General features: G+C 46.8%; 3 protein-coding genes across 5 annotated transcripts in view; 2 read left to right on the top strand and 1 right to left on the bottom strand.

Annotated features, from left to right (window-relative positions):
• Positions 1 to 24401: 24401 nt before the first annotated feature.
• Positions 24402 to 69856, top strand: LOC141116930 (uncharacterized). 2 transcript variants are annotated; one of them, XM_073609436.1, is made up of 7 exons: positions 24402 to 24802; positions 51079 to 51155; positions 52324 to 52462; positions 54039 to 54098; positions 58477 to 58662; positions 60758 to 60958; positions 63761 to 69856. In XM_073609436.1, the coding sequence occupies exons 1-7, from the start codon at positions 24410 to 24412 to the stop codon at positions 63767 to 63769; spliced, it is 1065 nt and encodes a 354-aa protein (XP_073465537.1). In that variant the 5' UTR covers positions 24402 to 24409; the 3' UTR covers positions 63770 to 69856. The 2 variants fall into 2 exon arrangements, with proteins under 2 accessions (XP_073465537.1, XP_073465536.1); XM_073609435.1 differs by having other exon boundaries at positions 60758 to 60963.
• An 11782-nt stretch (positions 69857 to 81638) lies between these two features.
• Positions 81639 to 102321, top strand: MRPL24 (mitochondrial ribosomal protein L24). Its single transcript, XM_073609413.1, has 6 exons — positions 81639 to 81774; positions 86358 to 86545; positions 89453 to 89548; positions 90261 to 90364; positions 94728 to 94858; positions 99669 to 102321. The coding sequence occupies exons 2-6, from the start codon at positions 86360 to 86362 to the stop codon at positions 99803 to 99805; spliced, it is 654 nt and encodes a 217-aa protein (XP_073465514.1). The 5' UTR covers positions 81639 to 81774; positions 86358 to 86359; the 3' UTR covers positions 99806 to 102321.
• A 14701-nt stretch (positions 102322 to 117022) lies between these two features.
• PRCC (proline rich mitotic checkpoint control factor) overlaps positions 117023 to 119473 on the bottom strand; it is a 20943-nt gene continuing 18492 nt past the window's right edge. For both annotated transcript variants that reach the window (XM_073609410.1, XM_073609409.1), the window contains exons 5-7: positions 118971 to 119114; positions 118810 to 118875; positions 117023 to 117777 (exon numbers count right to left, since the gene is read on the bottom strand). In XM_073609410.1, the coding sequence (XP_073465511.1) occupies positions 117691 to 117777; positions 118810 to 118875; positions 118971 to 119114 (297 nt within the window). In that variant the 3' untranslated portion in view covers positions 117023 to 117690. The remainder of the gene's footprint in view (positions 117778 to 118809; positions 118876 to 118970; positions 119115 to 119473) is intronic.

Here is a 119473-nt window from a genome sequence, read left to right as displayed (position 1 = left end):
AGAAATACCCCCTTACAGATAGCTAAAAAGATCAATGGCAGCAGTGGTTTGTACAAGTGGTCAGCAAAATGGGTGTCTAAGAAGGCTTTACTGTGTTATGTACTGATTTGGTTGGAGATCTTTCGATTCCTTTAGTTCCTTCTCACTATTACCTGTATGGTTTTACTGTCTTGTTGAGTCCAAAGTCCTACTCCATAAAAAACATGGTTTACATACACTGCACTGGTGAAGGCTAAACAGCCTGAAGCAGCTATAAGTAATTTGAAACAAATTGGTCTATAATATTATTCTATATCTACACTATATACCGGCTGTTCTGGATGTGAATTCAATGGTTTGGGGCATAAAGAAAGGCACCAAACACTGTCCTGAAATGAGGAATAATTCTCTTATTTAGGATATGTAATGGAATCAGACATGTGAATTCATACTGTCTTGTGCTATACACCGATTGGCGTTGAGGGATTCTTTATTCCTTTATTCCCTTCTCACCATAACCTGAATGATCATACTGTAACCATGACATCAAAATTGTTTGATATTTCCAGAGCAACAGTTATGCTTGCATACTCAAACCATGATAAGACATCTTGATTGCGAAGAATTGTGGCCGAAAACCAAATTTGACTGAAAGGGACCCTCAAACACCAATGAGGCCTGTGGCTAAACAACACAGAAGTACTGAATTAAAACTGAAAGCAGAACTCAGTACACACCTTGGAGAACCAGTTTCCACAAAAGCAGAACTTCAAAAAATCAACATCCATGAAAGAGTGGAAACCAACAGTAAGGGTTGGTTTACACCACAGAAAACTTTGGCGCAACCTATGCATTTTTTTGTGTGTTGAGGTTTCCTGTATTAGGGCTCATTTACACTTGCTTTGGCTTCAACAAACATTAAAGAGCCTACTGCTTCAACATGCTTTTATGAAGTGTTTTTGATGCTTCGGTGGCGCTTCGATGAAGCTTTATTGATGCTTCGGTGAAGTGTCGGCGATGCTTCCGTGATGCTCTTTTTGAGCTTAGTTGAAGCTTGACAGATGCCCTGTGTGTGTTAATATCTCATACCTGCAATTTCTCCAACACAAACCGAAGCTAAAGCTGAATTAGGGCCCTTTCACACTGGGGCGGTTTGCAGGCGCTATTGCGCTAACAATAGCGCCTGCAAACCGACCCGAAAGTGCCGCTGCTTTGTCTCCAGTGTGAAAGCCCCAAGGGCTTTCACACTGGATCGGTGCCCTAGCAGGACGGGAAAAAAAGTCCTGCTAGCAGCATCTTCGGAGCGGTGAAGGAGCGGAGTATGTACCGCTCCTTCACCGCTCCTGCCCATTGTTGGCCAGCAGCGGTGAAGGAGCGGTATATAGCGTACTTTGTCATAGACTTTGTCATAGATTTCTATGGAGGCTTTAAAGAACCATTAACCACTTAAGCCCCGGACCATTTGGGTGCCCAAAGACCAGAGCACTTTTTGAGATTCAACACTGCGTCGCTTTAGCTGACAATTGCGCGGTCGTGCAACGTGGCTCCCAAACAAAATTGACATCCTTTTTTCCCAACAAATAGAGCTTTCTTTTGGTGGTATTTGATCACCTCTGCGCGGCTATACCGCCGGCAAATCGCCTCTGCAGAGGCGCTTTGCGGTAGTTTTTAACCCTTTCTCGGCCGCTAGCGGGGCGATTTTACCGACAGTAAAGCGACGCTTACAATAGGAGCGATTTACCGCCGATGTCGCCCCCACCCCAGTGTGAAAGGGCCCTTAAAGCCTCTCAAAAGCCGCTGGTGCTTTAAGCGTACTTTGTCATAGACTTCTATGGAGGCTTTAAAGAACCATTAACCACTTAAGCCCCAGGACCATTTGGGTGCCCAAAGACCAGAGCACTTTTTGAGATTCAACACTGCGTCGCATTAACTGACAATTGCGCGGTCGTGCAATGTGGCTCCCAAACAAAATTGACTTCCTTTTTTCCCCACAAATAGAGCTTTCTTTTGGTGGTATTTGATCACCTCTGCGGTTTTTATTTTTGCGCTATAAACAAAAAAATAGTGACAATTTTGTAAAAAATGCATTATTTTTTTACTTTTTGCGAAAATAAATATCCCCAAAAAATATATACATTTTTTTTTTTCCTCAGTTTAGGGCGATACGTATTCTTTTACATATTTTTGGTACAAAAAAAGTTTATTAATTGGTTTGCGCAAAAGTTATAGCGCCTACAAAATAGGGGATAGATTTATGGCATTTTTATTAATATTTTTTTTTTTTTTTACTACTAATGGCGGCGATCAGCAATTTTTATCGTGACTGCGACATTATGGTGGACAGATCGGAAACTTTTGGCGTGATTTTGGGACCATTCACATTTATACAGCGATCAGTGCAATTAAAAATGCATTGATTACTGTGTAAATGTGACTCGCAGTGCAGGGGTTAACCACTAGGTGGCGTTGTAGTGGTTAAGTGTATCCTAGGGAGTGATTCTAACTGGGGGGGGGGGGCTCGATTACAGGGAGCGGTGATCAGTGTCAGTGTTATTAGGCAGAACGGGGAAATGCTTGTTTACATCAGCATTTCCCCGTTCTTCCTCTCCGTGAGACAATCGCGGGCATCCTCGCAGACATCGAATCCACGGGTCCCGCGATTACACTCACAGAGGCAGCGGCGGGCGCGCGCCTGCGAAACGCTTCTTAAAGGGCAACGTACAAGTACGTTAATCTGCCTGTATGTGCCCTTCTGCCGACGTATATCAGCGTGAGCCGGTCGGCAAGTGGTTAAAGCGACAGGGGGTATAATTTTTGAAGCGAAGCCAAAGCAAAGCAAACGCAAGGTGTAAACAGGATTGTAGGCTAACCCTTTTATTTAGCGACATGCGCTTTGACTGGCATTCAGAGAGCTTTAACAAAGCCTGTCCGAAGACTTGTTTTGAAGCAAGTGTAAACCAACCCTAAAAGTGATATTAAAGGTTAAAAAAAAACATAACAAAGATGTTATACTTAACTGCTCTGTGCAATAGTTTTGCACAGAGAAGCCCCGATCCTGCTTTTCTCGGGTCCCCCATTGGTGCTTCTGGCTCCCTCGCCTCTTGCTATGGGGGCACTCGTGTGTGCTCCTTCCATAAGACATACAGAACAGGACTCAGCCCGGCCGTCGCTCTCTCCTCACTGGCTGTGATTGACAGCAACAGGAGACAATGGCCAATGAGAAGGCAGAGACCTGGGAGAGCAGCTGATCTCGTGCACATCGCTGGATCACGATCGGGTTCGGGTAAGTATTAGGGGGAGCTACATGCTAAAGGTTTTTTAGCTTCATGCACAGAATGCATGAAGGTAAAACACCTTCAACCTTTAGAACCACTTTAAAGTGGTGTTCCGGCCGAAATTATACTTTTTAAATAAAAATACCCCTATAATACACAAGCTTGATGTATTCTAGTAAAGTTAGTCTGTAAACTAAGGTCTGTTTTGTTAGTTTATAGCAGTAGTTTGTTATTTTATAAACTTACAGCAGGCCGTGGCCATTTTAAGTCTGGGCATCTGAAGCCAGACTGTATTTCTTCCTGGATCTCATCCTTGCAGATCTTGCACATGCTCAGTGCAGCACAAGCAGTGTAATAGGTTTCAGGTCAGGTTTCCATAGCAATGGCAGTGTCAGAGGAAGTTGCCGCCCCTTCCCAGAAGGCATTGCAAACAGGAAATGATGCGATGGGCCGCGGCCAGGGAGGAGGAAGTGAAAAATGAATACAGCAGATATACAGTAGGTGCTGAGAAAAAAAATTAAAAAATATCCAATTCGTTTACAGTGCACAGTTTAGTGAGGGATGCTGGAGTTGTAAAAGTGGGTGGAACTCCACTTTAAGTAGCTCATTTAAAGTGAATCGGCGGTAACGCAACTCAAGACATAAAAAATTTGTGTTTTTCTTTTTTTTTTGAAGTTCACTGTAATGCACAATTTACAATGTGGTTTGCTGTAATGTGTTGTAGGCCAGGTGTATTATGGGGTACATTGGGGTGCCATTCAAAATGAACAGAACCATGAAGGGCTAGCTCATTTATGCTTGTGACAATCGAGCCACTTCCTACAAATTCAAGTGCTTATGGGATGGGTGAAAATAACATAAAAGGTGTAAAAAACAAATATCCTATTTAAGGCTGAAGCTGCTACCACATATACCAAAGGCAAGCAAATGAAACTTAAAACAAACAAAAACATTCATCAAGGCAGCACTACATAATCAAACACATTCCCTCTATTCCGGGTGTGCTATCATGACCATGTAAGATTAAACTCCAAATAACCACTGCAAACATGTAAATACTTCACATTAAATGTTTCGTAGAGTCCAAAAAGACAAAAGTGCTTGATTACGTCCTAGATATAACCATTTCACCATCACCTCCACACGTGTAGGATCGGGGGGGTAAAAAGTCCCCCTATAGATCAGACTCTTAACAGGCACAGAACACCAGATCTTGGTTTCAATTGTCTCTCTGGATAATTGATCACAGGTGCTGTGGCGGCCGGGAGGACGGGCCAACCACTAATGAGCTCGTTCACATGGGGAAAAAGGAAACTCCATAGCGTAATCCCGTTTCAAACTGATTTATTAAATTTGATTCTCCCTTGTAGGACATACACTTACAAAAATGCAAATTCAAAAAGGCATATGAAATAAGCAATAGCGCCAATGGGGAGCGTGGCGGTGTCTCCTACCAACTGCAGCATGGCTTTCCAATGTTAGTGGTATCCTTGAATGGCGTGTTCACGTCACTACTGGTCATCGTATAGCCCCAGGCTGACGCGTTTCGTCATCCACGACATCAATTGAGGGTGTGGCTACACGACGTACCATTATATAGACTACCCGTTTTGCAATCTGTTAATCCATTCCATCATACCACTTCTATACTTAGACTTGCAAGGCGGCTGTTAGTTGATCTCTACATGCACCAGAGAGATGGTCTGGCGAGCTTCATACTACCCACATCAGACACATGTCCGTATCGAGCAGATAACCCGCAACCTCACAGTCCTTCCAATGCACGCTGATCGGCCATCAGCATAGATCAATCCAACATTCAATTTATTGAATGCTGTAAATATAGTATGATAAGAGCATTGATTGCAAAATGTTATATATAAAATCACAATATAAAACAATAAAATAAGACAGTGAAAGACTTGACTACAGAACCATTAACAAAATAAAATCTCAGCCATAATAAAATAAAAAGATAAAATATAAGATATAAAATATTAGCGATCCTCGCATTAACTCTTTAAAAAATGAATCACAAAATTGAACTATTCTCATTTGGCTATATAATCTATCCTATAGGTCAATATAATATTCAGTTCAATGGCTAACTCTATTGGACATGGTCACTCCAGCAGGAATTAACTGTATCCTCTATGGCTTCTAGATAGAATTTGTATATATAAATCAAAATTCCTTAAAGAAATTAATAAATTGATATAATAACATACTCTTAAAGTGGAATTAGAATTACATACTTCAATAATCACTTATGAAACAATTGACATCAAGTTCTATATTCATGCCGCAAGGCATTAATGTATTCATAAGGAATATCCACTTGGTTTCTCGTTTAGATATTTTTATGATTTACTAAGACGAATGCGCTGCGCAGGTTCATACCTTAATTGGTGCCCTGGAAAAGTCATTAACCAAACATGTGAACCGGCGCACTTTGAAGCGCAAAACGATAATAAATATGCAAACTGCAACTGGTACTAGGTTAACTGCGGTTTTGTCATTGATAATAGCACACGCCCAATACAATTGGTTAATTTCATCTCATTGGATGTGTCTTGTTAGGCAATTAGTGGCTGTTCTCAGTTAATTAACCCTTTTGATGCTAATCTCATTCCTATTACTTCTAATATATCTATGAAATGTGTTTTTTTTTATATTTTTACCCAAATCTTTCAATACACTACAAAGAACAGAAAAGTGTTTCTAAACCCAATAAATTAATATTTTCAGATCTTGATCTTTAAAGGTGACCATACACTGCAAACAGTTAGATCTTAAAAAATAAAATAGATTTGGTGCAAGAGCCTGTTTGATTTCCTATAATTTGAATTAATTGTTCAAGTGCGTCTTCCTATTACCTATTTTGCCGAAATATCGAGTTGGACAGAGAATGGCCAATCAAAATGGTCTGACCCCCACCACCAACCACCTTGTTCCCATATTCAGGGGGACCAGGGCCTCTTCCACACAACCCTAGGCTGCGGTTGCGGGGGGCTGCAGATGGGGGCTTTACGGAATGTGGAAAGCCCCTTTAAACTAGTGGGTACAAGGTGCTTTGTGGTTGGTACAAGCCTCAAAGGCAGCCAGCTGTGTAGAGTGCATGTGGCCTTGTATGGTTCAGCAGGGGGTTGGGCGATTGCTCTTCTCACCCCTTTCCTATCTGGCCCTGTTAAATGCTCTGAAAAAAGGATGTGGTTTGGAATGGTGAAGGCAGCTACCAGCCTTTTGAGAATGGAGTGGAGTGTGGAGTTACCCTTTAAAAGCAAAAGTTAGCCCAAAGAAACCATATGCATTAGAAGGGGGAGACAAGAGCATTGGAGAATGGAGTGTGGAGTTCCCCTTTAAAAGCAAAAGCTAGCCCAATGTTTCTCAACTCCAGTCCTCAAGGCGCCCCATCAGGTCATGTTTTCTGGATTTCCAGCAGATGAAACAGCTGTGGTAATTACTAAGGCAGGAAAACTGATCAAATCACCTGTGCAGAATAATGGTGAGCCTGAAAACATGACCTGTTGGGGCGCCATGAGGACCGTAGTTGAGAAACACTGAGCTAGCACAAAGAAATCATATGCATTATAGGGGGGAGCTTAAATGCCCTTTTAGGAGGAGCTAGAGGAGCGAGAGTCATTTTACATAATTTTAACAAGGTAAATGTCACATGTTGGCAACGTAACATGCTAACATGACCTGTGTGCAAATCTCCAAAAAAAAATACATAAAGGAGAACCAGCGTAAAAAAGAAAAAGTCAAGTTTAGAGGTGCACCAGTTCAACCCACGCAATTGCATGTACGTTACTTGACATTTACTAAGATTTTGGCGGCGCAGTGAACAAACACATTTGAACGAGCGCAAGAGCACATGCGCACTGCTTACATTGATCTCACGCAGTTCTAAACGTACTTGCAGGCACAGCAGGCTTGCTCTGAAAAAGTTACTTTCTCATTCTATTTTGGGCATATTTGTTATTTGGGCAGTTGTCACTAAACTTCCTCACATCACCCCATATTATTGGCACCTCCATCTTCTGTTAATATTGAACTAAAGATGCCGTGCGCCATGGCCATAGTGGCGCAGAGATTGCATTCTCCCGTGCACCATGATCGCTATAATAAATGGGGAAGTCGCTCTCGCTTTGTAAATATGAAAAATGTGCGTTGCGCCTTGCTGTGCACCTCTACTGATGGTGCACGGCTTTCGTAAATCAGCCCCAGTATCTCACAAAAGTGAGTACACCCCTCACATTTTTGTAAATATTTTATTATATCTTTTCATGTGACAACACTGAAGAAATGACATTTTGCTACAATGTAAAGTAGTGAGTGTACAGCTTGTATAACAGTGTAAATTTGCTGTCCCCTCCAAATAACTCAACACACAGCCATTAATGTCTAAACCACTGGCAACAAAAGTGAGTACATTCCTAAGTGAAAATATCCAAATTGGGCCCAAAGTGTCAATATTTTGTGTGGCCCCCATTATTTTCCAGCACTGCCTTAACCCTCTTGGACATGGAGTTCACCAGAGCTTCACAGGTTGCCACTGAGGTCCTCTTCCACTCCTCCATGACGACATCACAGAGCTGGTGGATGTTAGAGACCTTGCGCTCCTCCACCTTCCGTTTGAGGATGCCCCACAGATGCTCAATAGGGTTTAGGTCTGGAGACATGCTTGGCCAGTCCATCACCTTTACCCTCAGCTTCTTTAGCAGTGGTCATCTTAGAGGTGTGTTTTGGGTCGTTATAATGTTGGAATACTGCCTTGTGGCCCAGTCTCCGAACGGAGGGGATCATGCTCTGCTTCAGTATGTCACAGTGCATTTTGGCATTCATGGTTCCCTCAATGAACTGTAGCTCCCCAGTACCGGCAGCACTCATGCAGCCCCAGACCATGACACTCCCACCACCATGCTTGACTGTAGGCAAGACACACTTGTCTTTGTACTCTTCACTAGGGATGAGCTTCGTGTTCAAGTCGAACGCATGTTCGACTCGAACATCGTGTGTTCGGTCGTTTGCCGAATTACGAACGTTATGGGCCATTCGAGTGGCGTGTCCCGGCCCATAATTCACAGCACAGTGTGTACAGAGAGACGTAATTGGCCAAAGCCAGGGAGGCTTTGGCCAATTATGGCTCAGGGGAGTTAGTACACGCCCCACACTATATAAGGCCGCCTGCACATTGACCCTGTGTAGTGTGTTGCGGTGGAGAGAGATAGATAGACAGAGAGACAGTGTCATTTGATTTAAGTTAGATAGAGTAGGCAGGTTGAGTCGGTTAGCTGCACTTGCAGTGTATTGTGTATCTATATGCATCCCAGGTGTTGTATATATATATATATATATATATATATATATATATATATATATATATATATATATATACACACTGTATTCAGTTTAGCTAGATCCGTTCCTGTTATTCTCTTCCTAATATACTGACAGGCAGGCAGGTGTTTTTACAGTATTTCCAGTTAGTGTACTGTGTACCCTGCACAGTTGCACCTACAGTATAGCTACCTGAAGCCAGGTGCTTGTGTGCTTCTAATACTATTAATAGCACAGGCAGGCTCTTGAAGTATTTCCAGTTAGTGTACTGTGTAACCCTGCACAGTTGCACCTACAGTATAGCTACCTGAAGCCAAGTGCTTGTGTGCTTCTTCTGATACTATTAATAACACAGGCAGGCTCTTGAAGTATTTCCAGTTAGTGTACTGTGTACCCTGCACAGTTGCACCTACAGCATAGTTACCTGAAGCCAGATGCTTGTGTGCTTCTTCTGATACTATTAATAGCACAGGCAGGCTCTTGAAGTATTTCCAGTTAGTGTACTGTGTAACCCTGCACAGTTGCACCTACAGTATAGCTACCTGAAGACAAGTGCAGGTGTTATCATACTAATAATACTACAGGCAGGCAGTTGATTCTGCTAGCTGCAGTATAATCAGTATATATATACATCCCAGTTTTGTGCAGCTACATCTCACTGCAGGCCAATAGTATGTCTGGAAGGCCAACAAGGAGAGGCAGACAGTCACAAGCCAATAAAAGAGGGCAAGCAGGCTCTGTGTCTAGAGGCAACAGTGCTGGTCGTGGACATGGTGCATCCTCATCAGCACGTGGCCGTGGGACACACTTGTCCTTTTTTTTTTGGCAGCTGGCCGTGTTGAGCCGCAACATGCGGAAGACTTGGTCGAGTGGATGACCAAGCCGTCCTCATCCTCCTCATCTTCTCTCAACCAGGCTCAGGGTACTTTGTCTGCAAAGCAGCTGCCAACGCGGCCTCTTCCCTCGGCTCAATGGCATTAGTCACTCCTTCCCTAGCCCCACCATGTCCTCCTGAGGAGTCCCCCGAACTGTTTGGCCACAGTGTTGGGTACATGCTCCAGGAGGATGCCCAGCGTTTTGAAGGCTCTGATGATGGTACTCAGCTAGAGGAAGGCAGTAACGTGAGCCCAGACAGAGGGGGTGCCCAAAAAGGACAGCAATCTGGCAGTCATGTTCCCCCTGCTGCAGCATACTGCCAGGTTTGCTCCAGTGATGAGGAGGGAGGGGATGATGAGGTCACTGACTCCACGTGGGTGCCTGATAGGAGAGAGGAGGAGGAGGAGGAGGCACATCACCAACGAGGCAGGATGCACTCCAGGGGCCAGCATAAGGGCAGCACACTGACTGCATCACACTGCAGAGCTCCGCATGTGCAGGGCGCTGCTGTCTCTGCGCGTTATTCCAAAAGTTCTTTGGTGTGGGCCTTTTTTGAGACGAGTGCATCAGATCCACCGCTGCTATTTGCAACATATGTCTCACACGTATCTCGCGTGGCCAAAACATCTTCCGCTTGGGCACTACATGCTTGACCAGACATTTGTTGACCTGCCGTGCAGTTCGTTGGCAAGTGTACCTAAAAGACCCACACCAAAGAACAAAGAGGACCTCTCCTTGCTCCTCATCAGCTGGGATCTCCAACCCCACTATACCTTCAGTCCTCTCTGAGACCTGCACTGAGAGGAATGAAGGTGTAGAATTAAGTGTGTCACAGCCAAGTACTTGCGGGGAACCTGCTATCGGTACACCGATGTCAGATTGTACCAGGCAAATTTTCCTGCCCCAGCTGCTGCACCGCAGAAAGAAGTTCGCTCCCAGCCATCCATATGCCCAGCGCTTGAATGCTAGCTTGGCAAAATTGCTAGCACTTCAACTGCTACCTTTTCAGTTGGTAGACTCTGCCCCCTTCTGTGAGTTTGTGGAATGTGCGGTTCCTCAGTGGCAGGTTCCCAAACGCCACTTTTTCTCATGGAAGGCGATTCTGGCTCTCTGCCGGCATGTGGAAGGCAATGTCTTGGCCTCGCTGGACAGGGCGGTCAGTGGTAAGGTGCATATTACCGCTGACTCATGGTCCAGCAGGCATGGACAGGGACGTTACCTAAGTTTCACGGTGCATTGGGTGACTCTGCTGGCAGCTGGGAAGGATGCAGGACAAGGTGCAGTAGTGTTGGAGGTTGTTCCGCCACCACGCCTCCAAAATGCTACTACTGGTGATTCTGACACACCTCTCTCCTCCACCCCCTCCTCTTCTTCTTCCTCTATTGCCTCTTCCTGTGCTTTGTCCTCGGAACCAGCGGTGCTCTGTAGGCGTTCAAGGGGCTACGCAAGTACGCAGGCCAAAATATGCCATGTGGTGCTTGAGCTGGTGTGCTTGGGGGACAGGAGCCACACTGGGGCAGAGATTCTGTCAGCTCTGCAGGGGCAGGTTCAGAGGTGGTTGACGCCACGCCAGCTTACGCCATGTGCCCTGTTTGGCTCCCGTCCTTAACTTGGTGGTGCAGCGGATCTTGGGCAGGTACCCGGGCTTACAGGATGTCCTGAGGCAGGCCAGGAAAGTCTGTGTGCATTTCCGCTGGTTGTATAATGCCAGTGCTCGGCTAGCTGACCTCCAAAAGGAATTTAACCTGCCCAAGAACCGCCTAATCTGTGACATGTCCACCAGGTGGAACTCAACGTTGGCCATGCTGCAGTGGCTGCACACGCAGCAGAGGGCCATCAATGAGATGAGTACCTATGCGACTATGGCACCAGGACAGGGTCAGGAGAGCTTGTTTTTTTTCCCCACGCCAGTGGGCCATGATCAGGGATGCATGCACTGTCCTGTCACCATTTGAGGAGGCCACGAGGATGGTGAGCAGTGACAGTGCATGCAGCAGTGCCACTGTCCCCCTTGACCACCTGTTGGAGCACACGCTGCGTGGAACAATGGACAGGGCACTTGAGGCAGAACAAAGGCAGGAAGAGGAGGACTTCCTTAGCTCTCAAGGCCCCCTTTATCCAGACAGTGTTCCTGCATGCCCGCCGATCACACAGGAAGAGGAGGAGGAGGATTGTGTCAGCATGGAGGTGGAGCCTGGCACTCAGCATCAGCAGCAGTCTTTAAGGGATCATTTACAGTCCCAAGAAACCCATAGACTTGTACGTGGCTGGGAGGAGGTGGCTGTGGATCATGTCGTCCTTAGTGACCCAGAGGACTCCGGACCGAATGCCTCAGCAAACCTACGCTGCATGGCCTCCCTGATCCTGCAAAGCCTGCGGAAGGATCCTCGTATTCATGGTATCAAGGAGAGGGATTGTTACTGGCTGGCAACCCTCCTTGATCCACATTACAAGGGTAAGGTTGCGGACCTTATCTTGCCGTCGCAGAGGGAGCAGAGAATGAAACATCTTCGGAAGGCCTTGCAGAAAGGTCTGTGCAACGCGTTCCCAGAGACTGGGAGGTTACAAACTCCTGTTCCTGGACAACGTGTTGCTGAGGCTTCGGTCAGTCAAAGAAGGAGCGGTGGAGAAGGTGGCCGTCTGACCGATGCGTTCAGATAGTTTTTTTAGTCCGCAGCCCTAAGGTATGATCGGTTCCAGCAACCATCGCCAGCGTCTGTTTTACATGGTGCAGGAATACCTAGGGGCAAGATCTGACTTGGACACCTTTCCCCCCGAAAATCCTCTGGGTTACTGGGTCTTGAGGATGGATCACTGGCCAGAGCTTGCACAGTATGCAATTGAGCTACTGGCTTGTCCTGCATCCAGCGTTCTTTCAGAACGCACATTCAGTGCTGCTGGAGGCTTTGTAACCGATCACAGGGTGCGCCTGTCCACCGACTAGGTCGATCAGCTGACCTTCATAAAAATGAATCAATCTTGGATCACCACCAGATACCAAGCACCTGATGCTGATATAACCGAATAATTTTTTTTTAAATGTCAGATTCCTTCAAGACTCCCTATACTGATGCTGAGTAACTATCCTGTTATGCTGAGTGACTATCCTCTTCCTCCTCAATGATCATGCTGATAGCTTGCAAGAATATTTTTGGTTCTGGGCGCCGCCACCAGTGGCTAAGGCCCAATTTTTCTGCCCCTGTTTAACAGGGGCGTGTATTTACAATTTTTGATGCAATACTTTGCAGCAGGGCTCATTCCTGCGCTCCAACTAGAGTATCTGTGAGGGGTTGCAGTGTTGTGGCACCAGTGCCTAAGGCCCAATTTTTCAGCCCCTGTTTAACAGGGGCATGTAATTACAATTCTTGATCTAATATTTCACAGCAGGGCCCTGTGAAGGCTTACAGTGTTGTGGCAACACCAACACCTAAGGCCCCAATTTCTGCAATGTATATAGGGCAGGCCCCTACTTTCAAACATTCAACTTACAAACGACTCCTACTTGCAAACGGAAGGAGACAACAGGAAGTAAGATGAAATTTACCCCTAGGAAGGGAAATTCTCTCCTGTAAGAGTTAATATGGGAAAAACGTTTCTCCTTTCCACTGATGCTCTATCACCAATCCTTGTTTAACTTAAAACCCCACATTTTCAAAAAACATTTGTCATTGGGACAGAAAGTGAGGTGCAATCTTCTGAAGAGGAGCACAGACAGCAAAACAAATGTCACAGGGGTGATAACCCTTCCCTATGTTTTCCAAAAAGCTAAAAATAGATTTTTTTTGGCTGGAGCTAAACACTTTAAAAATGTACCAGTTCAAAATTACAAACAGATTCTACTTAACAACAAACCTACAGTCCCTGTCTTGTTTGCACCGCCTGTATACTGCTGTTCAGAGTATATAGGGCCTGGTGGCCCCACACCTTTCCTTATTTTAATTTGGGTGCGGGGTTCCCCTTAATATCCATACAAGACCCAAAGGGCCTGGTAATGAACTGGGGGGTACCCATGCCGTTTGTCTCACTGATTTTCATCCATATTACCGGGACCCGACATTACATTTAAGCCGCAAGCAGTTTTAAATGACTTTTATTCCTTTAAAAATTTAATTTTGTGCAGAGACTGTTCTAAGCACGGGAAACACGCGCCACTTTACACCCCAGGTAGGATATTTAAAGGAATATTTCACTTTTTTTTTTTTTTTACTTTAAGCATCATTAAAATCACTGCTCCCGAAAAACCGGCCGTTTTTAAAACTTTTTTTTGCATTGATACATGTCCCCTGGGGCAGTCCCTCCGCTTCTGCGGTGCAGTGCAAAAAGACATCCTGGATCGGCCCTGCCTCCGGGCCATTTTTAACCGGTCCGCGGGCCGCAAATGGCCCGCGGGCCAGTACTATGAGACCCCTGATCTAGAGCAACAATTCTTTTTTTTCAGATCCTTAGAGTTCTTTGCCATGAGGTGCCATGTTGAACTTCCAGTGACCAGTATGAGAGAGTGAGAGCGATAACACCAAATTTTTTTTTTTTTTGTAATTCTTTATTTCTTTCAAACACATCACATGGTAATCCACAGATACAGATGTAACAAAAGTCAGCATATACATAGATAATTAAGCCATAGGCCTGTCACATAAAGGATTATAGAACGAAATAGGGACGGCAATCCAACAAACCCCTTAAGTATACATTCAGTGTGGCGTATGGAGAGTTATAACCCTATGGTGGGGTAGTCTGAGATCCCAGTCTGAGATAAACAAAAAGAAATGGGAGTTTCTTAGATATCAACTTAAAACCCCGTTTGAGTCTATATAACAACCAAGACTGATTCGTGAATAATAAAATTAAAAATTCCTCAACCGGTCGGGAGGGAACCCCTCCAAGCGACCAGCTGAGTCCAGCCGTGGGAGTACTGATGGGCAATATATACCAAGATATGCTCATTATCTGACTGAGCTTTCCCCACAGCTGGAGGGGGTAAGGGGAAAACAGAGGGGGGGTAGAAAGGGGGGGGGAGAGAGGGGTGGAAGAAGGGGGGGGGGAGGAGGGAGGGAGAAGGGGGAAGGGATTGCAGTGGCGGTGGTGCCCCCCTGCCAAACAGGCAACCCAGTCCACAGAATTATTCAGAGTGAGCCATCTCCTGGAGGTATGGATCAGAGTAAGTAAAGTGTTGCCAAGGTCTCCATGTCTCCCGAAAGGCCTCCTCCCTGTCGTACAGCGTGGCAGTTAGATCTTCCATGTCTCGAAGTTCGTTCACTTTAGCATACCACTGCATTTTTGTAGGTGGGAACTCCGACCTCCAACATAGGGGTATACATGCCTTAGCTGCATTCAGCAATTGGATGGTTAGAGAGGCTTTGTATTTCTTGATCGGACGTTTAGAGAGGTGCAGCAGGCAGGCCCCAGGGTCCCCCTCCAAGGCAACACCAGTCAGGTGTTCAACTGTGCGTGCCACCTCCAGCCAGTACGGTTTGATTTTGGGACAGTCCCAGAAAACATGGAGCATCGTTCCCTCTTCCTCCCCACATCGCCAACACAAGCTCGAGACCTGCGGGGAAAAACGGTGCAGGGTAGAAGGTACCCTGTACCATCTAGTCACTACTTTATAGCACGTCTCTTGTACCCTGGTGGCCAGGGATGACTTCTGGGCAAAATGTAGGATCTTTCCTCTTTGGGATTCATTGAATTGTATGCCTAATTCTTCTTCCCACTTAGAGAGAAAGGGTGGTACGAATCCTTCTGTTGGTGATATTAGTGAGGAATAGATCAGTGATAGGCAATGGCGGGTCGGTTCTTTACGATGACAGATTTGTTCCAGCTCTGTGAGCTTACGCGATATGCCCGGTGCCCGTGCGCAACGGCGTAAGAAATTGCGAAGTTGGAGGCCGCTCAGAAAGTCTAGTGGAGGGTCAGAACCTGCCAACCCGGCGTCCGCCGCAAGCTGGCCAGTCGGGTCCAGGAAATCGTGGAGGTGTGGCCAGCTGCCCTCCCTTGTCAAGTAACGGAATACAGGGCCCCCGCAACCGGGTGGAAAATCAGGGTTGCCCGGGGTTGGCACCATAGGTGAGGGTATGGGGGATATCGAGGAATGCTTGAAAGCATCTCTCGCCACCTGGATCGTGCTTCCAAGAGTGGGGTGCGCAGCGATGTCCCTCGATAGGGGAGTGGTGGTCCAGGGCCAGCACTTGGCCGTGCCTTCGGAGTCCTCAAACTCCATCGTCACCCACTGCTTTGCCTCCGCATGACAGTGCCAATCCACTACCCTGGTGAGGTGGGTTGCCCTATAGTACGCTTTCACATCAGGGAGACCTATCCCTCCTTTGTGCTTTGCCATGTGGAGAAGTTGCAGTTTAATACGTGGCTTTCGGTGTGACCAGATGAAGTCACGGAACAGTGAGTGAATCCGTTTGAAGAAGGGGGGAGGGAGACGAATGGGGAGGGCCTGTAGCAAGTAGAGCACCCTAGGCATGGCTGTCATCTTGATGGCATTACATCGACCGAACCATGTCAAAGTCAAGGCATGCCAGTGGGACAGGTCTGTCTTGAGGCGAAGGAGTAGAGGAGCAAAATTCGCCTGATATAGATTGGCAGGGTCGGGGGTAATGTAAACTCCCAAATATGGGATAGTGTCGGTTGCCCAATGTAACTGATATTCTGCGCGCAATCTGCGTACTATGTCTGTGCCCGCCGTGATATTAAGAAGGGAGGATTTTGTTAAGTTAATTTTGTATTGGGAGAGATCCCCGTAAATTCGGAGGGAGTGGAGTAGATTGGGGAGTGATGCCAGTGGGTCCGATAGGAAAAAGATGAGGTCGTCGGCGAAAGCGGCTACCTTATGCGACCCGGAGGGTTTGTGATAACCGGCGATGCCCGAGTCCGCCCTTATCCTGCAAAGGAAGGGCTCCAACGTGAGTATAAAGATAAGCGGAGACAGAGGACAACCCTGTCGGGTGCCATTGCGTATAGGGAAGTAGCTCGACCTTGTTTCGTTTATCTTAACTGCTGCTGTAGGATGCGAGTAGAGGGAAAGTATCCAGCTGAGCATTGATGAGCGGAGGCCGATATGTTCCAGAGTGGCCTGTATGAAGGACCAATCCACACGGTCGAAAGCCTTCTCCGCATCCGTAGATAGCAGGAGAAGGGGTCGCCGTGATGTCCTGGCTGCGTGGATCAAATTGATTACCCGGATGGTGTTATCGCGGGGTTCTCGTAGTGGCACAAAGCCTGCCTGGTCCTTATGGATCAGGTTTGGCATATGCAGAATTAGCCTATTGGCCAGTATCTTGGCAAACAATTTCAGGTCGGCGTTCAGGAGAGCTATCGGCCGATAGCTTCCACACTGCAAGGGGTCCTTCCCCTCTTTAGGGATAAGGGAAATGTAGGCCCTTAAGGTGTCAATGGGAAAGGAGTTGCCCTCTGTGATCGAGTTGAGTGCAGACACCAGGGGGTTAGACAGCGTCTCAAAGAATGTCTTATAGTATGCCGGGGTAAATCCGTCTGGGCCTGGGGCCTTCTTAGGCTTTGAGTTCGCTAATGCTACACCCAGTTCCTCTACAGTGATGGGTTCCTCTAACTCTTCCTGGACCTCAGTCGGGAGTGAGGGCATACCCGACATGGTGATGTAGGAGCGGGGGGTAAATCCCCCGGCAGAATTAGGGTCCCCCGATGGTCGCCCATCAAGGTTGTAGAGGCCTTCATAGAAGGATCGAAACTCCGCCGCAATGTCAGATGATGTAGTCATCTTACGACCAGAGGATGACAGGATGTGTGAGATATAGGTTGTGGTACGTGGGCCCCGTAGTGCTCTGGCTAGGAGCGAGCCGGGTTTATTGGAGTACTCGTACATCGTCCGACGCGTCCATGCCAATTTTTGTTTCGTTTTGTGGAACAAGAGTGCACGAAGCTCCTCACGGGCTTTAAGAAGGTCATGGTGGGCGGCACGGGCAAGACTGGCCTTATGGGCACCCTCCAGAACACGGACCTGGGCGAAGAGCTCATCAATGCGACGAGTTCTTTCTCGCTTAAGGCGGGCCCCTATACTAATTAAAGTGCCCCTAATAACTGTCTTATGAGCCTCCCAAACCATTAAAGGGTTGGGAACTGAGGCTTCATTGACAGCGAAGTATTCCCTTAACTTAGTCTGTATTTCTGTGCATGTCTCTTCCGATTGTAACAAGGCTTCATTAAGCCTCCAGGAGGGTGGGGTCCGGGTTACTGGACCCAATTGGAGAGTCATATGGATCGGTGCATGGTCTGAAAGGGAAATGACATCTATGGAGGTATTCACTACCCTAGCTATATCTTTATGTGTGATCAGTAAATAGTCCAGTCTCGAATATGAGTGGTGGACTGAAGAGAAGTACGTATAGTCCCTATCTTGCGGACGCGATAGGCGCCAGGGGTCTACTAGGCGCAGAGCATGGAGGTCTGCCTTCAGTCTCTTGAGGCGTGTATAAGGTAGATGGGATGAGCCGCGTGAGGCATCTAGCAGGGGATCCATTGTGAAATTGAGGTCCCCCCCGAAGACAAGCACCCCCTCCGAAAACTCCAGTAACTGCGGTAGCAGCTTCTGCAGGAATTGTGGGTGGTCTATATTGGGGAAATATACATTGGCGAAGGTAACCTGCACATCGGACACCCTTCCCTTTAGGAGGAGAAAGCGACCCTGGGGATCCACCAGCTGGGCCCCAAAGACCCATGGAACCGATTTTGCTACAAGGATGCTGACCCCCTTAGATTTAGAGATGGGCGATGTGCTGTGGTATGCCGTCGGGAACGTTCCATTAGTCAATTTAGGAATACGATCACCATGGAAGTGCGTTTCCTGTAGGAAAGCAATTTGGGTTTTGCCTTTACGCAAGTCGGTCAAGAGCTGGGAGCGTTTTTCTGGTACATTAAGACCACGTACATTGAGGGAGGTGACCTTTAGGAGACCCATAGCGTCAGCTATTAGTCCGGAGAGCAAGGACAATAATGTGGTGTAGATAAACTTCTCTAGTGTCCGCCCTCACCCAACCGGGGGGGGGGGGGGCAACACCACCGACCGACAGAAAAGGGGCACTAGGGGAGGGGGGGGGGGAAGGGGGGTGGAGCAAGCGGAGGGGTAGAGGAGGGGGTAACGGGCAAGAAAAGGAGGGGGGAAGGAAGGGGGCAGGGGTTGGGGAAAAAGCAATCTATTAGGACAGTTACTCTTTGGTCTTCCGATTAGCACTAAGAGGTCCAATCGGGTGACCGCCCTAACTGGGGGTGAACAGGGCGGTGAGGATTATTGGTCAGAGAATTCAATGACCAAGAATTTAACAAAAACAGAAGTCATTGAGAAGGGAGATGCACTAGGTAGGGTCATGGGAACCACTAACTATAAATATCATGGCAGAACCAACTTAACATTAGGCATAGTCAAGCGAACATGAAGTAAACATACCATAAACAGATACCAGTCCATTGCAACCACAAGGCGTTGTTGCATCGGGAGGAGGGCTCTGTAGTTCAGGGACCCGACTCAGGTCATGGAGGTCGGTAGGTGGGACCCGTCGGAGTTTTCTACGTCCCTTCCCCCGATGCCTCAAGACCGGGACACCATTTTCCTGGATAGTAAGCATCTGCAGCAATTGAATGTAGGAAGTAAGGTTAGGTGGGCTATATATAAAAGACAAATAAAGGGAAAAATAACATTGGCATTGGCAGCAAAAATGCTGCAACAGTCTGAAAAGCATCTTTACTATCTAAAGCCCTTCCGATTCTGCTGCAGATAAAATACTCCGGTCAACTCTTAACGCAATCTGGCTATCTGAGGTGCACAACATTCCCCCCCTCCCCACCAAGGTAGTCCCCAAATATACAGAGGATGGGTAAAAATAAAAAGAGAAAAAATGAAAATAAAAGAAAAGACAGGCACTCCAGGTGAATGCATAAAGGGTAGAGAAACGTCCTCCTCTGCTGCGGCTTTAGTTCACTGGATATTTTCAAATCCTGTCCATGGGACAGCAAAAAAGGGGGAAAAATGAAAAGTGAAAAATGATATATGTCCTCTCTTAGGTTTGACAGGGGTCTTGGTGGTTGACGGGGCAATTGCAAAGAAAGTCATAGAGAAAGTACCATTAGAAGTAGAAACTGCCTAGGGGGAATACTGCACATCCTTACCAGTCCATGCGGAAGAAGAGGCGGTCAATCTTCGGAGGTCGTTGGATGTGGTCTGTAAGCGTCTCGATTGGGCGGACGGGAACGTGGTCGTCTGATCCTCTGTTGCCTGGGCAGGGCTGGACTTGAGGTGTCCTGGGACAGCAGGTAGTCGAACCAGTTAGGTACATTGACAGCAGGTTTGGCTATGAATTGGAAGAGGTCCGGCAGCTGGTCCGGGGCGCGAAGGTGGAACTCTGAGCCTTGCTTCCGGACAATCAGGTGAAAGGGATGACCCCATCGGTATGTGGCTTCGGCTTCCCGTATCACCTCCAGCAATGGTCGCAGCAGGCCTCTCATGACACGGGTCTGTCTGGATACATCAGGGTAGATCCGTATGGGCGCTCCATCAAAGTCAATTGTGCCCTTCTCCCACGCCAGACGCAGGATCTCCTCCTTAATAGTAAAAAAGTGTACCCTGCACAGAACATCACGGGGGAGATCTTGGTCCGCCGGGGCCCGCTGCACCGTGGGGGGGGCCCGGGGTCCGGGCACACGGTGTACCCTGTCCAGCTCCAGGTCCGCGGTAGGTGGCTTACCCAGAACCTGGTTTAGGATCGCCACGACAGTAGAGCGGAGATCTGGGCCCATAGTAGCCTCCGGGATACCTCTGAGGCGTAGATTGTTCCTCCTACTTCTGTTTTCGCCATCGTCGATCCTCAGGTGGGCATCCACAAGATGGCGGCGATAAACTTTATGTTCTTGCTCTAGGGCAGTGATGCGTGCGTCTGTGGTTGTCTGCGAGGCCTCTATCACAGTCACCCTTTCCTCTACCGTGTCCACCTGTTGTTTTAAGTCATGCAGTTCATTTGTAAGTGCATTAACTATGGAGGCTGCCATAGCGTTGAGATCCTGCTTTGTAGGTAGGCCTGAGACTATGCCTTTCAGGGATTCCTCCAGGGGGCTGTTCGTTCCCCCTATGCTCTCAGATGGCAATTGTGAGTTCAAGAAGGGAATGGCAGGGGACTGTATGGGAGAGTGAGACCTGGGGGGAAGAGGGGGGAAATCTTCCTCTGCTGCTACAGTGTCCATCTGTCCCCCCTTCTTACTTGCTATTACAGCGGTGCCTCCCGGCGGGACTCGTGGCGGCGCCATCTTGCCTCGTGCGGCCGGTGAAGAAAGCTGGTGTTGCCGCAGGAAATAGTGAGAAATCTCGGGTCCCCTCCGTTCCCCACTAGCCGGCGGGTGTTTACGATCCCCTGGCATGAGAAGCTGGCTCGTCTGGGCGGTTATATGGTGGGTTCTCGGCCCGTTCCAGTGCAGAGCTCCGGTCTGAGCGTCCTCACGCTTCCATGGTTTAGCCACGCCCCCGATAACACCAAATTTAACACACCTGCTCCCCATTCACACCCAAGACCTTGTAACACTAACGAGTCACATGACTAATTGGGCCCAATTTGGACATTTTCACTTAGGGGTGTACTCACTTTTGGACGTTTAGACATGGCTGTGTGTTGAGTTATTTTGAGGGGACAGCAAATTTACAGTTATACAAGATGTACACTCACTACTTTACATTGTAGGAAAGCGTAATTTCTTCAGTGTTGTCACATGAAAAGATATAGTAAAATATTTACAAAAATGTACGGTACTCACTTTTGTGAGATACTATATATATATATCATTGAAAGGTGACTGGTAGATTGTGGTCTGAGCTTGCTGGGGAATAATAATATTGGGCTGCTTTCACACTAATGCACCGTGGTTTACCACACTGGGGGTGCAGTGCAGTGTACCTGCAGCTTTCCTGTGGGTTTGCTGCACTTAGCCATAGACTTCTATTATATCCTCCTGTTTTACCACCCCCCAACTTTACGTGTGAACGAGCCCTAAGGGTGCCGCTGCCTAATGTAACTAAGGGCTCATTCACAAGTGCAGCAGGCACTGCTGCTCCTCGGAAAAGCGATCCGAGTGTGTATTGGCAGGTGGTGAAGAGGCAACAGATGCGATACGCCTCCTCACCATCTGAGTTTAACCCATGCTTTCCATGTAATGCACATGATTGCAACACGGTAGTACGGCAATTAGAGGTTTAAATCGGGTGCGAGGAGGCGACACTGGGCAACACTGTGCCCGGTGATCTCTGACTTCTCCTATGTTGTTCAGGTAGATTTCCACCAATTTAAGGTTGCCTACCCCTGATGTATAAATATGGTGTGCAGTCATGTTGGAACAGGAAGGGGCCATCCCCAAACTGTTCCCACAAAATTGGAAGCATGAAAGTGTCCAAAATATCTTGGAATGCTGACGCCTTAAGAGTTCCCTTCACTGGAACTAAAGGGGCCAAGCCCAACCCCTGAACAACAACCCCGCACCATAATCCCCCCTCCACCTAATGATTTGGAGCAGTGCACAAAGCAAGCTCCATAAAGACATGAATGAGCAAGTTTGGGGTGGAAGAACTTGACTGGCCTGCACAGAGTCCTGACCTCAACCCGATAGAACAACTTTTGGGATGAATTAGAGCGGAGATTGCGAACCAGGCCTTCTAGTTCAACATCAGTGCCTGACCTCACATATGAGCTTCTGGAAGAATGGTCAAACATTCCCATAGACACACTCCTAAACCTTGTGGACGGCCTTCCCAGAAGAGTTGAAGCTGTTATAGCTGCAAAGGGTGGGCCAACTCAATATTGAACCCTACAGACTAAGACTGGGATGCCATTAAAGTTCATGTGCTGGGCCTGGGTGCACAGCAAAGACTGTAGTGCATATATACCAAAAAAGAGAGTGACACTCATTGGTCTTGAAAGGTGAGCGCACGATGGCGGTTTAATTAATTTGACGTTTTGACGAGCTTGTGCACAAGCTCGCCTTCCTTGTTGAAACGTTGAATTAAACCGCCATTATGCGATCACCTTTCAAGACCTGTGAGTCTCGCTCTCTTTTTTGGTACATATATAAATATTTATATATATATATATATATATATATATATATATACACACAGTATCTCACATTCTTGTAAATATTTTATTACATCTTTTCATGTGACAACACTGAAGAAATGACACTTGTCTACAATGTAAAGTAGTGAGTGTACAGCTTGTATAATGTCTAAACCACTGGCAACAAAAGTGAGTACACCCCTAGGTGAAAATGTCCAAATTGGGCCCAAAGTGTCAATATTTTGTGTAGCCACCATTATTTTCCAGCACTGCCTTAACCCTCTTGGGCATGGAGTTCACCAGAGCTTCACAGGTTGCCACTGGAGTCCTCTTCCACTCCTCCATGATGACATCACAGAGCTGGTGGATGTTAGAGACCTTGCGCTCCTCCACCTTCCGTTTGAGGATGCCCCACAGATGCTCAATAGGGTTTAGGTCTGGAGACATGCTTGGCCAGTCCATCACCTTTACCCTCAGCTTCTTTAGCAAGCGGTGCCTGGTGGCCCAGTCTCTGAAGGGGGGGAATCATGCTCAGGTTCAGTATGTCACAGTACATTTTGGCATTCGTGGTTCCCTCAATCAACCGTAGCTCCCCAGTACCAGCAGCACTCAGGCAGCCCCAGACCATGACACTCCCACCACCATGTCTGACTGTAGGGAAGACACACTTGTCTTTGTACTCCTCACCTGGTTGCCGCACCACACCACCTGACCATCTTGACACCATCTGAACCAAATAAGTTTGTCTTGGTCTCATCAGGCCACAGGACATGGTTCCAGTAATCCATGTCCTTAGTCTGCTTGTCTTCAGCAAACTGTTTGCGGCTTTCCTGTGCATTATCTTTAGAAGAGGCTTCCTTCTGGGATGACCAGCCATGCAGACCAATTTGATTCAGTGTGCAGTGTATGGTCTGAGCACTGACAGGCTGACCCCCCCACCCCTTCAACCTCTGCAGCAATGCTGGCAGCACTCATACGTCTATTTCCCAAAGACAACCCCTGGATATGATGCTGAGCATGAGCACTCAACTGCTTTGGTCGACCATGGCGAGGCCTGTTCTGAGTAGAACCTGTCCTGTTACACCGCTGTATGGTCTTGACCACCGTGCTGCAGCTCAGTTTCAGGGTCTTGGCAATCTTCTTATAGCCTAGGCCATCTTTATGTAGAGCAACAATTCTTTTTTTTCAGATCCTCAGAGTTCTTTGCCATGAGGTGCCATGTTGATCTTCCAGTGACCAGTATGATAGAGTGAGAGCGATAACACCAAATTTAACACACCTGCTCCCCATTCACACCTGAGACCTTGAAACACTAACGAGTCACATGACACCGGGGAGAGAAAATGGCTAATTGGGCCCAATTTGGACATTTTCACTTAGGGGTGTACTCACTTTTGTTGCCAGAGGTTTAGACATTAATGGCTGTGTGTTGAGTTATTTTGAGGGGACAGCAAATTTACACTGTTATACAAGCTGTACACTCACTACTTTACATTGTAGACAAGTGTCATTTCTTCAGTGTTGTCACATGAAAAGATAGAATAAAATATTTACAAAAATGTGAGGGGTGTAATCACTTTTGTGAGATACTGTAAATATATATATGAATAAATACAAATATATGATTAGCTCAAAGATTGACAGAGCAAGTAAAAAGCATAAACTTTATTTTTTACTGTACACCTTTATTAATAAACAAAATGGCGGGTAAGCGCCATTTTTTTGGTTGTATACGTATTTTTTCCCCTCTCACGCTCTAGCAGCGCGTAACGTCAGGTTGTTCTCGCGGTATCTAGAGCGAGATCTTAATTTCGCGCCGCTCGTTCCCCCGGCAACAATCCATTCTCTCTGGCTCCTTGCATGCGCCTGCCGATGACGTCGGCGCGAGGCGGGAAGCGTGCCCCAATGGCAATGCAGGAAAGGGGGCAGGCGCGGCGAGCGGAGCGCCGATTGGAGGGGAGGAGTGAAGCGAGGCGGGGAGAAGAGCGGAGGAGGGAGCAAATCACCGCCAGAGAGGAGAGATTCAAACACAAACAAGTGGATGGGCCCAGCGCTGGACAGAGACTCCCCCGCCCAGACCTAGACACAGGCCGCACGCCGCCTCTTCCTTCTCCTCCGACCGACATCGCCTTCCGGCCTACCCCGTGCCTTTCACCCCACACACAGCCCGGCTCAGCCATGTCCCGATCCAGCAGGCAGGAGGTGTACAAGTGCGGCGATCTGATCTTCGCCAAGATGAAGGGATACCCACACTGGCCGGCCCGGGTAAGTCCTCAGCATGGAGGGGGGAGGGGTGACTCCTCATACTCGGTATACACCGGATTCCGGACTGGAACATTCTAATACTGGGGGGAGGGGGGCAGTGTATTGAGGGCCCGACTTCTCCTATCTATTACATTGTACTGGATGGAGAGGAAGGGGAATACATGAAGAGGGGCGCAGGAGGTCACTGTAATTGGGGGTATGAGAGGGCATGGGTGGGGGGAGCAGTACATGAAATAGGGGGAGGGGTATATAAGGTGATCAGGAGTACACAGCATGGTGGATGCAAGGAGTGCATTTTAATGAGGGAGGGAGGGCACAGTACAGGGGAGTCAGCAGGGCATGGAGGGGTACAGGGGAGTCAGCAGGGCATGGGGGGCACAAGGGCACGGTACAGGGGAGTCAGCATGGCATGGAGGAGTACAGGGGAGTCAGAAGGGCATGGGGGGGCACAAGGGCACGGTACAGGGGAGTCGGCGTGGCATGGAGGGGTACAGGGGAGTCAGCAGGGCATGGGGGGTGGGCACGGTACAGGGGAGTCAGAAGGGCATGGGGGGGTGGGCACGGTACAGGGGTTCAGCAGGACGTGGCATGGGGGGGGGCAGAAGGGCTTGTTACAGGGGAGTTAGCATGGCATCGGGGGGAAAAAGGGTATGGTATAGGGGAGTTAGCAGGACGTAGCATGGAGGGGGGGAGGGCACGGTACAGGGGAGTCAGCATGGCATGTAGGGGTACAGGGGAGTCAGAAGGGCATGGGGGGGGGCACGGTACAGTGGAGTCAGCAGGACGTGGCATGGGGGGGGGGCAGAAGGGCTTGTTACAGGGGAGTTAGCATGGCATTGGGGGCACAAGGGCATGGTATAGGGGAGTTAGCAGGACGTAGCATGGAGAGGGGGGGGGGCACGGTACAGGGGAGTCAGCAGGACGTGGCATGGGGGGGGCAGAAGGGCTTGTTACAGGGGAGTTAGCATGGCATTGGGGGCACAAGGGCATGGTATAGGGGAGTTAGCAGGACGTAGCATGGAGAGGGGGGGGGGGCACGGTACAGGGGAGTCAGCAGGAAGTGGCATAGGGGCGTATAGGAAGTAGGGAATGGTACAGAGGACACCGTATATGGGGGACAGGTATACATGATATTGGGGGGTGGCAGCTTTGGAGTCTGGAGAGCAGTGTTTATGGGGGAAGGGTGTGAGGATGACACATTATATAGAGCAGGGGTGCACTGTACTGGGGAGGCCAAGGTATAGTGGGGAAGCAAGCATGGTATGGGGCAGGAGGGCATGTGACATGGGGGGGGGGGGGTGAATGTCATGGTTTGTGGAGGTAACAGGGCACATTACAAGGGTAGCTGGCAGACACGGGGCAAGAGGGGGGCACATCACATTAGCGCAGTGGTTTCCTTCACATGCAGAGCACTGCAGGGAAGCTGCTGTGAGTTCTGTTTCCTGCCAGCCCTCCTCTATCCCATGTGGTATCACAGTAGGGGAGGGCCGATTGAGATTAGCACAGACATTGGTGTTTCTTCCCTGCACCGCTCTGCTTTGGAGGAGAAGCGTTTCCTAGTGAGTGTTGGTGGCTCGGTGAGGATTTACCCATAACCGGGGGAAGATTGTGGTGGAATCCTGGTTTAGAGACCCCAATCTTTAGCCCCCAACAAGGTGATCGGGGTTGAGTTCCAGCCTCTGACATTGCTGATGTCCTCTATAACATTGTGAAGTATTAGGAATGTATTACATAATACTGTACTGGTGTAGGTGATCGTGGATGTATTATCCTATGCAGATAGTCTGATCTCTTCTATCTATAACATTGTACTACGACCCTCCAGCTGTTGTAGAACTACACTTCCCATGAGGCATTGTAAAACCTGACATTCGCAGACATGACTAGGCATGATGGGAATTGTAGTTCCTGAACAATGAGAGGGTCGTAGTTTGGAGACTCCTGACCTATGGCATTGTGTAGGAGGTGATTGGGGGGGATCTACCATAACCTGTAAACATTCTCGTATTGGTTGTCTGCCGTCTATAGCTGTAGGTGATCAGACAATCTATAACCTGTACTGTAATCTATAGTATCATTATACTACATGGCATGTCTACCTGATTCACCCCCCCCCCCCCCCCCCCCCCCCCCCCCCTTTTAGACACTGCTATAATGCACAGGCCTGTGTAGGGGATCTGGATATAGAATCTATATTATAGATGAAGGTAGAAGAGTACAGACCTGTAGGATACAGATGGTACAAGCTCAACATACCTGATTCCCCCCTCCCCCTACACCAGTAATGGTGAACCTTGGCACCCCAGATGTTTTGGAACTACATTTCCCATGATGCTCATGCACTCTGCAGTGTAGTTGAGCGTCATGGGAAATGTAGTTCCAAAACATCTGGGGTGCCAAGGTTCACCATCACTGCCCTACACTGTGCTGGTTATACCATTGGGCTCCGATCTCCTAGAGCAGTGTTTCTCAACTCCAGTCCTCAAGGCATACCAACAGGTCATGTTTTCAGATTTCCACTATTTTGCACAGGTGATTTGATCAGTTTCACTGCCTTAGTAATTACCACAGCCATTTCATCTGAGGGAAATTCTGAAAACATGACCTGTTGGTGCGCCTTGAGGACTGGAGTTGAGAAACGCTGTCCTAGAGCTTTGTAGATAATCCTTTAATATAGTACAACTCGTGAGCTAGTGCTGCACCACCTGGGAAGTCGCATGTTGGTCCTCTGTCAGTATTACAGTCCAGAACGTAGCCCGGTGATGTCAGATCTGTGATGTACTTCAATGTGTAAAGCTCTCTGTGGTGGTAGAACGGTGTGCCGGGTTCTGCATCACCCCCAACCAACTGCCATTTCTTGGACTATCCAAGTTCTAAGAGAATGTGGTGATCTGGTGCTGCTAAGAGTACGCTGGGACTTTGTGTGCTCACCCGGTGGTCCTCCAGCTGTTTTGTGGAACTACAACTCCCATCATGCCTCTGCCTGTGGTAGTCCTGCTTGTTAACTGTCAGCCATGCAATGCCTCATGGGACTTGTAGTTCTGCAATAGCTGGAGGGCCAGAAGATGCGCACATAGACCTGTGATGGTGAACCTTGGCACCCCAGATGTTTTGGAGCTACATTTCCCATGATGCTCATGCACTCTGCAGTGTAGTTGAGCATCATGAGAAATGTAGTTCCAAAACATCTGGGGTGCCAAGGTTCACCATTACTGACATAGTGGTCAGAGGCAACCCCCGAGAAGCATGTGAACTTCTTGGGGGCTGATTTTACTAAAACTGGAGGACTCGGGATCTGGTGCAGCTGTGCCATGCCAGCCAATCAGCTTCTAACTTTCAGCTTGTTCAGTTAAGCTTTGACAATAAAAACTGGAAGCTGATTGGTTTCTATGCAGAGCTGCTCCAGATTTTGCACTCTTCAGCTTTAAGTGATGAATGGTGTCTTCTCAGGGTGGAGGAGATTATACTGATTGTACTGTACGAGTGTTATCTGTGCACATTGCTAAGCATAAGAAATACATCGGAGTCTAGGCCTGGACAGGACATATTAAAGATTACACCAGTTCATCATCTATGCAGTACTGGATGTAAACTGGCTTGTGTTTTATCTGTTACCATCCAGACTTCTCAGATTTGTGTAGATTTCATAATTCCTGGTCATTCATCATGTCTTCAGATCCTCTGATGTCCATGTCCTGGTCACACCGCACATCTGGTGGTCACATGTTCACAATGAGGGAGGAAGCTCTCCTGGAATGGGGATGGCGGGGAGCTCGGAGGCTTTGTTTGTAGTCTCCTCGCGCTTGTAATCTAAACTCAAGAACAAAAATTAAATGTACCGCAAAACGCCTTTCCCTTCCATGTGCTGGCTGCCCCGCCCCCATCACCTGGTGTGGTGACTGCTAAGGTTTATACGCTGCTTAGGTTTTACATTATTTTTATTGTTTGCCCTTCCTTCTCACACTTGGAGCCTGGTACAGATGCATTCCTCTTCAGGCAATCATACAGTTTATAGTGTACATCTCAGTGGGGGAGATTGCTGCACTAATGTCAGATCGTACTACAGCGTCTCTGACCGAGCTGACTTTTTTTTTTTTTTTTTTTTAAAGCTAGTTATAGATGTAAGCTTGAATTCTACTTTAGGCTAGGTTCAGTTCTATGCAGGTTGCGGTTGATGCATTTTTTTTTTTACGCTGCGGTCTGCGTTTTTTGAACGCTTATTCTTTACCTGTTTTGGATATGTGTTGTGTTTTTTTTTTTTTTTTTTTTTTTTTTTTTTTCCCCCACCAGCTCGTAGTAAAGTATGAGAGTTCTGTTCATGGAGTGCAATTTTGATGCGACTTTACACTTGCTGGTACTCGCGTTGTGTCCAAATAGTCTAGGGCAGGGATCTCAAACTGGCGGCCCTCCAGCTGTTGTAGGACTAAAAGTCCCATCATGCCTTTGGAAGTCATGCTTGTAACTTTCAGCATTGCAATGCCTCATGGGACTTGTAGTTTTGCAACAACTGGAGGGCTGCCAGTTTGAGACCCCTGGTCTAGGGAACCTGTGTTCAAAGATGCATGTTGGGGTTAGTGGTAATTTGTCGGGGTTGATCGGTAAATTGTCGGGGTTGGGTAGAGGGGTAATGAATGGTTGGGTAGAGTGGTAAATTGGCGGGTAGAGCGGTAAATGGTTGGGGTTGGGTAGAGCGGTAAATTGTCAGGGTTGGGTAGAAGGGTAGGGTTTGCGGTTGGGTAGAGCAGTAATGGTTGGTTGGGTAGAGCGGTAATGGTCGGGGGTAGTGTTCTAACACTTACGGCTAACCCCAATAGGTGACTTTAGACATATAAAGGTTCCTGCACGACTTTGATGCGACTTGAGTGCCAGCAAGGGTAAAGTTGCACTTAGTGAACAGAAGTGTCATACTTTTACGATCAGCCAAAAGGAAAAAACCCCATCAAAAATGCAAAACTTGCAGTTTTAGTGCGGTTTCATTGAAGTCTATTACACGCAATCTGCTGCAAGGGGGAAAAAAAAGCCCCTGCCCTTTTCAAAAAAAAAAAAAAAAATGCTTGCGCTGTGCGTGTGGAAAGGAACAGCGACCTGTATAAATGAATTGATGGAGCTGCTGCTGTTCACATTAACCTCTCATCTGAACAGCTGCACAGGAGTTGATTCTCTAAAACTAGAGCATGTAAAACCTGGAGCAGCTGTGCATGGGAGCCAATCGGCTTCTGACTTCAGCTTGTTCAATTAAGCTTTGACAAAAGAAAAAAAAGGAAGCTGATTGGTTTTTATGCAGCGCTGCACCAGATTTTGCACTCCCAGTTTTAATCAATCCCACAGTTTGCATTCAGGGATGGCATGTCTGCCCCCAGCCAGTCAGTATACAACCAGTGCAGGGGTCTCAAACTGGCGACCCTCCAGCTTGTCCCATCTGCCTGTGGAAGTCATGCTAAGTTGTAACTGTTGGCCATGCAATGCCTCATGGGACTTGTAGTTTCGCCAGTTTGAGCCCCTCGATCCAGAGGCAGCAATTTTCCTCCTCCTGAACACAGAAGCCTTTCCGCCCTCATTTGCTCATCTGACTTGGGTCCTGATAACTGAATGTTGTTACGATGATGTATAATCTATGGTGAGGTCAGACAGATGTTCCAATGATTTTGGGCTAAACCTTGATAAGTCTGTCCTCATTGTCTGGTTCCATGTATTCATAGTATAATATATGTATGCTGAAGGCTATGCTTGGTCTTTGGGGCCTTGTTTGCATTTGGATGTATGTGGGATCACTTCTCTCACACATGTAAATAATGTCGGGGTACATGACAATACTTTTTTGTTTCACTGACTCTTTACATTTTGTACTGTATACAAGGAGAGGCTGGATTTGTAAAGGTGATCGGCATTGTTTTTTTTAATGTAACATGTCTGCATGTGAATTCTTCCCACCCCGTCTTTAGAATACCTGAAGGGCGGTCTGGAGCCGGTCTTTTGTATAGCGATTACTTACCAAACCTTTCTACAGGTGACAACACACACCCCCTGGAGTGATCGAGGAGCCTTGTATATTGCTGACACTGCGGATTACAAGCACATTCTTCCCACGAATGAAGGCTAATGCTGGCAGTATAGTATTTTTGTTAAATACTTTGCTGTATTGAGGTGTTACTGCAAAAGTATGCACCCCCCCAAACTCGCAATGGTCAGTATTCCCAAATATGGGACATACAGGATGTAGCAGTGCAAAGATGTAAAAGCTGAATTCTAGGAATTCATCTCCATTGTAAAAAAGTGAAGTAACACTATGAGTTGGTGATATTTAGAGAAGTACAGTAAAAGCTTGTTTTGGCTTTACTTTTCCTGGAGATCACAGAAGTGCAGTTTGTTCTGAACTCCAGTGACCTGTTTGTAGGAGATGGGTTGTAGCCCGCTGTCAGCTGATGTCAAAGAGCTGGTCCAGACCCGGGAAAGATGGTGGCCATATGGCTGGGATCTGCCCACATGCCTGCACTTTGCACTCAGTCTTAGAGCCAGTGGGGCTAGTACCCCCCCCCCCCCCCCCCCCCCCTTAGTACTTACCTTCCAGAAAAGGTAAGTTAGAAAGTAAAAAACAAAAAATGTAACTATCCAAAAACGAGGGGTGGTCTTTTGTTTTAAGACCACCTCTCAAAATTGGTTGCAACTCGGCTTTAAAATAACAAATGTTAAACTTTTCCTGCTCTGTGTAATGGTTTTGCACAGAGCAGTCCTGATCCTCCCTCCTTCTCGGGTCCCCTGCTGGCGCTCCTGGCTCTTCCCTCCTGTTGAGTGCCCCCAGAGCAGGCATGATTTGATGCCCTCTCGCCCCCTAATTTTGTGGAACAAATGCAGCCCGAAAACATGCATTTGTGGGAATTTGTGGCGTTACTTTGCCCAGAAGCCCACATTGCTGAAGCTCTGCCCCCCCCGCACTCCGTTTGCCCCAAAACACACCACCTTACCTAGTGAGTCACTGATAGCAAGAATGTGAATGGTTCAATACTGTGGTACATGTGTTATAACTGGGTCCATTTTAGTTAAATCCTTTCATCTACTTGGTGTCTATTTTATGTTTAAAATGTTTCTAAAGAGCCCCGGGGGGTTGCCTTGTCCCGGGACGGCCTCACTCCTGGGGGTTTTCCCACCCTCAGTGGAGTACAAAGTTCCTCGCCTCTGATCCTCCGCTCTGTTTTTAAGACATTCATTGACTGTACAGACAAGCCGGCCTCTGACGGTAGTAAAACAGGGCAGTGCTGCCTGGCGGGACACTTCAGTTTGCAGGTTTAGTGGCACGTTTCCAGATTACAGCAAGCAGCTCGGGAGATCAGGTCCACCTCCTAGCCCCGCCCCCTTCCTGACTTAAATGCACAAATTCTCCGAGCGATGCCTCAAAGTCCTGCAGTAAACCTCGTGGGGAGCGACTGAAAGGTTGTAACAACCAGCCTGGTCTGTCTGATTCTCCGACCTGTGCTGGGAGTTAACTATTTGTTTTGCTTGGTTGCGTGCGCTTTTTTACTACAAAAGGTGTAGTTGGAATGTTCTCCCTCTCGAGAAAGCAAATGGTTTACTGTATATAGTCTAGATTGCCGATGTTGGAACACTGAAGGCCCCGACTTCTAAACTTTCCAGTTATCGGGAGCCTCAATTCACCAGGATTACTCAGGCAGCCCTTTGAACCCACACATGGCAACAGCTGGCGAGGCTGAATTGTATTTTTATGGTGTTACTCAGTTGTCCTGCATGAATGTCATCCTCATTAAAGTTTAAAAAAAAAAAAAGTAGCTTTTTCAGTGTTTTTTAAATTCTATTTATGATTTCTAAAAATGATCTATATTTTACTTGTATAATTTTCTCAATTCCTGCTATGCAAATGGGGGCTTGATTTAAAGCATTTTGTCTTCCATACATGACATTAAGTTGGTGCCGTGCTTCCAAATCATAAACTGGCCTTCATGGCATACCAATTTTTCCTCCAGGTCCTGCAGAAAGCAATTGTAAGGTGCCCTATTATGCTGATTCCATTCAGAGCTTTAAAGCCTGCCATAGATTGTGTGTGGTGTTTTTTTTTTTTTTTTTTTTCCCTGCAACTAGAGGTTTAGTAGGGGACCAGCTGAGATTCGAACCATCGATGGGCAGTATGATTGTACCCAAGTCAATCCATCGATCAACTTGGGTACAACCAGCATGTTGGATATCTAGCATGCGATTGCCAGCGGGTATAGGTTCTAGCAAAAAATAGTTGTTGTGGTCTCCCAGCAGGGATGTCTCCTCGAGCCCCAACCCACTGGGAGAACACAATAGGGGATTGAACAATTTTCTTTCTTACAACCTGTGCTTGCAGGAGTGAAAATTGCATCCTCTATGGCCTGCCTTCTACCTTCAATCACTGCGTATTCTTTCTCGGGCCATAGATAATTTGATTTCTCCCACCAGCACAGTCGGTGTTGATGGGGGGGAATACCTCTTGCGGTGCTATTGTGTTCTCCTGAGGGGGGCATCTCTCTGCTGGGAGAACTCAGTGATTATTGGTAGCAGCTAAAGCTAAAGAAGAATCTGACTGGTTGTAGCCAAGTTAATCAATTAGATGAACTTGGTTACAATCGCCTGCCCATACAGGGTTCAAATCTTGGCTGGTCCCTGCTGAACCAGCTGAGATTTAAACCATCTATTGGTGGCTTTATAGACGTCCCTAGCTTAGTGGTTCTCAACCCTGTTGAGGCCAGAGCCCAGTAATTTCCTCCCAGAACTGTCCATTCTCCAGCTTTAAAAGGAAAATAAGTTTTTACTTTCACCATCAAGGTAAATGGTAAATCATTGGTATTAATGGGATCATAGCCTACAGAAGAGAATAGCCCCTCAATTTATTGGTGATGGTGGCCCCCAGGGAAGAATGGCCCCTGAAATCACTGGTGAGACTGTGAACCTCAGGGGAAAAAAAGGTTTGATTTCTAAATCGGGGGTCTCCAAACGTTTAAAACAAAGGGCCAGTTTATTGCCCTTCAAACTTCATTGAGGCAGACTAATGCCAATTGGAGTAGAAAAGTCCCTGGCATCAGTGGGAGTAAAACATGCCATAGGCTTGGTGGTTAGTGGGAGAAAAAAATAATCGTCGTTGGGAGGAAGGGTGCAGTCGTCGGTTGGGGGGGGGAGGCCGGGTGCCCCTGTCGTCGGTTGGGGGGGGGAGGCCGGGTGCCCCTGTCGTCGGTTGGGGGGGGAGGCCGGGTGCCCCTGTCGTCGGTTGGGGGGGGGGAGGCCGGGTGCCCCTGTCGTCGGTTGGGGGGGGGGGAGGCCGGGTGCCCCTGTCGTCGGTTGGGGGGGGGAGGCCGGGTGCCCCTGTCGTCGGTTGGGGGGGGGGAGGCCGGGTGCCCCTGTCGTCGGTTGGGGGGGGGGAGGCCGGGTGCCCCTGTCGTCGGTTGGGGGGGGGAGGCCGGGTGCCCCTGTCGTCGGTGGGGGGGGGAGGCCGGGTGCCCCTGTCGTCGGTGGGGGGGGGGAGGCCGGGTGCCCCTGTCGTCGGTTGGGGGGGGGAGGCCGGGTGCCCCTGTCGTCGGTTGGGGGGGGAGGCCGGGTGCCCCTGTCGTCGGTTGGGGGGGGAGGCCGGGTGCCCCTGTCGTCGGTTGGGGGGGGGGGAGGCCGGGTGCCCCTGTCGTCGGTTGGGGGGGGGAGGCCGGGTGCCCCTGTCGTCGGTTGGGGGGGGGGAGGCCGGGTGCCCCTGTCGTCGGTTGGGGGGGGGAGGCCGGGTGCCCCTGTCGTCGGTTGGGGGGGGGGGAGGCCGGGTGCCCCTGTCGTCGGTTGGGGGGGGGGAGGCCGGGTGCCCCTGTCGTCGGTTGGGGGGGGGGGAGGCCGGGTGCCCCTGTCGTCGGTTGGGGGGGGGAGGCCGGGTGCCCCTGTCGTCGGTTGGGGGGGGAGGCCGGGTGCCCCTGTCGTCGGTTGGGGGGGGAGGCCGGGTGCCCCAAGGGCTGGATAGAGGAAAGCAAAGACGAAGTTTGGAGACTCCTGTTCTACAGTATTGGTGTCAGTGGGAAATTTGGATCCTCTGGGGAGAACACGCCCTTAGATCATTGGTGTGTGTGGAATAGCATTTAATATCCATCTAACATGGACTGTCAGATCTTGTGCTCTGGTGGTGCCCGGTGATGATCAAGTATCGCGCTTAGAGGGAATACGGCTGCCTTTCAGATGTCTGAGCTTCTTGTTTTCAGTCTGTTCTTTGTTTACCTTCTTTTTCTTCATCTCCATCTTCTCCTCCTCCTTTCTCTGATCTGTTCCTTCTGCTCGGACTCTGCCTGTGTGGTCTTCTCGATGATTGCAAGATTATGAGATCTGAGGGCCAGAATAGCATGCCACTGTTAAATGTCCTCATCAGTGATTTAGAGAGTTGTATTGGCCACCATCACATGACAGACAGTCCTAGGGGAGCATCAATAAATATGATGTTTTACAGGTACCTCCTGGGTCTTGAACCTTTTGCTAGTAGCATGGGGATGATGGGGGAAGGGCCTTGTTGAAGCAAAGATGACCTCTAACATGCATTTCCCTCAGTGAACCTGTTACTTTGCTTGGCTCTGAGCAAACACTGGTTCACTTGAACATGGACAGGTCCTCCTTTATGTACTCTAGCCGTGAATGTATTGTTGGCCTGCCTCTCTCTCTCTTTGCTCCTGTAATCCTTCCCACAGCTTTGCCTCTAGAGGACTATAACCCCGTCTAGTATACAGAAGGTCACGTTCTGTCCCTGGCTGGCTGTGTTTTTGTGTATGTAAAGGCCCTGCTGGATTCCCAGGAATGCACAATGTAGCCGAGTCCCCGGCGCTGCTCTCTGTCTGACCTCTTTCTTGCAGCGTGTGCATCCAGGCTGACAGCTCACTATGGTGTATGTGCAGCGTGTCAGAATAACATGTATTGAGCACAGTCATCCTGGATTATGTGCTGCGCGGCTGCTCTTATCTCTTATCGCTATGGAAGCACAACTGTTAGTCTGTCATGTTGGCTGAGGTTGCCAGCGCTGGGAAAGCGGACATGGCCTAACCACTTGTAATAACGGCGGGGTGAGCCAAGAGCTGCTGCTGCTGGGCTTCAGGAGGCCTAACCTTCACTTGGGGTTTAAAAACTGCTCAGTAGCCAGGAAGAGAATCATATCTTAAAATGGGTCTTCTATGCATTTGTGTTTGAAATGTACATGTTCTAGTTTCCATTAGTAGGCTTTATAGGCTTTTATTTGTGCTAAAATTTACCCTTGGGCTCGGTTTCCACTAGTGCGTCTTGTCCTGCAACTTATCAGTCCCAAGTCATGCGCATGACAAGTCGTACCCCATGATTTCCAATGAGTACCGTTCATATCTGTGCGACTTCAAGTCGCAGCAACTTCAAAGTAGTCCCTGCACTACTTTGGTCCAACTTTGATACAATTTGAGGTCCATAGACCTCAAGAACACACTGGCATTGCTTCACATCGCATCAAAATCGCTGCAAAATCAGGCGACTTTGGGGTTGCAGTAGTGGAAACCTAGCCTTAGTGTGCCATTACTGTGGTGTATGCTCATCCGGTGAACACAAGTGGCTTTACTGAAGCACTTTGTCCTGGCATGGGCCACTGTCACGATCTTGAAGCCGGTTCAGAGCAATCAAGTGCAGACGTTACCGGAGAAAGTGTTTTTAAAGCTAGGTTCACACTAATGAAGTGTGGGAAACGCTGCGATCCGTGCGTGTTTCCTGCGTTCCAATTGCACTGCTCTTGTGATCCGCTGCTGGTGTTAACGTTTTTAAAGTGGTCGTAACCCTAAAAAAAATTATGCTGAGTCCTGTCCCTTTTTTACCCAAGATATAGCCCAGTGCTTTTGCAAGTATAAGGGGAAAAGGGGAGATTGGCCCTCACACAGACTATGGAAGAGCCAGACACTGAGGAGAGAGCTGGATGACGGAGGCTGGCACGTAAACTGACCACACTATCAGATCAGCAGCCACAATAAAACGTAGTCAGTTTACAAAGGGGAAGATAGGAACAGCCAGGTATTGTACAGCATGGAAAGGGACAATTTTCCCTTTCCATGTTGTACAATACCTGACTGATCCTGCCTGTTTCCCATCTTCCCCTCTGTAAACTGACTACGTTTTTATTGTGGCTGGTAATCTGATAGTGTGGTCAGTTTACGTGCCAGCCTCCGTCATCCAGCTCTCTCCTTAGTGACTGGCTCTCACACAGACTATGGAAGAGACAATCTCCCCTTTTCCTTATACTTTCCCAAGCATGACCTCAATCCAGGGATGTGCACAAGAGCAGATTGATAGCAGTGGCTCCATTGGCTCTTTCTGCTGTCAATCGAATGCTGTGACCAGGGGGCGGGCTGAGCCTCTTGATCTGTGTCAATAGGAACAGATTGGGCGGCTTGGAAACGAGCTTGCATGAGTGCCCCCATAGCAAGTGGCTTGCTATGGGGGCACTCGTGGGGGACTCAAGAAGTGGAGGTTTGGGGCTGCTGTGCCTTGTGTGACAGAAAGGGGGGCAAGTGCAAGCAGAAGTATTTTGAGGTTGTAGATCCCTTTTCAAATGGTATCTAAACAAAGAGCAAAAGTATGCATGTGTCCTGGTGTGACAACACGTACTGTATGGAGGAGCAGTGTTGTCACCCTCGGACAGGATGTGTAATAGGATCACACACCTCCCTCCTGCTCATCTTTACCTGTTTTACATTGGAATTCACTTGCCACGTACTTGTTCCAGGTCTGTCCCCCTGAAGTAGTATGGAATTCAGAGATGACCAGGCACCTGTCTGCATTATCTCCCTTTTTTATTTCTATCAGTACATTTTCCATTTAGTTTTGTGGTTTATTTTTGTGCTTCCTGAAAACCTCTCCCCTGTATTCCTTTCATTATTTCAGTTTGCAGCATCATGATGGCCGTTGTCGGTCTTTCCTCTTCCTGGCTGTGGCTTTTATTGCTGTCAGAGGAATTATTTGTGCCTTTGTTTTAGTATGATTGCAGCTTTACTCCGATTGGTGTAGGTGATGAAACTCCCAACAGGAAGCTGATCTATTCTATTTTAGTGCTGTGATCATTTTGGTGGCGGCTGAGCTTGGGAATGTGGAGCTCATAGAGCGTCTCATATATGTCTTGTATTATGTTGACTGTATATAACTCAAGTCTGTATGTAGTGAAGATCAGAATAAGTTCCAGCCTGTTGGGCCTCATGTACATTGCTGCTGGTAAACGGACTTTCAGAGGCAGTTGGCGGCTTTTTTTTTTTTTTTCCCAAGCTGCCCCTGAACTCATCCAGTGTTATCTTATGTGTACATGTACACAGGTTCGTTTAATGTTGTTTTTAGGCAGTTGCGTTTAGAGCCTTTCTTTTGAAGGCAAAAAAAAGAGTTCAGACGCTGAAGTTTCTGACGCTAAACATGGTACCAGCGTTTAACCACGTTTTTAAAGGTGCCCTTTTGTAAAAAAAACCCCAAAAATGATAACAAATGATGAAAAACCACTAAAATATTTTAAAAACTTGTAATTGCTTGCTATGCTTCATAGACCATTTTATATACCCTTAAGGAGCCCATGATCCAATCCAATACACCACTAGCATTGCTGTTGGCCAAAGTAGAAGAGGAATTTGACCTATATGTTAGATTTCAACCAGATGACTTCACCACCGACTTGATCAAACATGGTTGCATGAAATTTTAATATCTGACTTTTTTAAATTGCATTTTTCCCTCATGTTAAATTCTAGGTTGCTTCGACAATGGTTAGGGTTTTCCTCTTTTAAGAACAAGTTTAGAGTTTCTGGTAAGGGTTAGGGGTTTATGGTTAGGATTTTCCCCTTGAAGAACAAGTTGGGGTTAGGGTTTCTTATTAGGGTTAGGGTTTTCCCCTTTAAGAACAAGGTTAGGATTAGTATTTCCCATTAGGGATTCCCCTTGAAGAACAAGGTTAGGGTTTCTGGTCCTCGCATGTGATTTCCAATGTGTTTCCAGCCTCCTCTTTAGAAGAGGCTTCCTTCTGGGATGACAGCCATGCAGACCAATTTGATGCAGTGTGCGGCGTATGGTGTGAGCACTGACAGGCTGGCCACCCACCCCTTCAACCTCTGCAGCAATGCTGGCAGCCCTCATACGTCCATTTCCCAAAGACAACCTCTGGATATGATGCTGAGCATGAGCACTCAACTTCTTTGGTCGACCATGGTGAGGTCTGTTCTGAGTGAAACCTGTCCTGTTAAAACGCTGTATGGTCTTGGCCAACGTGCTGCAGATCAGTTTCGGGGTCTTGGCAATCTTCTTATAGCCTAGGCCATCTTTATGTAGAGCAACAATTCTTTTTTTCAGCTGCTCAGAGTTGTTTGCCATGAGGTGCCATGTTGAACTTCCAGTGACCAGTATGAGAGAGTGAGAGTGATAACACTAAATTTGACACACCTGCTCCTCATTCACACCTGAGACCTTGTAACACTAACAAGTCACATGACACCGGGGAGAGAAAATGGCTAATTGGGCCCAATTTGGACATTTTCACTTAGGGATGTACTCACTTTTGTTGCCAGCGGTTTAGACATTAATGGCTGTGTGTTGAGTTATTTGGAGGGGACAGCAAATTTACACTGTTATACAAGCTGTACACTCACTACTTTACATTGTAGCAAAGTGTCATTTCTTCAGTGTTGTCACATGAAAAGATAGAAGAAAATATTTACGAACATGTAAGGGGTGTACTTACTTTTGTGAGATACTGGGGCTGATTTACGAAAGCTGTGTGCCATCAGTAGAGGCGCACAGTGAGGCGCAACGCACATTTTCATATTTACAAAGAGCAAATCTCCCATTTACTATAGCGATCTCGGTGCACGGGAGAATGCAATCTGAAAAGATATATTGACAAAAATGTGAGGGGTGTACTCACTTTTGTGAGATACTGTGTGGTATGTATGTTCTTAGATAAGCATGTTATACTTGTTTTTGTACAGAGCAGCCCCGATCCTCTTCTGGGGTCATCTGTTGGTGTGCCCTTCACTTGTGCAAGCTCAATCCCGAGCCACCCTTTCTGTGTCTATAGACAGTGTGGTGCGGCACTGCTCCCTCGTCGCAGGGATTTGATTGGCAGGAGCCCATGCAAAGAGAGAATGCATTAAGATGGAGAAATATATGGAAAAAAAAAAAAAAAAACTTGAGCCTTTAGAACGACTTTAATGACAGATCAAGATGGCGGTACCCAGCAGGCATCTCAAGGCTTTTGGATGTCTTTAGGACATCTACATAACATGCATATATAATACAAGTTTTTTGGTTGTTGAAATGAATAACCTAGTGACAGTCTCTTTTATAAAAATCGAGTTGGCAGTGCAGATCCTGAATAGTCTTTAGCTTTTTCTGCATTTGTTTGTCCCCAGCTTCCCAGGAAACGATTGAAAGTGCTGCGATTTCATCTCCACATCAGACCTGACCTAGTTCTGAGACTGGCGGGGAAGATCTGTCCGGGGAGGGACCTTTGCAGGGGCTTATCCAACACACAGAACAAATTTCTGAACATCAAATAACTGGCAGATTAGAACTAGTTGGGGCTCGCTCTTACCTTACATAATGTTCTATGAAATACAGGGAAAGCATGCAATACAGAAGACTCTGCTCTGTGCAGTTCAAGGGCTTGTAAAGATTCTTGTTAAAAAATAAAAAAGTTATACTTACCACCTCCTGTGCAAGGGTTTTGCACAGATCCTCCTTTTCTAGGCTCCTCCTCTTCTTGAGTGCCCCCACAGAGCCAAGGTGACTCAAGGCTGTCAAGGTGACACCAGTGGAGAAGGTTGGTGAAGATCTCTTCATATGGAGACTCCATAGTAAAATCTCTTATTGGTGGGGTAGAGGAAGACTAGAGCCTCCCATTAGTTTCCTTATTCCTCTTATTTTCCTCCCACAACCATCAAGTATGGAATATGAATACTTACAATGGCACAAAATGGACAATAGTAACTATGCAAAAAGGAAAAAACCCCATACCTGCAATTCAGCTACAACTATTCCGCTACATAAGCGGGTTCTGCTTCCTGCTTTAGTAATGACAATGGTTTGGTCTTATCTTTCCTCTACATATGTGAGCATTGCAGCCACGTGATCGGATTAAAAAAAAGTGTTTTTATAATGGATTTTTTTTCTGCCTTTCCAATAAAGCACTTTTCTTTATAAAAAAAAAAAAAAAAAAATATGAGGAGTGGGTTGCAGTGTCGGTGTTGAAGGCTGGCGGGAGAATGGCCAGCACCACTTTGTCAGGGGCTGTGCTGGGGTGAAGTGCTGATGCGGCAGTTTATATTGGGTACAGCTGCCTGGGCAGACTCTGCCAGATGGCTAAGAATACTCGGCCTTTGAGTGCCTGGCAGACTGTAACGTTCTTCGTAATAAGATTCTCGCTGGCTGCAGCACAGGAAACTGTGATAGAGCCTGGAGAATGGAAGGCCTGTGCTTCTCATAGTAACCAATCAAATTCTAGTGCAGCTAAGAAAAGTTTATGCCTGTAAAACAAGTGTGAGGGGTGTGTGTGTGTGTGTGTGTGTTTTTTTTTTTTTTTTTTTTTTTTTTTTTTCTGGGACAATCACCGCTGAGAGTGGAATGAACTGTGCAATCGGTGGTCATGTGATCGATCAGTTCTCAGTCTTTAAAAAGGTTGTAAACCTCAGAGAAAAAAAATAAATAAACCTCTGCAAGACAAGGGCATAATGAGCTAGTAGGCGGCGTCTACTAGCTCATTATGACATACTGAACGAAGCTGTTGCAGCAGTCCTTGCACACCACTGAGACGGCTGACACTTTACCCGGAGTTTCTTACAGTTACCAGGTTAGAGTTAGAGGTGGTCTAGTGCTAGAATTATTGCTCTCCGCAAAAGCAGACAAAAATAACACAAGTCCCATCATGCCTCTGGGTGTCATGCTTGTGGCTGTCAGTCTTGCTATGCCTCATGGGACTTGTAGTTCTGCAACAGCTGGAGGTCCACTAAATGCATATCCCTGTTATAGAGGGATATTCTTTGTTCATATTTTATGTCTGAGGTTTACAACCACTTTAAGAGTCAGTTGGCCTCAATGGTGGTGATTTAGATACAGCTGGAACCTGGTGACCTGGGTCACTCCCTGGCTTCTTGGATGTTCCCAACAGTGAGCTCTTCCTTCCATAATTCCTGAGTCTTGCTGTACATTTTGGAGTTTGTTGTTTCTGCTCCTGGTTTTGGCACTGTCTCCTCCTGGGTGACACTTTTTTTGGTCTACGGGGGCCTCCCGAATTATCTCAGGGCCAGTATAGAGGTGGACCAAGGTTGGGACCAGGCATAGACTTTCTAAGATGGTCTTCTTTTCGGCTCTATGGAGCAGATTGTTGGGAGCAGAGGACGCTCGTCTTTGCATAACTTTATGTTCTTGTGGCCCCGTGTTTGATATTCGGCCACCTCTGTAGGTCCTGCTTTGTGTTTAGGAGAGGATACCCTCGCTGTTCAATGTATTCTGAACCTAAAATTAGCTCTGGAAGCCAAGCAAACACCTATAAAATGGACATCTACATAATGTGTTACGTAATACAAAGGATCGCTTCATGGTGATTAGTGTGGCTCTTCTCTTCTTGGCCTACTACTTTATAGCTTAATATAATTACAGCTTGTTCACGGGAAGAAAAGATTTCCCTTACTTGTTTTAATATTGCAAGTAAGGCAGGCTATAGATGATGCAATTTTTCTTTCCGGCAGCCACGGGGTTGCAGGAAAGCAAATCTCTCCGTTTCCCCCATCAACACAGTCCCTGATGATTGGGGGAGGGGAAGTCTCTCCTGTGGGGCCATTCCTGCTGGGGGGACACGGTGATTGTTAGTTAGCAGCTATAATTGCCGGAAATAATCGCATGTAAAAAAGCAGCATGCTGGTTGTAACGAAGTCGATCGCTGATTCTATCTGGGTATAATCCGCCTGCCTATAGATTGCTTTTGATTCTTGGCCGGTCTCTGCTGATCAGGCCGGGATTTGAACAATCTATGGCCGGCTTTGGGCAAAACCTTTTTGGTTTTTGATAGTGGAGAAGTATTAGAACACCTGTCAGGTTTTTATTGCTGTTTGTTCCACCCGTTGAAATGGATGTAAATGTGAAATTTGAACAAAGCATATCCCTCTATAGCAGGGCTATGCAATTAGTGGACCTCCAGCTGTTTCAAAACTACTAATACCATCATGCTTGTGGCTGTTAGCCTTGCTATGCCCCATGGGACTTGTAGTTCTGCAACAGCTGGAGGTCCTCTAATTGTATATCCCTGCTCTATATCAGTGAAGGTGAACCTTGACACCCCAGATGTTTTGGAACTACATTTCCCATGATGCTCAGTTACACTACAGAGTGCCTGAGCATCATGGGAAATGTAGTTCCAAAACATCTGGGGTGCCAAGGTTCACCATCACTGCTCTATAGTGTATATTTGTCTCAATCCAGAGCACTAAGGCTGAACATACATTGTACAATTATTTATTTATTTTTTTTGATTTGCCAAAACCATGTAATATGAGGTCAAACCTAAACCCTTTCAATTTTGTATGCAGTCAGTCAGGCCCTTGAACGACACAGTTGGATAAATCTAAAGGAAATTGAACAAGAAAATTGTATAATATATTACCAACTTGAGTGTGATTTCTCTCTGCTGTCAGCATGAATCGATTCTGACAAGTTTCCCTGACGCCAAGAGAAAAATGGTGACAAGGGAGGGATATCCAGCTGATTTGACAGCCTCAGATCTGTTCCTGTGATCTCTGTGAGGTGGAGGGCTTTCCTTTTTCCTAACCTCACACTTTGCAGAGCTCAGTCAGCTCTCCGCCCCCTGCTTTCTGAAAGCTCAGACAAGCTTTATAAATTCAGCACTTTGAACGGGTGAAGAGAAGAATGCAGACAAACGGGTACACCTTTTATGTAGGAGGATTTGTTTCTTATCTGTGTATCACTTGACACCAGTCACTTCTCTGGGTATATTGAAGGGTTTACAATCACTTTAAGGGAGGATTCGTCTTATTCCATTTTGTCCTGGTGACAAAAAGGGGGAAAAAATCCAAAATTTAGAGTGGTAAACAGAACAGGAATAGAGGGGGGAATCTAAAGGGGGGGGGGTCCTCTCACTTTGAAGGGAGTACCTACGGGGGGGGAATCTAAAGGGAGTACCTATACCGGGTTGCTTTGCCATCACTTCCTGTTCTGGGGAGAAAAGGAACGATGACCTTTCTCTGGTGAAAGGGACCTTGCGGCGGTATGCAGGGACCTATGACGTTATAGACTGTAGTAGGACTGCCCCAGAGACCTTTATCACACTTGTAGTCGCAGTCTGTTCTAGCACTGAATGAATGAGGTCTCTCGGGGTCAAAGCTACAAATCTGCAGCATGGAGTACACAGGTGTGCCGCTCTTTGTTCTTTCTATCAGCAGAGGATCTATAAAAGCATACAAGCACACCCATTGCCCTCAGGAGACTCCCTCCTAGTACAGCAAGATTATCGCCAACTCCACTGCAAGAGGCTTATGACTTTAACACCCTGTAAAATGTCATCACCGAGCCGTAAAACAGATTTACACAGAAGCCAACGTGACTGGGCAGCCCGTCCCCAACGCAGCCAGGAGCTTGTATGTGTCAGATCAATGGAGCGACGTCTTCCTAGGCCCCGCCACCGCCGCTTCTAGAAATCGCTCAGCCTGTAACCACTTCAGTGCCAGTCAGTCATACCCCATCATTAGCAGGCTGCTCTCTGCAAACTGAAAAAAAATTCTACCTTGCCCCCCCTCTTGCCCCCCCCCTCTTGCCCCCCCCCTCTTGCCCCCCCCCTCTTGCCCCCCCCTCTTGCCCCCCCTCTTGCCCCTCTCTTGCCCCTCTTTCGTAACAGTTTTGGACTAATACAGATCACGCCCTTCTTCAAAACGTCATGCCTAATGAAGACGGGCGTGATCTGTATTAGTCCGAAACTGTTACTACTATGACTGCCTGTATATTTCGGATGTTTTAATATTTTCATTAAAACACTTTTTCGTGCAGCAATCCCTCTTTTTTGTTTGTGTGATATATTTATATAATTTTATATTATACAACTTATGTTCTAATGCAGTCAGCAAGTGGTTAAAGAGTCCCTGTTACCATACTGGAAACAAAAAATAAAGCGGAGCCACCATGCCATGGCACCCATGCTTTTCAAGTATAACGAAGGACAAAACCTTTCTTCTTTTTTATTGATGGAGTGCAGATGTATTAGAACATCTGTCAGTTTTTATTGCTGCCTTGTGCCGCCCCCCCCCCCCCCCCCCCCCCCCAAATTTATAGAGAACCTCAAAGCAATACAATTGCACGTTCCTGCACAAACGGCTGTATCTTCGATTGGGTGCTGAAATGATCAACGGCTGGAACTGACTGCAATCCATGAGAAGGAAGTGTCACACGCCTGACGAAGGGGTCCTGCGTAGCTCCGAAATGTCGCTTTTTTTTTTATTTTTTGATACTATGATTCAAGTTTTGGAGATCCTGGGGTGTTGGTGACACTTCCTTCCAATTTTATAGAAATTCACCAGCTGTGTCCTGTTTACCGTTATCAAAAGTTAAAAAAAATCCCACGTTTTGGAGGTCAGAAGAGTAAGTAGAGGGGGATTCTTCCAATGGGGGACACTAGTTCTGGAGACACTCCGGGATTCTCGCAATTTTGCAGGGATTTCTTCTCGCTTCCAGTTTTGGCTATGGGACAGGAAGTGATGGGAAATGTCCCATATGGGACACAGATGGCAAAAAAAAAAAAAAAAAAAAAGCTGACGGGTTATAACCTTCTCTTACTCCAACATGAAAATACGTTTTCCCTCTAGTTTATTCAGTAAAGACAGTCAAAATGGCAAACAATCGAATAGCCAAAAATTCCCTTCAAATTTGATTTTGGACTCCATTTTATATCCGATTTATTCAATTTTGAGTATTCGCCCGAGTAGAAAATTAATTATTGATCATGTTGCATCGATTGGCACGCTGAGATGCTTTGTTAATTTGATTTGTGTTTTCGATTGATCTGAATGAGATTGCATAGTGGAAATGCAGCTGCCATTGATGAGTTGTGATTGTATCTTCCAACTATCAACTTATATCCACTTCCCTTTTAATTGAATGGGCTGTAGACTATAATTTGATTTGGCTCCATTCTCTTGTATGACTTGTCCTCAGACATAAAACTTGCATGACAAGTCGTTCTCCATGTTTTCCAATGATAACCATTTATATATGCGAGACTTCAAGGTGCAGCAACTTCAGAGTAGTCCATGCACTACTTTTGGTCTGACTTCCATGCAACTTGAGGGCCATAGACTTAAATGTCAACCCTCCAAAAGTTGCTTTAAAGTTGTACCTGAATGTTATACAATGCAACAGTTGTCCGTTTAACATTGGTCAAAGCCAAAGACGTGTCCAAGTTGCACCCATCCAAAGTTGCACTCCTAATTCGGCACAACTTTGGAGCCGTACAAGTGTGAATGGAGCCTTATTCTTACCGGGAGAGATCAATTGGAAAAATAGAACAATTGTTAATTGAAGTGTGTATGTCCTCCATAATGGCAGCCATTTTTTGTACCTGCCCTCTGACGGGTGGGGAAGTGGAATGTTTGCTCTCTTGTAGAACTCCAGGTGCTGATATGACACTTCCTGCTGATGAATGGCGCGTCCACTTTGGTTTCTCCTGTCGCCTTCCAGTTCCATCACCTGTGGGGGGAAAAAAGTCTGTAGCTGCCACTCGCCTGTCCCACAATCCAGCGGTGTCGCCCGCTGTCTTCATTCACTCCCTGGCGCCGGCATCTTCACTATGGGCACCTGGCTGTGACAGCTTGCGGTTTCACAGCCGGAAGCCCACTGCACATCATGAATTGTGAATGCAGTCTTCTGGGGCCCGTCTGTGTCCCAGAAGACTGCACGGGGGTAGGGAGGAGAACTTCCGTTTCCGACCGCCGCGGTCGGAACGGAAGTGGGAAGCAGGTACTTGTTATAATATGGCATCTGCTGACAGGTTCTCTTTTAAATGCATAGTCTATAGTCTCTGCTTGGATTCCTAGCTGACCTCAAGAGCCAGGATTAGGGGCCCTCCAGCTGTTGTGGAACTACATTTCCCATAAGGCATTGCAAAGCTGGCAGTTTATCCGCTTGCCGACCACCTCACGCACATATACTGCGGCAGAAGGGCTCGTACAGGCAAAATCACGTACCTGTACGTTCCCCTTTAAGAGGCGTCAGCGGGTGTGCCCGCGGCAAGCTCCGTGAGTCGATTCGCGGGTCCCGCGGACTCAAACGCCTCGGGGATACCCGCGATCACCTCACGGGGAGGAAGAACGGGCAGATGCTGATGTAAACAGCATCTCCCCATTCTGCCTAGTGACAGTGTCACTCGATCTCTGCTCCCTGTCATCAGAGCGGAGATCAGTGACGTCACATACACAGCCCATCCCCCTGACAGTAATCACTCCCTAGTACTGATTTAACCCCTCCCCGCCCCCTAGTGGTTAACCCCTTCACTGCCAGTGTCATTTACACAGGAATCAGTGCAATTTTATAGCACTGATTGCTGTATAAATGACAATGGTCCCAAAAATATCCGATGTGTCCGCCATAATGTCGCAGTCACGATAAAAATCGCTGATCGCCGCCATTTAAAAAAAAAAAAATTTTAATAAAAATGCTGGAGGGCCCCTAATCCTGGCTCTTGAGGTCAGCTAGGAATCCAAGCAGAGACTATAGACTATGCATTTAAAGAGAACCTGTCAGCAGATGCCCAATTATAACAAGTACCTGCTATCCTCTATTTTGTAAACGCTATAACTTGCGCAAACTGATCAATTGCTTATTGCGATTTTTACCAAAAATATGTAGAAGAATACGTATCGGCCTAAACTGAGGAAAAAAATTGTTTTAAATATTTTTGGGGGATATTTATTATTGTAAAAAATATGTGTTTTTTTTTCAAAATTGTCGCTCTATTTTTGTTTATAGCGCAAAAAATAAAAACCGCAGAGGCGATCAAATACCACCAAAAGAAAGCTCTATTTGTGGGGGGAAAAAAAGGATGTCAATTTTGTTTGGGAGCCACGTTGCACGACCGCGCAATTGTCAGTTAAAGCGACGCAGGGCCAAATTGCAAAAAGTGCTCTGGTCAGGAAGGGGGTAAATTCTTCTGGGGCTGAAGTGGTTAAAATTACTCCCAGAGGCATGATGGGACTTGTAGTTCTGAGGCAGCTGGAGGGCCCCAGGATGCCTGCCCCCTGCTCTAGAGTAATAATCAGCAGTGTGTGTTGAAGCTGCAGCCCGATGCCAGTCCCCGTCCTCGCTCCCTCTTTGTGAATTTTTTTTTTTCTTTGCTCAGACAGGCAAGAAAAACATTGGTTTCCTGCCCGCCGCCTGCTGGCTTTGATCAGCGGCAGAGCGCGATTTATTCCTCCTGACAGCCTTCCTAAGACTGGACACATCACAGCTCCCAGTTTTCTGCACCCTCTCCATCTCTCTCTAACCGTTTTTCCTGAACTGTTAGAATACGCCATGAAGTTCTGTAATGCGATTAGCGCTCTGGAGGTGCCGCCGTCCACAATGGATTTGTAATGATTCCGCCAGCAATAAAGCTTTGCGCTGCCATCATATTAACGCCTCCGTGACCTTGTTTAGTATGTAGCCCGTGGGTGTGGAATGACACACATGCTCTGAATGACGTGTACCCACGCTGTGCCAGTGAGCGCCACACAATGAGCTTTGTTTGGTACTCCGGGCCAAGAGTGACATTATCAACCAACCAAGTCCAGAGAACTTGGAGTTTACTATAAAAATGAGAAATCAGTTGTGTCGTGCTACAATCTGAACTGTAAGGCCTCATGCACATTGGATGTTAGAATAACATTATAAAAGCGCCAGTGGCTTTGCAGTGAGTTTTTCAACGTTTTTTTGCAATAGCATTTTTTAGCGTGGGGTGGCTTTTTTTTTTTTTTTTTTCCCCCCCTGTTGGTTTCTGACCTAGCCAAATGTGCTACATCCTAGAAGCCTTCAAGAGGAGGGTTTTCTCAGTTAAGCACACCATGTCTGAGCTCAGGGCTGATGGATTCCAGGAAGTAAATACATGAATCCTCCTCTGCCATTAGTCAAGATGGCCAGAAATTCTAGGGGGTGATTTTTCAGCTAAATTAACTACACAGGGACAATGTAAAAATGAAGCACTTACAGACCAGTAGATGACAGGCTTTTTTTTTTTTTTTTTTTTGTGATACAGCACTGCGTCGTTTTTAACTGCCAATTGCGCGGTCGTGCAACACTGTACCTGAACAAGATTGATGTCCTTTTCTTTTTTTTCCCACAAATAGTTCTTTATTTTTGGTGGTATTTGATCACTTTTTATTTATTTTTTTGCCCTATAAACAAGAGTGGCAATTTTCAGAAGACCAATTTTTTTTTTTTTTTTTTTTTTGCTATAATGTAAACAACTAATTTCTTCATCAGTTTTAGGGCATATGTATAATGCTACATATTTTTTTTTGTAAAAAAAAAAAAAATCACAATAAGCGTTTATTGGTTTGCGCAAAAGTTATAGTGTCTACAAAATAAGTGATAGGTTTATGGCACATGTTTTTTACTAGAAATGGCAGTGATCACCGTATATACTCACGTATAAGCTGAGTTTTTTTCAGAACGTTTTTTCCCAGTTTTTTGTGGTAAAATTAGGTGGGTCGGCTTATACGTGTGTGTGTATGTGTATGTGTATGTGTATATATATATATATATATATATATATATATATATATATATATATATATATATATATATATATATATATATATATATATATATATATATATATAAATAAAAATATATATATATATATATATATATAAATTTTATTTTTTACTCTTGGTTTTTGGGACCTTTGACAGTGATCAGTGTTATAAAAATGCACCAATTATTGTATAAATGTCACTGGCAGGGAAGGGGTTAACACTAGGGGGTGATCAAGGGTTAAATGTGTCCCCTAGGGAGGTGTTTCTGACTGGAGGAGGGGGAGAGAGCGGTTGTTCCTAATCACTAGGAACAGCAGATCTTTCTCTCCTCCTGTCAGAATGGGGATCTGTCAGTTTACTTTGACAGATCCCTGTTCTGGCTCTTTCCTGAGATTGCGGGTGGCCGGACAATGCGGCCATGTGCATTGGGTTCCCCGCCTGCTATGGCTCTTAAAGGAGCCGACGTACAGCTATGGCGGTTCAGTGGAAGGAGCTGACCAGCCGCCATCATAATGCGGCAGGTTGGCTCCTTCCACTGAATTGCCATAAGTGGTTAAAAGTAATGAAATTAAAAAAATAAGTTTTTAAAGGTTTTTGCAGTTGTGCATGCACACATAGGTCACTCCCACATATCTAAACAGTGTTTGCGCCACACATGTGAGGTATCGCTGTGAACGTTACAGCGAGCGCAAGAATTCTAGCGCTAGACGTCCTCTGTAACTCTAAAATGGTAATCTGTATTAAAAAAAAAAAAAAAATCACCTATGGAGATTTTTAAGTACCATAGTTGGGCGCCCTTCCGAGGGCATGCGCAATTTTATAGCATGACATGTTGAGTACCTATTTGCGTGGTGTAAAATCGTTTCATATTTTTGTTTTCATGCTACATGAATAATCTGCCCTTACTCAAGATGGCCATGGCCAGAGATGCTAGGGGGGTATTTTTTTTCAAGGTGATTTCTCTGCAAAATAAAGCATGAGTGAGACATGGATGGATGGGGGAGTCTACGTTGAATCTTATGCAAGGACACATAGCGATCAATTGCTCACTTCTCTCCATATAGTTGTGAATGGTGAGCACTATAAAAAAGATAATGTATTTTTATGCACCACAACATACTGCACACCGCATTGTAACATAACTTTGTGCATAGAATTAAATGTAGGGTGACAGTTAAAAAATAAAAAAAACTGCAGTTTGCTCTAGCATTGCATTACTGCTCCCACCTTTTGTAGCCCAATCCACGTGTTTTAGCACAGGCTGGGGTGAATGAACCCTCATATATTAGAGGAAATTTGCAGTGATGCATTCCTTACAGGGTCAACATTGTAGATTCTGACTGGTGTAAGTCCTGTGTGTCTCTGAAGGAAAAAGTCTTCTTGCATTGTCTGATCTTCAATGCAGCTCTCCTGTCACTTAACGTCTCAGCGCTTTGTATTAGCCTGCTGCCACAGGCTCATTGGATTTGTACTCTATTTTTATTCCATGCCAGCATCATGACTTTTTTTTTTTTTTTGTCTCCTCAGATTGATGAAATCCTTGAGCCAGCTGCTAAGCCCACATCTATGAAATACCAAGTGTTCTTCTTCGGCACACACGAAACGTAAGTGGTTTATAAAGACCCCTTTTTGTATATAAGCCTTGATGGTGAGCAAATTCAGAATGGAAGGGTTCAGTGTTGGCCGTAAAATAGAGTCGGGTCCTGTAGGCCACCAGTCAGGACTTTTTGTGTGTGTTTGTTAGTTTTTTTTTTTTTTCATTTTTTTTTATTTTTGCTCTTGGTTAGTAGTAGTGTTGCTTTGCCTTTTTATGCATTGCTGTGTGTGCTGTAATTCCCTTGCATTTTCTTCCTAATAAGAGCAGAAATGTTAACCACTTGCCGACCGCCTAACTGGGAAAATACCTCATTGGTTAGGTGTTTAATACCGGGGTTTTGGCTGCAGCTAGATGCCTTAAGCTGCCCGTTGGTTCTCGGGCTTACCTGGTTGATTGTGAAGCCCAGGCCACAGATGAACAGAGAAAGATTGCCTCCGCTCATCTCTATGGCCTAGGACAGTGATGGCGAACCTTGGCACCCCAGATGTTTTGGAACTAAATTTCCCATGATGCTTGACTACACTGCAGAGGGCCTGAGCATCATGGGAAATGTTGTTCCAAAACATCTGGGGTGTCGAGGTTTGCCATCACTGGTCTAGGAGGACCGGAGCGATCTCATAACGTCACTTGCGGTTCACGGCCAATGAAAACGAGCCACCAGCCCCCGCCCCACCCTTTCCATTGTAGAGGAGAGATGTGGGGTCTTATTGACTCAAGATATCTCTATAAAGAGGACCTGTCATGCTTTGTCACAAGTGATGTTTTGTGACAGCAATAGAAGTGAGTGCACACATAGGTCACGCCCACATATGCAAACTGTTCGCACCACACATGTGAGATATGACAGTAACGCGAGAGCAAGAATCCTAGCGCTAGACCTCTAAACTGGTTTAAAGCGTTGCCAATGGAGATGTTTAGTGCCATTCCACTAGCATGCGCAATGTTGAAGCATGACGTGTTTGGTATCTATTTGCGCAGCGTGACCCCTTTCCTTTTTTTTTTTTTTTTTTTTTTTTTTTTTTTTTTCATACATACACATTATGAAGGGGGAGCTGGGTACATTTGCTCTGAAGCAGATGGGATTTTTATTTTTTTGCTTTGGCTGACTGCACTTGTGTAATATTACTTCTGTTGATCTGTGGCTTTTTTTTTTTTTTTTTTTTTTTCCTCTTTAGAGCATATCTTGGTCCCAAAGACATCGTTCTATACGAAGAGACAAAAGCTAAGTATGCAAAGGCAAACAAGAGGAAAGGGTTTACCGAGGGCCTTTGGGAAATTGAGAATAACCCAACAGTCAAAGCATCTGGATACCAGGTACTACAACCCTTCCTGAGCCCTCGCACTGTTGCAATGTTCTGGTATTTTGTTCCCAAGATCAAAGGCTTTGTGTGGTGTGTGTGTGTGTGTGTGTGTGTGTGGGGGTTTTTTTTTTTTTTTTTTTTTTTTTTAATGTATGTAAACTCAAATGTAATATATGCTAGCTTACCTCTTTGCTGCGGTGGTTAGATTTGTTTCCTTCCTATGCTGTCTTTCTTTCTTTTAACTTAACCTGGTGATCTTGCCAGTAACTGTGGAGTGTCCTTCCCATTCTAGGGTGACAACGCTCTGACTTTGTGGAAACAGCTTTGTCACCCTGTAATGCTTGTTCCTGTGTTGACTATAGGCTAATACACAGCTGTATGTCCAGAATGATTCGGTTCTTGTAGAGCCCTGCATGTATCTACAGCAGTAGTCAAGATAGAGCTGGCAACATTATGAATGTGCACTTGGGTATATAAACAGCTGGGAGCCTCTAGGAAGGGGGGGGGGGGGTTGGGTCACAGGAAGCATCTGCATCTATGGTTGCCCTCAAATCGCTGGTTGTATCTGTAAGACTAGATGTCCAGAGCAACCCACCTTCAGAAGTTAAGAATCCCTTACATCAGGGGTCTCAACGTTCTAAACAAAGGACCAATTTACTATAATTTAGACCATGGGTGCTCAACCTGTGGCCTCCTAGCTGTTGTGAAACTCCAAGTCCCGCCATGCTTGTACCGGTCAGCCTTGCAATGCCTCATGGGACTTGTGGTTCTGCAACAGCTGGAAGTCCACAAGTTGAGACACCCATGCTTTAGACTTTAGGGCGGCTGGACTGTTTCCAGCAGGAGCATAACTTTTTTTTATTTTTCTGGTACCAGTGGGAATGAACAGTGCACCAGCTTTTGGTATTTGGGGGTTGCTGTCAGTGGGAGAAATAGCACCTCATTGTCAGGATAGTGTCTCATGTCAGTGGGATAAATGGTGTCCAATGGGCCAGATTAAGTCAAGAAAAGGGCTGCAGTTTTGAGACCCCTGCCTTATATCGCAGTTCACCCTCCTTACCTTGTGCTGCTAGAAAAAAGCTGGAGCAGAACCGGGAAGCAGTAAGTGTAGGGTCTGGAGGAGGGCTGCAGTAAGCGGCCAATCCGCTGTTAGCAAGTCAGGTGGAGACTGGGGGGTGCTGCAGCTCCATGGGGAAGCGCAGGATCTGTAGGAGTTCTGTTCTCTGCCACCGACTGCTGAGACCAATTAGGGGGGCACAGCTGGAGAGGTGTGATAATAAAATGGCCTGGTGAGCCTTGTGTTTGACACGTGTGCTCTAGGAGTAGAGCCTGAATTTTTAAAGCAGAACTGAAGACTTTTTTTTTTTTTTTCCTTCATTCATAATCTGGCCATACTAACCTGCTGTAAAATTTGACATGTTTTAAAATACAATTTACATTTAACCTCCTAATTTTCAGCATATTTTAGATTGTGTACAGATCAAAACTAACCACACAGATGTATTTGTCTGACCCCCTTTCTACTCGCCTGACTTTTGTGATCGTTTTCTGGCCACAAATATAACTTTCACGGTTTTGTTTCTTTTCAGCCTACTTCCCGGAAGAAAGGAGCTAAAGCTGGAGCTAAAGGTTCTAAAGATGGAGACAAGGTATTCACTTTTTTTTATTTTTTTATTTTTTTTTTTATTTTTATGTACACACATTCTTTAAAAAAAAATCTGTTTGGACATATATAACATATAAACACACCACAGGAGAGGTAGAGTTCCCTATGCAAGTTCATGTAATTTAATGGGTGCATAAATAGTCCCATGCTGCATGTAGGTAAGTCCTACCTTATATATGGGTGAAGGAAATCCTGATTGACAGATTGGTCCCAATTGGGGATGCTGATGGTAGAGAATGCAACCTTTTTGGTCAAGGTTTGCAAGGTGGTGACCTGGCCTCAGGCTCTGGAGGACATGGAGTGTATTAGGGGACATTCCCAACTCGTAGTCAGAAATGAGGATTCCATGGCAATTGAAGGTGGGTAAACACAAGAGGGAGGGTGGTTGGTTGAAGAACGGGGAGGAAATTGTGTGTGTGAAGGTGATCATTTGTAAATTTGGCGCATTTCCTATGTGGCGTACTTCGAAAGTCCAGGCCAGTTGCCAGTATACGAGATACAGCCAAAACACAGGGGTGAGGACTCTGAAAGGAGTAGACCCTGCCCAGGTGTGGTGGGAAATGTGTGTCTCCCACCACACCTGGGCAAGGTCTACCCCCCTTCAGAGTCCTCACCCTCTGTATTTTGGCTGTATCTCGTATACTGGCAACTGGTCTGGACTTTCGTAGTACACCACATAGGAAATGTGCAAAATTTACAAATAATGAGCACTTTCCATACCAAAAAAAACAACTATTTTTGGTCCCGGTTCACAATGGTGCGATGCGGGAACTCTGTGAATCCACTGCGGGTTTCCGCATCACACCTGACTCGCAATCTGAACTGCTGGGAATGTCAATACTATGTTAATGACACCCCCATTTCAGTTCACATATTGCACTGCGAACTCACAGTTCGAACATGAATTGGATCGCATGATCTGATTCTGGTTCGGACTAAAAAAGGGTCCTGTGCGAGTTTGGTCCGAATGCGATGCAAATTCATCCTTTCTATCTGTATGGTTGAAATCGCATCGCACAGACATTGCATGTGATTTGCACTGCGGTGTGAATCCCATGTGATCTTGCAGAGCGCACTAATGTAAACTGGTGCTTATAGTGATAAATATAACTGCAGTTGTAAGATAATGTGTTAACTCAAAATGAATTATAGCTCAATAATGCACAATTGGTGACAATGAAATCGCAACACAAGTACAAAACAACCACTGAATGTACCAGCATACTTTCCAAAGTTTGACGTATCCAACATGTGTTTCGTCATTCACGGTCAATGTCCTATTTAGTTGAGTTTGTGGGGTGTGTTTGTTTTTTTTTTATTCCTCTTCTTGATGGCTCAAATTTACAGTTGTATGTATGGCTATCCAAGTTCAGGCTAGCCAATTTTTTCACAATACTGCTTGCTATATGCAAAACACCAAAGCCTGAACTGGCAGCTCTCTTCAAAGAGGGAGAGCCTGCATGTTAATATCAGTACTAATATTGTATGGCTGGGAATGGCTGACACTCTCTCGCCTTTCCTTACTCAGGACAACGATGGTGGTTTGCCATTAACTGCCCAGGCACCCATGACATCACATTGTGGTGGAGAGAGTCCCTGTGTAATGTTCACCTTTGATTGATTTGTAGCTTACACAAGGCTCCTTCTCTACACTCCTTGAGCTAAGGGAAGGTGAATATGTGCCACTGCTGGGGTGGCTTTAAAGTGAATCAGTTGCTTTCTTTTGTATAGGCAAAACACAGTTTCACATTAAAAGCGGTTGTTACTCGCTGAAGGTGGTGGGCCCTGTAAAACAATGGCATAATGTACTAGTGTGCATTATGAAATACTTACCTTAGAATGGTTAAAGGAAGTGGTAAGCAGTTGTGGACATACACAGGCACTGAGACGAGTCTCCCAATCCCTATATATATTCAAAATGCAGCGAAAATAAAGATTCTTTCGAGAAACTTAGGATTTTTGGGGGGAGATAATACGTCTATTTCCAGTAGGTATCAACAAAAGAAATTAGTTAAAATATTGTTTTTATTAAATTGCAGTAAAAAAAAAAAACCTTACCTTAGAATGAAGCCCTTCCAGTCGTGCCCACTCATCACTGCGACGGCTGACATCTTCCCCCGGTGTTTCTTCTGGGTTCGTGGCCTCCGGCGCTGTGAATGGCCAGAGCTGTGATGACGTCACTCCTGCGCAAGCCGCCGTTTACAGCACGGGCTCTGAAGGTCGCACCTGCAGAACGTATGCGCCGGTGACTTCATTGGGCTGCATGCACTCTGAATATCTCCTAAGACCACTTTCACACTGAGGCAGTTTTCAGGTGTTTTAGCGCTAAAAATATAGCCTGAAAACTGCCTCCCCTGCTACCAGAGTATGAAACCCCGAGTGCTTTCACACTGGGGCAGTGCGCTTGCAGAAAACTGAAGTCCTGCAAGCAGCTTCTTCTTTCTTTCTTTCTTCTTTCTTCTTTCTTCTTCCTTCTTCCTCCCTTTTTTTTTTTTTTTTTTTTAATACTTTTATACACTTTTTATTGTTTCGTGTGCAAAAAGGGTTATATAATACATCCTCTGGGCATACCCTGGCTGAGATAACATTGTAACAATCCTATAGATTTAAAACTATTCTATAGAAACCATTATAACTTAAACTGCTTGTGTCGTCAAAATAGAGAGGTAAGGAGAATGGAACCTGTTCTTCAGGTAACCACTTAAGGAAAAGATGCTGAGGTTGAGGAGAACTCATCTAGGAGAATCTTCTGCTAGTAGCAAGATTAGGTCTTCACCGCTACAAGACTTTTAGCTGAAGTAAACATTCGAGGGGATCCGGAGTCTATTGTGCTGTCTGATTCTAACCATACGTGCCAAATTTTGTCAAACTTAGCTGGGCAGCATCTGGTGAGATAGTGGTGCCACTATACAAAGCAGCCTAAGTTAATCAGCGATTTCTATGTATTCAAAGTAGGTACCTCCATTTTGAGTAGAGCCTTTCTAGCATAGAATAGTAGAAGTCCTATTAGTTTTCCAGTTACCAGACCCAGCAAGCAGGTCGCCACATTCAGAGAAACATTGATCATGGTTAAAGTTTTCAATAAAGTTTGTGACCTCCACCCAAAAGAGCTGAATTCTGGGACAAGACCATAACATATTGTTAAATTTGGCATTTGCCACACTACATTTCCAACAGTTGAAGGAGGGTAAATTTTGGATAATCTTTAGGGTGACAAATAGATCCTATGGATCAGTTTTAAATTGCACCATCCGATCTCTGGCAGAGGTGAGTTGTAAGAAAGGAAACTCCCAGACATCTTCCCAGTCTTCTGAATCCAGATTAGGGATCTCGCCCTGCCACATGGAACAAGTTTTCCAGACCAAAGTGGACTGATGGTAATAAAGCCGCAAGCAGCGCTCCCAAAACTCCCCTGCCCATTGCAATGACTGGGCAGTGCCGCAACACAGCGATAAACCCTTCTTTGGAGTTAAAAGCACCCCGCTAGTGGCCGATAATGTACGGGCGGCCCCAATTTGAAAGGGGGCCAAACTGCAAGTTTTTAGATGTTTACATTACCTACAGGTAAACCTTATTATAGGCTTACCTGGGTACAAGTGGTGTAACAGTTTACCACTTTAAATGGTGGAGATTCATGACCTGCTTTTATGCTTATTTGTAACTGGATATCCCTCAGCACTGGACCTTTAAATCCTATGCATTGGCTTGCACAATGTCAGTACTTTTTCCATCCAGCAGTATGGGGTTGCGCAGTATTTAGCCAGCAATGGCAGTGGTCCTCATTCCACCGGGCCGCGGACTGGTGCTCATCTGTGGCCTGCTGGAAAATAGGCAGCGTTCGGGAGAGCCTGCAGTGCCACCCTCCGTCCACCAGAGGGCATTGGCTTCCCTTCTCCCAGCACCACTGCTGCCTTCCCTCTCTGCAGTCGTGAAGGGAGGAGGGCCGGGAACAAGATCTCATAGAGCACTGGTGAGACCAACCCCCCTCTCTCCCTACAAGGTGACAGGCATCACCTACCCCTGCCGATCTGTGGAGGGGTTGTCTTCTGAGCGGCTGGTGCTGGGGGGGTTGGGGGCCGCTGATCCATGGTATAGCTACTAGTAGCCACATTAGGCTGAACTTGCTCTGTAATGTTGAAGAAGCTATGATCATTAGAGCTTAAGAAACGTGGATAAACGGCAAAACGCACTGAACATTACAGAGCAAGTGCAGTTATATGACTAATTATTACAAAGATATACCACAAATGAAAACTTACACAGACTGTGCATGCTGAATTATACATGATTGGTAAAATGACATTTTTCCACAAGAGGGCAGCAGTACTCAGGGTTTTTTTGGGTTTTTTTTCCCATTTCAGCCAACTCCAAAGAAAAGCTCAAAAGATGAAGATGATGAAGATGCAGATGAAGAGGAGAAGCCAGAGGATGATGAAGAGAAGAAAGGGAATGCAGATGGCAGCAGCGATGAGGAGGGAAAATTAGTGATTGATGAGCAGTCCAAGGAGAAGGGAGGAAATAAGAGGAAAGCCGAAGATGCTGCAGAGGTAATTTCATTGAGGCTTTGTTTAAAAATCTTTCCTGAGAAGTGGTGTTGGCTGTCTGCTTCTGAAGATTTGTCTGTTACACTAAACCCACCTACAGGCTTTAAAATTATTGGAAGCCATAGGGTGATCGTAAAAAAAAAAAAAAAAAAGTGGTTAGCATTTTCAGAATAAAGTAATGGCAGCCTTTTGTTTCTCTCAGCAAAAGTTTCCTTAACCACTTCAGCCCCGGGCCATTTGGCTGGCCAAAAACCAGAGCACTTTTTTGCGATTCGGCACTGCGTCAGTTTAACTGACAATTGCACAGTCGTGCGATGTGGCTCCCAAACAAAACTGATGTTGTTTTTTTTTTTTTTTTTTCCCCTTACAAATAGAGCTTTCTTTTGATGGTATTTGATCACCTCTGCGGTTTTTATTTTTTGCGCTATAAATTAAAAAACGTCAATTTAAAAAAAAACGCATTATTTACTTTTTGCTATAATATCCCCAAAAACTATATAAAAACATATTTTTTTTTTTTTCCCTCAATTTAGGCCGATATGTATTCTTCTACATGTTTTTGGTAAAAAAAAAAATTGCAATAAGCGTATATTGATTGGTTTGCGCAAAAGTTATAGCGTCTACAAAAAAGGGGATAGTTTTTATGGCATTTTTATTGATATATTTTTTTTTTTTTTTTTTTTTTTTTTTCTAGTAATGGCGGCGATCAGTGAAAATTGTATTTATTTTTTTTAAACCTGTTCTGCTGCAATGGTTGCAAAAAAAAATATATATATATAAAATCCCCTCTATCTCTATATACAGTCTACTGTGTGTAGCTGAGGCTACATAGGCTTTATACAGCATACACACCCTGTTGGTGAAGCCAATAGTTTATTTGGACCAGCTCGGTCCTGAATAAACTATTTGACCGCTTGCTGACCACCTGCCGCAGTTAAACTGCAGCAAGGTGACTTGGCTGTGCAAATCGCTATAGGTGTTCGTGGGTTCGTGCACGGCCCTGTGTGGGCCCGTGCTGGTTAGCCAGCGGGGGAGCTAATCGGCGGGTCCTGCACACTCTGATCACCTGCGATCGTTCCCCTACAGAGACGGAACAGGGATCTGCCGAAGTTTTAAAAAAAAAACCACAGATCTCTGTTTTGACGGGAGATTACACTGAGATCTTTTATTTCTGCTATGCAGGAAGACTGATCTGTGTTCTCATACAGCCCATTCCCCATACAGTTATTAAACACACTGAGGGAACACAGTTAACCCCTTCCCTGCTGGTGACAGTGCATATTTTTAGCATTGATCACTGTATTAGTGTCACTGGTTCACAAAAAGTCAGTTGAGTGTCCGATCTGTCCGCCGCAATCCCGCTAAAAATCACTGGTCACCGCCATTACTAGTAATGAATAAAAATGCCATAAATCTTTCCCCTATTTTGAAGACGCTATAACTTTTGCGCAAACCAATCAATATACGCTTGTTTTATATTTTTCTACCAAAAAACATGTAGCAGAATATATTTTGGCCTAAATTGATGAAGAAATTTGATTTTTGTTAAAAAATAAAATTAAATATGGTATGTTTTTATAGCAGAAAATAAAATGTTTTTTCTAAATTGTTTATAGCACAAAAAAATAAAAACCGCAGAGCTGATCAAATACCAAAAAAAAAGCTCTATTTGTGGGGGGGGGAGGACATCGATTTTATTTGGGTACAGTGTCGCACGACCGGGCAATTGTCAGTTAAAATAATGCAGTGCCGTATCGCAAAAAAAAGTCTGGTCACTAAGAGGGGGTAAATCCTTCTAGTCCTTAAGTGGTTAAAGGGGTTTAAAGTCTCCAGGTTTTTCACCCTAGTGCATTAAGGTGAAAAACCTGTGCTGCAGCGCGCAAGGAGCCATTGGCTCCTGCTGCTGTCAATCAAATCCAGTGACACGGGGGGTGGGGGGGGGCAGGCCCGAGTCAACTGTCTGTGTCTTGGTTTAGGGGTACAAATTTTGTCTTCCCTGCTATGCTGTACAGAAGGACACCTGAGGTGTTGCACCCGTGTAATGATGGTGCCACCCGTGATCCTTATTTTCATGGTCCTTGTTTTTTTTGCTTTGCAGAGTTCCCCCAAGAGGGTGAAACAAGACGATGACCAGGAAGCAGAAAAGACGGACGGCAAGGAATCTGCGAAAGAAGCAGAAAAGCAGACGCCGGAGGCAGATAAAGAAGATAGCAGCGAGGCACCCAAGATAGAGGATTCTAAAGTAGAGGAAAAGGCAGAGGAGAAGGTTGTAGAAAAAGAAAAAACTAGTGAACAAAAGGCAAGGTAACTTTCATAAGTGTTATATCTGCTGGGAAGCTTCCAGGCAAATAAAATAAACGTATCCTATTGCTCTATGAATGCTTAACCACTTCAGCTGCTGGCCTCTATTTAACCGCTTGACATCTGGAGGACGTCATATGACGTCCTCGACTTTCAGGGCTTATATCTGAATGATGTCTGAGGCTACAGACATCATTCAGATACCGGCATTTTCAGCCGGCGATTCCGTACACCATAAGAACGATCATAGCGGCTGTTCCGCCGCTTGATCGTTCTTACGGGCGGCGGGAGGGGACGTCCCCGCCGCCCTCCGGTGCTACTACCGACTCACTTCAGCGATTGGTGAGTCGGATAGCGGATCCGCCGGCGCCGGATGTTCACCATAGAGATTTCCGGCGGACCAGATGGTCGCCGGAGTCTCTATGATCGTTCGGAGGCCGGGCGCGATGTTATGACGTCACGCCCGGCCTCTGCATTCAAAAAAACGGCGCCGCTTCGGCTGTGAAGCGGCGATCGTTTTTTATTTTAGGCTTCCCAGCCTAGAGGTGAGATGTGGGGTCTTATTGACCCCATATCTCACTCTAAACAGGACTGATCTTGTCATATTCCTATTACAAGGGATGTTTACATTCCTTGTAATAGGAATAAAAGTGATCAAAAAAAAAAAATTTTTTTTTAAAGTGTAAAAATAAAAATTTTTAAGTAAAATTAACAATAAAAAAAAAAAAAATTTTTAAAGCGCCCCTGTCCCCGTGAGCTCGCACGCAGAAGCGAACGCATACGTAAGTCCCGCCCACATATGAAAACGGTGTTCAAACCACACATGTGAGGTATCGCAGCGAACGTTAGAGCGAGAGCAATAATTTTGGCCCTAGACCTCCTCTGTAACTCAAAACATGTAACCAGTAAATGTTAAAGCGTCGCCTATGGGGATTTTTAAGTACCAAAGTTTGGCGCCATTCCACGAGCGTGTGCAATTTTGAAGCATGAAATGTTAGGTATCTATTTACTCGGCGTAACTTCATCTTTCACACAATGCAAAAAAATTTGGCTAACTTTGCTGTTTTGTTTTTTTTTTAAAGCATGAAACTGTTTTTTTTTTTTCAAAAAAAACGCGTTTGAAAAATTGCTGCGCAAATACCGTGCAAGATAAAAAGTTGCAATGACTGCCATTGTATTCTCTAGGGTCTCTGCTAAAAAAAACATATATAATGTTTGGGGGTTCTATCTAATTTTATAGCAAAGAAATGATGATTTTTGACATGTAGGAGCGAAGTGTCAGAAATGGCCTGGATGCGAAGTGGTTAAAAAAAAAAAAATGTATTTTCCAAAAAATAACACCCAACAACTTATTCCCCTGGGCCTCTGCTTTAAAAAATATAGAATGTTGTTAGGAGGTTCTCACTCATTTTCTATCAAAAAAATACTGATTTTTACATGTAAACAAAAGTTGTTTTTTTTTTTTTTTTATGTAAAAATCGGTATTTTTTGTTATAAAATAAGTTAAAACCTCCTAACACCATTCTATATTTTTAAAGCAGAGGCCCTAGAGAATAAGTTGGGTGTTATTTTTTCGGAAAATACTTGTGGTTTTTTGTTTTTTTTTTATGCAAAAAAAATGCACCAATACATAACCCAATTTTTTTTTTCTAAAATTATAAAGGATGCTGCGTTGAGTAAATACAAAATGTGTTACGCTTTTAAATTGCGCACATGACACAAGGTGTACATTTTTACTATCCATAGATAGCTTTTTTTTTAAAGTCTACAGGATACTACTGTAGATTTACAGAGGAAGTCTGGTGCTAGAATTACTGCCTGTGATCTGATGTTCGCGGTGATACCTCAGATATGTGTGCGTGCGAGAATGATGCGCTTGTTCGCTTTTACGCCTAGGGGGGCAGAGGCACATAACTTTTTTTTTTTTTTTTTTTTTAATTGTATTTTTTTACACTGCTGCTTTCATTTTTTTGGATCGCTTTTATTGCCGTCACAAGGAATGTAAACATCCCTTGTGACAGCAATAGGCATGCGACAGGTACTCTTTCTGGAGGGATCTGGGGTCTATAAGACCCCAAATCCCTCCTCTGCCCTTAAAGGCATTCAAAACCCCAAGATCTGTATTCTTTGAATACTTTTGATTTTTTTTAAAATGGTGTCATTGACTTCTGTGAAAACCAGAAGTGATGTCAAGGTATTGCTTCTGGGTTACTGTCGAACAGATGATTAACGCTGAATCTGGCTTTGCTTGGCTGTCTGGCCAGCCAGCGGTCACGCCTACTGATCACTCGTACCGGGATGATGCCTCCCAGCTGTGGGCATCATCTCAGTATAACCACTGAAAGTACGTTGCTGGTTGAGTAGTAATGTACATTATTCCAAAACTCCTCTATAGGAGCCTGACTGCATATTGTGGCAGAGGTATGCAAATCAATAGCAGCTATATGAATTTATAAAATGTGTTCTGCCCTTAGAAACATTTTTTTTATTTGTCATAGTTTTGGAGTGAATGTCCAACAAACTCATATAGGTTTGATAGATTTACCACCTACTTGCGGTTGATTTACTAAATCTGGTGCAACTCTGCTTAGAAACCAATCGTGTGTGTTGTTTGTTTTTTGTTTTTTTTTTGTTTTTTTTTGTCAAAGCTTAATTGAACAAGCTGACTAGCTACCATGCACAGGTGCACCAAATTTTGCACACTCCAGTTTTAGTAAATCACCCTCTGTGTGGTGTAGTTCTGTGCTCTTTGGTATTTTATGAACTTTAATATTGCTTTTTTCTATTTTTCCTCTTGCAGTTAAAATGATTTTCCCTCTTCACGACTGGGCAGGATCCTGACAGCATTTTCCTATATTGGGAGATGTGGGTGCTTTTAAAGAGAAAAAAGAAAAATACTTTAAAAAAAAATATTACAAAAATTTGGGATTATACACTTCATTGTCATTATCCACACTTGCATATGCAACCTGACCAATTTGGACGTTGTCATCGAAGATGGCGCCTTCCAAGACCCGAACTTGGGGGACAGTGGCTCGAATCTGATCACTCTGAACGAAAACCGAGAAATGTTAGCACGTTTTTTTATAAATATAACATTTAAATTTGTAATGTTATCGCTGTCCCACCTGTAACTGTGCCAGCACCCCCCATCATGAGAAAAAAAAATGTTCTGTTTTTATATTTATGTCTGGTGACTTATCTGCGCTAATTTCCTGTTCTTATTTCTCAGTTTAACCTTAGGTTTTTCTCGTTTTATTTTTTGCTGTTTTTATCATTAAAAGAAAATATAAATGTAATCTAGGTCGGACAAAATTTTAACAAAAGCCTTAAAAGGGCATCTAAACCTTAAAAAAAAAAAAAATGTAATGTACTGCAGCTTATCTGTCATTAGATGTGGTCCTGGGGAGAAAAGTGTGGGGTGTTTAGCTTATTTTAAAAAAAGTGTGTGGTCCCTAAAAGTCTCATGAGGCATTGCATGACTTGCAGAGTCATGGTGGGATTTGTAGTTCACCACAGCACAATTGTCCCTATCTCTATACATTGTCCCTATCCCTATACATTGTGTCTCATTAAGATGCTCATCTATTTTTTTTATCTAAGGTACCCATATAGCGCCGTCAATTTATGCAGCGCTCCACACAGACATCGCACACTCATATCTGTCCCTACCCTCAAGGAGCCCACTATCCAAGGTCCCCAATTCACATACTAGGGCCAATTTATTTTGGACAGAAGCCAATTAACCTACCAGCATGTCTTTGGAGTCACACGAGCGGTCCGATTTAGTCCACCTGTCCATCTTCTTTTTTTTCAGGTGAATGCAATCAAACCCTCCATTCTCATCAATGGAGCGGTGGATGTAAATGAACTTGTGCCTGTTTTACACCCACCTACCTCCAATCTGATCCGGCAAAAACAAATGGAAGTGGATCCATCTGGCTGGATCGGAGGACAGTCTGTTTACATTCAGCTGCCCATAGAGCAGAGTGGGGCCTTGTCTGCTCTGCATAACCGGAGCGGACACGGACCTGCCGTTCAGCAGGGAATCGACGGATAGATCCCCTGCTGAGAAAACCGGATACAGTCTACATAAAAAGGGGCTTAAGAGGTGTGATAGGCATACAGTCATAGTCTTGACTACAAATAAGCCTTCCTCTCTTACATGAGGGCTAAGGGACTGGGTTTACAAAAGATGGCTTACAAGGAAGATAAAATTGTCAGCTCGCAAGAAATGACAAGCACACTGTCTTTCTGACAGGATCCTCATGTGTTTTCTGTACTTGCTGAAAAATGGTAGGTTAATTGGATCCTGTCTAAATTGTCCCTAGTATGTATGAATGCGAGTTAGGGACCTTAGATTGTAAGCTCCTTGAGGGTAGGGACTGATGTGAATGTATATGTAAAAGTGCTGCGTAAATTGACGGCGCAGTAACTGAAATAAATACAATAAATAAAAAGGAAAACTTAATGCATCCACCACATCTAAGACCTGGTAAGCTAGAATGTTACATTTTTGAGTTTAGTTGGCTTTTATATTTACATATTGCAGCACCATCCACCATCCATTTAGGCGAAATCCAAATTTTGTGCCCCTCCCACCAATTGGTGAAGGTTCTTTTTTAATCCCCGCCTTCCAGACATCCCAACGCAAAACTTGGTTCCGGCCGCACCAAAGATGTTTAATATTTTTCTTCCGCAGCTGCTTGTAAAGTCTGCTTCCTGCACCTGGCGTAGTCTAGAGATAAATATTTTATATACAGGGTGGACAATACCACTAATTTTATTGTGCTTTTTCTTCTTTTTTTTTTTTTTCTCCTTTTTTAGAGGCTAGACATTTGATTTTGTATAAAAAAAATGCAATTACTTTTAAAATGTATCTGTGCTTTTAAGTTTAAACTAAAACTGGATATTTTTGCTTGCTCTATTTTTGTATTTGACTTTTTATTTTTTAAGTTTGAATTTTTAAATTTAAAACCACTCTTTGGGGTTGATTTTTTTACTAGAACTGGAGAGTGCAAAATCTGTTGCATGATAGCCAATCGGCTTCTAACTTCAGCTTTTTCACTTCAGCTTTGACATCAAACCTGGAAGCCGATTGGTTTTTATGCACAGCTGCACCAGATTTTGCATACTCCAGTTTTAGTAAATCAATCCCTTTTGTGTGTTCTTCTCGGAATGTTTTATCAGGTTGTCTGGTGGTCTGACCTTTCTGTAGGAGCAGCGCCAACTTGAAAATTACTCTCAGAAGATGTGTCGTTCATATGGTTGGTTTGTGGGCACGGACGGCAGTGAAAGATTGTGATTTGCGTTTGTGTGTGTGTGTGTGTGTCACTGTATGGGATAATCTTACAGCGACAGCGGTGCTTTAAAAAAAAAAACAAACACTTAAGGATAGTTGAACCCACACATACTATTCCCCTTTAGGATGGCACCACCTTTCCTGACGGTTCCTTCGTGGTATGTTAAATGAGACCCCTCTGGTGTTTTCAGGGTGGCAGCTGACAGGAGCGTCCCAACCGTTTCTTAGAATTTCTAGTGCCTGGTACTTAAGAATAGTTATGTTTTGCTCCCACTGGACTTAAATAGGTTGAAAAAAGAAAAGACACAAGTCCATCTAGTTCAACCAGTAATTCCTATAGAGGTATGCCCATTCACATTTAATTCTGAACGCTGGCCTTTTCCCTTCAGTCTTGCACATTTGGACAGGCTCCCCTTTTGGACTGAAATGGCTTCCCCTGATTTCACTGCATGCTGTGATATTCTCACAATCTGCATAATAAAGTGCAGCAAGTCGAGACCTGCCTCGTTTCCTGGTTGGTGGTCTGGCCCTTTCATTGATTTGATTTTAGTTCCTCCAATTCTGGACTCTCAGCATCACTACTCCAGACTGATATCCACCCATCAGGATATTTTTAAATTTGCTTAACTCCTTACAAGAGCCAGCCTGGTGCTTGCCTAACCGCTGAGGGCTCTTGAAGCAAGCCCGGTGCTTGCCTGACCGCTGAGGGCTCTTGGAGCCAGCCCGGTGCTTGCCTGACCGCTGAGGGCTCTTGGAGCCAGCCTGGTGCTTGCCTGACCGCTGAGGGCTCTTGGAGCCAGCCCGCTGCTTGCCTGACCGCTGAGGGCTCTTGGGGCCAGCCCGCTGCTTGCCTGACCGCTGAGGGCTCTTGGGGCCAGCCCGGTGCATGCCTGACCGCCGAGGGCTCTTGGAGCCAGCCCGCTGCTTGCCTGACCGCTGAGGGCTCTTGGGGCCAGCCCGCTGCTTGCGCCACAGCCGAGGGCTCTTGGAGCCAGCCCAGAGATACAGGGGATGGCAAACTAATAGGTATCGTAAGTGTCCTGCACACACATTAGGGGCACCCTTTTCATTACGAATGGGCTTGCCAATGCACCAAAATAAATGAGGGTGGGGGGAGAGAAAGTATGTTAAAAAAAAAAACGCAAACAACGTGCGATATGTGTTGTGCTAATGTTCATTAGGCATTACTAAACAATGCATTGGGGTGTCTTTCACATTTAAAAGGCACCACAGCACACCCCAATAGAGCAGATGCGCTGCTGTGTGTTGGTATCACGAGTTATAATGTGCATTGCCCCCTCAGGTGTGATTGGGTTCAGCTAAGGAGCAGGTATCAAGGTGTAACTTATTTGGTGTTGGCCAAAAAGGAAAAAAAAACAAAGTGGACCCCACTGACTTAGATTCACTAAAATCTCATCTCTGCTTCCTTAACCAGAGTACCCCTGCCCAGTTGGAAATGCTTCTGTTGGACACTAAAGCACACTCTTGGCCACCAACCTTCTTGAACCATACCATACCAGGCCAGATGCCCTCAACGTGGGGAGGAGGTTCCTTGACGGTGGTCGACCCCCTGGAAAAGCACCTTGTCCCCATGTTGAGGGAATTGGGCAGGGCTTGGCTGCAAAATTGGTCAGTCAAAGCATTTGTCAGGAATTTTACAAGCACTCTGTAAAGGAAAACTTACATTGGGTATTCAATCAGAAATTTTCTGGATGTTGTGCTGTTTTACAGAGGTGACGACACTGACACAATGCCATTGAAATAGCAATCAATGTCACCCCAGTGTCCGCTATTTAAGATCATGGGAGAGTGACCTGTAGCACAGCAACTGCCCACACCTGAAGTGCCTAGAAACCTCAGCACACTGTTCCCATCTAATGACGTTTAGGGGGGCTTGGAAAGTCACCACCAGAGGGCAAAAACTGCCATTTAGTATGAATTTTAGGATCAGCAGTTTCAGTATTAGACTTTACATTTAACCCGTGAAACTATCTGAGGGGCACATTAGACCTGCTGGTAGAGTGCTAAACCCAAAGCTAGGAAGGATAGGGCTTGAAATTCAAACTTCCTGTAAACTGTGGAATCCTTGGAGTAGTCTGAAAATGAGTAGAAAGGATAATAACACCAAAGATTTAATGTGAGTCTTGTAAGTCTTTTATTACACATGAGGAAAGAAAAAAAGCCAACGTGAAGGGCTGAAACTCCAGTATTACTCATTTACTGCCAACACTGAAGCTCTGATGAAGGGAGTTTCAGCCCCTGAAACACGTGGGTTTTTTTTTTTTTTTTCTTTCCTATTATATGTAATGAAGACTGGCAAGACTCACATTTAGATCTCGTGTTTATTCTTTCTAAGTCTTTAATAAATAAAAGTAATTGGAAAGGAAAAAAGCCAATATGTTTCGGAGGTTGAATGTCCCTTCATCAAGGCTTCAATGTGGGCAGTAAATGAGTAATCCTGAACAAAAAATTCCAAAGTAAAGGATATACGTTGTACTAATGTATAAAGTAGTCGGCCCAAGTAGCACACCTTGTTTCCTTTTCATTATGAAATTTTGTTCTCTAGTATTTACTGCCCCGATGAAGGGAGTTTTAGCCCCTGAAATGTGTTGTCCTCCTAAGCTCTCGCCATATGCAGTAAAGACTTATCAGACTTGCATTAGATTTGTGGTGCTTCCCACTCCCCTATATTTATCAGTGGCACATGGGTGTCCCCCCCCCCCCCCCATCTTTCTTTATTGGCCAGTCAAGGTAATGACAATGGAAACTGTTCTGTCCAATTTTTAAAATAGTCACAAAGAAGGGATCGGTTCCCTCTGTCAGTTCTTTATTGCGGTTTGGTGGGATTTTCCCTCCACACTTCCTGTCCCAGTGTCACCCCCTATCCAATGCACCACAATGCTGGGCAGCTAACGTATTTCGGGGGAAGTACCCCCTTCTTCAGAGCTAATTGGTGTCGCCATCCCCATCTAAACTTCTCTTATTCCTTTGGAGAAAAGAAGGCGATTCCACCTACATTTCCAGTTCTAGCCCATAATGCTTCACTGGTCTTGACCTGCCTGTGCTCATTTCCCTCTCGGGTTGTAAATCTTGTCACCACAAATACCCCCTTGTTTTTTTTTTTTCAAAGGTTGCATCTCAAACCGGTTTCTCGCCCAAAATGGTATCATTACAGTTGTACATCGAGTGAATTTAAATATAATTTTGTAGCTAATGTTTTTAATAAAATAAAAAGAGGTTTAAAAAAAAAATAAAGATTTACATCCACTATGATCTATCTGGAAGAGTTTTTAGTTTAATTTTCTAGGTAGTTTTATATAATTTTTTTTTTTCCCCTCTCTGCTTTGCTTGGTTCTTTGTCTTTCTGCTCATCCGTCTTTTCTTGCTATGTGATGTAATCCTTAAATTTGTAACATATGCAGAGAAATACAGGCTTTCGTCTTTTTTATTTTTTTTATTTTTTCCCCTTTTTATTTTCCTTTCATTCTTGCGGCTGTGATGAGAGCAGTTGTTGAAATTTTAGCTTTTCGTATAGTTCTGAAAACTGTAGACTGAAGTTCTTTTGGACAAATAAACAGATTATTATTAAAAAAACTTGACTGTCTGCTTCTTGTGTTCAGCAATAGAAAACATTTTTATTCCCCCCCCAAACTGCTGACCGCTCACAGTAAATATACTGCAGGTACAGTCAGTCACATACATGTACTGGACAGTCATTTTATTGGGTTTGGGGTGCACATGTGTGTGCCCCCTGCCAACCTGTGTTGTGAGTTTGGCAGCAGATTTTAACCAATGATTTTTTTGGCTGAAACCTGCTGATTGTCTGTCTGTATCCAATCACACACAGTTCTGTGTTTACAAACACACTGAACTCTGTACATAGGAATAGCAATTTGGCTGTATCTTCTGCCTGAAAAGCAGGGAGGGGGAATAAAAAACATAAACAGAAAATCAGAAAGTAAAGGCAGCACACATTGTTAGGCACACAATTACCCATTGATTGCCCTGGTCATGAAGGGGGTAAAACCTTTTTAAGGTCAAGTGGTACTAAGTCATTTATTTTTGGAGGTCTGTACTTAAAATATATCAAGATATATACACTATAGTACCAAAAGTATTGGGACACCTGCCTTTACACGCACATGAACTTTAATGGCATCCCAGTCTTAGTCCGTAGGGTTCAATATTGAGTTGGCCCACCCTTTGCAGCTATAAAGGCTTCAACTCTTTTAGGAAGGCTGTCCACAAGATTTAGGAGTCTGTCTATGGGAATGTTTGACCATTCTTCCAGAAGCGCATTTGTGAGGTCAGGCACTGGTGTGGATGAGAAGGCCTGGCTCGCAGTCTCCACTCTAATTCATCTTAAAGGTGTTCTATTGGGTTGAGGTTAGGACTCTGTGCAGACCAGCCATGTTTCCCCACCCCAAACTCGCTCATCCATGTCTTTATGGATCTTGCTTTGTGCACTGGTCCAAATCCTTTGGTGGAGGGGGGATTATAGTGTGGGATTGACTTTTTTTCAGGGTTTGGCCCCTTAGTTTCATTGAAGGGAACTCTTCAGGTGTCGGCATACCAAGACCCTTTGGACAATTTCATGCTCCCAACTTTGTGGGAACAGTTGGGGGATGGCCCCTTCCTGTTCCAACATTACTGCACACCAGTGCATAAATCAAGGTCCATAAAGACATGGATGAGCGAGTTTGGGATGGAGGAACCTGACTGGCCTGCACAGAGTCCTGACCTCAACCCAATAGAACACCTTTGGGTTGAATTTTAACGGAGACTGCAAACCAGGCCTCCTCATCAAACATCAGTGCCTGACCTCACAAATGCTCATTTGGACGGAATGGTCAAACATTCCCATAGACACACTCCTAAACCTTGTGGACAGCCTTCCCAGAAGAGTTGAAGCTGTTTTGGCCCACCCTTTGCCGCTATTTCAGTATTGAACCCTACGGACTAAGACTGGGGTGCCATTAAAGTTCGTGTGCGTGTAAAGGCAGGTGGTCCATATTGACATAACATCACACAGTTGCTGCAGATTCATCGGTTGCACATCTATGATGCAAATTTCCCATTCCACCACATCCCAAATGTGCTCTAGTGGATGAGATGTGACTGGATGCCATTGGAGTACAGTAAACTCATTGTCATATTCGGGAAGCCAGTGGTGAGATGGTTTGAGCTTTGTGACATGGAGCAATCAGAAGATGGGTACACTAGTCATAAAGGGATGTATATAGTCAGCAACAATACTCGGGTAGGCCGTGGAGTTTAAACTATGCTCAATTGGTACTAAGGAGCCCAAAGAAAATATCTCCCACACCATTACACCACCACTAGCTTGAACCCTTGATAAAAGGCAGGATGGATCCATCCTTTCTAAATTCTGACCCTACCACCTGAATTCGAGACCCATGGCCAAAGTTAAAATGGCTATAAATTTATAAAAATGAAGGAATGCTCTCATTGTTTAAATGTTACAAAGAATATAACAGAATATGTAAAAAGGAAATCAAGGACGCAAAAATTCAAAATGAACGACAGATTGCAAAAGATAGTAGGACAAACCCCAAACAATTCTTCAAATATATTAATAGTAAAAAGGTCAGGTCTGAGCATGTAGGCCCTTTACACAATAATCTGGAGTGGATGACTGGGGACAAAGAGAAGGCAAATTTATTAAATACTTTCTTCAGCTCTGTGTATACAAAGGAGCATGGAGGAGCTCATGTCCATAATGGAGGTGGTAGTGACATAGCCCCAAATAATCCACAATGGCACAAAAGTGATATGGTCCAGAAATATTTAGGCAGAATAAAGGTGGATAAAGCACCTGGACCCGATGGCATCCACCCACGGATCCTAAAAGAATTGAGCTCTGTAATTTCAAAGGCCACTGTTTCTCATTTTCAGGGACTCTGACAGGAATAGTACCACTGGATTGGCGTAGGGCCAATGTGGTGCCCATATTTAAAAAGGGACCAAAGTCTTGCCCGAGTAACTATAGACCTGTTATGTCGCGTACACACGGGTGGACTTTTCGACCGGACTGGACCGGCGGACCATCCGATCGTGTATGGGCTTCAGCGGACTTTTCCAGTCGCAAATCTGACGGACTTTAGATTTGGAACATGCTTCAAATCTTTATGTCGTAACTCCGCCGGCCCCAGAAATCCGCTCGTCTGTATGCTAGTCCGACGGACAAAAACCGACGCTAGGGCAGCTATTGGCTACTGGCTATCAACTTCCTTATTTTAGTCCGGTGTACGTCATCACGTACGAATCCGTCTGACTTTGGTGTGATCGTGTGTAGGCAAGTCCGTTCGTTAAAAAGTCAGTCGAAAGTCCGCTGGAAAGTCTGTCGGACCAGTCCAGTTGAAAAGTCCGCCCGTGTTGTACGCGGCATTAGTTAAACTTCTATAGTCAGGAAGATACTGGAGAGTTTAATAAAAGACCACATAGACGAGTTCTTGCTGGAAAAAAAAACAGACAGCATGGATTCATGAAAGACAGAAGTTGTCAAACAAACCTGATTTCTTTTTATGAGAAGGTAAGTAAAACCTTGGACAGAGGGGTGGCTGTGGATGTGGTATACCTGGACTTTGCAAAAGCATTTGACACAGTTTCCCACACACGTCTAACGTGTAAGGTAGTCTACAGGCTTGGAAAGATCAATTTGTAAATGGATGGAAAACTGGCTAAAAGACAGAATTCAGAGAGTAGTGGTTAATGACTCTTACCCTGAATGGTCTAAGGTTATCAGTGGTGTACCCCAAGGTTCAGTGCTGGGACCCTCACTTTTTAATATCTTTAAAAATGTGTAGCACGGCCCCCTTGGGGGACTGCTGAGAATTACCTGCTCATCTGCACGGCCATGATTAAGTGAACCTTCCAACCCACCTGACACTCTGGGTTCAGATATCCTTGTAACACTGCGCGGCAAGAATCAAACAACTCAGTAATATTGGGTTCTAAAATATTTTACTTGAACCGAAAGGGGAAAGTTATTTCACAGAAAGAGGTAATAAATCTGCTGAGCCAGGATAATAGTGCCAACTCAGCAAACAAATTCCTCCCAATGACACAAACAATGGTTCAGCAACGAGCAATATTATATACAGATCCGAAGTCACCTCCTAGCGGATGTTTCAGTTAACTACTTATGTTGCCACTCTGAGATAGATGTAATCTAGCCAGCCTATGCTATCCTAATGAAAGAGCAGGTCTACAGATGGTAATATATAGGCTTCCCTATGAGTAATGGCAATAGAGTTCTATGTTGCAGATCTGATGTTCTTCGCTAGCTAGTTGGAGCTTGTTAACTGTAATCCATTTGGTTGTAGATAAAGAAATAGGTTTACTAGTGGTGAAGATGTAAGGCATCTAAGCACAGTGTTCAAGTAATGCAGTAAAGTGTTCTTGGGGTAAAAATGTCTATGTGCAGTGTTTTGTAATAGTGGCAGTGATTAGATAAAGGGTCAAGCAATTTGCCCTTTCACCAACGACCAAATCGATCTGAGGTCTTCTGAACAGGAACACGTGTAGCAGCACTGGTGAAGTGGATCCGCTGTCTCGGTCTTCTGGACAGGAACACGTGTAGTGGATCCGCTGTCTCGGTCTTCTGGACAGGAACACGTGTAGTGGATCCGCTGTCTCGGTCTTCTGAAGTGACTTGCCCCATACACTCACACCGACAGGCAGGCTATCCAAGTTATGTTAGCGACAGGATGTTCGACAGCAAATAACAAAGCTGGGCCCCTTAGGCCTCGGGGTGGAAGTAAGGCTCTGTGTGGTAGGCCGTGACCTCTCTCTCCCTGTTACACAGAAAGGTCCGTCTGGCGTCAGGTCACTTTTATGGTCACTCCCAGCAACCTTCACGCCATCGTAAGGATCCCTGGGATGTGTAGTCTTAGGGTAGATGAGTGCATAGCAATAGTCTGAAGGAGAACTATATGTCCCATAATTCACTTGGTTGGACACACAAGTATGAGGTCACTGATTACACGGATCAACAAGGGACAAACGATGTCTAAAAACACTGAAAGATACAGTGCTTTCTGTTAACAGTCCATATCTCTACAAATGATATTGGGTCTGGGATTAAAAGTAACATTTCTGTCTTTGCAGATGACACTATGCAGGGGAATAAAGTCCTTACAGGATGTCTCCAATTTACAAGCCGACCTCAATACACTGTTTAATTGGGCAACTAAGTGGCAAATGAGGTTTAATGTTGATAAATGTAAAGTTATGCACTTGGGGGCTAAGAATATACATGCATCATACATACTAGGGGGAGTACAACTGGGGGTTTTGGTAGATAATAAGCTCAATAGTAACATGGAATGCCAAGCTGTGGTTTCCAAAGTGAGCAAAGTCCTTTCTTGTAGAGATGTATGGACTTCAGAGAGAGAGAGAGATATCATTTTGCTCCTGTACAAATCATTAGTAAGACCTCATCTGGAATATGCAGTTCAGTTTTGGGCACCAGTTCTAAAAAAGGATATCGGGGAACTGTAGAAGGTGCAGAGAAGGGCAACCAAACTGATAAGAGAGATGGAGGAACTCAGCTATGAGGAAAGATTAGAGGAACTGAATCTATTCCCTCTTGAGAAGAGGAGATTAACCACTTAATAACCGGGCCATAGCCAAATGATGGCTACAGCTCAGCTTGATAACTCTGGGAGGGCGTACTATGACGTCCTCCCAGAATCGCGCTCACGGGGCTGTCCCTGCCCGCTGGGTCACGGATCGCAGTAAAGGGCCAATGAGATAGCCCTTTACCACGTGATCGCTCGCAATGACGGAGTGATCACTGTCAACAAACCGGCGTCATTTCCGATTCTCTCCGCTGCTCACACCGATCATGTGAGCAGCGGAGGGAGAAGCTGCAGCGTAAGGCTGCGTGAGTTTTTTTCCCCAAATTGCAAGTGTCCAGCAGTGCCTATCTGTGCCACATAAGCGCCCGACAGTGCCACATCAGTACCCAACAATGCCACATCATTCCCCAGCAGTGCCACATCTGTGTCCCATTAGTGCCACGTCAGTGCCCAGCAATGCCCCATTAGTGAACATCTGTGTTCTACAGTGCCGCTAAAGTGCCCATCAGTAAGTGCTCATCAGTGCCACCCTATCAGTGGATCCTCATCAGGGCCGTAAAAAATGCATAGCAAAATGCGTTTTCATTTTCTTTCCACATTTTCCTAAAATGTGTGGAAAAAAAATGACATGTTCAAAAGACTAATTATGCCTCATAGAATATACGTTGGGGTGTTTGGTTTCCAAAATTGGGTAATTTTGTGGGCATTTCCATTGTCCTGGTGCTCCAGGGCCTTCAAAAGTGTGATAGTTTGTCAGGAAATGACATGTGTAATTTATGTCCCTAGAACACCTGACGGTGTTCCCTGTATGTTGGGCCTCTGTATGTGGCCAGGCTGGGTAAAAGTCTCACACATGTGGTATCGCCATACTCAGGAGGAGTAGCAGAATGTGTTTTGGGGTGTCATTTGTGGAATGCATATGCTGTGTGTGAAAAATAACCTGCTAATATGACAATTTTGTGAAAAAAAATAAAAATCTTAATTTTGCAAGAATTGTGGGAAAAAATAACAACTTACTATGCCCCTTACTAAATACACCTTGGAATGTCTACTTTCCAAAAAGGGGTCATTTGGGGGGTATTTGTAATGTCCTGGCTTGTTAGTGTCTCAAGAAATTAGATGGGCCGTCAGTACATCAGGTGTGATCAATTTTCAATGATTGGCACCATAGCTTAGGCTCTTTTCACACAAACCAAATAATTTACACTAATTTGGGTTATTTTTACCAAAGATATGTAGCAGTATACATTTTGGCCAAAATTTATGAAGTAAAATTACTAATTTTCAAAATTTTATAACAGAAACGAAGAAAAATTTTTTTTTTTTTTACAAAATTTTCAGTCTTTTTATTTATAGCGCAAAAAAAAAAAAAAACCCAGTGGTGATTAAATGCCACCAAAGGAAATCTCTATTTGTGTGAAAAAAAAGGACAAGGTTTTTGTGTGGGTATAGTGTTGCATGACTGAGTAATTGTCATTCAAAGTTTGATATCACTGAAAGCTAAAAATTGGTCTGGTTAGGAAGGGGGTTTAAGTGCCCTGTGGGTAAGTGGTTAAGAGGGGATATGATCAACACGTACAAATACATAGGTGGTCCATATCGTGAACTTGGTGTTGATTTATTCACTTTAAGGTCATCACAGAGGACAAGGGGGCACTTTACGTCTAGAGGAAAAAAGATTTAATCTCCAAATTCGGAAAGGTTTCTTCACAGTAATGCCCCGTACACAAAATGTGTGATAGGACCTTGTTGTCAGAAATTCCGACCATGTGTGGGCTCCATCGGACATTTTCCATCGGATTTTCCGACCCACAAAGTTTGAGAGCAGGATATAAAATCCGATCGTGTGTACACAAATCCGACAGACAAAGTGCCACGCATGCTCAGAATAAATAAAGGGATGAAAGCTATTGGCCACTGCCCCGTTTATAGTGCCGACGTACGCGTTTTACGTCACCGCGTTCAGAACGATCGGATTTTCCGACAACTTTGTGTGACCGTGTGTATGCAAGACAAGTTTGAGCCAACATCCGTCGGAAAAAATCCTAGGATTTTGTTGTCGGAATGTCCGAACAAAGTCCAACCGTGTGTACGGGGCATAAGAGCTGTGAGAATGTGAAATAGACTCCCTCCAGAGGTGGTTCTGGCCAGCTCAGTAGATTGCTTGTAGAAGGCCTGAATTCTTTCCTAAATATACATAATATAACTGGGTACAAACATTTATAGGTAAAGTTGATCCAGGAAAAATCTAATTGCCTCTCGGGGGATCAGGAAGGAATTTTTTCCCCTGCTGTAGCAAATTGGAGCATGCTTTGCTGGGGTTTTTTGCCTTCCTCTGGATCAACTGTGGGTATAGGTTTGTGTATATGGGATTGTATGATATTTTTATTTTTTTCATGGTTGAACTTGATGGACTTGTGTCCTTTTTCAACCTGACTATTCTAACTATGAGACTCCTCAGACCATGCAACGTTTTTCTAATTTTGGTGAGCCTGTGTGAATTGTAGCCTCAGTTTCCTGTTTTTAGCTGACAGGAGTGGCACCCGGTGTGCTCCTCTGCTGCTGTAGCCCATATGCTTCAAGGTTTGATGTGTTGTGCATTCAGAAATGGTATTCTGCATACCTTGGTTGAAACGAGTGGTTATTTGAGTTACTGTTGGCTTTCTATCATCTGGAACCAGTCTGCCCATTCTCTGACATCAACAAAGCATTTTCCTCCACACAACTGCCACTCTTTTCTCTCTTTTTCGGGCCGTTATCTGTAAACCCGAGAGATGGTTGTGTGTGAAAATCCCAGTAGATCAGCAGATTTTGAAATATTCAGACAAGCCCGTCTGTCACCAACAACCATACTACGTTTTTTTTTTTTTTTTAAATCTTCTCTTCCCCTCCTGGAGCAAATCAAATTTAGGATGGTCCCACTTACTATGGGGAGGTTGGGTGGCATGCTAACCCTACTTCCCACAATGCTAACTCTTCAACCTTACTTCCCCATGTCTTTAACCTACCCCCCCTCCAAACAATACTATCTAATTTTACCCTCCCTCATCATATTTAACCCTACCTCCCCATCCTATCTAACCCTACCATGCACCCTAACCATCGAACTCTCCATCTTATATATCCATATCCCCCACCCCCAAACCAAATCTATCCACCTTGCCTACCCACCTGAGCCATGTATACCTCAAAAATAATCCTATCTCTCTAACCTAACCTCCTAATTGCATAACTCCTCAACATAACCAACTACTGCTAACTTCTCCCCCCAATACTAAGCCCTCAACATCCTAGCAGGGGGTGATCCAGTTTTGCCCTTGGGGGGTAGAAGGGAGAAGTTGGGCCCCACTGATGACTGGTGGGGAAAGGGTTAACCTATAATATGGGAAGGTTCCCCCAAGGGACTTTAAAGCAGCAATACAGGCGGATTCAAAGGAATTGTATAAAAGTACTTTATTTGGGAAATTATAAAGGTCAATGGCATGTTGCCGTTAAAATATAGACTTTGGTTAGGGGATAACAAAAACAGAAATGCAAACACAAAATTACAGCATCACATATCATTTGTCTGTTGTGATGATGGCCCAACGCATTTCGACCCATGTGGTCTTCTTCAGGGGGCTGGTTGCTATAAAGATATATTTAGTATCTCAAATATCAAAGCGGATATTCCAACATGTATTCAATTTCATATATACAAGGTATAGTTACCACTGGAAGGTGAAAAGAGAGATCTCCTGACCAGAATTTTTAAAACCATTGGATGATCCCTGAGGGTCCATAACCATAGCCATAGCAAGGCTAGCCTTTTCCACCTTTGGGACACGGATGGTTATGACCCTCAGGGTCCCTCTAGAGTTGCCCTGTTCAAACAAAAGATGCAGAGAGGTGCCCCAGCCAACTAAAAGATGCAGGGAGGTCCCCCAGGCCAACCAAAAGATGCAGGGAGGTGCCCCGGCCAACCAAGAGATGCAGAGAGTTGCCCTGTCCAACCAAAAGATGCAGAGAGGTGCCCCGACCATCCAAAATATGCAGAGAGGTGCCCTGGTCAACCAAAAGATGCAGGGAGGTGCCCCGGCCAACCAAAATATGCAGAGAAGTACCCTGGCCAACCAAAAGATGCAGAGAGTTGCCCCATCCAACCAAAAGATGCAGAGAGGTGCCCCGGCCAACCAAGAGATGCAGGCAGGTGCTCTGGCCAACCAAGAGAAGCGGGGAGATGCCACAGCGAACCACAAGATTCAGAGAGGTGCCCTGGCAAACCAAAAGATGCAGAGAGGTGCCCCGGCCAACCAAGTGATGCGGGGAGGTGCTCCGGCCAACCAAGAGAAGTGGGGAAGTGCCACGGCAAACCACAAGATTCAGAGAGGTGCCCCGGCAAACCAAAAGATGCAGAGAGGTTCCACGGCCAACCAAGAGATGCAGGGAGGTGCCCCGGCCAACCAAGAGATGCAAGAGGGTATCCCGGCCAACCAAGAGATGTGAGGGGGTGCCCCCGGCCAACCAAGAGATGCGGGGTGGTTCCCCGGCCAACCAAGAGAAGCGGGGAGGTGCCACGGCAAACCACAAGATTCAGAGAGGTGCCCGGGTAAACCAAAATATTCAGAGGTGCCCCGGCAAACCAAAAGATGCTGAGAGGTGCCCCGGCCAACCAAAAGATGCAGGGAGGTGCCCCTGCCAACCAAAAGATGCAGGGAGGTGCCCCTGCCAACCAAAAGATGCAGGGAGGTGCCCTGGCCAACCAAAAGATGCAGAGAGTTTCCCTGTCCAACCAAAAGATGCAGAGAGGTGCCCTGGCCAACCAAGAGATGCAGGGAGGTGCCACGGTGAACCAAGAGATGCAAGGGGGTATCCCGTTCAACCAAGAGATGGGGGAGGTCCCACGGCCAACCAAGAGATGTTAGGGGGTGCCCCTGGCCAACCAAGAGATGTGAGGGGGTGCCCCGGCCAACCAAGAGATGCGGGGTGGTTCCCCAGCAAACCAAAATATGTGGGGAAGTGCCCTGGACAACCAAGAGATGCAGGGAGGTGCCCTGGCCAACCAAGAGATGCAAGGGTGATCCCCAGCCAACCAAGAGATGCGGAGTGGTGCCCCGGTGAACCAAAAGATGCAGAGAGGTGCCCCAGCCAACCAAGAGATCCAATTAGGAGATGTGGAGAGTTCCCCTGGCCAACCCAGAGGTCCGGGGAGTTGACTCGGCCAACCAAGCAATATGTAGAGGTTCCTGCACTAGCCAGGAGAGATAAATTGGTGTAGCTGGGGCTCTGGGATTTAGCCCAGATTTGTGGAATGCCGGGATTCAGTTAAAATCTCAGGTCAGTCCGGCTGAATCTGGGATGATTGGGAGATATTATACTTGGTCCTTTAGGTCTGGTACTAAAGGGCATAGGGTCCCCCTCCAAAAGCCAAACCATGCCCTTTAGGTCTGCTATGACTTTTGAGGGGAACCCCCACTCATAAAAAAAATATGTGGGGGCCCCTTCCCTAAAAACCATACTAGACCCTTCAGATCTGGTAAGGCCTTTAAGAGGAACTCCACTTATTAACCACCTGGTGGTTGTGGGGGTGACTTATAGTGATCTGGAAGCCCCCATGACATTTTCCGCCCTCCCTCGAATAAATGAGTAAGGGGTACATAGTACAGAGTCCCAGTTTACTCATTCACAAGTTACAGCAATAGTAAGTAAAGACACCACAATGTGATAAAGACTCCAGTCCTTTAGCGGTGAACTCTCCCTGTCCCCGACCAACTACTACACATCCCCACCGCTGGGGTGACATTCGGTATTATCGCAGGGAATACGTCACGTGACATCTCCCCCAAGAGGAGACCGAATGTACAGCTGATAACACAGTGCTTAATTGTTCACACAGAGAATGTACAATAAAGCTTAAACCAAATTGTACACACGCTGCGCTTATCAAAATAGAATGTAAGAAATTTCCACTAAAATATTAATAAAGTGATATTGTGCTTAACATAATATCACAAATACAAAATCTATTAATACTATACATTAATGTGCAATAAACTTCAATGAATGAATAAATAGGTAAAAGTGCTCCAATCAGCCTGTGTATTGCAAATATTCCACAAAGCTTGTGCAATTTTCAAACATTAATAGATAATTCAAAACAAACATCCATGCGATTTAGTGTTGCATCCATGCATTTCAATGCTGCATCCATGCAATATGGTGTTAGTGCAATGTTACAGCACTGAATTGCATAGAATCACATGGATGCAGCACCAAATCGCATGGATGCGGTTTTTTGTGTTTTTTAACTTTTTATTGTTCGAACATTGCACTAACACCATATTGCATAGATGCAGCACTGAAATGCATGGATGTTTGTTTTGAATGATCTATTAATGTTTGAAAATTGCACAAGCTTTGTGGAATATTTGCAATACACAGGCTGATTGGAGCACTTTTACCTATTTATTCATTCATTGAAGTTTATTGCACATTAATGTATAGTATTAATAGATTTTGTATATATTTTGTATGTTAAGCACAATATCACTTTATTAATATTTTAGTGGAAATTTCTTACATTTTATTTTGATAAGCGCAGCGTGTGTACAATTTGGTTTAACTATTTTGCATGGTTATGAGACATGTGTAACATCAGCAGCTGATCATTTGCAAAGATATATTTTGGAGACCAGATTTGGTCAATTACCTGGAGGCTCACAGGACTACAAATTAGCATTCTGAGTACAATAAAGCTTGTTAGGGTAAAAAAAAAAAAAAAAACCTCTTAAACTACAACTCCCAGGATCCAGTGCGGCACCATACAGAGGACGAGCTGTGAGCTCAGTGATAGGACCTGTAAGGGAGGTCGGAAGTGAAGTTGCTCCGGCTTCCTGTGTGGAGGAGGGGAGGTGTCATTGCTGTATGGAGGTGAGTGTGTGTATTCCTCCTGTGTGATGATCTGTGGATGGTGATAGTTGTGTGCTGCAGATGATGGAGTGCTCTGGTGTGCAGGGAGAGGGTCTGCAGATTGACCCCTCCATCATGCTTCCTGGGGACCCCTTCTCTGCACCCTAAATCCTTCTTCTTGGGGGCCCCTGCATCCTGCTTCCCCAGGGGGGCCAACCTCTTCTAAGTCCTTCTTTCCCCAGGGGGACCCCTCTTCTGGATACTTCCCCCCCCCCCCCCCACCAGGGGTCCCTCTTCTGGATCCTTCCCCCCCCCCCCCCCACCAGGGGTCCCTCTTCTGGATCCTTCCCCCCCCCCCCCACCAGGGGTCCCTCTTCTGGATCCTCCCCCCCCCCCCCCCCAGGGGTCCCTCTTCTGGATCCTTCTCCCCCCCCCCAGGGGTCCCTCTTCTGGATCCTTCTCCCCCCCCCCCACCAGACCAGGGGTCCCTCTTCTGGATCCTTCCCCCCCCCCCCCCCAGGGGTCCCTCTTCTGGATCCTTCTCCCCCCCCCCCCCCAGGGGTCCCTCTTCTGGATCCTTCTCCCCCCCCCCCCACCAGGGGTCCCTCTTCTGGATCCTTCTCCCCCCCCCCCCCCACCAGGGGTCCCTCTTCTGGATCCTTCTCCCCCCCCCCCCCCACCAGGGGTCCCTCTTCTGGATCCTTCTCCCCCCCCCCCCCACCAGGGGTCCCTCTTCTGGATCCTTCTCCCCCCCCCCCACCAGGGGTCCCTCTTCTGGATCCTTCTCCCCCCCCCCCCACCAGGGGTCCCTCTTCTGGATCCTTCTCCCCCCCCCCCCCCACCAGGGGTCCCTCTTCTGGATCCTTCTCCCCCCCCCCCCACCAGGGGTCCCTCTTCTGGATCCTTCTCCCCCCCCCCCACCACCAGGGGTCCCTCTTCTGGATCCTTCCCCCCCCCCCCCACCAGGGGTCCCTCTTCTGGATCCTTCTCCCCCTCCCCCCCACCAGGGGTCCCTCTTCTGGATCCTTCTCCCCCCCCCAGGGGTCCCTCTTCTGGATCCTTCTCCCCCCCCCCCACCAGGGGCCCCTCTTCTGGATCCTTCTCCCCCCCCCACCAGGGGTCCCTCTTCTGGATCCTTCTTCTTTAAACCCCCCCCCACCAGGGGTCCATCTTCTGGATCCTTCCCCCCCCCCCCCCCACCAGGGGTCCCTCTTCTGGATCCTTCTTCTTTAAACCCCCCCCCCCACCAGGGGTCCATCTTCTGGATCCTTCCCCCCCCCACCAGGGGTCCATCTTCTGGATCCTTCTCCCCCCCCCCACCAGGGGCCCCTCTTCTGGATCCTTCTTCTTTAACCCCCCCCCCAACCAGGGGTCCTTCTTCTGGATCCTTCTCCCCCCCCCCCCCCACCAGGGATCCCTCTTCTGGATCCTTCTCCCCCCCCCCCCCCCACCAGGGGTCCCTCTTCTGGATCCTTCCCCCCCCCCCCCCCACCAGGGGTCCCTCTTCTGGATCCTTCTCCCCCCCCCCCCCACCAGGGGTCCCTCTTCTGGATCCTTCCCCCCCCCCCCCCCCCCACCTGGGGTCCCTCTTCTGGATCCTTCCCCCCCCCCCCCCACCAGGGGTCCCTCTTCTGGATCCTTCCCCCCCCCACCAGGGGTCCCTCTTCTGGATCCTTCCCCCCCCCCACCAGGGGTCCCTCTTCTGGATCCTCCCCCCCCCCCCCCACCAGGGGTCCCTCTTCTGGATCCCCCCCCCCCCCCCACCAGGGGTCCCTCTTCTGGATCCTTCCCCCCCCCCCCCCCACCAGGGTCCCTCTTCTGGATCCTTCTCCCCCCCCCCCCCACCAGGGGTCCCTCTTCTGGATCCTTCCCCCCCCCCACCAGGGGTCCCTCTTCTGGATCCTTCTCCCCCCCCCCCACCAGGGGTCCCTCTTCTGGATCCTTCTCCCCCCCCCCCACCAGGGGTCCCTCTTCTGGATCCTTCTCCCCCCCCCCCCAGGGGTCCCTCTTCTGGATCCTTCTCCCCCCCCAGCCCCCCCCAGGGGTCCCTCTTCTGGATCCTTCGCCCCCCCCAGGGGTCCCTCTTCTGGATCCTTCCCCCCCCCCCCCCCACCAGGGGTCCCTCTTCTGGATCCTTCTCCCCCCCCCACCAGGGGTCCCTCTTCTGAATCCTTCTCCCCCCCCCACCAGGGGTCCCTCTTCTGGATCCTTCTCCCCCCCCCCCCACCAGGGGTCCCTCTTCTGGATCCTTTCCCCCCCCCCCCCCACCAGGGGTCCCTCTTCTGGATCCTTTCCCCCCCCCCCCCCCACCAGGGGTCCCTCTTCTGGATCCTCCCCCCCCCCCCCCCCACCAGGGGTCCCTCTTCTGGATCCTTCCCCCCACCAGGGGTCCCTCTTCTGGATCCTTCTCCCCCCCCCCCCCCCACCACCAGGGGTCCCTCTTCTGGATCCTTCTCCCCCCCCCCCCCACCACCAGGGGTCCCTCTTCTGGATCCTTCTCCCCCCCCCCCCCACCACCAGGGGTCCCTCTTCTGGATCCTTCTCCCCCCCCCCCCCCCCCACCACCAGGGGTCCCTCTTCTGGATCCTTCTCCCCCCCCCCCCCCCACCAGGGGTCCCTCTTCTGGATCCTTCTCCTCCCCCCCCCCCCCCACCAGGGGTCCCTCTTCTGGATCCTTCTCCCCCCCCCCCCCCCCCCCCCCCACCAGGGGTCCCTCTTCTGGATCCTTCTCCCCCCCCCCCCCCCACCAGGGGTCCCTCTTCTGGATCCTTCTCCCCCCCCCCCCCACCAGGGGTCCCTCTTCTGGATCCTTCTCCCCCCCCCCCCCTACCAGGGGTCCCTCTTCTGGATCCTTCTCCCCCCCCCCCCCACCAGGGGTCCCTCTTCTGGATCCTTCTCCCCCCCCCCCCCCCCACCAGGGTCCTTCTTCTGGATCCTTCTTCTTCTTTAAACCCCCCCCCCCCCCCCCCCCCACACCAGGGGCCCCTCTTCTGGATCCTTCTTTGACCCCCCCCCCCCACCAGTGGTCCCTCTTCTTGATCCTTCTTCTTCTTTAACCCCCCACCCACCAGGGGCCCCTCTTCTGGATCCTTCTCCCCTCCCACCCCACCAGGGGTCCTTCTTCTGGATTCCTCTCCCCCCCCCCCCCCCCCCCCCCACCAGGGGTCCCTCTTCTGGATCCTTCTCCCCCCCCCACCAGGGGTCCCTCTTCTGGATCCTTCTCCCCCCCCCCACCAGGGGTCCCTCTTCTGGATCCTTCTCCCCCCCCCCCCCACCAGGGGTCCCTCTTCTGGATCCTTCTTCTTTAACCCCCCCCCACCAGGGGTCCTTCTTCTGGATCCTTCTTCTTCTTTAAACCCCCCCCCCCCCCACACACCAGGGGCCCCTCTTCTGGATCCTTCTTTGACCCCCCCCCCCCCCCACCAGTGGTCCCTCTTCTTGATCCTTCTTCTTCTTTAACCCCCCACCCACCAGGGGCCCCTCTTCTGGATCCTTCTCCCCTCCCACCCCACCAGGGGTCCTTCTTCTGGATTCCTCTCCCCTCCCACCCCACCAGGGGCCCCTCTTCTGGATCCTTCTTCCCCTCCCACCCCACCAGGGGCCCCTCTTCTGGATCCTTCTACCCCCCCCCCACGGGCCCCTCTTCTGGATACTTCTTTCCCCAGGGGGGCTCCTCTTTGGGGATGGATTGGGATAAGCTCAGTGTGGTCAGACCAGGATCCGAACCCACATGTGGGAGTGATATAAGATATATCTGTGCTCAAATCCCAATATCTCGTACATATGTCATGTCATCCCGAATTTCTCCTGCCAGGAAGTGGTCACCTGTACGGGCCAATCATCTGCACGGGGCATTTCACCAGCACACATACACACACTCTTATGGCATGTGCCAGCTGCAGATGATTGGTCCGTACAGGTGACCGCTCCCTGGTAGGCTCGGATCCTGGTCTGAACACGCCTGAGCCAAATATCAGCAGCATTTGTTTAGTATTGGGTGGCGTGTGTAGGAGGATACATCGCCAATGAATGGAATATATAAATATATGTAAAGTCTTTCCGTTTTTATTACAGTCTGTATTTTAGAGCCATTGATGTCATCACCGAGTCTCTGTGATTCTCTATGTAGTGCAGGCAAATCATGGCTGGTGGGAGGGGCTGGCAGAATGCTGTACATGGCTTCCTGACAACATCACAGCACCCTGCCCCTACACTCCTCTAAAGAGCCCTCAGCCCTGATACAAGTAGTGGGAGGTTATTTGCAAATATTGACATGGCTTGATAGGTCTGTGCCAGTCTGGAAGAGTGGGCATTACTAAGCAGGGTGACTGTGCATGAAGGTAACACCCCAATCAGATGCTGATCCTCTATGATAGAAAGAACTGAGATCCAGTGAATGAAAGGGACGGGACAGTCAGGCTGAGTAGGAAAGATCTAGATGACTTGTATGTGATCACGGTGCAGCGTGTCGGGCAGTTCTAGTGATGCACTCCACTCTCTATGAGCTGCTGGGTCAGGAAAAGGTCCCTCAAATGGTCATCAGACTTTTCCTCACACCTTTTATATACAACGTGTACTCAAATATTTCCAATGTTTATTTCTAGACATGCGTCTCACGGGTATTGTAGAGATGGCCTCCAAGGTGGTCAAGTTACCTCATCTGTACCGGTTTGGCACCAGCCGGCCATCTACTTTAGCTGCTCAGAGGAGGAACCCTCCGGGCAAGAGGAGGCCCAGAGTATTTGTGGAGCCCATCAGCAAAGATGAATGGAAGTATTTCCGAGGTGATGTGGTGAGTAGATGTGAAATGATCCGGACCGAGTTGTTGAAAGGGTAGTAGAGGGCCCAATGTCTGATCATAGGGGTTCTATATTTTTAAGTTTGTGGTGGTGCTGGGTGGTTGTTGTGGTGGTGGTGCTGGGTGGTTGTTGTGGTGGTGGTGCTGGGTGGTTGTTGTGGTGGTGGTGCTGGGTGGTTGTTGTGGTGGTGCTGCTGGGTGGTTGTGGTGGTGCTGCTGGGTGGTTGTGGTGGTGCTGCTGGGTGGTTGTGGTGGTGCTGCTGGGTGGTTGTGGTGGTGCTGCTGGGTGGTTGTGGTGGTGCTGCTGGGTGGTTGTTGTGGTGCTGCTGGGTGGTTGTTGTGGTGCTGCTGGGTGGTTGTTGTGGTGGTGGTGCTGCTGCTGGGTGGTTGTTGTGGTGGTGGTGCTGCTGCTGGGTGGTTGTTGTGGTGGTGCTGCTGGGTGGTTGTTGTGGTGGTGGTGCTGCTGGGTGGTTGTTGTGGTGGTGGTGCTGCTGGGTGGTTGTTGTGGTGGTGGTGCTGCTGGGTGGTTGTTGTGGTGGTGGTGCTGCTGGGTGGTTGTTGTGGTGGTGGTGCTGCTGGGTGGTTGTTGTGGTGGTGGTGCTGCTGCTGGGTGGTTGTTGTGGTGGTGCTGCTGGGTGGTTGTTGTGGTGGTGGTGCTGCTGGGTGGTTGTTGTGGTGGTGGTGCTGCTGGGTGGTTGTTGTGGTGGTGGTGCTGCTGGGTGGTTGTTGTGGTGGTGGTGCTGCTGGGTGGTTGTTGTGGTGGTGGTGCTGCTGGGTGGTTGTTGTGGTGGTGGTGGTGCTGCTGGGTGGTTGTTGTGGTGGTGGTGCTGCTGGGTGGTTGTTGTGGTGGTGGTGCTGCTGGGTGGTTGTTGTGGTGGTGGTGCTGCTGCTGGGTGGTTGTTGTGGTGGTGGTGCTGCTGCTGGGTGGTTGTTGTGGTGGTGGTGCTGCTGCTGGGTGGTTGTTGTGGTGGTGGTGCTGCTGCTGGGTGGTTGTTGTGGTGGTGGTGCTGCTGCTGGGTGGTTGTTGTGGTGGTGGTGCTGCTGCTGGGTGGTTGTTGTGGTGGTGCTGCTGCTGCTGGGTGGTTGTTGTGGTGGTGCTGCTGCTGCTGGGTGGTTGTTGTGGTGGTGCTGCTGCTGCTGGGTGGTTGTTGTGGTGGTGCTGCTGCTGCTGGGTGGTTGTTGTGGTGGTGCTGCTGCTGCTGGGTGGTTGTTGTGGTGGTGCTGCTGCTGCTGGGTGGTTGTTGTGGTGGTGCTGCTGCTGCTGGGTGGTTGTTGTGGTGGTGCTGCTGCTGCTGGGTGGTTGTTGTGGTGGTGCTGCTGCTGCTGGGTGGTTGTTGTGGTGGTGCTGCTGCTGCTGGGTGGTTGTTGTGGTGGTGCTGGGTGGTTGTTGTGGTGGTGCTGGGTGGTTGTTGTGGTGGTGCTGCTGGGTGGTTGTTGTGGTGGTGCTGCTGCTGGGTGGTTGTTGTGGTGGTGTTGTTGTTGTTGTTGTTGTGGTGGTGGTGGTGCTGCTGGGTGGTTGTTGTGGTGGTGCTGCTGCTGGGTGGTTGTTGTGGTGGTGCTGCTGCTGGGTGGTTGTTGTGGTGGTGCTGCTGCTGCTGGGTGGTTGTTGTGGTGGTGCTGCTGCTGCTGGGTGGTTGTTGTGGTGGTGCTGCTGCTGCTGGGTGGTTGTTGTGGTGGTGCTGCTGCTGCTGGGTGGTTGTTGTGGTGGTGCTGCTGCTGCTGGGTGGTTGTTGTGGTGGTGCTGCTGCTGCTGGGTGGTTGTTGTGGTGGTGCTGGGTGGTTGTTGTGGTGGTGCTGCTGCTGCTGGGTGGTTGTTGTGGTGGTGCTGCTGGGTGGTTGTTGTGGTGGTGCTGCTGCTGGGTGGTTGTTGTGGTGGTGTTGTTGTTGTTGTTGTTGTTGTTGTGGTGGTGGTGGTGCTGCTGGGTGGTTGTTGTGGTGGTGCTGCTGCTGGGTGGTTGTTGTGGTGGTGCTGCTGCTGGGTGGTTGTTGTGGTGGTGCTGCTGCTGGGTGGTTGTTGTGGTGGTGCTGCTGCTGGGTGGTTGTTGTTGTGGTGCTGCTGCTGGGTGGTTGTTGTTGTGGTGCTGCTGCTGGGTGGTTGTTGTTGTGGTGCTGCTGCTGGGTGGTTGTTGTTGTGGTGCTGCTGCTGGGTGGTTGTTGTTGTGGTGGTGGTGGTGGTGGGTGGTTGTTGTTGTGGTGGTGGTGGGTGGTTGCTGTGGTGGTGGTGGTGGTGGGTGGTTGTTGTGGTGGTGGTGGTGGTGCTGCTGCTGGGTGGTTGTTGTTGTGGTGCTGCTGGGTGGTTGTTGTTGTGGTGGTGGTGCTGCTGGGTGGTTGTTGTTGTGGTGGTGGTGGTGGTGCTGCTGCTGGGTGGTGGTTGTTGTGGTGCTGCTGCTGGGTGGTGGTTGTTGTGGTGGTGGTGGTGGGTGGTTGTGGTGGTGGTGGTGGTGGTGCTGCTGCTGGGTGGTTGTTGTTGTGGGGCTGGGTGGTGGTTGTTGTGTTGTGTGGTGGTTGTTGTTGTGGTGGTGGTGGTGGGGGTGGTGCTGCTGCTGGGTGGTTGTTGTTGTGGTGCTGGGTGGTTGTTGTTGTGGTGGTGGGTTGGATGGTTGTAACATAATAATAATGAAATAATAAAAAGATTTCCTATTTGATTTCTTTGTTATTATTTAATAATGAAGAAGCCTCGTTTCACTGCGGCTGGTGCCTAGCATTCACACAGCAGTCGTTGATTGTGTGGTATCTGTAGACAGGTGCGCCCTCTAGTGGTACAGGTCTGTATATGAAATATAATCTTCAGAGATATGACGCATACACCTCACAATGTGAATGTAAAATAACTTTTGGGTAGATATTTTATTGTCATTGAATAAAGGTCTACATTATTTTGGGTTTCTTATTTCCTTAAAGGTTGAAGTCCTTGCAGGCAAGGACAGCGGGAAGCAGGGGAAGGTGACGCAAGTCATTCGTGCTCGAAACTGGGTGGTGGTGGAAAATCTGAACACAGTAAGTAAGGAGTATGTGATGTGATCTGATTTGTTGGCCATTTAAAACTTTCATCCCCTTCGGAGAAGTAAGAAGTCCCTGATTTGTTTGTGCCCTGCAAGAGAACAGATCTGTATACAAGCTCACACTAAAAGCAGAACTCCGGCCTTCTCTTCAGTCTTGTACAGTTGTACCGACTCCTCTATTGCTGAAATGGCTTACTCTGATTTCACTGCACACTGTGAGCTTCTCACAGTGTGCATTAGAAGCTGCAACCAGTCATATAGAGCCCACCTTCTCCTATTGATCTTTCACTACGATAGGTGACCCTGCTCAGCAATAGGAATCCAAAGATAGCGTGATAGGGGCCGGCTTAGCTTCAGCACTATCATAAATGTGGCAGAACGGAACGAGCTTTGGCAGATCTGAGCATCATTACTAATCTATGACATCTTACCAGTCCTTCAATGTGGTGGCTGCATTAGTTTTAATTTTCAGGCTTTTGTTTTCACATGTGATCCTGCCAGTAACACCCTGTCCTAAGTTGACAATGCTTTCTATATTGTATCTATGGTGAATCAGCATTGTCACCATAGGACAGAACTACAGAACACCTCCCCTTTTCCGTTACATTAGGTGTTTTTGTAGATCACAATGGAGGATCGACAGATATTTTTAGGGTTTACACACAAAAAGTTTAATCCTGTTTTTGATTTTTTTTTTTTTTTTCCAGCACTACCGTTATGTGGGAAAGTCGGGGGACTATAAGGGGACATATGTGCCGAGTGAGGCCCCTCTCCTGCTAAATCAGGTGTCACTAGTGGATCCCACAGACAAGTAAGTTCCCTCTGGGATCATTCCGTACTGTGTGTAGTCCGTTGTCAGAAGACTCGAGGCTCATGGTGATGGACGTTGTTGTCCAATGCTGCGTTTGCTAGTTGAATGCACACACGTGCGTTCAAAGGCAAAAGCAACATTTAACCTCTTGCTTACCGGGCATTTAAACCCCCCCCCCCCTCCTGCCCAGACCAATTTTCAGCTTTCAGATCTGTCACACTTTGAATGACAATTGCGTGGTCATGCTGCACTGTACTCAAATGGAATTGTTATCATTTTTTTTCACACAAATAGAGCTTTCTTTTGGTGGTATTTAATCACCACTTGGGTTTTTATTTTTTGCTAAACAAACAAAAATACGGAAATTTTTGAAAACAAAAAAAAATCTTGTTTCATAGTTTGTTATAAAATTTTGCAAGCAGGTAATTTTTCTTCTTCATTGATATTCGCTGATGAGGCTGCACTGATGAGCACAGATAAGACGACACTAATGGGGGGGGGCACTGGTGGGTGGTATTGATAGGCAGCACTGGTGATGAGGCACTTGATTGGTGACATTTTGTAGGTGGCACTGGGCACTGGTAGGTGGTATTGATAGGCAGCATTGGTGATGAGGCACTGATTGGTGACATTTTGTAGGTGGCACTGTGGGCACTGGTAGGTGGTATTGATAGGCAGCATTGGTGATGAGGCACTGATTGGTGACATTTTGTAGGTGGCACTGTGGGCACTGGTAGGTGGTATTGATAGGCAGCATTGGTGATGAGGCACTGATTGGTGACATTTTGTAGGTGGCACTGTGGGCACTGGTGGGTGGTATTGATAGGCAGCATTGCTGATGAGGCACTGATTGGTGACATTTTGTAGGTGGCACTGTGGGCACTGGTAGGTGGTATTGATAGGCAGCATTGGTGATGAGGCACTGATTGGTGACATTTTGTAGGTGGCACTGGTAGGTGGTATTGATAGGCAGCACTGGTGATGAGGCACTAGAGAAGGGAGGTATCACCACTCCAGGAGGATCGACCAAAAGTAAATCTCTTCACCAGTTGGGAAGCCACAGGTGCTGGCAATGCATACAGCAGATAGATAAAAAGTAGTTCTGGACAGCCGCACTCCGAATATGCCTTTTATTCAAAAACTTCAAAAGAGCTAACGCGTTTCACACTATATGTAGTGCTTAATCATAGCTATGATTAAGCACTACATATAGTGTGAAATGCGTTAGCTCTTTTGTTCTGCTGTGGCATGTATTTTTTGTTTGTAGTTTTTGAATAAAAGGCATATTTGGAGTGCGGCTGTCCAGAACTAATTTTTTTTTTTTTTTTTTTTTTTTTATCGGTGATGAGGCACTGATTGGCGACATTTATAGGTGACACTGTGGGAACTGATGGGTGGCACTGGTAGGCGGCACTGTTGTGCACTAGTAGGTGGCACAGGTGGGCACAGAAGCCTCTGCAGGAGATCTCCACGATCGGGACTGATGTCCCTCTCACAGCCGCCAGTGATCAGCTTTTTTTTTTTTTTCTCTCCTTACGCTATCAGCGTGAAAAATAGCCGATTACCGGCTCTGTTTACATCCCATGATCAGCTGTCATTGGCTGACAGCTGATCATGTGGTAAGGGGTCGGGATCGATGTGTGATCAGCCAAGTCTCGTAGACTCGCTGATCAAAGAGCGCGCCGCGCAGGGGGCACACAGGCCGCTCGAGCACGGGAGGACATCTATGGATGCCCACCCGGCAAAGTAGGTCCGCGCTGTAGCCGTCTTTCGGCAATAGCACGGACAGGAAGAGGTTAACAAGAAAAGGTTGCATTTATTCTGCTTTGCATGCAGTTCAAACGCGCCTTGTGCGTCCGAAGAAACGCAAAACACAGCCGGGCCAACCCAGCCTCTGACCTGCCATCTGTACTATTCAGGTAAAGTCGGTAGCATTAAGTTGACCTGTTTTTGTTTTTTTTTTTGGACATGCGTTACAAAAATTCATGTCAAACGCAGAAATATCTGCAGGAACCATTGACGTGGGTGCTGTGATGTTTTTAAATTGCTCTATTGAAAATCTATTGCAGCTGCTAAATGTAAAAGGAAGGAAGGTAGAGGTACATATTGTGCATGACATCATCTCCCGGGAGTCAGGTTGTCCTCAGACAGGTTAAAGCAAGGTGTGGGGAGGGGGGGGGCGAGGCAGGGGGGCGTTGGCGATCTACCTGAGCCAAGCGGAGGGGTGTTGGCGATCTACCTGAGCCAAGCGGGGGGGGCGTTGGCGATCTACCTGAGCCAAGCGGATGGGGCGTTGGCGATCCACCTGAGCCAAGCGGGGGGGGGGGTTGGCGATGTACCTGAGCCAGATGGGGGGCGTTGGCGATCTACCTGAGCCAGGCGGGGGGGGTGTGTTGGCGATCTACCTGAGTCAGGCAGGGGGTCGTTGGCGATCTACCTGAGTCAGGCAGGGGGTCGTTGGCGATCTACCTGAGCCAAGCGGGGGGGGGCGTTGGCGATCTACCTGAGCCAAGTGGGGGGGGGGGGGCGTTGGCGATCTGCCTGAGCCAGGCGGGGGGGGCGTCGGCGATCTGCCTGAGCCAGGCGGGGGGGCGTCGGCGATCTGCCTGAGCCAGGCGGGGGGGGCGTCGGCGATCTGCCTGAGCCAGGCGGGGGGGGCGTCGGCGATCTGCCTGAGCCAGGCGGGGGGGGCGTCGGCGATCTGCCTGAGCCAGGCGGGGGGGCGTCGGCGATCTGCCTGAGCCAGGCGGGGGGGCGTCGGCGATCTGCCTGAGCCAGGCGGGGGGGCGTCGGCGATCTGCCTGAGCCAGGCGGGGGGGCGTCGGCGATCTGCCTGAGCCAGGCGGGGGGGGGGCGTCGGCGATCTGCCTGAGCCAGGCGGGGGGGGGGGCGTCGGCGATCTACCTGAGCCAGGCGGGGGGGGGGGCGTCGGCGATCTACCTGAGCCAGGCGGGGGGGGGGGGCGTCGGCGATCTACCTGAGCCAGGCGGGGGGGGGGCGTCGGCGATCTACCTGAGCCAGGCGGGGGGGGGGCGTCGGCGATCTACCTGAGCCAGGCGGGGGGGGGGGGGCGTCGGCGATCCACCTGAGCCAGGCGGGGGGGGGGGGCGTCGGCGATCCACCTGAGCCAGGCGGGGGGGGGGGCGTCGGCGATCTACCTGAGCCAGGCGGGGGGGGGGGGCGTCGGCGATCTACCTGAGCCAGGCGGGGGGGGCGTCGGCGATCTACCTGAGCCAGGCGGGGGGGGCGTCGGCGATCTACCTGAGCCAGGCGGGGGGGGGCGTCGGCGATCTACCTGAGCCAGGCGGGGGGGCGTCGGCGATCTACCTGAGCCAGGCGGGGGGGGGCGCGTCGGCGATCTACCTGAGCCAGACGGGGGGGGCGTTGGCGGCGTTCTACCTGAGCCAGACGGGGGGGGGGGGGGGGTGTTGGCGGCGATCTACCTAAGCCACACGGGGGGCGATTAAAGATCACCAGAACTCTCATTTTAACCAGTTGCTGCCTGCGCTATAGCTGAAAGATGTCTATTACACGGCTCTCCAGTTCTGGGAAGTTGTCAGTGGACCCCCTGGTGGTGCCCCCAGCTGATCACAGATCGTGGTAAAGGGCCAATCACAGCAGCCCTTTACCATGTGATCAGCGGTGTCCAATCACAGCAGATCACATGTAAACAGACTTGCCAGTTATCGGCATTCCTTTCCTCACAAGCCATCTGAGGAAAGGAGAGCTGATAACCGGCAAGTCTGACAGGGTACAGTGACTGCATTGTTCACACTGATCATCAGTGCATATCAGCGCCCATCAATGGAGCCTCATCAGTGCAAAATTACTTATTTACAAAATTTTATGCGAAGAAAAACATTTGTTTTTTCCTAAATGTTTGGTCCTTTTTTTCGTTTGTTTAGCAAACAATAAAAACCCAGTGATGCTTAAATGCCACCAAAAGAAAGCTCTATTTGTGTGAAAAATGTGATAAAAATTCATATGGGTACAGTGTTGCATGACCGCTTAATTGTCATTCGAAATGTAAGAACGCTGAAAATGTGTCTGGGCAGGAAGGGGTAAGAGTGCCCATCAGGCAAGTGGTTAACGAAAAGGGGGGTGGGAAGATTGAGGACTCAATGGTGGGGGGGCGAAATTGAGAACTCGATTGTGTGGGGGGGGGGGGGGGGGGAGGAGATTGAAGACTCGGGGGGGGGGGGGGAGGAAGACTCGGGGGAGGGGGGGGGGAGAGGAGGAGATTGAAGACTCGGGGGGGGGAGGGGGGAGATTGAAGACCCGGGGGGGGGGAGAAGGAGATTGAAAAATCTGGGGGGGGGTGATATATATTATTGCTTCCTACTAACCGGAGCTTGTTTTTCAGGAAACCCACGGAGACAGAATGGAGGTTCACAGAGGAGGGGGAGCGGGTGAGAGTGTCGGTGAGAACTGGCCGGATCATTCCCCGTCCCGTATTCCAAAGACGCGACGGAATTATCCCAGAGCAGTGGAAAGGTGAGGCCCATGTGTGTCTGTATAGAGGAAGCGGAGTGTATCCAAAGGCGGGTGATAGTGTAGCTAATCCCAAGAACCAAAAATATCAAATCTTGCAGCTTAGATATGTCCTTTTGATATGGTGGCTTCATGTTTTAATTATTTTTTTTCTTCATTTTTCACCTGGTGATCCTGCCAGTAACACACTTCTGTTCTAGGGTCACTATGCTCACCCGCTTTACTGTATATAAGAGGAGTGTTGTAAGCTTAGGCCAGAACACCTGATTTTCTATGTTTGTTATATAAATGTCAAAAATACCCAGCGAGTTCCATCCTGTGCTACAGCAACCTGGGACCCGCTGCTGGAAAGTCAATCCCTCCACGGACCCGGGGGGGTGGTGCGGGGGGTTGGTGGTTGTTTGTATTGTGTGGTGGTTGCGGCCTGGTGCAGCAGTGGGTGGGACAGGAGGGGGGGTATGTTCATATCATTGATATTAAAAGGGGGTGATCATTAATCCAGAGGCTGGTGGTCTATAGAAGGCCTCTGGTTGGTGGAGAATAGTGGGAAGAAGTCTCTAGATAAGACAACAGATGGGGATCCAGTGGTAATGATAAACAGTTCATGACTTAGGGCAAGCCTCTTGAGGGAAGCAGATCTCCAGGTACATAAAGAAGTAGAGGCGCCGCTGAAGTAAAACTGGTATGACGTGTATTTTAAACAATCTATATAAGCACTTACCTCTAGGTAAGTGAGGTGAGGCACATCAAGAAGTCCTCTGAAGTTGAGTCTCTGTGCTTGCTGGGTTCGTACTGCCTGGTCTCCTTGCAGGCGGCGATCATCAGCTCAGTGTTTAGGCTGGAAACTGGAAGGAGGGCTGGACCACACGTGGACCGAAGCGGCGTCTGATGTCACCTGGTGGTGCAGCCTGGGTCTCACCAGTGCTTTTAGATCCTGTGCCCAGCCCTCTTCCCTTCCCTCCCTCCTTCTCCTCCCTTCCCTCCCTTCCTTCCCTCCCTTCCTTCCCTCCCTTCCTTCCCTCCCTTCCCTCCCTCTTTCCCCTTCTCCTTCCCTCCCTCTTTCCCCTTCTCCTCTCTCCCTTTCTTCCCCTGCCCCCCTTCTCCTTCCTTCCTTCCCCTTGTCCTTCCTTCCTTCCCCTTGTCCTTCCTTCCTTCCCCTTGTCCTTCCTTCCTTCCCCTTGTCCTTCCTTCCTTCCCCTTGTCCTTCCTTCCTTCCCCTTGTCCTCCCTTCCTTCCCCTTGTCCTTCCTTCCTCCCTTCCTTCCCCTTGTCCTTCCTTCCTCCCTTCCTTCCCCTTGTCCTTCCTTCCTCCCTTCCTTCCCCTTGTCCTTCCTCCCTTCCTTCCCCTTGTCCTTCCTTCCTCCCTTCCTTCTCCCTTCCTTCCCCTTGTCCTTCCTTCCCCTTGTCCTTCCTTCCCCTTGTCCGTCCTTCCTTCCCCTTGTCCGTCCTTCCTTCCCCTTGTCCGTCCGTCCTTCCTTCCCCTTGTCCGTCCGTCCTTCCTTCCCCTTGTCCGTCCGTCCTTCCTTCCCCTTGTCCGTCCTTCCTTCCCCTTGTCCGTCCTTCCTTCCCCTTGTCCGTCCTTCCTTCCCCTTGTCCGTCCTTCCTTCCCCTTGTCCGTCCTTCCTTCCCCTTGTCCGTCCTTCCTTCCCCTTGTCCGTCCTTGTCCTCCCTTCCTTCCCCTTGTCCTCCCTTCCTTCCCCTTGTCCTCCCTTCCTTCCCCTTGTCCTCCCTTCCTTCCCCTTGTCCTCCCTTCCTTCCCCTTGTCCTCCCTTCCTTCCCCTTGTCCTCCCTTCCTTCCCCTTGTCCTCCCTTCCTTCCCCTTGTCCTCCCTTCCTTCCCCTTGTCCTCCCTTCCTTCCCCTTGTCCTCCCTTCCTTCCCCTTGTCCTCCCTTCCTTCCCCTTGTCCTCCCTTCCTTCCCCTTCCCCTTGTCCTTCCTTCCCCTTCCCCTTGTCCTTCCTTCCTCCCTTCCTTCCCCTTGTCCTTCCTTCCTCCCTTCCTTCCCCTTGTCCTTCCTTCCTCCCTTCCTTCCCCTTGTCCTTCCTTCCTCCCTTCCTTCCCCTTGTCCTTCCTTCCTCCCTTCCTTCCCCTTGCCCTTCCTTCCTCCCTTCCTTCCCCTTGCCCTTCCTTCCTCCCTTCCTTCCCCTTGCCCTTCCTTCCTCCCTTCCTTCCCCTTGCCCTTCCTTCCTCCCTTCCTTCCCCTTGCCCTTCCTTCCTCCCTTCCTTCCCCTTGCCCTTCCTTCCTCCCTTCCTTCCCCTTGCCCTTCCTTCCTCCCTTCCTTCCCCTTGTCCTTCCTTCCTCCCTTCCTTCCCCTTGTCCTTCCTTCCTCCCTTCCTTCCCCTTGTCCTTCCTTCCTCCCTTCCTTCCCCTTGTCCTTCCTTCCTCCCTTCCTTCCCCTTGTCCTTCCTTCCTCCCTTCCTTCCCCTTGTCCTTCCTTCCTCCCTTCCTTCCCCTTGTCCTTCCTTCCTCCCTTCCTTCCCCTTGTCCTTCCTTCCCCTTGTCCTTCCTTCCCCTTGTCCTTCCTTCCCCTTGTCCTTCCTTCCCCTTGTCCTTCCTTCCCCTTGTCCTTCCTTCCCCTTGTCCTTCCTTCCCCTTGTCCTTCCTTCCCCTTGTCCTTCTCCTTCCCCTTGTCCTTCCTTCCCCTTGTCCTTCTCCTCCCTCTTTTCCTTCCTTCCCCTTGTCCTTCTCCTCCCTCTTTTCCTTCCCCTTCTCTTCTTTTCTACCCCCCCCTTCCTCCCTCTCTGACCAGAGAATGCTAGGAGAAGGGGAGCGGGCGCCCTCTGGTGGTCAGAGGGTGGCAGTGCAGGTTGTTCCGGCTTCCGCTGCCAATCCCCCACTGCACAGCCTGGCTCCCAGCACGCCATGGACCGGCACCAGTCAGCGGCCCAGGAGTTGGAGACCCCTGCTCTACCGAACACATCCCACTGGGTTTTTGGAGATAAGGATGTGGGGGGGGGGGTCCTGTACTCCAAATTAAGGGCAAGTAGCCTACAATACCAACGTTCCTCCTCTATATGATTAGTAAATGTTGTCACCCCAGGGCAGGAAGCTTGTTAATGGCAGGATCACCAGGTGAAAATATAAAACAACCTGAAAAAAAAAAAACACCACGTCGAAGAACTGTCAAGTTGCAACTGATTACATTTCTGTTCTTGGTTGGATACACTTTAAAGAGAACCTGTCATAAAGCACACTGCTGCAGATCTAAAGTGCAGTTACCTAGAGAGGGATCTGCTCGTACCTCCAGCTTATAGCAGAACTTTACCCATAACAACTTTGATAAAAAAAATGTTCTTTAGCAAGGGACATACATTCCACGTTAATTATACTACCAAAATGAGTGTTCTGTAAATTGCCTCCAGCATTGCTCCGGTTTCTTCTTGCTGGAAGCTGCCATTTTGCTGAAGCCCAGAACTAATCACAGCAGATCACATGTACACAATGGATGGCTTCCTTTTTATGCCATTCAATGTGTACAATTGTGTTGCTAGCTGTGATTGGTCAAAATGATCACATGGTACTGACAGGGCTAATCACAACAATACACACTGAATCAATTTCATTCAGTAAAAATGAAAATCGCTGGTATAAGCAATCCTAATGTGTAAAAAAAAATAAATCCTGATCGCTTCCCTAGAGTAGTACAATGTTACTATAGTAACACAGTATAGCTCTTGTCTTGGTCTTGGTGTGTTAAAAAAAAAAATTGTTATATATTTTACTAATAATGAAAATGTATATATTGTACTACTCTAGGGAAGGGATCAGGATTTATTATTTTAATATATATATATTATTCTCTAGCCTTCTTCTTCCTTTTTTTTTTTTTTTTTTTTTTTTAAATATCAAAAATTGGAATAGTGTCTCTGATCACCACCAGTTATATGATGACGCTGTACTGGTGACAGTATAAAAAGATGTCTTCATTTTTCCTAAAAAAAACTGCGATTAAAAAATTGCAACTTCATCTTTCTAAATACCTTGGACTGTCTACTTTTCTAAAAAAAAAAGAAAGGCTCATTTGGGGGATATCTGTACTGTCCTGACATTTTAGGGCCACCAGAAATGAAATAGGCCACCAGTACATCAATCTTCAGATATATCCCATAGTTTTTTCCTACAGACCAAATAATATACACTGATTTGGGTTATTTTCACCAAAGAAATGTAGCGAAATATATTTTGGCTTAAATTTATGACGAAAGATTATTTATTTGCAAAATGTTATAGCAGAAACAAAGAAAAATGCATTTTCTTTTTTTATTTTTGGGCTTTTTTCTATAGTAAAAAATTAAAAAATGCAGTGGTGATGAAATACCACCAAAAGAAAGGGTCTATTTGCGTAAAAAAAAAAAAAAAAAAAAAAAAAAAAAATTTCTTATGAGTACAGTGTTGCATGACCGCGCAATTGTCATTTAACCTGCGACAGCACTGAAAGCTGGAAAATTTGTCTGGGCAGGAAGGGGGTGAAAGCGCCCGGTATTGAAGTGGTTAAGCCATATCAGGTACTCTGCATAGCAATAACAGTGCTTTCAAATCACTATGTACTATTGGTTTTACATCAGTAGAGTTTAGTTATGTTCATTGGATATTTATAAGCTTCTGCGTTAGAGATGATGAATACCTCATCTGCACAGTCGTTCCTTCTTTCCCTGTGCTTTATACTTGCTTACCTGAACTTCCCCTATCTCTTCACTAGAGGTCTCCATTGTACCATTGTACCAGTGCACCACAAGAGGCTGCACTACCGCTCTTTTTCCACAAGATGTCTCCCCATCACCATATTTTTTTTTTTTTCTTTCTGGTTTTGTCTAGATGGCCCCAAAGACACCTCCGTGGAGGACGCTTTGGAGAAGACCTACGTCCCATCACTGAAAACCTTTCAGGAGGAGATTATGGCGAAAATGGGCATTATAGAGACCAGAAAGCAAAGGAAATCCTTCTGGTATTAATGTACATGGACAACGTTTTGTCACTTACTTTGGACTTAAAGTGGAACTTCAGTCATTTTTTTTTCAACTTTTCATCTATTAAATCTTCTGCTTTTGTTGTTTTAACTTTGGATAGTAAAACATTTTTTTTTTCTGCCAGTAAATACCTTATACAGCCCACTTCCTGTTTCTTGTCTGGTAAAATGCCTAGGCCTATGACATCATACACAGCTCTCTCTCTCTCGCACTCCCGTGAGAGTTTGCCAGGGAGGGAGGATGAGTCATAAGAGGGCCAGTCAGGGCTGCAGAGCTGGAGGTGTGTCTCTGTAAATCCAGGAAGTGAACAGGCAGCAGCTTCAGCTGCCCACAGTTAAAATGGATGCAGCCAGACTCAGTGGAGGGAGATTTCTGCAGAATATTTGGCAAGTACAGAATCACAGTGCCTTTCAAAAGTATTCACCCCCCTTGGCTTTTTACCTATTTTGTTACATTGCAGCTTCTAGTTCAGGGGTCTCAAAGTGGTGGCCCTCCGGCTGTTGTGAAATTGCAAGGCTGACAGTTACAAGCCTGACTCCCACAGGCAGAGGCATGATGGGACTTGTAGTTTCACAACAGCTGGAGGGCAGCCAGTTTGAGACCCCTGCTTTAGTTCAATGTTTTTTTAATCTGAATTATATGTGATGGATCAGAACACAATAGTCTAAGTTGGTGAAGTAAAATTAGAAAAATATACACCTAAAACTATTTTTCAGAAATAAAAAACTGATAATTGGCATGTGTGTCTGTATTCACCCCCTTTGTTATGAGGCCCATAAAAAGCTCTGGTGCAACCAATTACCTTCAGAAGTCACATAATTAGTAAATTTGATGTCCACCTGTGTGCAATCTAAGTGTCACATGATCTGTCATTACATATACACACCTTTTTGAAAGGCCCCAGAGGCTGCAACACCTAAGCAAGAGGCACCACTAACCAAACACTGCCATGAAGACCAAGGAACTCTACAAACAAGTAAGGGACAATGTTGCTGAGAAGTACAAGTCAGGGTTAGGTTACAAAAAAAATATCCAAATCTTTGATGATCCCTAGGAGCACCATCAAATCTATCATAACCAAATGGAAAGAACATGGCACAACAGCAAACCTGCCAAGAGAAGGCCGCACACCAAAACTCACGGACCGGGCAAGGAGGGAATTAATCAGAGGGGCAGCAGAGAGACCTAAGGTAACCCTGGAGGAGCTGCAGAGTTCCACAGCAGAGACTGGAGTATCTGTACATAGGAGGACAATAAGCCGTACGCTCCATAGAGCTGGGCTTTATGGCAGAGTGGCCAGAAAAAAGCCATTACTTTCAGCAAAAAACAAAATGGCACGTTTTGAGTTTGCGAAAAGGCATGTGGGAGACTCCCAAAATGTATGGAGGAAGGTGCTCTGGTCTGATGAGACTAAAATTGAACTTTTTGGCCATCAAAGAAAACGCTATGTCTGGGACAAACCCAACACATCACATCACCCAAAGAACACCATCCCCACAGTCAAACATGGTGGTGGCAGCATCATGCTGTGGGGATGTTCTTCAGCAGACGGAACTGGGAAACTGGTCAGAGTTGAGGGAAAGATGGATGGTGCTAAATACAGGGATATTCTTGAGCAAAACCTGTACAACTCTGTGTGTGATTTGAGGCTAGGGCGGAGGTTCACCTTCCAGCAGGACAATGACCCCAAACACACTGCTAAAGCAACACTTGAGTGGTTTAAGGGGAAACATGTAAATGTGTTGGAATGGCCTAGTCAAAGCCCAGACCTCAATCCAATAGAAAATCTGTGGTCAGACTTAAAGATTGCTGTTCACAAGCGCAAACCATCCAACTTGAAGGAGCTGGAGCAGTTTTGCAAGGGGCAATGGGCAAAAATCCCAGTGGTAAGATGTGGCAAGCTCATAGAGACTTATCCAAAGCGGCTTGGAGCTGTGATAGCCGCATAAGGTGGCTCTACAAAGTATTGACTTTAGGGGGTGAATAGTTGTGCACCTTGACTTTTTTTTTCCTTTTATTTTGTCCTATTTATTTGCTTCACAATAAAAAAAAAAGTTGTGGGCATGTTCTGTAAATTAAATGACGCAAATCCTCAAACAATCTATGTTAATTCCAGGTTGTGAGGCAACAAAACACGAAAAATGCCACGGGGGGGTGAATACTTTTGCAAGGCTCTGTATATAAAATAATATGCAAAGTGGTTGGAGGGAAGCTTCAGAATGGCAAAGATGTTTTTATTACAAATGATGTGAGCAGACTGCAGTTCCTCTTTAAATGCTAACCCTGTTTTAAGACTTTTTTATAGATCAGATGAAGAATTTTGAAGGTTGCTTCCAAGAAAAATCTGTCTGCATTGTTAATATATATTTGGAAGGGTGACTGTGCTCTCCTAATTATTGGTTACATAGTGTAACATGTCCAACAAATGGCAGCCATTGTGTGATAAACCTTTATTTATTTTTTATAACCACAATACAAAAAAAAAATATTTTGCAATTACATTGGGAGAATTTTGTCTTTCTTTTCTTCATGCCGGCAGCGGGGCTTCTCAGCTCCTGTCCTCAGCTTGGACCACCAGGTCATGTTTTCCTTTACTTCCAGGTAGGAGCGTGTGTGTGTGTGTGGCCGGGGTCAAAATAATTAGCAGCAATGCAAAGCTATTTGGCTATCATTTGGGTGGATGGCCTGCACATCCTTCCCTATAGGTGCCTTTAGCTCCTCTTCTTGTCTACGCCAGGATCCAGGTGTTCCTTCTGCTTGGGCTGCAGTGGTTTGTGTTGCCATGGGCGCATACAGTATCTCCCAAAAGTGAGTACACCCCTCACATTTTTGTAAATATTTTATCTTTTCATGTGACAACACTGAAGAAATGACACTTGTCTACAATGTAAAGTAGTGAGTGTACAGCTTGTATAACAGTGTAAATTTGCTGTCCCCTCAAAATAACTCAACACACAGCCATTAATGTCTAAACCGCTGGCAACAAAAGTGAGTACACCCCTAAGTGAAAATGTCCAAATTGGGCCCAATTAGCTATTTTTCCTTCCTGGTGTCATGTGACTCGTTAGTGTTACAAGGTCTCAGGTATGAATGGGGAGCAGGTGTGTTAAATTTGGCGTTATCACTCTCACTTTCTCATACTGGTCACTGGAAATTCAACATGGCACCTCATGGCAAAGAACTCTCTGAGGATCTGAAGAAAAAGAATTGTTGCTCTACATAAAGATGGTCTAGGCCAGTGATGGTGAACCTTGGCACTCCAGATGTTTTGGAACTACATTTCCCATGATGCTCAACTACACTACAGAGTGCATGAGCATCATGGGAAATGTAGTTCCAAATCATCAGGAGTGCCAAGGTTCGCCATGACTGGTCTAGGCTATAAGAAGATTGCCAAGACCCTGAAACTGAGCTGCAGCATGGTGACAAAGACCATACAGTAGTTTTAACAGGACAGGTTCCACTCAGAACAGGCCTTGCCATGATCGACCAAAGAAGTTGAGTGCATGTGCTCAGCGTCATATCCAGAGGTTGTCTTTGGGAAATAGATGTATGAGTGCTGCCAGCATTGCTGCAGAGGTTGAAGGGGTGGGGGGTTGAAGAGGTGGGGGGTCAGACCATACGCCGCACACTGCATCAAATTGGTCTGCATGGCTGTTGTCCCAGAAGGAAGCCTCTTCTAAAGATGATGCACAAGAAAGCCTGCAGTTTCCTGAAGACAAGCAGACTAAGGACATGGATTACTGGAATCATGTCCTGTGGTCTGATGAGACCAAGATAAACTTATTTGGTTCAGATGGTGTCAAGCGTGTGTGGCGGCAACCAGGTGAGGAGTACAAAGACAAGTGTGTCTTGTCTACAGTCAAGCTTGGTGGTGGGAGTGTCATGATCTGGGGCTGCATGAGTGCTGCTGGCACTGGGGAGCTACAGTTCATTGAGGGAACCATGAATGCAAACGTGTACTGTGACATACTGAAGCAGAGCATGAGCCCATCCCTTCGGAGACTGGGCTGCAGGGCAGTATTCCAACATGATAACGACCCCAAACACCTCCAAGATGACCACTGCCTTGCTAAAGAAGCTGAGGGTAAAGGTGATGGACTGACCAAGCATGTCTCCAGACCGAAACCCTATTGAGCATCTGTGGGGCATCCTCAATCGGAAGGTGGAGGAGCGCAAGGTCTCTAACATCCACCAGCTCCGTGATGTCTTCATGGAGGAGTGGAAGAGGACTTCAGTGGCAACCTGTGAAGCTCTGGTGAACTCCATGCCTAAGAGGGTTAAGGCAGTGCTGGAAAATAATGGTGGCCACACAGAATATGGACACTTTGTGCCCAATTTGGACATTTTCACTTAGGGGTGTACTCACTTTTGTTGCCAGCGGTTTAGACATTAATGGCTGTGTGTTGAGTTATTTTGAGGGGACAGCAAATTTACACTGTTATACAAGCTGTACACTTACTACTTTACATTGTAGTAAAGTGTAATTTCTTCAGTGTTGTCACATAAAAAGATATAGTAAAATATTTACAAAAATGTGAGGGGTGTACTCACTTTTGTGAGATACTGTATACTGCTGTTCAGAGTATATAGTGCCTGGGGGCCCCCACGCCATTTAAAAAAAAAATTGGATGCGGGGTTCCCCTTAATATCCATACTAGCCCTAAAGGGCCTGGTATGGATTTTGGGGGGGACACCCACGCCATTTTTTTTGGTACTTTTACCTATATTGCTGGGATCCGACAATACATTATAGAGTGAGCAGTTTTACATGACATGTTTCCCTTTTAGAAATGTCATTTTACTGTGGCACTGTTATAAACACGGGAAAGATGCGCTACTTTACAGGCATACTAAGGACACCCCCAGCCACAATATTTAAAAGAATATTTCATTTTTATTGTTTCACTTTAAGCATTATTAAAATCACTGCTCCCGAAAAAAAGTCAGTTTTTAAAACTTTTTTTTGCATTGATACATGTCCCCTGGGGCAGGACCCGGGTCCCCAAACACTTTTTATGGCAATTCCTTGCATATAAGCCTTTAAAATGAGCACTTTTGATTTTTCACGTTCGTGTCCCATAGACTTTAACGGTGTACACATGTTTGAACAAATTTTTTGCCTGTTCGCATGTTCTGCTGCGAACCGAACCGGGAGGTGTTCGGCTCATCCCTATTGTAGACCAAGGAGAGAGGAGGCTAAATGAGAGCTGATTGTAGGCCAAGGATAGAGGAGGCTGAATGAGAACCCATTGTAGACCAAGTAGAGCGGAGGTGAATGAGAGCTGATTGTAGGCCAAGGATAGAGGAGGCTGAATGGGAGCTGGTTGTAGGCCAAGGATGGAGGCTGAATAAGAGCTGTATTGTAGGTCAAGGATAGAGGAGGCTGAATGAGAGCTGCTTGTAGACCAAGGATAGGGGCTGCAGATCAAAAGTAGAAGCATTGCATAGCAGGAAGCAAATTCTCCAAAAGTAATAAGCAAATGCCAGCCTCCTACTGCAAGCTGCCGGGTCCTCGCCCTCAGCCTCCTCCGGTGATCCTTTGGTCCTCCTCTCTCCCTCCCGCGTCGCTATCATTAGTGAACAGTAGAGAGTGAGAGGCAGCACAGCTCAGGACAAAGGGCAGGCGGAGGAGCTGGCCAAATTAACTTTTCATGTTAACCCACAGGTGATTGGTTGCTAGGTCCTAAGCAACCAATCACCAGCTTGTTAATATGAAAAGTCACCCAGCCAGCTCCTGCTCCCACTCCATGTACAGAACTGTGCTGCTTATCGGTCTGGTGTGCACAGGTAGGATGCAATGGAACACTGCAATGGGAGGAAAGATGGAGGAGAGGACACGTGTGTGTGCGATGTGAAGGGGGCAGTGGACACTTCTATTCACATCACTCCTTCAATCCCTGCATTCTAAGTGCAACAAACTCCTGATCCCTGCATTCTGACCGCAGCACACTCCTGATACCTGCATTCTGAGCGTAACACACTCCTGAACCCTGCATTCTGAGCCCAACACACTCCTGATACCTGCATTCTGAGTGTAACTCACTCCTGAACCCTACATACTGAGGGTAACACACTCCTGAACCCTGCATTCTGAGCGTAACGCACTCCTGATCCCTGCATTCTGAGCCCAACACACTCCTGAACCCTGCATTCTGAGTGTAACTCACTCCTGAACCCTGCATTCTGAGTGTAACTCACTCCTGAACCCTGCATTCTGAGTGTAACTCACTCCTGAACCCTGCATTCTGAGGGTAACACACTCCTTAACCCTGCACTCTAATGGTAACGCACTCCTGAAGCCTGCATTCTGAGTGCAACGCACTCTTGAACCATGCATTCTTAGTGTAGCGTACTCCTGAACCCTGCACTCTTTTGTAATACTTTTTTTATGTCCACTGCATTTGCAATCTACATTTGGGGTTAACAATGTATCATCACCCGCAGTAGATCACAAAGGCAGTGCGTTTTGAACACGGTGCAGGAAACACATATGGAAAATGCCTTTCTGGCATCGCGTTCTGGTGTGAACCAGCCCGAACAACAGGACACTGTGCCAGTGATCTTTGACTTCATCAGTGTTGTTCAAGTAGGTCTCCATCTCTCTAAGGTTGCTTACCCCTGGACTATACTCTATGTGAATCTGATCTGTTTAAATAGTATCTGGCTATTTTTTAAAGGGGATCTAAGTAATTTTTTTTATAGAGTAGGAAAAGATTAGAAGCTCTGTTAGATTCTTATTTTTGTCTGTGTGCCTATTGGGCAGATTCACCCTATTCATTGTGGTGGCCATTGTCACTGGAACAGGAAGTGATGGCAAAATTTTCAAAATTTTACAGTTTTTGGAGAGGAGGGGAAGAAAAATCTTCCATGGTGGACACCTGTTGTGTTGACAAATGTCTACGCATAGATTTGCCCTCACTTTAGAGAGATTTCCATTTGCTTCCCAATTTGTCTACGGTACAGGAAGTGAAGGAATATCTGACCAATGAAAAAATACATATATGCCTTGACAAAAATGGACTGGCGTCCACTAAAATGTCACCATTGGACTGGTTTCCTTTCCCTTGGCTCTACTAATTATGACCCAGAGTATGCTGCCATGATGTGCCAGGAAAACTGTATACTCACCTTCCGCAATTTTTCTTTCCTGGAGCATCTTCATGGCAGCATACCACACTCCCACCCAAATTCATGGCTTGCAATAGTCATTAGACTGAGTCCATTTTGGGTAGGGGAGAATTATAGTTTACTGGTTCTATGTGTTTGAGGAGAAGAATCTAACCTGGAGGTGGTTGCCATGAAGATGCTGCAATGATGTGCCAGGAAAACTGTATACTTATCTTCTGTAATTTTTCTTTCCTGGGGCATCTTCATAGCAGCATACCATACTCCCATCCAAATTCATGGCTCCTAATAGTCATTTGGCTGAGGCCATCTTGGGTGGGGGAGAATTATAGTTAACTGGTTCTATGGGTTTGAGGGGAAGAACCTAGCCTGGAGTATGTTGCCATGAAAATGCTGCCACAGCGTGCCAGGAAAACTGTATACTCCCCTTCTGTAATTTTTCTTTTCTGGAGAAACTTCATGGCAGCATACCATATTCCCATCCAAATTCATAACGTGTAATAGTCATTAGGCTGAGGCCATCTTGGGTGGGGGAGAAGTTACCTGGTTCTATGAAGTTGAGGGGAAGAACCTAACTTGGATTATGTTGCCATGAAGATGCTTCCATGAAAACTGTATACTTCCGTAATTTTTCTTTTAAGGGTCATCTTCATAGCAGCATACCATACTCCCATACAAATTCATGGCTTGTATTAGTCATTTGGCCAAGGCCATCTTGGGTGGGGGGGAAATTATAGTTAACTGGTTCTATAGGGTTGAGGGGCAGAACCTAACCTGGAGTATGCTGCCATGAAGATGCACCAGAAAAGAAAAATTACCGTAGGGGAGCATAGGTTTTGTTTTCCTGGCGTATCATGGCAGCATACACTGGGACATACAGTAACAAGCTGAGACAAAGGAGGGTAGACCAGTCCCTTGGCCGAACAGGAATAAGAATGTGGCCATCTTGGGTGGGGAAGAAATTATTAGTTAACTGTTCTAATTGGGTTACCCAGAGTACACTACCATGACGCATTGTTCCTTCCTCTGACCCCTATGTAACTGCTGAGCCCTGTAGAGATGTAGGGGTTGGAGGAATGGAGAACGCGTGGTGGGGAACACAGGTATCTGACACTACCAAAAATGTTGAATGCCAAAAGGTTTATGGAGGCTTCAGCCTTAGAATGGAAGGGAGGTTGGGCACGGGCCAGGGAAGAGGTGAGTGTACTACCTCTAATCTTACAGGGAGATTAGGGTATATCTTTATAGACCTGATAGGGCATCCTCAAAGGCTAGCAAGCCAGCTCAATCAGTCAAGGTCTAATCAAGTCAAAAGCCTGGTTGTGAATGTCTTTTTAAAATATAGTACGGTCTCAACAATAGAAATGTTTAATATTTTGGCATTGGATCAATCTGTTCCTGACCGATTAGTCTTTTTCCAAATGTTCATGGGGGATATAGATTACCTCTGGGGTGTCAGCCCTTCCCTAGAGGTCTGCTATGCTCCCAATAGTGAAAAGTATATTAAGGCAAGTACAAAAATCCTGTTGTCTCCAAACATTTAGCGAGGGCCAGAGCAGACCTCTCGAGAAGGGAATCCCAGGAGATCATGTTTTCACGAAAGCGATTTTATGGCGAGTACAAAAATAACATTTTCTCACACGTGGCAGACTATCAACAAATGTACTTCTGCTCCTAATAAAATAAAACAATCTGATGCCCTGTACACACGATCAGATTTTCCCGACAACAAATGTTGGATGTGAGTTTGTTGGCGGAAAGTCTGACCGTGTGTATGCTTCATCGAACAGTTGTTGTCGTACTTTCTGCCAACAAATGTTGGCTAGCGGGTTCTCAAATTTTCCGACAACAAATTTTTGTTGTCGGACTTTCCAATCGTGTGTACACAAGTCCGTTGCACAAAAGTCCACACATGCTCGGAATCAAGTACGAGCCAGAACCGCTCGGTCTTGTAAAACTAGCGTTCGTAATGGAGATACCACATGGCAATTGAACTTCCTTACATCTTGTACATCACTACGTTTGTAATTGTTGGCCAACATTTATGTGACGGTGTGTATGCAAGACAAGTTGGAGCCAACAACCTTCAAACAAAATTTCACGGTTTTGTTGTCGGAAAGTCCAATATTGTGTACGGGGCATAAGTCACAGTTAAAGAGTAACTTTGTTATTTTTTTGGAGATAGGTGGTTACAAATACAGTATATAGGAGCCTGCTGTGGAACCGCAGCCGGGCTCACCACCATGCATGTGCGGGCTTGGGCAGCACTCTGAATAGCCTTGTAGCCTCCTGGAACATGAGACGTGTGCCAGAAGGCTGCAGGAAAAAGGAAATGGGGCAAGGGACATCATTCTTTCCAAAGCGAGGATTGCGCAAGTGGGTACCGATTAAAAATTGGTACTTGCTCCACCCCCTCCCCAAAGAGGAAACCTTTAACTCCGTTACAGGCTGGGTGGAAGGAAGCAAATCAGTGGGACTCCACTTTTCGGGTGAAGTTCTGCTTTAAGCTCTAAGGTTTTTTCCCCACAACCCTAAAACAAAAATAAAAGGACGCTTTAACAGAACCACCTTTTAATCATCAATTTATAGATTTTTTTTGCTAACCTTCCTAAAATTTTTACATTGAAAACCACATGGAGTTTTGGCGATTTAACTCGCCTTATTAAAAGAAAAGCTACAGGAAAGAAAGAAAAAAGTTAACTCAAAAAATGATATATACAAGTTTGAGTATTTACAAAAGTTAACACCACAAAGAAGAGATAGCTTTGCATTCTGGGAGCTGTGTTCCAATCTGTACCGAGCGCCCTCTGCGATGAATTCCTTCCACTGGGGTAGTGACACTGGCTTTGAAAAACTGATTACAGAGCATTCTGGGTAATGAAAGATGCTACCAAAGATAACCCCCTCCTAAAGTTTATGTAAAGCCAAAACCTTTGGATAGAGTTAAGACCTCTGCCAGGTTTTCCCTTCTTTCTATTGGGGAGATTTTCCATCACTTCCTCCCCTGGAAAAACAACAGGAACTTAGAGGAAATCTCTCCAAATTGAAGGGAAATCCTCTCTTAGGCAGCCATCACTAAAACAGGTTCCTCTTAAGGCCCCGTTCACAATACCTCATAGCAGAAATGAGTGTTCCCGCCATTTTGAAGCAATTCTGTGTGTCGCATAGGGTGAAATTCACTTGAGCGGGCTGCCTTATGTGGGTTTGTCCCCCGAAAAGAAACTCCTGCTCCTTTTTGGGGGACAAGCTAGGCGTGGTTTACTGTGCGACAATTAAGGTGAGGTACCACTGAATCTAAGACAACAAGTTTTAGCTTTACATACTAAATAAAACCCCCCGGCCCGCTAACTTAATCCTACCTAGAATACCCACATCTCCCCAGTGCCGACTTATCTCTCTGTGGTGGTGGGGTCTACCTCATTGCAGAAAACTTGTCCAGTGCTACACAATAACTCCACTATAGATTCAATTGTAGTCATATACCTGCCAAAAAGATGCTAGAACATCTCCGTTCATGTCCAGTTACATGTGCAACCAGCAACAGGAGCTTTAAAGGCAACCACCACAGAGAGGTAAGTGTGGGTACCGGGATTTTTGTTTTTTTTAAGACTTTATTGGTCTTTCTTATGAACATACAATACTAAGGACAAGGCAGCAAATTAACATATGCATGACACTATCATGGATCAGAACATATGTCAAATGTGGTTGCATCTGAGGGAGGAGGACGAGGAAAGGAAGTGGGTAGGGGGAGAGAGTAAACCCAAGCTTGACTTTACATGAACTGAGCTATCGTGGAGCTCGGATATATCAAGCAAATATACAATGGTGAACCATATTTTAGGCAGATACCAACCAACAAGTACAAGTGGGAAGAATAAAACATCCGTGACCATTAAACATAATGTCCAGTAACATGGTAGTTAAAGCAATATAAGAGTAAAATAGCAGGTGGGCCGTAGAGTTAGCGGTGTCAAACCAGAGGGGATAGGGTGGGTGACTTGAGCTGGGGCAGGTAAGACTTAATTGGCAAACGAGTCCCATTTGCAAGGTTTGGGGTTTTTGTAGCAAATGTGTAATTGTACTTTAAGAGCTCGTTCAGACGGGCACCGAGACCCATCCTCCGTGCTGAGCCAATTTTTGCTGCATGTGCATCCAGGGTTGGGACTAGGGGTGGCTGCCCTGGGCACTGTGGTACCATGTGAGTGGGGGGGGGGGGTGGGGCACCACGAAGCGATTGAGGGGGAGGGGATTTGTGTTGGGGAGGAGATTTGAGGGACAGCATGGGAAAGAAATTGTTCTAGGGGAGGGAATTTGGGGGGGGGGGGGGGTGCTAGGAGTGGTGATTCAGGGGGATTTGTGTTGCAAGGGGAGGTGGGAGAAGAGAATTTGTGCTAGAAGGGGGGATCGGTGCTAGGAGAGGTAATATGGTAGAGAGGGGATTTGTGCCAGAAAGAGAATTTTTTTTTGGGGGGGGGGGGGGTATTATTGGGGGTGAATGAAGGGATCACTTGACCACCAATAGAGAGGGTCACTTTTCCTCTGACCACTAGTGTAAAGAATCACATCTCCACTGACCACCAATATATGTTGGCATCTCTTTACTAACCGTCAATATACAGGGGTACTTTTTTTTACGGACCACCAATGGAAGGAGTCACTTCATTAACTACCAAAAGTAAAGGGCCATTGTTATTAATTGCGGTAGTTCCACTTCACTAAAGAGCTTTTGCATGTTCTAGGGGCAATGATAAGATAAGCAGGATGGCGGGCTAACTGATCTAGCAGGGAAATACCCAAACAGCAGACAGAATTTACAAATATTGATCCTTGAGGCTCGGTTCACACAATCTCCGCATCCGTCTCACAGCAGGGGTCCGCTGCGTCCTGGTTCACAGTTTCAGGTCTGATTTCAGCCCAAATTTTGGGCTGAAATGGACCAAAAGACGCACAGCATTTTTCTGCAAAACGCACCGGACCCGCTACGGAGATATGAGAACCGGCTCCATAGAGAGCCGGTCAAAATCTCTTGCTATTGCGAATCGAATGCAGAGCTCCCGCACCCAATTCACAATGGTGTTAACCGAGTCTTAAATGGGCCTCACTTGGATTACACAGCATTCTGGAGTTGGGTTTAAAGCAAACCCATACAAATTGCAAACAACAGGTTTGTACCTTCAAGATCCAGGTCTAGAGGTGTAGATGACTGGCTCCATGTGATGGCACATGGCCAATCATCAAGCACTAGTGCTGTCAGGTGTCCATAAGCTTGTGTAAGCTACAACTTGACCCATTGCTACAATAGGTAGCTTCTCCTGCTCTTGGCAGCCAAACAGAGCCTCAGGAGGAGGGAAAGAAAGGTGAGCATATGCTGCTAAGAGGATTAAAAGCATAGGTTAGCTTTAAGCCTACTATGTAAATGCTTACCAACAACAGAGGAAGTATTATACTCACCTCTATAGTGGCCCGTGTCACCTACCTACCATCCGTTCCAGTGCTACAGACTCTGAAAGGGGCTGTGCCAGTTGCCAGTGTCCCCCGCCAAGCTGTGGTTGCTTCCTCCAATACTACAGGACACAATAGTGATGTAGGGGTCAGAGGAAGAAGCTGCGGCATGCAGCAAGGGTTACAGACATCAGACACTTCTAGAAGAGTCTGGCAGAGGCTGCAGCGCTGGAACAGAGGGGAGGCAGGAGATACGGGTCAGCAGGAAGGCGAGTATAAGATCTAAGACCAACTATTGCAAAGAACTAGGTTTTGTTTTGGACGGCGTAGGGAAAAGTTAGAACCCGTCGGGCATTTATTGGCTGCCTAACCTGCTTTGACAAGCTGTGTCTGACACTACACTGGTCCGAATGCCCCCAACAGTGCAAACTTTAAAAGAGAAGCATGGTCAAAGCTAAAGCTGGCTGCCGTCACAGATCCTGTCCATGCTCTGCAAGGATACAGATTTTAATGTCGGGATCCACCCAGATGCTTGACCGGCAGCTGGCTCAGCCTCTCCGCCCGCTGAGAGCCAACCACCCCTCCACAGCCTGGTACCTCAGTGAGCGCTGGGGGCAGAGCAGAGAGAGGTGATTGACAGTCACCGCTCTCTGCTCAGGCATGTGATCATTCGGTTCTCGGTCTTTGAGCCGTCAGGGGACAGATGCAGCAAATATTTATGCTTATTTATTTTTTTTTTATTTCCCACACTTCTTAACATTTATAGTGTTCTATTTTTATACCCTGGTAAAGAAGGGGGATGTTGGCTACCTGAAACACGTTGGCTTTTCTCATTTGCTCTTTTAATTGATCTTACATTGGAATTGAATTGTAAATGATGTATTATCTTGTAGTGTGGCAATTCTATCTCTGATCCATTAATGTACACCAGGGATATGCAATTAGCGGACCTCCAGCTGTTGCAAAACTACAGGTCCCATCATGCCTCTGGGTGTCATGCTTGTGGCTGTCAGTCTTGCTATGCCTCATGGGACTTGTAGTTCTGCAACAGCTGGAGGTGCGCTATTTGCATATCCCTGGTGTACACTATAAACTAAAATAAATTGTGGGCATCCTTTGGTTACTGGGCTGGAAGCTTGCACACAGCAGATTCCCTATAGGCCTTTACCAACACCATCGCTGTATTATAGGATAGCATTTCCAATAGGACAACCCGGGGGCCCAGTGCTCTCTTTATCCACTGTCCCTGGGGTTTATTTCTGCGTTTCTGTTGGGAAGATTGTCCTGGAGACCATTATCAAGGTGACTAAAATCAAAAATGTTAACCTCTTGATGCCTACATAATGCACCATGTGCGGCAGCAAAGAGGATGGACTTTAACACCCATTTGCATCCGTGGACATCCCAGGTTCCTGTGCTGAGAGCTTTGCTGACTCAGCGCTCCCAGTACAGTGATTGAGATGTCAGAAACAGCTACCAGTCTCTAGTAAATGATCAGCAGTTGGTGGAATTGACTCCTGATCATATGACCACTGTGACAGCCAATCAGTAATCACGTGATCAGGCCATCCTTCCCACTCGTCGGACAAACAGGACCCAGCTAAAAGGATACCAAGGCTGGATGGGAAGGAGTTAAGCTAGTCATACATTTTACAATCCCTGATATCAAAGCGATGTAATATGGAGGGTGAATTTCGATCCATCTATGGCCAGCTTGTCCTGGGTACGCTCCAAATGGCTCTGGTCAGAAAATACAAGGGGGTTCCTTATTCTCTTCTTGCCCGCATGTGATAGCAATTATGCCTGGTGGTTGGCTGCTCTGACACCCAATGCTATTGGGTCCCCAGACTTTTACCCTTGGAAGGGTAAAAGACTCACATGTCCCCAATACTCTGGGTCCAGGTATTTCCTTTCAAAAAGGGATGGTGAGGGTATAGATCAAGAAGCCTGGGCACAACTGTCATAGTGCAGTCTTTCAGTGTACTTTTTGCTTTGCCTTGCAAAACAGACTCACTTTAAAGCTCCATGCACACTGAAGCTCATAAACAGCCGATTTTGGGAGGTTGGGCGTTTTTTTTTTGTTTTTTTAACAGCCCATAAATTCCCCTCTCTGTTATCCTAGGTGTCCATACACACATGGACGTGTTTGGATGTTTATCAGCAGTGGAGTTTATGGGCTGTTTTCTGAACCCCATAAAATCGCATTCAGGAGTCGTTTTTCTAAACACAAAAAATGCCAAACGCTCATAAATGTCGATAAACGCTCAAAAACGTGGCTCACCTGCATTCAACATTTTTGATTCATTGAAAAAAAAAAAAAAAACGCTATTGCAATAATAACGTTACTTTAACGTCCAGTGTGCATGAAGCCTAACCCCTCATTGCTGATTGCCTCCCAGCCCTTTAAGAGTTCTAAAAGTTGGGAGGCGGGCATTCGGGTCCATGTGACCACTGATTGGCTGTCACATGATTGGAAAGCTCCCGATCGCATATATGTATAGGGAGCTTACCGATCCCTGCTTGCTCCTGTGCTCAAAGCATGGTAAGTTGTTCTAACAGGGCCGCATATATGCGTACAGCGGGCGTCGAGAGGTTGAAAGAATCCTGCGCTAAGGGGAGCAAGTGGGCTTCCATCTTCCGGAAATGCAAGATGCCAGATGAATTTCTCTTGTAATCAATGATCTGGAGCGAGCATGCAGGTTCGATGTATTGATTTCACTTGCAACATGCTTGTCCCAAATCAGTGACTTAAAGCGGAGTTCCACCCAAAAATGGAACTTCTGCTTTAAGAGAAGGTGACCCCCTGACATGCCACATTTGGCATGTAATTTTTTTTGGGGGGTGTGGAGCGATACCCTCTTTACAGAGGGTTCCAGCTCCCACTTCCTTCTGGCGCACCCTCGACGCCAGAAGGAAGATCACCTCTCCCCCCTGCCTCTAGGCAAGCATCTGGGACATGTCACTGCCTATGGCTATCAATGCCTTTAGTATCTTAAAGCGGAGTTCCACTTAATTAAAAAAAAAAAAAAAATTAAAAGTCAGCAACTACAAATACTGCAGCTGCTGACTTTTAATAATCAGACACTTACCTGTCCCAGGTTCCAGCGATGCGGGGGATCGAAACCCCGCTCGTCTCCCCCTCTGCTTGGCGGCTCTGGCCTTGTGACTGTGGGCGCCAGCCTTCCACCCACAGTCACAAGGCCGGCGCCGCCAAGCAGAGGGGGAAACGAGCGGGGCTTCGATCCCCCGCATCGCTGGAACCTGGGACAGGTAAGTGTCTGATTATTAAAAGTCAGCAGCTGCAGTATTTGTAGTTGCTGACTTTTAATTTTTTTTTTTTTTAAGTGGAACTCCGCTTTAATATACTAAAGGCATTGATAGCCAGGCAAAGACAAAAAGAGGAACAAGAGCAGCGCTCCCAGCAGGGGGGAGGCTCCTGGTTAATCCAAAGTGGAGTCTTTTACTGGGTGCCCAGGCTGAAATGGCCTCCATTGTAATATAGCCTTAAGCCGCGTACACACGATCGGATTTTCCACAGACAAAGCCTCGGACTTTGGTCAGAAAATTGTCTTGCATACAAAACGTCACACAATTGTCGGCCAACAAACACGAACGTAGTGACCTACTACGTGGTTTTTCAGCTCTTTAGCGCCACCCTTTGGGCACCTTCTGCTAATGTTGCGTTTGGTGAGCATTGATTCCGAGCATGCGTGTTTGTACTTTGAACTTTTGTCCAATGGACTTGTGTACACACGCTGGGAAAATCCGACAACAGACCGTAATCCACGGCAAATTCTAAAGCCTGCCCATCCAACATTTGTCCGCGGAAAATCCAACAATTGTCCGATGGAGCGTACAAACGCTCAGATTTTCCGCCAACAGTTTGTCATCACACAATTCCCGTCGGAAAATGCGACCGTGTGTACGAGGCTTTAATCACAAAACACGTAAGCCATTTTTTTAAACCTACCTACATGTAGCAATAAAGACTTGATATTTAGACACTGTAGTTGCCGGCTAGACTTCTTTTTGGACATTGATAGCCAGGCAACAAGCATTTTTAGGGGGTCTGTAGCGGTTTCCATTTAGGAATACGGCATGAATAAAATCTGCACTGCTGTTTCTGCCTTAGCATTGGTAAAAAAAAAAAAAATAATAAAAAAAAAAAAAAAAAAGCCCAGAGAAAGTGTTATCCATCCCATATACACACACTAAGTGTATATACATATTTTTCTTATTTCAATGGCAGCCGCAATCTCAGTGTCTGCAGCTCCCCCTGCAATAGAAACTTGACATTGCAACCCAGCTGAAACAGCGCTTGAGCCCCATTTACACTTGCAAATGGGGCCATTAGCAATTACATGAGGGAGACCCAGAGCTGGTGATGAGCCGTGGGCAGCGGCCTTATTGAAAGCAATGAAAGGCTGACATCTCCTGCAGCTAATCGCAGGCGCTCGCCTGTAGCGATTACCTGCAAATGCTTGGCTCTGGACAAAGACTGGGAGGAGGACAAAAGAACGCTCAGCCTGGAGTAGTCTCGTATTTTACGAAAGTGGGTCCTATGAGGTAGGAGTGGGAGCAGAGACACCCATCTGTAAGCTGCCATGGTGTTAAGTCAGGACATGCACCTTCTCTAGTTCAACAGCAGCCATCATTTTATTGTCTGCAGCTCCCCCTGCAGGTACAACTTGGCATTACAGCCCAAACATTGGTATTTAAAGGGCCCTATCCCATCTTAGTATACCAGAAAGGATGGTGCCCTGGTGTTTGCTTATAAACAGAGCAGGGGAGTGAAAATTCTATTTATTAGATATGGTAACACCCTTAAAAAACAAAAAATAAACACTGACATACAATGGTGCCCATGTAGCAGCAGCATTCAACCTTTACCTCAGGAGGGAGCCAAAATGGCGTCCTCCATGCTACGTGATCTACAAAGGTCTCATTGTACAACAGCAGCGAGTGACAGGGGGGGGGGGGGGGGCGGCTTCCGAGGAGCGCTCTGCACTATTAGTTAGACGTAAAAAGCAGGGGAAAGTCTACAAACAAACGTACGTGAAAAAGTCCCATGTCCCCTCATTCACATATTTTACAGGGAAAACGATTCCTTATCTGTCCCAAGCAGAAAAACGGCAAATCTGGCACTGCAGAGTCACAGATAATCACATTAATACGGAGCAAGAGTTTGCGGTTAAATAACACAAGTGATGGCGTTGGCCAATCTGTGGAGTTGTTTTGGATTTTCAACCACGGTGGGGAAAAAAAAAAAACTTGTGTGATCGCTGGAAGTCGCTCCGCTAGAAACCATACTTGGCTTGTGTCTGTCGCCGGCTCATCTTGTTGTCGGACCAAGCGTTCTTCAGTTCCAGCTCCCGCTCTTTGGCCTGTAAAGGAAGGAAAGATATTGAGGAAGCAGCAGATATAGTTCAATGTTCTACTGCAGTAATGTGTGTGGGTTATCAGGGAGAATCATCTATACCAGGGATATGCAATTAGCGGACCTCCAGTTGTTGCAGAACTACAAGTCCCATGAGGCATAGCAAGACTCCGATAGCTACAAGCATGACACCCAGAGGCAGAGGCATGATGGGACTTGTAGTTTTGCAACAGCTGGAGGTCCGCTAATTGCATATCCCTGATCTATAGGGCTCTGGTGACCATACCACCCTGCTACTCTTCCCACCCTTCTTAATCACCAAAGTTCATAAATGGCATGGTAGAAAAGTGTTTAAATGTCAGTCTCACTTTTATGGGGCTCTTCCCCTGTCACACTAGCAGCACCCTCAGTGGTTCCCAGGGCTCTGCCGTTTGTTTTACAACAGGAAACAGCTTGCCCAGCAAGAGCAGTAGAAGCATGGGAAACATCTCTCCCCCGATCCCTCCTGCGACTAATGACCCCTAAAGTGACATGCATTACACCACTTCAAGGGTTACAGCTGTAATTCCTCAGCAAATGTAGCCGAGGACGCAGCTATTCAAGCATGATCTGTGCTTGAATAGCTGCATTGGAGGGCAGGGGAGACATTGGGGATACATTACAGTGGTCTCCAAAACGCGGCCCTTTGCTAGCCTGCAGCTGGCCCTTGGGGCAATATTCCTCCCGCTGACACCAACGGCCTCATCTTTTATATTTTACCAAAAATTGGGTATAATATTGTGTTTGCAATCGGTTGCACTTTTTCCCACCCTAGGTGCCCACAACCTCCATGGCGGGTGTCAGGATGACCAGTGGCATTAAATAAGTGAACATTTGTTCACTAATCTCCCTCCCCGGGTAGCATGGGGAGGGAGAGAGGGAGATTTGTTTTTTTGTTTAAAAATAAGGACCTGAAGATCCCTTTAAACTTGTGATTGCTTTGTACATCACTTACCTGTACAGGTGTAAGAAAAAGTCAACCTAAAAGTCTATAACTCACCTGGTGGATCAGGTAGGTGATCTGATGTTTCCGCCGTTGCTGTCCGGTTGGCTGATCCCCTTTTTTCTAGATACAGGAAAAAACACAAAGAACAATTCAGCAAATCTGTAATGTTTACCATGCAATGCTGGCTCTCTTTTCACAATCCACGTAGATGTTACCTTGCTGAAGGACTTCATGTTTTTCTCCTCTGTCAGGGACTTTGTCAGCCACTGCTGGTTGCCGCTGAGCTGGTCGTCACCTTTAATCTCTACAAAGTTAATTTCCTCTCTCCCCCGATTCCGCTTTCCTTGTAGACGCTTGAACTATAATCACAAGGACCCACAATAAGTATCTAAGGTCTCTTTTCCTTCCTATTGCTGTCAGACGTTTGAAGCTCAACTCCAGGATCATCACCTTGCTTTGCAATACAGGTTAGATCTCAGAATTGCCACCACATCCACACTCTTCGTTTTGTCACTTTTTGCTTCTAGTAATGTATACAGAATGTTTAAAGTACCTGAGGAGTCATTTCTTCTCTCCAGTGCCGTTTGGAAAGTCTAGGGCAGCGATGGTGAACCTTGGCACCCCAGATGTTTTGGAACTACATTTCCCCATGATGCTCATGCACTCTGCAGTGTAGTTGAGCATCATGGGTGTGACAGACTCACCCGGGACAGAGGCT

Source organism: Aquarana catesbeiana, linkage group LG13 (assembly GCF_042186555.1).
Source record: "Aquarana catesbeiana isolate 2022-GZ linkage group LG13, ASM4218655v1, whole genome shotgun sequence".
In the NCBI taxonomy this organism is placed as follows: domain Eukaryota; kingdom Metazoa; phylum Chordata; class Amphibia; order Anura; family Ranidae; genus Aquarana; species Aquarana catesbeiana.
The sequence above is the reverse complement of the archived record's forward strand: the minus strand, read 5'-3'. Positions and strand labels throughout refer to the sequence as shown.

Coding starts and splice junctions, on each gene's coding strand:
- MRPL24 (XM_073609413.1), top strand. CDS start 86,360: ATGCGTCTCACGGGTATTGTAGAGATGGCCTCCAAGGTGGTCAAGTTA. Junction 86,546..89,452: donor AGTATTTCCGAGGTGATGTG/GTGAGTAGATGT, acceptor ATTTCCTTAAAG/GTTGAAGTCCTTGCAGGCAA. Junction 94,859..99,668: donor TATCCCAGAGCAGTGGAAAG/GTGAGGCCCATG, acceptor GGTTTTGTCTAG/ATGGCCCCAAAGACACCTCC.
- LOC141116930 (XM_073609436.1), top strand. CDS start 24,410: ATGACGTCGGCGCGAGGCGGGAAGCGTGCCCCAATGGCAATGCAGGAA. Junction 51,156..52,323: donor TTCTTCGGCACACACGAAAC/GTAAGTGGTTTA, acceptor TTTCCTCTTTAG/AGCATATCTTGGTCCCAAAG. Junction 54,099..58,476: donor GTTCTAAAGATGGAGACAAG/GTATTCACTTTT, acceptor TTCCCATTTCAG/CCAACTCCAAAGAAAAGCTC.